General features: G+C 41.8%; 1 protein-coding gene and 1 pseudogene across 3 annotated transcripts; both read right to left on the minus strand.

Annotated features, from left to right (window-relative positions):
* Positions 1-27,324: 27,324 nt before the first annotated feature.
* On the minus strand, positions 27,325-37,501 carry LOC307110193 (hydroxymethylglutaryl-CoA synthase, cytoplasmic-like; annotated as a pseudogene). The gene is made up of 2 exons: positions 37,421-37,501; positions 27,325-28,859 (listed from the first exon to the last, which is right to left on the minus strand). The product of its transcript is annotated as a hydroxymethylglutaryl-CoA synthase, cytoplasmic-like (transcript).
* A 2,527-nt stretch (positions 37,502-40,028) lies between these two features.
* ZC3H12C (zinc finger CCCH-type containing 12C) lies at positions 40,029-102,713 on the minus strand. Of its 2 annotated transcripts, XM_079789252.1 has the most exons (7): positions 102,209-102,712; positions 89,923-89,990; positions 69,557-70,308; positions 53,098-53,237; positions 48,987-49,221; positions 47,771-47,877; positions 40,029-47,162 (listed from the first exon to the last, which is right to left on the minus strand). In XM_079789252.1, exons 3-7 carry the CDS (start codon positions 70,234-70,236, stop codon positions 45,769-45,771), a joined length of 2,556 nt encoding a protein of 851 aa, XP_079645378.1. In that variant the 5' UTR covers positions 70,237-70,308; positions 89,923-89,990; positions 102,209-102,712; the 3' UTR covers positions 40,029-45,768. The 2 variants fall into 2 exon arrangements, with proteins under 2 accessions (XP_079645378.1, XP_079645377.1); XM_079789251.1 differs by lacking the exon at positions 89,923-89,990 and having other exon boundaries at positions 102,209-102,713.
* Positions 102,714-144,179: the final 41,466 nt, after the last annotated feature.

Below are 144,179 nucleotides of genomic sequence, written 5' to 3' on the forward strand. Positions count from 1 at the left end.
GGACTGGAATTGAAACTGGGACCCTTCAGTCCACAGGCCGATACTCTATCCACTGAGCAAACCAGCCGGGGCCTCCTCTTTTATTTAAATCAAGATGGTGATGCAGTGCCTGGGGCTGCAGCTGCCCTGGACCTGCGGGGCTACAGCCGGGCCTCACGCCTGTCTGGACGGCCCAGCTCCTCAGGCTCAGTTGTTGCACCTTTTCATTTTCCTAGATAAGCCAAACATGGCTTTTTTTAAAAAAAAGCATTTAAAGAATAATGCTTTAGATGTTTAAGTTGAAATGTAGTTTTATGTGAAATCTCCCAAATTTTATGTCAGCTTTTATTTATTTACTAGCAGCCCAGTGCATGAAAATTCGTGCACTCGGGGGAGGGCCCTTAGCCTGGCTTGCACCCTCTGGCAGTCCGGAACCCCTCAGGGGATGTCCACCTGCTGGCCCAGGGGATCGGGCCTAAGCTGCAGTTGGACATCCTTAGTGCTGTGGAGGAGGCGGGAGAGGCTCCCACCACGGCCGCTGCACTCACAGCCATCAGCCAGCCTGGCTTGTGGCTGAGCGGAGCTCCCCCTGTGGGAGCGTACTGACCACCAGGGTCAGCTCCTGCATTGAGCATCTTCCCCCTGGTGGTCAGTGCACATCATAGCAACCAGTTGTTCCCTGACGTCTGGCTGTTAGGGTCAATTTGCATATTACCCTTTTATTCTATAGGATTTATTTATTTAAAAAACGTTTTGCCAGCCAAACAATGTGTCTGCTTGCCAGGAGTGGCCCACTCCACACCAATTTGCAATCTTCACTTGAAAGCATTCCAGGTAGAGGGAACAGCATGTGCAAAGACCGTAGGCAAGAGAGGGCTTGACTTGTTCAGGGAACAGAAAAGAGGGCAGTAAGTCCAGAGCTGAGTGACCCCGTAGGAGAGGGTGTGTGAGTGAGGCTGGAAAGGAGCCAGACCCCAGGAGCTCACCGCAGTATGGGGGCAGAAGTGCAGGATAGAAGTACGAGTGTAGCGGGTGCTCCACTCGACAAGCGTGTACCCAGGACGACAGAGCTGCATCTGCCTGGAGGAAGGGGTACCTGTTCCTAAGCCACACAAAGATGCCAGGAATGCTGCGGGTCTCCCTGCATTTTCCCATTTTACAGTTCAGTAAGCGGCCCAAAGGCACCCGTAGTGGCCGAGTCTGCATCTGGCCTTGGTTTTCTTGGAACTGGAGGCCCATGCCCTTTTGACCACGAAACACTAACTACCTTTCCGATTGAGATCTGAGTCCATGACAGTGCCCTTTGGAGGGTGCTCGTCAGTGTCACTCAAAGGGAATGCATCCATTAATGTAGAGGCCAAAGGAGGACTTTAAATATTAAGTTGCATATAGAGTAACCATGAGCTGGAGACTCAACCCCACCACACTGAAGACCAGGCTCATTCAACTATGTTGTGTTGGGCTAGTGACACCAACCTGTTAAGGGTTAGTGCCTCGTTCTCAAGGAAAGGTGAGTGTAGCCTGAAGATTTACAGTTGAAATACATGAATTACTCTGGTGAGGAGGCATCCTTTTCTTCTTATGGGGTGCGAAGGCCCTCAAAATCAAAAGGGTCTCTGCTCAGGGATCTTAGAAATCTAGAGGAAGATGAAATTCAAGAAGTCAAGGTGGATATGGATAAAAATGGGATTTTTCGGCCACCCAATAGGTGTTGAATAAAACATTTCAGGAATCCAGTGAGCAGGTCTTGAGTGGTGTGATATGAACTTGGCCTGGAAATGCTCAAGAGGCGGAGGATCAGAGGGAGCAAGGCTTCAGGGCGTCTGGGGGACGGAGGGCAGTGGCCACAGGGGGAGGCCGGGGAAGAAGTCCGCGTGCAGCAGGGAGAGAGCTTGCAGTTGAGGTGAAGCACCCGAGGGAGCGGGTGGGAGGACGCTGCGTTAGCTTTCAGCACTGATTGTGGACAGCTCTTCATGAACGCCCACCGCCGGTTCTTGGCCACGGATTAGAATATTTGAAGAGAGAAAGCATCACTAATAACATTTCCCAGGTGCTCTATGCGGGTTATTTACTTTGTAGATAGAAATGGGTCTGATTTAATGATTTTTATTATTTTTAAGCTGATAGATGTTTTCACCTGTAGAATTAAAATGAAAATTGTATTTTTAAAATAAAAATCAATATGGTTGCCTATATTTTGCTTTTAGATTGATAGATTCTAATTATTGAATTAAAGCAGAAGTTGGCAAACCTCTTCTGTAAAGGTGCAGATATTAAATGTTTTCAACATCGTAGGCCAAATTGTCTGTCTCAACTACACAAGTTGCTGTTTTAGTACAAAAGCAGCTATGGGCATATGTAATGAATGCTGCTGGCTGCCTTCCAATGAGACTATTTACAGACACTGAAACTGCATTGTAATTAATTTTCACCTGTTATGAAATATTTGTCTTTTGATTAAATTTTAAAAATTATGGTCTCACCCGGCCAGTGTGGTTCAGTGGTTCAGCACCAACCTATGAACCAGGAGGTCATGGTTCAATTCCTGGTCAGGGCACATGCCTGGGTTGCGGGCTTAATCCCCAGTGTGGAGTGTGCAGGAGGCAGCTGATCAGTGATTCTCTCTCATCATTGATATTTCTTTCTCTCCCTTCGTTTCTGAAATCAATAATAAAAAAAAAAATACAGTCTCTACAAAAACAGGTGAGGAACAGATTTGGCCCGTGAGCTACAGTTGCTGACCCTGTGTTAGAGGTGTTATAAAACAGTCATGTTCTTGCGAAGGCCCGCGGTCTGCTTTTCTCAGCTGTCGATAGTTCTGATCAGGGGGGTCTTGTTTTGTTGTAATGAAGAGGTTTCCTTACACCAGGTGTCGGCAAACTCATTAGTCAACAGAGCCAAATATCAACAGTACAACGATTGAAATTTCTTTTGAGAGCCAAATTTATTTTTTTTATTATTTTTAAAAAAATATATTTTATTGATTTTTTACAGAGAGGAATAGAGAGTTAGAATCGACAAGAGAGAAACATTGATCAGCGGCCTCTTGCACACCCCCCACTGGGGATGTGCCCGCAACCAAGGTACATGCCCTTGACCGGAATCGAACCTGGGACCCTTCAGTCTGTGGTCCAGTGCTCTATCACTGAGCCAAACTGGTTTCAGCGAGAGAGCCAAATTTTTTAAACTGAAACTTCTTCTAACGCCACTTGTTCAAAATAGACTTGCCCAGGCCGGGGTATTTTGTGGAAGAGCCACACTCAAGGGGCCAAAGAGCCGCATGTGGCTCGTGAGCCGCAGTTTGCCGACCACGGCCTAACCCATTAAAAAAACTTCCAGGGTGGAGGTGAAAGAGGGCATAGAGGGGATGGAGAAAAAAATAAAATAAAAAACAAGCAGCCCGGCGTGGTTGAGCGTGGACCAGGAGATCACGGTTCGATTCCCCGTCAGGGCATATCCCCAGGTTGTGGGCTCAATCCCTAGTGGGGGCGTGCAGGAGGCAGCCTATCAGTGAGTCTCTCTCATCATTGATGTTTCTATCTCTCCCTTCCTCTCTGAAGTCAATAAGAATATATTTTAAAAAACACACCGAAAACTTCCAGTAGTGATTCTCAAACTGGCTTGCATCAGAATCACCTGAGAGTTTGCTAAAATGCAGACCGAGGGCCCGCGCCCTGAGTTCCTGGTTCAGTAAATCCATGTGGGGCCCAAGCACTTGCATTTTGAGCAGGTGAGGCCGCTGCTGCTCTGGGCCAGCACTTTGAGAACCGCTGGTTTAGAGATGAGGGTGCCCCGCTCTGTGGGAACAACAGGTGGCCTCTTTTACTCGATGTCCTTAGAGTAACTATTGACTTTGCTGCCTCGATGATTTCTGTGAGACATCCAAAATTCTAATAGTTCGCGACCAAAGGTAATTGGAACCAAATGGATAACTTCCCCATCTATTGTAGTATTTTTCTGCCATCAATTTCTGTTTTAAACACCTAAGAACTAGAGATTGTTTTACAACAGTGTTGGGGAAAGATGTGTACCTAGGAGAATTATAAATAAAGGAATATATATTATTATGTATAGTATATATTATGAAAACATGTAATTATATATATAATAGATACTTTGTATCAGTTTTTATTTTTATTTTTTAATATGTTTTTGTTGATTTCAGAGAGAGGGAGAGGGAGAGATGGTTAGAAACATCAATGATGAGAGAGAATCATTGATCAGCTGCATCTTCACACTCCCTTCTGGGAATGGAGCCTGAAACCTGGGCACGTGCCCTAACCAGGAATCGATCCTTGAACCTGAGACTTCTTGTTCATGGGTCTACACTCAATCACTGAGCCACACCAGCCTGGCTGATTTAATATTTTGACATTTGAATTTTTACAGCTATTTCCTTTCTTGCTGTGCCTTCTTTTTTCACATTTTTATTATGGATAAAAGTTTTAAATTTGTAGCTTAATTTAGAAAATTTTGCCCTTGTGATTTGGGGAAATTACTTTGATGTGTATCTTGTTTAAAAATTTCTTCTCTTCTTTGAGGTTATGAAGATTTCTCCTATATTTTCTTCTAAAAGTATTGAGTTTTTAAAATTTCTTCTAAAAGTTTTGTTGTTCTTACTCTTGAGTCTTTAGTCCAGCTAGAAATAACTTTTGTTTATGGTGTGAAGTGTGAATCCATTGTTTTCTATCTGGATGACTAGTGTCTTAATACTTTGGCAGTTCATCCCTCCCCTACCGATGGCATTGCCACTTCTTACCTGTGTCAAGGGAGCGCATGGATAGCCTCTGTTCCATGGCCAACTTGTCTACCCCTGTGTCAACACCATTCCGTCTCAGTTCCTGTATCCTTAGCTTTATATGAGCCCTAATGACTGATAGAACTTTCTTTAAAAGTCTCTCCAGCTTGTTTTGATAATAACTCCTGGTTAGTTTGGGCTCTTTGTTCTTCTACATAAATTTTATAATTCCTAAATTGTATGAGGAAAAAAAGACTTTTGGTTTGAGATGTATTAATAGATTAATTTGGGAGGAAGTTACATCTGTTTAATATTAAATATTCCTGGTCAGGTCATGAATATGTTAATTCTCTCCATTTATTGATGTCTCCCTTAATGCCTTTCAGTAAAGTTTAACATTTTCCATTAAGATAATATATTTTTTGTTAGGTTTATTATTAAGCATCTCATTCTTTACTATCTTTTAAGAGTTACATTTTAAAACTTGGTGGCTGGTGTATAGAAATGAAATAGATTTTTATTTGCTTACCTTATATTCAGGAACCTTGCTGAACTCTTATTGTTTCTAAGCATTTGTGAAGTCTTTTGGGCTTTCTACAAGAATAGTCATCTTTTGCAAATAATGACAGTTGTCAGTCTTTCCCAATCCATAGAACATTGACTTCTTTTCCTTATCTTACTGAATTGACTGAAACATTCAGTACGACGTTCGACATAAGTGGCATCTCATTTCTGATTTAAGAGGAATGCTTCTAACATTAGCCACGACATTTGCTGTGGGTGCTTGGTACACGCCCTTTATCAGGTTAATTGAAACGTCCTGTTATGTACATTTGCCTATTCTGCTAGAGGTTTTTTGTTTTGTTCTGTTTGTGAGTTGTGTGTTTTTGAAATAAAAAGGTTTAAAATTTGTCAAATGTAATGTCTGTGTATAGTGAGATAATGTGTATGTGCTTTTTGTTTACTGACCAGATAAGTAGATTTTCTACTGTTAAACCAAGTTTGCACGCCTGGGCTAACTTGATATATGATCTAACCTATGGCTTGGCGCTCCTCCAATCCTGAGCCCCTGTGCTGAGAATATTCTGCTCCTCTGATTTGTGTGTATCTCCCCCTCACTCCCTTTAAGGGTTGTCTTCAACCAAGTAGTTTTAATCTCATGGCGCCATCTGGTGGCAGACTTTGGAAATTTCTGTCTTGCTATTCACCTTTCTTCTCAAGGAAATGGAGTTTCCTAGGTTATCACTGTTTTCTGTTTTCTCTCTGGTACCTTACATTTATCCACTTCACTCTCCTTTCTCTTGATCTCCATGTAAATCATTCACGTGTCCTTCCTTTGCTCTTTCTCCCTTCATTCCTCAGTTATGAGCATAAATCAACCTCAGTTACGGTTAATCATGGTGACTAAGGAAAAATACAGTAATAGACTTTTAAATGACATTTGATATGATAAAGTGGCAGCTCTGCTAACCTTCCAAGTCCTCGAAATACTTCCAAGTCCCTTTAAAATGTTCTTAAATTTCCAGGACTACTTAGTCATCTAATTAAAATTTCCCAGTTTAACGTTAAGCCGAAGTATCAAAGGGAAATTATAATAGCGTTAGTATGTTTGTTTCTATCTTCCTTTATTACTGGCCAGGACAGATTTGGGAGTTCTCCTGTATTTTACTGCAAAGACGCCATTTTTCATTATGGCTTACACTGTCTGGATAACATGGTTTCCATGGGCAACAACCCACCACAGGTGCTCTCGTGGCACATAACTGATTTATAAGCTAGACATCGCCAGCCGCTGACTTCCTACTTGTTTAACCCTAAGCGTAAAAATACTGTGAGCAATGTTCTCCCCACTCAGAGGACTGGCACTTGGATCCCCGTGGCTGGGGTAGCCGTTGCTTTGTGGAGTTAACGGTGACTGTCCTGGTGTCTGAGAATGGCTGGCGAGTCAGCTGGAGAAGACGGACCAGAGAAAGGAGGGCTGACCTGATCTCTTGGCCAACCTGGCCGCGGGAGAGGTTGCTTTTATTGATTGTCTTACCCCACACCAGGCGTTCCGTCGGCAGGTAGAGGACATTGAGCACTTGCTTATTCCAGCATAGCAACTGGTGATTTCAGAGTAGGCACCCCAGAGTATTTGGGGTCCCTAAGTCTGATTGGTGTTTAAAAGACATTTTAAAAGTGCCCGTTAGTCAAGAACTGCAGGTAACATATACACTCACTCTCAAGCAGTGTTCTAATACGTACAAAGCTTTGATGTGTATGGCTTTGAGATCCATTATGCTTGTGAAACTGAATAGCTTGTGTAGAGTGCCTACAACTGTTAGAATTCTAACATCTATTTAAAAGGAAGGTTTAATGTCATTTTTATATTGGAATAATGGGAGATTCAAAAGTGGATTGAAGAAAAGATTAAGAAGGAGATTACATTGGCGATTTGGTTACCAAGAGGCCCCCCCGCCCCCAATCCAGGGTGACCAGCCCTCCTGGCATTCCGTACTGCGTGGCGTCCTTCTGTGTTCTTTTGCTAAGAGCTTTCTAACCTCTTGATGTCTCTTTTGAAAGGTGGGGACCCAAACTGTACGCATTCTTCCAGATCCGTCCTTGCCAAAACAGCATAAAGCAGATGTAACAGGAGGAAGGCTCCCTCCTTCACTAGGTAAGTACAAGCAGCAGCTGTGGCCAGGGCCGCCCACCTTCCCATTAGACCTGCCACATCTGTTTACTGTCAAGATGCTAGACCCCACAGTATCGGAACGTGCAGTCCAAGGAGCTGACTCAGAGCAACCCTACCATTACAGCATCTAATTCCACCCCCTCCAGATCCTTCTCAACTGTTTACATCTCGTGGGCTCTTTGCCAGTCAAAAACATCTTCTTCCAATTTAATAATATTGAGGTCAGATAGTTTATCTTATTATTATTTTTGTTGTTGTTAAGCCTCACCTGAGGATATTTTTCCCGGTGATTTTTAGAGAGTGTAAGGGAGGGAGGGAGGGAGGGAGGGAAGGAGGGAGGGAGGGACAGAGAGAGAGAGAGAGAGAGAGAGAGAGAGAGAGAGAGAGAGAGAGAGAGAGAAACTTGATGTGAGAGAGACATATCGATTGGTTGCCTCCCACACATGCCCCAACCAGGGCCAGGAATCAAACCTATGATCCTTCCATGCACAGGCCAGTGCTCTAACCACTGAGAAACACAGGCTAGGGCCAGAGAGTTTATTCAACTGAGATTTTACTTATAATCCTGGTGAACTGCTGCTTGATTCAACCGGCTGCTTTAGACTGTTCTCTTGCCTTTGTGAAGGAACACCCTTGACGGGGAGTGTTATAGTGCGAGCTCACACATATGCCACTTGTGTGCTGCTGCTGGTTTTTCTCTTATTTTAAGAAAATATTTAGATATACTTAAAAATGAAGGGGGGCCACACATACATATTGAGTAGAAGAATTCCAGAACTGGTTCATAAGCCAGGTTAGTATTATGCATTGATCTTAATTTGGAAATATTTAAAAATCATTGATCAACATGATTACCGTGACAGCAGCTTGTTTTAAATTCATGGATTTCTTTGGCAGACACTGTTTTGGCCCATCCCTTTCTAAATAAAACCACGGCGATGCCGTTTATCTTGTAGATCTGGAGTGGTTCTTTTGAGTTCCTTTGGCTTGCTGATTAAGCCTCCCCACGGTCTGTAAACCTAACACTAGCTATAGTATGCGAATTTATCTGATCTAACACTTTAAGATCTGGAATAAATGTCCATAATAACAATATTATTTTTTAGATTTTTTTTTCATATGACTCAAAAAATGATCATATATGTTTGCTGTAGATGGGGACTTTTTTGAATGATTTGCTTCTTTGGCCTTGAATTTTGGATTGCTCTGAAATGAGTTGAAGGTCATTCAAGAATCTGACAATCCACAACATCACCAAACACTTCATTGTTTCAAATTCACTTGAGAGGCTTGCGCCATATCCATCACCATTCACTCATTTTGAAGGGGGTGGAGCGATTGTGAATTCTTGTAATCCAGTCAGTCTCAGTCCTGATATTTCAGCTAAAATCCTTGGTTAAAACCCATTCGTAATGTTCCATAGATCGCCACCAATTCTCAGCTATTCTTGTTGATTTTTTTATTTTAAAAAATGTTATGAATTTATTTGAGCCAAACTGACAACATACCCTGGGGAGCAAGATCTCAGATGCTTCAGAGGACAACAGTTTTGTATCTGCTTTTATGAATTTGAAATTAAAGAGTGAAAGAAGGAAGATTATATGGATGTGGGAGAAAGCAAGGAGAGAATTGTATTATAGGATAGTTAACAAGATTATGTGGTCTCTTGAGGGGTCTGAAAGAGGCATTTCAAAGGTGAGTTCACCCAGATGCACAGAGACAACGGACAGGGACTCTCAAGGCAACAATAAACCTCCTTCTAAAATGTTGTATATTTGGGGTGTGACTACCCACCATGTCCACTTAGCAATTTATGATCCTTTAAACCATTCCTTCCAATGCAGGAATTTATGTAGCTCTTTCCATTTTGTTTGCTGATTGGTAAAATCCCCCAAATTAAAATTTGCCTGATGTTTTGCAGTTTTTCCTCATTGACTTTTAACCGATAATGGTTTGACTCCATCCTGTTGTCGTCAGAAGTAGGAAAATCAGTTTTCTGAATGACTCACCTCAAAATAGTCAAGATCAAATGACTCACCCCAAAATAGTCAAGATCAAATGACAGAGATTAATTTATCAAAGGATCGCAGAATGGGCACATCGCGGGCAGCCTCAGAAGTGGTGGGCCCCTCCCTCCCCAAGTGATCATGATGTTACTGACCCAAGAAAAAGGACAGGGACTTCTCAGTGATTTTCTGGTCCTTCTCCTCCAGACTTTGGGGTTTCTCCATCAAACTCTCAGCCTGCCTTTTTGTGGCCCGTGGGATTGTGGTGGTGAGAGATCAGGGGCCCATCTAAAGGCACGGACGAGCTAGAGCTGGCGGTTTCTGCAGCGATAGGACGCCCTGCAGCCTCGGGTACCAGGCTGTGCAGCCTAGTGTGCTTAGACCCACAGGCTTCTTGCTCTCACCTGCAGGCCTTGTCCTTTCTCTGAGTGCAAGGCTGATTGCAGCTCAGGAGGCTGCTAGACCTGAAGACACTCTCTCCTTGACCCCCGGGTTGGGGAGTGGCCGGACGAGGGTAAGACGGAGCTGGTGTAAATACAGCGAGCTCACCCCCTGGGCACTCATGCCCCCGGGCTGCTCTGAGGCCTCTCTTATGATTCACGTCACAAAGGTTTATATGACTGATGTGCGAGGACGTGTCTTTATACCGGGATCTCATATCCACATCCAGATTCTGGATCTGCAGGTTGCAAGATCTGTGTTAGGTTCCCTTTGAAACTAAACATCATTCTAGCCCGGCTGAGCTCAGAGGGCAGAGTCTGTGGCCCACCCTCTTTTGGGAGCAATCTGTACGTCACGGCGGCGTTGCATCCATTCGCCTTCCCAATTCAACAGTGAACTCAACCAGCTGCTACTTACGACCTGTGGAAAGGTTTTCAGGGTCCTGCCCATTTCAACCCTATAATGGTAATACTAGAGGCCTGGCGCATGAAATCCGTGCGCAGGTACGGTCCCTAGGCCTGGCCTGTGATCAGGGCCATCTTCCCTGACTGCTGGCAGCCAGTCCTGCCCCCCCCCCACGACCCCCACCCCCGGTTCCCTGTTTGCCATCGGCCGATCGGAGCCTGCAGGCTAGGGGGAGGGACTGAGAAGTGGTCAGTGCGCCTCATAGCGACTGGTTGAGCATTCGTTCTGGTCATTCCATTTGGCCGATTTGCAAATTACTCTTTTATATAGATCTGTCTCATTTTCTTCATTCTTACCCAACTTTCCTGTTCACTTTCTCTGTCTTCATGCAGGTCCCTGGCATCTGACATATGGTGAGCTTTGGGATACAGACTTACCAAGACATGCCTGATATTCTGAATGTGAATACCCTCCAAAGCCGGAATCCCAGCCGGAACCAGATGGGCACGTGTCCTGAAACCAAGGCTCTTACGAATGGTTCTCTCCACATCTCAGTTTCCTGTTGGTTTCCCTTTCTTGCTATCCTGTCTCTCTCCACACCCCTCTCAACTGCCTTTCCTAGGGACAGAGCTTGGAAAGATGGGCCGGGACTGGAGGACTCTGCATTGCTCCCTGCAGCCCTGAGCCAGCACCTATTGCATCCCATCTCCAAAGCACCATGCCCCAGGTGTGCCGGAAGGCACCAGCTTCTGAGAGCCCACTTTTTCTCTGCATGACTAGCTTGTAAGGAGAGAGAGAGAGAGAATTTCCAAGAATTTTCCACTTTTTCAACAGCTCTGATTACTTGCTCATATCTGTGAAATCTGGAGACACTGATGCAACATTCCTCTTCCTGTCTGGGCTGTTTGTATAATTGTATATAAATGTAGCAATAAATATATTCTAACATCAGCGGGGCACTACTTTCCACTTGACTCTGCACGGTGATGGTAGGCGGTGACTATCACGTTCTCAAGGAACTGCCCTATGGCCCCATCTCAGGTTCTCGCCGTCTCTGATTTCACAAAGTGTTAGTTTGAATTGGCCCGGGTGTGGAGAAAGAAGGTTGAGGAGGCCGGGGTCAGAACTGGGACATGAAGCAGCATGATTAATTCACTAGGTGGCACTATTCCTGGCACTCCGAGGTGGCTTGAATGTCCAGGGCTGAAGCTCAGAGGACTGGGTGAAAGTTTGAGACACGAGTCAGCTATTTTTGTAATCACTCTTACATCCTTCAAGAATGCATTGTGGGGCCATTCTGTGGCAGGTGCTTACCTGCTGGGCACAAACATACCCCTAAAAGACTCTCAGAGATACTACACAAAACCTGCCAATGTGATACTGAATTTTCCATCTGGGTAGCTTTTCTGAAAATCTTTAAGGCGTATCTTTGGGCCCAGCAGGTAAGCACCTGCCACATGATGGCCCCACAATGCATTCTTGAAGGATGTAAGAGTGATTACAAAAATAGCTGACTCATGTCACAATGCGATATTGAATTTTCCATCTGAACCTGATGTTTTCCAAGAATACTGAGTCTGGCTGTGTTAGAAACAGTGTCCTCCGACAGGGGACGCATAAGCCAATAACCTTCCATTTGGCAGAAGTAATGTTGTTTGTCTAACATTAAGGAATATTGGTTCCCAAAGGAGTCTCATAGTTTATTTGAAGTCTTTAGTTAGCAGGCACGTCTGTCACTTAAAAAAATACTTTGTTGTGGTTTCTTATCAAATTGCCGTGTCTCAGGTCTCCCCTCCTTCTGCCACAAGGCCTGGGCGCACCGTGGAGCCAGAGGCGTGACCAAGGGCAGGGCTCGGAGGCAGCACGTGCAACACCCCCTTTTATGTATTAAAACATACGGACCGGAAGCACTTGACGGAATCACCTGGTTGAGCCCTCAGAGCCACTGATCAGATAACCATCTGAAGGATCCATCACGCCAGGTCTAGTCTCACTTGCACCTTTTAATAGAGCGGAGGCTCGGGGTCCAAAGATAAAGCTGCTGCCTTCCACAGCAAACGCCCGTGGGACACCACCGGACACACCCTCCTCCGCACAGACATTTCTGGCAGGTCTGGTGCCACAGGGAGAAATCACTTTAAAAGATACATGGCAGCCCTAGCTGGTTTGGCTCAGTGGGTAGAGCGCCGGCCTTCGGACTCAAGGGTCCCAGGCTCGATTCCGGTCAAGGGCATGTACCTTGGTTGTGGGCACATCCCCAGTAGGGAGTGTGCAGGAGGCAGCTGCTCGATGTTTCTCTCTCATCGATGTTTCTAACTCTCTCTCCCTCTCCCTTCCTCTCTGTGAAGAATCAATAAAATATATTTAACAACAACAACAAAAAAGATACATGGCAAATAACCAGGAGCTCCTGGTGATGGTGGGATACGGGATGAGCCCACTATGGGTAATGCTGTATCAGCGACGGTTCATGAGCGTGTCTGCGGAGCTGAGGACGTCCAGCCTGTGGCTGTTAAACCTGGATGTGGGCTGTGGTTCTGCCACTAATTAGAGGTTAAACCGGGACACGTCACTCCCGCTCTCTGGGCCTCTGATTCGTCTGCTGGAACACGAAGTGTTTGGACTGAATGATTTCTAAGGTTCTTGTTCCTGAGTCTCTCCTCCTCTGGGAAAGGGGAGGGGGTAGCATACTTTTTAATGCTAAAAAGGAAGGTCATGGGATGGCTAACATGGGCAACCGAGAGGCAGAACACCGGCGTGAAGGTCACTGATTTTCAGCCACCAAGATGCATGAAGTCAGAGCAGCGCCTGGCCAGCCCCGCCTGGGAGACAATCCATTGAGCGTTCCCTGTGCACATCCATGGACTGGATTTCTCCTTGGCGTGCCTTCCGCAGAGGGCGGGCACCAGGTCTGCGGTCTGCACTTGTCGCCAGGACAAACCGGTGGAGGTTGAAACCTCAAAATAAGAGTCCACTTCTCTTCCTGAGCCGCCCAGCCCATCACAGTCCGCACCGCGAACAGCGCCCCTTGGAAAGAGTGGACTTCAGAGCAGGTCAACAGGCAGAGCTGAGGGAGTGGAGCCACCGAGGGGGATGCGCACCCTTCCCATCACTGACAACCGCACCCACAGCGAGGGAGCACGTGGGTGGGGTGTTTCCCTCCTGCAGGGTAGACACAAGCCGGGTCAGCACGGAGCTCCGGCCCTCCAGGCCCGGCCCTCAGCCCCCTCCCAGCAGGTGGGATGCGGTGCTTGACAGGGAGTGTGGGGAGGGGGGGGAGCCAGGTCTGCAGGCAGCACACACTCCCGGCTGCTCCTCCAGGGCGTAGTTGGACAGAGGCAGGCCGGGCCCTTCACACAGGGGACGGCTCTCTAACTTGGGGTTCAACATTAGGAAGCTAGTTGCCAGGGGATGAGCCCGCATTCTCCCCTGCTAGCTTTATCAGCCGCCAAGGTCCATGGCCTTCACCTGCTTTTTCTTTTGCTGTAATTCCCCATTGGTTAGCACATGTTCTCACTTGTGTTAAAGCGCCCCCCCCCTCATGTCAGTCCCTCCCCCACCCGTACCCCCACTCCCCCAGAGCCTGTGTCTCTGGCCAGGTGCCCAGGCGAGGCTGTGGGCCCGGCTGCTGGACTGGGACCACACTCAGGCGGGGGGACGGAAGTGGGGGCGAGGGAAGGGGGTGCCGGGCGGAGAGGAGACTCCGGAACGGAGTGTCCGGTCCTCGCGGCTGAGTCAGCGGCGTCCTTGGGCAAGGCGGGCGCATGAGTAACCTACACATCCATCTCCTCTCCCAGCCCACGGCCTTGGGGAGAGACGAATGGTGACGGAGCAAACGCATTGCTGTTCCAGGGAGAAAGCGGCGGAGCCAAGGCCAGCCATCAATCCGCCTGAAATGCCAAGTTACAAAGACTCCCTCGGGGACGTGGGTCGCTCTCCTTCCTAAATCCTCGCGCGCAGGTGGACGCTTGGGCGGGGCTTTGCGGCGGCGAGGGAGCCCGTGCCCTGGAAAGCCTTTCATTGAAATACAAAACACAAACCCTTGCGGATGAGCGGGCAGGTCTCCACGGACTGAGCCCGCATGGGATCAGCGCCGGCCGGGACAGGGAGCCTGGTCCCCGCAGCCCCGCGCCCCGCGCCCCGGCCGGCCGGGCGAGCTGCGTTCCCCGCGCTGGGCACCTCCCGGAATGCCGCGCTCGGCGCCTGCTCTCGGGCCTGGCTCCCTCCATCCAGCCGCGCCCAGCTCCCCACACTCACTGCGGCCCGTCTGCCTGCCGCCCACCGCGCCCCGCGCCCCGCACACCTCACACCGCGCCCCGCACCCATGCAGAGCTGCTCAGGCCTCCGCTCCGGGTGGGGTGGGGTCGGATGGGGTGCGGGGGCTGCGCCCCCTGCTGCTCCCTCCACTTCCCTCCGCAGAGCGGCTGTTCCAGAGCCCGGCTCCCCCTTAACTGTCATCCCTGGGCCTCCCACCCCGGCCTTTCTCCAAGCTGCCCCGCCGTCAGCTTCCATTCCTCAGGAAGGTCAAGGCCATGGCCCGCACGGCAAGGCGCCCACGGCTCAGAGGCTCAGCCCTGGATCCGGGCGCTGGGGCTGCTTTGCTTCTCCCAGGGGTGGGGACCAGGTTTCCGGCCCCGCGTGGGGCACGCTGGGCACCACTGCAGGGGCGCAGAGGGGCGATGCCCACAGGGCCTCCCCACCGCCGGCCCGGGAGCTGCCGCCCCTTCCCAGTTACTCACAGAGGGAGCGCGGGTCTTGCTCGGCGCAGAGGCCGGGCGGCAGGGGATATTGGTGAGCTTCCCGGTCTCTGCCACCGACTTTCCTAAAACCCGAGCATAATTCCCTTCGCCCTTTGAGAAGAAGGAAGCCTGAGTGACATCCCACCTCCTCCAGCCTCAACAATCCAGCGGGCAGCATGCCCAGGGCCTGCTCCGGCCCTCCAGGCCCCGGGCACCCCGGAGGCACCGCAGGGGAAGCGTGTGCCCCAGCCCTCTTGCACCCTGAACCTAACCTCTCCACGGCACTGCTTCTCCCCCACCCCACCCCCCTTTTCTGGTTAGCTGGTGGTTGCACGAAGGCGAAGGCTACTCAAGTTAGAGCCAGGGAGTCATCCCTCTTCCCTGTCCTCACAGCAAACAGGCCGCTGTGGCTGAGGAGGAGGCTCATTCTAATGCCCAGCTATTTTCTGCTGTGCGCCTTTCAGCAAGTTAACCTCTCTGGAGGTTATTTCCACCAGTAAAACAATTGATTTCTATAACATGTTGGTTTGTTTTTTCCTCTTCGACTTGATAAAGCCTGTAGGTGCTCAGAACCTGTTTTGGATCCCCTTCGTGTTAATTTAACAGCAATGCGGCTCAGGGGCGGTGTCAGCCCTGTGGGACCTGTGCCAGGAGGCCCTCCAGACAAGGGCAGGGGCTTCGGTACAAGTTCTGAAATACAGGGTCCCCGGGAGAATGCCACGCATGGATCCATTCATGTGAAAACTACTTAGGACCCGCGGCTGTGTCCGGGCACGGCTGTCAGATGAGTGGTTGGCAAGGACCTCTGTCCTGGAGTCTCTGCCTCTCTTCCTCCAGTGGCGCTGGGCAGGGCTGGTGGTGTTCATTCGTCCTCACTCGCTGGCGGCTCCAGGCAGGGTGTGAGGCTGGTAGTCCATGCAGACTTAGAAGGGGCAGCACTTGGCTCGGGCGGTGAGCCCAGCTGCTGTGCCCACCTTCTCTGAGCGTGGGCCTGGTCCTGAGACCAGCCAGGGAGGTCTCGGCGGCTTTGAGAGGGACTGGAGGGGTCAACAGTCTGTGGGGCCATGTGACCGAGGCTTATATCCAAATCATCAAGCGTGGAGTACTGTCGGAGACCTGCTCAGACAGAGAACAGGGTAATCCTGAAATTAGGAGACGGTGACGAGGAAAAAGAAAGAAAGAAAGAGAAGCAAAAGCGGGGGTCAGGAGGACCAACAACAGTGATGCTGCTGAAGGCAAGTTTATTCACAGAGAGCAGTACATTTATATCCCAAATTTTGGCTCCCCTCCCGAACTCCCGGGCGTCGTGCTATAAGTCTGGGCAGTGAGCCACACGCACCTCCTTGTGGAGACAAAGCAATCCTTGAGACATGGACTCTTAATCAATCTACTCTTCCTTGAGCAAAGTTCACTCCAAAAACACTTAATTTCAAGATCTGTTACTATTACAGTTTGCTTAAATAACATTCATGTGACCCCTTTCCAAGGACAGGCAATCACGCAGCTGCCTTGGAATAAGAACACCAGTTAGAGACAGACCCTTTTCAAGGCCCGTCTATCCAGTGCCCTTATAGGGAGGCCCCATGAATTTTCCCACAGAGTCCTGGGTGTTTCCTGGGCCTGAGTGGTGAGGAACAATGTTGGGGAGTAAACGCAGCCCTTTCTCCAGGGTGGGGGCTGGCGGGGGGGGGGGGGGCGGTGATGAGAAGCGACTCTGCCCTAACACCTCTCACCTGTGTGGCGGTAACTGGTGCAGCTGCTCCCTTTCCTTGCTCTGCTGGGAGATGCTAGCTCAGCTCTGGCCAGCACAACCGAGGGCCTGACTATACATTTCCCTCCCCATTCAGCCTTCAAACCCACACGTCACAGGGCCCAGGGCCAAGGCCCCATTCCTGGCCAAGACCCGAGGCTCACCCCCCACCCTGCCCACCCAAGACAGGGGCCGTGGGAGATGTAGGGAGAGGCCAGCCTCAGGTAGCTCAGGACCTTGGAGGGCTGGGTCCCAGCCACCCCAGCGGTGCTCGCTCAGGCCGATCCCGACCCATTCCAACGGAGCTCTGTTGATTTGCTCGTCACATGTGTACGGAGCAGACAAATAATTCAAGTCCCTGCCTTCGTGGCCTTCCCCCTTCCAGCTGAGGGAGATGAGCGACAGACGAGCCACAGGTGTGTCGGGTGGTGAGCAGACAGGAAGTGGGCGCCTGGCCGGGCGATGCTGGGGAAGGCTCACGGACAGGGCGTGGGAGTGCAGGGTGGCAGGTAGGTGACACCTGCTGTGAGGGAGGGGGCAGGAGAGCATGTTGGCAGGGGATGCTTCCTGCAGGTCTGGCCGTGAGAGGTGCGGAAGCTTCTGGAAGGTGGGGCCAAGGAGGAGCAAGGCCAGGCCCAGCGCCGGCTAACAGGGAAAGCCTGGGGTGTGGAGGGAAGAGGATGTGGCCCCTCTGGCGGGCTCACGGGATGATGAGCTGAAGGACAGGGTGAACCTGCACACTTGGCCGCAGACTTTGCAACGGGGCAGCTTTCATGCAGGGCAGGCAGAGCGGCCTAAGGGAGGACGCATCTCCCAGCCGAGTCTGCTACCCCCGGAGGGTTTGCAGTAGGTGACTGACGGGCCTTCTTTACAATATGCTGGGTGCTATGTGGGGGTGAATGGTGGGGGGAGTGGAATTGGGAAGATGAGTTCTCAGTGTTCTAGAGAATGCATAGGCCAGGGCAGCGGCAGGAATGGCCATTTGCTGGGCAGCTCTCTGGGCCAGTGCAGTGCTGAGAGTGCGGTATTAGTGCTGATTTTACATGGCACCGTGGCCACGTGGCAAAACCCTGGTCCAGTATTCACCCAGTAACAATGCGGTGTGATTCGGCTTCAAGGTCTCCTTCCCTCTTCTCCCTTCCCCCCCCCCCCCCCCCCCCCGCCACCGCCGCCCCCAGCTTCTTTTCCCTTTGCCCACTTGCCCACTGTGTTGGCTTTGTCCACTTTCCTGGGGATCTCCCCACTGCTGACGCTCCTCTAGTTTCATTGTCCTTTTCTTTCTTTTTGGGGGGTATTTAAAAAAAATAAATATTGTTGTCATTGTCCTTTACAAAACTGTGATCTGTTATTTACTTCCTGTTTAAGAACCTTCAGCGTTTTGAGTGGCCCTAGTAGTGCCTATTTTCAGGGACGGCAAACCCACACGTCTTCAGGAGTCAGGCATGATGCAATCAGGGGCCAGGGTGGCGGCCCCATCGGAGAGTGCACGCCTGGCCAGGGGCCGTCCGTGGCGAGTGAAAGGAGGAAGTGGTGCTGGCCAAGTGGCTGCTCCCTCATCCTGTCAGGCTCCTGCGCCCCTACGTGTCACCCTCAGTGTAAGACCCCGTCCTGAGTGTCCCCAATCTGGCCTCGGCGTGCCTCCCAGCTTCCTCCCCAGGAACCAGTCACTGTCGACGCCTCTCTGTCCTTGGAAGGCGCTCCGTCCTGCCTCCTTGCCTTGTACACGGTGTCTTGGGACTTTTATATCTTCTGCTCCTCAAAAGCAGCCAACCTCTGGGACCCAGGTCCAAGGTCACAGCATTGTTCTTGGTGGCAAGTATGCTGGAGCGCTTCCCTTGCTGCCCTTGGACTATGATCTCCTCACGGGCAGGAGCCGAGAGAATGGCAGCTGAAGTAGAGCCCTGACCATGAAGTAGGGGGTGCTAACCATTAGTTCTCTCCCCATTTTCTTCTCCTTTCGGCACCTCGTTTTGCAACTGCTCACTCAGCAATTGCTACATGAATGAATGAACAAATCAATCAAAGAAAAAAATGGAACCCAGCCACTACTCTCGTGTCAGACACTGCTGATGTGGGCAAAGGGAGGAAGACGGCGGGTAAGCAAGCAACCAACCTGAATACAGCGTCAGGACCCAGCAGAGGCCTGCAGCGGGAGACGGGGTCGAACTCCTGTCGGAGGCCTGGGGAAGGCGGGAGGCACAGGTGGCATTATCTCAGGGCGGGGGGAGCCTGCAGGAGAGGCTGGAGGGAGGGGAGCACTGGCATGCATGCTTGGGGAGGGGTCAGTGGTCTGGCTTCCATGGCAGGTGCAGGGGACAGAGGGTGCACCTGGGATGTCACTGTGATGGGTGGGCTTGAACATTATGATAAGGACTTCTGGCTTCTTCATGCTGGCAGTGTGTGGAGGAGGGGGAGTGGGGTTCAAGGCTTCTAGGAAGTGTATATTTAGAGGGTTGACTCCCGTTGGGGTACAGAGGGAAAGAAGACTTGAGGGAGAGAGAGGCAGTGGGGAGACGGCACGAAGTGTTCCCTGTGGCCCGAGCCAGAGCAGGGGGGTGGGCAGAAGTGGTGGACGTTGGATCTGTGAAGAGGGCTGAGGGGAGGGCTTGGGGAACCCTGTGTGAGGAGTGAGGGGAAAGGGCCCCCCCGCAGGAAAGGGAGTTCACGTCTTTCAGCAACTCTTATGCCCCAGGCTCTGGTGCTGACACTCGGCACAGGTATCTTATTTATACGGAAACCCTTTTTGCCTGGGGGGTGGGTAAAAAGCTTCCCTTTTTTATTAGAGGAAGTGGCTGCGCTTCAAGATCAAGGACCTACTCAAGGTCATCAGTGAGGCAATGGGGGCACCAGATCGGCAAGCAGGTGTGTCTGGCCCCAAAGTCCCTGCACTTCCCGCTGTACCCACCATGTCACCTTCCCCACCACAGTAGCAGGGCCAGCTCTGAGCCAGGGAGCGGCTGGGAACACGCCCCCCCCCCCGCCCCCCCGCCCTTTGCTCACTGGCTGGAGGTGGGAGGAATCAATTCTCCTCCGTGAGCCCCTGCCTCCCTCTACCCAGCTCTCCTTGCTGTAGGGTTTTCCTTGGGCACGTATTGCTGGGAACCACAAGCTTTTGGTCTTCAACCGGAAAGGGCCAGTGTCTCCCAGAATGCATTCCTTTTCCTCTTGGGGATACTGTTTCCTCAGAAACACTGGGCCCTTGGATGGAGGGTCAGGGTGGGGCAGGCAGGGGAGGCCGCCCTGGTGCCTGGGTCACAAGGTCACAGGGCCGGGCAGAAGGCTGTCTGCAAGACAGGCTGTGAGTCAGGGAGTGCACCGGCCTCCTGGCTCCTTAGCCCAGGAAATGGCTGGGGGGACTGTGCGCCCCCTCCTCTAACTTCTTCTTGGGCCCCTAGGGCCAGCCGCTCAGTCCTCCAGTACCATGTATTTTAACACCTCACTTGAGCTGTGGCTAGATCCAAATGCCCCTACACCCCCCTTTACCACTGGCACTTCCTGTGTGGCTCTGGGAAGCGGCACAGGAGCCGGCTGCTAATTCTGGTTAGAGGCATGGAGGGGGAGCCTTCCACCCTCCTCTTCCCCACCCCAGGACCCCTGCTGCCTGGGCGATCTCCGTGTCCCCCGCAACCCCCGGCTGGAGAGGGTGAGGAGCAGAGTTGAGAATCCGGCCCTTTCTAGATGGCTCAGGTGCAGGAAGAGATGGTGGGGCCCATGCGAGAAGGCAAGAGCCAGGGCCTGCTGCCTCTGAGGTTTGTAAGAACCGGGGGCTGGTGGCGGGGCAGACGCTGACGCTGTCCCTGGGCCAGGGCCTCCTCCAGTCCCACGCAGGCCCCCTCCTCGGCTCTCCACCTCCCTAGCTCAGCACAGCCCCTGAAGATGAGCTGGGCCCAGAGCAGGCGCTTCAGGTGTGTTCATGCACAGCAGCACAATGTGCTTCCTCCTGCTCTTGATAATTTGGTAACAAACGTGGCAAACCCGTAAGTCTCCTCCTGAGCTTTCCATGTAGTTACAAAAATGTATTTGCTGTCACCTTCCATCTTTTCACATGCATATTTGAAACAATTAGTCAGATGAATGATAATCACATCTTGGAAAGCTGAGCGAGAGGGGACAACTTTGAAGGCTGAGGTGTCTGGGTCCCTGAGGGTGACCCCTGAGCAGGGTGAGCACTGAGACTCGCCAGCACAGGCTCTGGACAGAGCAGAGCAGGCCGGGATTTGGCCAATGCGAAGTGCATTTAACCATCGCGTGTCTTATTCTCTCAGTAATCTGTCTCTCACTGAGGTCTCCTGGGGCACTGGGAAGGGAATCTGTTTAATTAAACGTCTCTGTTTCTAATCTCGTGCTGATTTTGTGCAAATAGAAAGCATGGGAAACGCAAATGGCAGCTGCTTCACATAAAAGGTGTGTTTGCAACAGGTGTGGTCAAGTCTGCAAGCGCAGTGGGCCTCTTGAGCAGGCGTCCTCAAACTACGGCCCACGGGCCACATGCAGGTGTTTTTGCCGTTTTGTTTTTTTACTTCAAAATAAGATATGTGCAGTATGCATAGGAATTTGTTCATAGTTTTTTTTAAACTATAGTCCAGCCCTCCAACGGTCTGAGGGACAATAAACTGGCCCCCTGTTTAAAAAGTTTGAGGACCCCTGCTCTTGAGAGACGGAGAAGGGTTCTGCGCATGCCTGCCGCCTCTGCCCTCCAGGACCAGGAGGGATGGAGGGATGCGAGGGAGGGGCTGGGGCAGTCCGGACTAAAACACTCTTCTTCCGGCAGGAACCAGCCAGTCTTGCTTATCAGGAGGGACGGGAAGTGGGTTTTCCTGAGGCCCTGAGCCCCGGCCAGCTGGCTGGGTCCTGGGTCAGAGTGCTCATCACAGCCTCAGGACAGGCAGGTAGGTCGCTGGTAGTCTTTCCCTCCAATGCAAGAGACACCTGGTCATGATTTTGTAAACAAAGCAGAGTGTTGAAGGTGTGTGGTCTATGGAAGTTCTAATTCATATTTTCCTCGTCTTTCCCTGCCCCTAGGTGGTCATGCATGTTTAAGTATGTGCAGTTACAGCATCACGGGCATTCATTCCTTGGGCCTGAGATTTTATAGACTAACCCACACCAGGGTGATCCTGGGCCCATCCCTAGAACTGTCTTGCGGCATAGGAAAGGAAAAATATCGGAAGCATGTGGAGAGGAATTTGCCTTCGAGCTGTAACGTTTTTCTCATTTCTAAAATAAGGAGGATGCATGCCTATTGCATAGGATTTTAGTTTAACTTACCTACAGTACTGGACCCTCCAATGTGAGTGGTCTCCTACCAGCTCTATCTCTCCGACTTTGAGAGCAGCAGCTATAAACTAGAAGAGGCTCAAAGAGAAAAACAATCACCGATTTCATCTGCCATTTCCCCAGAAATGTGCACTGGCCACCTGAGGCCACAGGGCACCTCTGTTCTGTCCAGATGGGCTCTGTAGCTTCCCATCGAGAGGGAGGACCTCCTCTTTTACTGGGGTCAGGGGGAAACGGCTGCAGACAGGTGATGAGTGGCACCTCAGGAAGGAAAGTAGAGCTCAGACGTGTCAGCAATGCAGCCTTGAACTATGAGACATGAACTGTGAGATTCTTGGTTTACCTTCTGTTTCATCATCATTATTCTGCTGTTCCATTTATTTCCCTACTAGAGGCAAGGGGCTCGGCCCTCACAGCCCCGGCTGCATCTGGAAGGTTGTTCGGCTGTCTGGTCTAACTAGCATATTATGCTTTTATTATTATAGATTATGATTGATAGAAAACCCTTAACCGAAGAAGGTCCTAACAATGGAGGTAGCAAGAAAATGGGGTGCCACGGAGCTATTTTTTTTTTTAGTTTATCTCTAATTATAGTTGACATACAATATTAGATTAGTTTCAGGTGTACAACATAGTGATTCAACAATTATATTTTATGAAGTGATCACCACCATAAGTCTAGTACTCATCTGTCACCAATATATTATTGACTAGATTCCCTTTACATCCCTATGACTTATTTTATAACTGGAAGTTTATACTTCTTAATCCCCTTCCTTCTTTTTATTTTTTTTCATCCTCCATCCCCCTTCCCTCTGGCAGCCATAAGTCTGTTCTCTGTATCTGTGAGTTTGTTTCACTTTGCTCATTTGTTTTGCTTTTTAGATTTCACATATAAGTGAAATCATATTATATTTGTCTTTCTCTGTCCAACTTATTTCACTTGACATAATACTCTCTAGGTCTACCCATGTTATTGCAAATGACAAGATTCCATTCTTTTTTATGGCCATGCTATATTCAATTATATATGTACCACATCTTCTTTATTCATCTAGCAATGGACCCCTAGGTTGCTTCCATATCTTGTTTTTTGTAAACAATGTCGCAGTGAACATAGCAGTGCATACATCTTTTCAAATTATTATTTTTTTCACATAAATACCAGAAGAGGAATTGCTGGATCATAAGGTAGTTTTATTTTTTTTTTAATTTTTGAGGAACCTCCATACTGTCTTCCACACTGGCTGCAATAATTTACATTCTTAACAACAGTGCACAAGCGGTCTCTTTTTCTCATCCTGCTGCACTTGCTACTTGTCTTTTTGATAAGAGCTATTCTGACACGTGTGAGGTGATATCTCATTGTGTTTTTAATATGAATTTCTCTGATGTTTAGTGATGTTGAGCATCTTTTCATGTGTCTATTGGCCATTTGTATGTCTTCTTTGGAAAAATGCCCATTTCTTAATTGAATTGTTTGGTTTTTGATGTTGAGTTGTATGAATTCTTTATATATTTAGGATATTAACCTCTTATCATATATATGATTTGCTAATATTTTCTCCCCTTCAGTAAGTTTCCTTTTTGTCTTGTTGATGGTTTCCTTCACTGTGCAAAAACCTTTTAGATTTATTTAGTCCCATTTGTTTATTTTTGCTTATGTTGCTTTTGTCCAAGGAGATATATCTAAGAAATATTGCAAAGTCCAATGTCATAGACTTTACTGATTATGTTTTTTTTTCTAGGAGTTTTATGTTTTCAAGTCTCACATTTAAGTCTTTAATCCATTTTGTTGTGTTGTTGTTGTTGTTTATGCTGTAATAAAGTGGTCTAGTTTGATTTTTTTGGATGTATCTGTCTAGGTTTTTTCAACACTATTTATTGAAAAAAAACTGTCTTTCCCCACTGTATATTTTTGCCTCTTTCATAGTAGATTAATTGACTCCTATTAAGTAGACATATATGTGAGGGTCATAGTAGATTAATTGACTCCTATTAAGTAGACATATATGTGAGGGTTTATTTCTAGGTTCCCTATTCTGTTCCATTGTTCTATGTGTTTGTCCCAGTACCATTATCATACTTTTTGATTACTATAGCTTTGTACTATAGTTTGAAATCAGGTGGCATTGCACCTTAAACTTTGTTCTCTTTTCTCAACATTACTTTGGCTATTTGGGGTCTTTTGTGATTCCATATAAATTTTAGAATTATTTGTTTTATCTCTGAAAAATGACATTGGTATTTTGATAGGGATTGTATTGAATCCCCACATTGCTTTGGGTATTATGGACATTTAAATAGTATTCATTCTTCCCATTATAGAATATGGTATATCCTTCCATTTATTGGATATTCTTCAATTTCTGTCTTCAATGTCTTATAGTTTTCAGAGTACAGGTCTTAGTTAAATTTATTCCTAGGCATTTTATTCTTTTTGATTTAATTGTAAATGAGATTATTTTCTTAATTTTTTTTCTGATAGTTTCTTATTAGTTTATAGAAATATAATAACTTGTGAATGCTAATTTTTTATCTTGCAACTTTACTGAATTAATTTATTAGTTTCAATAGTTTTTTGGTAGAATCATTAGGGTTTTCTATATATAGTATCACAAAATCTGAAATGGTGACAGTTTTAGGGTTTGCAATATATAGCTTATCATCTACAAGAGTGACAATTTTACTTGTTCCTTTTTAATTTGGGTACGTTTTATTTCATTTTCTTGTCTGATTTCTATGGCTAGGACTTCAATACTATGTTGAATAGAGTGGTAAAAGTAAACCTTGTTTTGTTCCCGATCTTAGGAAAAAGCTTTTTGATTTTCAACACTGAGTATGATGTTAGCTGTGGGTTAGCTGTGGGTTGTCATATATGGCCTTTATTAGATTGAGGTATATTCCTCTACACCCACTTTGTTGAGGTTTTTCTTTAAAATCATTAATGGATGTCGAATTTTTTTTTTTAAATATATTTTATTGATTTTTTACAGAGAGGAAAGGAGAGGGACAGAGAGCTAGAAACATCGATGATAGAGAAACATCGACCAGCTGCCTCTTGCACACCCCCTACCGGGGATGTGCCCGCAACCAATGTACATGCCCTTGACCGGGATCGAACCTGGGACCTTTCAGTCCGCAGACCGACGCTCTATCCACTGAGCCAAACCGGTTTCGGCAGATGTCGAATTTTTTCAAATAGTTTTTCTGAATCTGCTGAGATGATCATATGACTTTTATCCTTCATTTTTTTTTAAGTAGTGTATTGCATTGATTGATATGTGGATATTGAACCATCCTTGTTTCCCTGGAATAAATCCCACTTAATCATGGTATATGATCTTTTTTTTTTTTTTGCCATATTTCTCTAAAATTTTTTTCAAAGTTATTCACCTCACTGTCAATAAGGTGCTTAGTTAATTCTGTGCCACTATTACTGGGCCTGCCCATTGCTGGCAATGGACTTTGAGAAAACCTATTTTCTGACACTCAAAAGTTAAATGACTCTTTTCAAAAAATACTGAACTCTCAATACTTGCGAAAGTATTGCACGTACCAATTTCCCATCGACCTTTAAATCTGAACTTTTGTTATTAATCTGTATCAGTGGATGTTAAAATGAAGTCATCTTAACAAATGATGACTGTACAAATCAAAGTACAATCACTTAATGTTATACAAGAGTATTTTACACATATTACATTACATATTACCTTGCAATTTGAAACATTACATTTCATATTAACGTGTACATTTATTTTAGATAACAGAGACTTCACATATTTAACAGCAAATAAAGTTTTAAAAATTGAATTCTGTACATTAATTACAACCAGCTCTATTTTACAATCTATAAGGCTCATGTTAGTTCAGCACCAAAAACATCTACAGAACTGTCTAGCCAGACTTATTCAGACCTTGTGATGGTTTTTTAAGGTGGACGTCTGAGAAAATGCTTCAAGATCCTACTTCCAGTTCTAAGTGGAATACTCATTTTGGCTGATCAAACTATGTAAAAGCTTGGGTTTTACCTTTTTATTTTCATTAAACAGATTTTTTTTTCTAAGGGGAAAGAATACTTTTATGAAGTTAGATGATCAGTCTTCCAGTTGCATTTATTACACTGTTACATCAGAGTAACCAAGTGCCTAGCCCCTATCTTTTCTTAAAAATAGTTTTAGAAGGCAGCCACAAAAATATTTTATTTATTCTCCAAAATAAGGTTCAAAGAAGGATTGCAGCGACGAGCTTCCTCACGCACAAGTTCCAGTAACATCTCGGTGTTGTTCAGCCTAGTCCAGCGTGGACGGACGCAAGGCAGACCTCGAGCCACACTCAGAGCTGAAAGTGTACCAGGCCGCCCCTCCCAGGCCTGCTCAGGGCCAGCCTCTCGCTCAGGGCCTTTGCAATTCCTCCTCACTGCTGCCTGGGCTGAAAGCCACAGTCCAGTTTCCAGAACCAGCCACCCTCCCAACTCTTCTCTTCAGAATGTACAGAGTTTAGAAAAAGAATACGTTTGTCTTGCCATTTTCAAACAGGGTTTGTGCATATCACATGTAAGAGCACATTCCTTTTATTTTTTTCTTAGTTTTTACCTATGGTTTATTTTTTTTCTTTTATGGCTATTTAAATGTTTTTAAAATACCTTTATTACATATGTCCTCCTTTTTCCACCATTGACCCCCTCCAGCCTGCCCCCACGCCCCAGGCCGTCACCACCCTATAGTCTGTGTCCATGGGTTATGCATATAGGAGACAAGTTCTTTGGTTTATTACGTCCCGCCTCCCCACCCTCCCCTGCCGTCCTTCCGAGATTCCGCACTCTGTTCCATGCTTCCATGTCTCTGGATCCAGAGCACATCCCTTAAACTAGAAACTTCTTTTCAAAACACACCGGTGCTTTCAGTAATCTTGTTTGCTCAAAGTATAAAGTTCTTACACATTCAAAAAAATTAAAATTGAAGACCAGTACCTCTGCTCCTTTTTGCCAGAAGCACGCGACTCAACAAGCCACATTTAAACACTAAGCTTCGTGCACACGAATGGCGCGAGAGGTATGAAGTTTTGCAGAGCCCTTAACGCCATGGAGTACAGTAAGCGTTGGCTAGACTCAATAGGAAGCGTATCAGCAAGCTGAGCAAAGAGACTTTCCCAAGAACAGGATAGTTTTCCAGGCTCCGTGTCAGTCACAAAATGTTGAGCAACATGTAATCCTTTAATATTGCCCGCAGACATCCCATTCCTGACCATTCGTGTGCAAACCCCCACCTCACCCGGCCCCCTCGGGTCTTCCCCGCACAGCACGGCAGTTCTTAATGCTCCCCGTTGCTAAGGACAGCTGCCTCCGGCTCTGCTGCTGTCCCTGGGAGTCGTCGTACTTTCTTAGCAGGACTTGGGCTGTGCTGGAATGCGCAAGTCCTACTCCTTCGTCCAAAGTGTCCGCCTTTGGAGCGGGTCGCCGGGCGTAAGTTCTCCTGTGCTTTTCATCCACTCGAACCAGGTACCCTGCTCCTTCAAAGAGGGAATCTGTGGAACTCTGGGGGATGCAGCTGACCAGGTGCGGAGTGTCCCCTCTGAGCTTCATGCTTTCTGCAAAGACAGCTGCTGTCACACATGTTCTTGAGTGGAGCCTCGATTTCCGATCACATAGACTTGCTGTTATTTTATCAAGAGCAGATGCTGGTGTGGCATCTTGAGTGACTTTAAGGGAGTGGAGGGTGGCAGCCAAACCAGAGCCATAGGAGAGCACACCAGTCCTCTTCCCTGCCAGCTGCTGAGGCGAGTCCTGTGCAGGACAGAGGCGAGGGAGCCATGCACGGAAGACATGGCCATGTTTCCATTCTGACTGGATATGAGCAAAGATGCCTTTGTTTTCTGATTAAAGAGGTCAGAACCAGCCTTCATAAATGCCTTTTCCACATCTCTATCAAAGTAGGTGTCTTCTAATTTAACATCCCCAAAGGCTTCCAGGCCACTGTAGATGCTATTTTTATCTGTGTTCTGGTCATTCAGGAAGTCATTCAGCATCATCTGAGCCAGGGATTTCTGAAGCAGTTTACAGTAGGGTGAGTGGAAGATCATGACGCTGAAAGCATTCTAGGTAAAATCTCTATTTATGTCCCTCTTTCTGCCACAGGGCATGGATCTTTTAATGGTAGACAGAGCAGCGGTCTGATGCGCTGAGGTATCACTGGATGGAGAGTTTCCCATCTACTATGGGACATTCAGAAAGCGGATTGGGCTTGTGAAAGTCATAGGCATATTGCATTTGTGTCCCATGAAGTCCTCCTTCAAAAGTCAAAGGAGCATTTCGCCCAATGATCAGAGCAATGTTTCTGACTGCACCTGTGGCATATGCAGCAATATCTCCTGCAACTACCAGGGCACACCCTCCATCCCTCGAGCTGGACTCAGTCCAGTTCACAGCACTGAAGACAGCGGCTGTGCCTCTGAGCAGGCGTTTGTGGTGTCTATTCCTTTTAGATCCGTGTTCTCAGACTCCTCAAAGAGCTGCATCAAATTGGTCTTCCCTGACTTGGATTTGTCCATGATTATCTCTGTTCCAACTTCTAGCTGCCCAATGCAATCCTAAGAAAGGCGATTTCTCTCCATGAGATTCTGAACCACAGTCATGCAAAGAGCTGATATCTTCTCTGTCCATGCAGAAGCCCATCCTGGCCTGGCCCAAGCCAATGGTATACTTTCCGGCACCTACACCTTCGTACTTTCCCATCTTGGCTTGATCAACATATTGAGAAGGAAAAGAGATCTATAGGCCAACAATCCCCACATATTCTGGCCAGCAGGCTTCTGTATTCAAAGGAAGTGACCCAGGTACATGTAAGAGCTGTGTGAGGGACAAAGAACTTCAATCTTCATGTCTGTTTCCTCCGTCAGGCACCAAAGGTGCCCGGGGGGCAGTGCAGGAAAGGGAGTGAGCCTCGAAGGCCCAGGGCACAGCGACTCTCCTCACCACACCACCAGCTTTATAGCCACCCACCCACTGGATTCAGGTGTTCGTTCTTCTTTGAACATTTTGTAGAATTCACCTGTGAAGCTGTCTGGCCCTGGAGTTAGATTTGTTGGGAGTTGTGTGATTACTGATTCAATTTCATTTCCAGTACTCAGTCTGTGTAGATTTTCTGTTTCTCCAGGATTTATGGAATTTTATATATTTCTAAATGTATTTCTAAGAATGTATCCATTTCTTTCTAGGTTATCCAATTTGTTGGTGTATACTTATTTATAGTATTCTCTTATAATCCTTTGTATTTGTGTGGTGTTGATGTCACTTTTTTTCATTTCTGATTTTATTTTGGCATTCTCTTTTTAAAAATTTTTTATTGAATTTATTGGGATGACATTGGTTAATAAAATTGTATAGGTTTCAGGGTACAATTCTGTAATACATCGTCTGTATTGTTTGTTCACCACCCCAAGTAAACTCTCCTTCCATCACCATTTATCCCCCCTCTACTGTCTTTTACCTCCCTCCAATCCCTTCCCCTCTGGTAATCACCATACTTTTGTCTGTGTCTATGAGTTGTTGTTTTTTTCTTTGATTAATCCCTTCACCTTTTTCACCCAACTCCCCAACACCCCTCTCCTCTGACAGCTGTCAGTCTGTTCTCTGTATCTGTGACTCAATTTTTAATTTGTTCATTGCATTCCACATGTAAGTGAAATAATATTTGTCTTTCTCTGACTGAGTTATTTCACTTAGCATAATATTCTGTAGGTCCAACCATGCTATCCCAAGAGGTAAGATTTCCTTTTTTTTTTTTTTTTAAAGCGGAGTTGTATTCCACTGTGTAAATGTACCACAGCTTTTTACCCACTCAACTACTGCTGGGCACCTGGGCTGCTTCCAAATCTTGACTATTGTAAATAACACTGCAATGATTAGAGGTGCATATACTATTTCAAGTTAGGTTTTTGAGTTTCTTCCGATATATTCCTAGAAGTGGGATGACTGGGTCAAATGAGAGTTCCATTTTTAATTTTTTGAGGTAACTCCGTACTGCTTTGCACAGTGACTGCTTTAATCTGCATTCCCACCAATAATGCACGAGGATTTCCTTTTCTACACATCCCTACCAATAGTTGTTGTTTGTTGGTTTATTGATAGCGATTCTGACAGGTGTGAGGTTATATCTTATTGTGGTATTAATTTGCATTTCTCTGATGATTAGTGACATTGAGCATCTCTTCATATGTCTATTGGCCATCTGTATGTCCTCTTTGGAGAAGTGTCTATTCAGATCCTTTGCCCATTTTTCAATTGGATTATTTGTTTGTTTTTATGTTGAGTTGCACAAGTTCTTTATAATTTTGAATTTTAACCTCTTATTAGATATATCATTGGTGAATATGTTTTCCCATTCAGTGGGTTTTCTTTTCATTTTGTTGATGGGTTCCTTTGCTGTGCAAAAGGTTTTAGTTTGATGTAGTCCCATTTGTTAATTTTTTCCTTTGTTTCCCTTGCCTGAGAATATATACCAGAAAAAGTATTGCCATGAGACATGTTTGAGATCTTACTGCTTGTGTTTTCTTCTAGGATTTTTATGGTTTAGAGTCTGACATTTAAGTCTTTAATCCATTTTGAGTTTATTCTTGTGTATGGTGTAAGGAAGTGGTTTAATTTCAATTTTTGTACCTATCTGCCCAATTTTCCCAACACCATTTGTTGAATAAACTATATTTAACTCATTGCATATTTTTGCCTACTTTGTCAAATATTAATTGACCATAGAGGGATGGGTTTATTTCTGGGTTCTCTATTCTGTTCCATTGATTCATATGCCTGTTTTTATGCAGTACCCTGCTGTTTTGATTACAATAGCCTTGTAGTATAGTTTGATATCAGGTAGTATGATTCCTCCAACTCCGTTCTTCTTTCTGAAGATTGCTGTGGCTGTTCAGGGTCTTTTGTGGTTTCATATAAATTTTTGGATTATTTGTTCTAGTTTTGTGAAATACACCATTGGTATCTTGATAGGAATTGCATTCAATCTATAGATTGCTTTGGGTAGTATGTACATTTTAATGATGTTAATTATTCATATCCATGAACACACAGTATATGCTTCGATTTATTTGTATCTTCTTCAATTTCTTTCTTCAGTATCTTATATTATTCCAAGTACAGGTCTTTTTTTTTCTTAAATATATTTAATTGAAGGGAGAGAGAGAGAGAGAGAGAGAGAGAGAGAGAGAGAGAGAGAGAGAGAGAGATCAGTGATGAGAAAGAATCATTGATGGGCTGCCTCCTGTAATGGGGATTGAGACTGCAACCCAGGCATGTGCCCTGACTGGGAATCAAAGCTTGACCGCCTGGTTCATAGGCCAATGTTCAACCACTGAGCCATGCCAGCTGGGCTTAAGATACATGCCCTTGACTGGAATTGAACCCTGAACCTGGGACCCTTTGGTCCTCAAGCTGACACACTATCCACTGAGCCAAACCGGTTAGGGCCAAGTACAGGTCTTTTACATTTTTTTCTCTTTGAATTAGAATTAATTCTTTTTTTGTAATTACCTTTTTTTAAAAAAAAAATTCTTCTTTTTTATTGTTTAAAGTATTACATATGTCTCCTTTTTCCCCATTGAAACTTCCCTGGCCACTTCCCGCACCCCCAGGACAAACCCCCACACCCCCAGTGTCTGTGTCCATTGGTTATGCTTATATGCATGCATACAAGTCTTTTGGTTGACCTCTTATTCCCCTTTCCTCCCCCCCGCCTTCCCTCTGAGGTTTGATGGTCTGTTCAGTGTTTCTCTGGATCTATTTTTATTTATCAGTTTATATTGTTCATTATATTATACAAATGAGTGAGATCATGTGATATTTCTCTTCCTCTGACTGGCTTATTTCGCTTAGCATAATGCTCTCCAGGTCCATTCATGCTATTGCAAATGGTAAAAGTTCCTTCTTTTTTATAGCGGCACTAGTGGCCCAGTGCACGAAATTCGTGCACATTAAAAGGGGATTAGAGGAAATAATTTAATATTGCTATTTGCCCTTTCTCTATAATAGAAGTGTCAGAGATGAAAGAAAATTAGTAAAATGTATATGAAAACCTTCCTCCTGTCAGAGTCTGGGGCACACCATGGGACCCAGAGTCAAGTCCCCGCCCACGCACATGTGCCTCAAAATCGCGTGAGACCCAGACCCAGCAGGTCCCCACCCCCATTGGGCTAGATCCAGACCCGGCCATCCCACCCTTATCAAGCCCCAACAGGCAGGGGACGTAGCCTCAGGTCCCCTGGCCCGGTGCCAGGACAGGGGGAGTGGCCTGAGGTCCCCCGTCAAGCCCTGCCAGGTGGGGGACATGGCCTGAGATCCCCTGTCAAGCCCCGCTGGGTGGGGAGCATGGCCTGAAGTCCCCTGTCAAGCCTCGCCAGGTGTGGGGGGGTGCAGCCTCAGGTCCCCTGGCCTGGTGCTGGGGCAGGGATTGCGGCTTCAGGTCCCCCGGCCTGGCACCGGGAGGGGGGCACAGCCTCAGGACCCTCGTCAAGCCCCATCGGCAGGGGGGTGCAGCCTCAGGTCCCCTGTCAAGCCCCGCTGGGTGGGGAGCATGGCCTGAGGTTCCCTGTCAAGCCCTACCAGGCAGGGGGGAGCAGCCTCAGGTCTCCTGGTCTGATGCTGGGGCGGGGGGTGCGGCCTGAGGTCTCCCGGCCTGGTGCTGGGGTGGGGGCGCGGCCTGAGGTCCCCCGGCCTGGCGCTGGGGCGGGGAGAGCAGCCTGAGGTCCCCTAGCCCAGCATAAGGATGCGAAGCGCACCCTGAGGTCCCCCATCAAGCCCCGCCGGATGGGGGGTACGGCCTCAGGTCCCCTGGCCTGGTGCTGGGGCAGGGGTCGTGACCTGAGGTTCCCCGGCCTGGTGCCCTGTCAAGCCCCACCTGGTGGGGGGCATGGCCTGAGGTTCCCCAGCCTGGCGCTGGGGCAGGGGGAGAAGCCTGAGGTCCCCTGTCAAGCCCTATTGGGGCGGGGGAGGGCACAGCTTCAGGTCCCTGCTGATTGCTCATTAAGGGTCCTTATGGGAACTTGGCTTCAGCTGTGGGTGCAGCCATCTTTGTGATGGAGTGATGGTCAATTAGCATATTCCCTCTTTATTAGATAGGATAGTATTCCATTGTGTAGATGTACCATGGGTTTTTTTAATCCACTCACCTGCTGATGGGCACTTAGGCTGCTTCCAAATCTTAGCTATTGTAAACTGTGCTGCTATAAACATAGGGGTGCATATGTCCTTTCTGATTGGTGTTTCTGATTTCTTGTGATATATTCCTAGAAGTGGGATTACTGGGTCGAATGGGAGTTCCATTTTTAACTTTTTGAGGAAACTCCATACTGTTTTCCACACTGACTGCACCAGTCTGCATTCCCACCACAGTGCACAAGGGTTCCTTTTTCTCCACATCCTCTCCAGCACTTGTCATTTGTTGATGATAGCCATTCTGACAGGTGTGAGATGGTACCACATTGTCATTTTGATTTGCATCTCTTGGATGATTAGTGACTTTGAACATGTTTTCACGTCTCTCGGCCTTCCTTATGTCCTCTTTCAAAAAGTGTCTATTTAGGTCTTTTGCCCATTTTTTGATTGGATTGTTTATCTTCCTTTTGTTAAATTGTATGAGTTACCTATAAATTTTGGAGATTAAACCCTTATCGGTGATAACATTGGCAAATATGTTCTCCCATGCAGTGGGCTTTCTTGTTGTTTTGTTGATGGTTTCTTTTGCTGTGCAGAAGCTTTTTATTTTGATGTAGTCCCATTTGCTTATTTTCACCTTGGTTTCCAATCCCCTAGAGACAGTGGTTCTCAACCTTTCTAATGCCATGACCCTTAAATACAGTTCCTCATGTTGTGGTGACTCCCAACCATAAAATTATTTTCGTTGCTACTTCATAACTGTAATTTTGCTACTGTTATGAATCGTAATGTAAATATCTGTGTTTTCCGATGGTCTTAGGCGACCCTGCTAGCGGTTCTCAACCTGTGGGTCGCGACCCACAGGTTGAGAACTGCAGCTGTAGAGCAGTTGGGGGTCTACAACATGAGGAACTGTATTAAAGTTCCTCAGGTTGGGGGTCTAATTTTATGGTTGGGGGTCACCACAACATGAGAAACTGTATTAAAGTGTCACGGCATTAGAAAGGTTGAGAACCACTGCCCTAGAAGCTGTATTGGTAAAGATATTGCTACGACATATGTCTGATATTTTGCTGCCTGTGGATTCTTCTAAGATTTTTATGGTTTCCCATCTATGTTTAAGTTTTTTATCCATTTTGAGTTTATTCTTGTGTATGGTGTAAGTTGGTGGTCTAGTTTCATTTTTTTGCATGTGTCTGACCAATTTTCCCAACACCATTTATTGAAGAGACTGTCTTGACTCCATTGTATGCTCTTGCCTCCTTTGTCAAATATTAATTGAGCATAATGGCTTGGTCTATCTTTTACATTTTTTATTAAATTTGTCCTTAAGTGTTGTGTTGTTGTTTTTTAATATATATACACTTGTAAATGGGGTTGTTTTCTTAGTTTCCATTTTCTTTTTTTTAATTCTTTATTGTTTAAAGTATTACATACATTTCCTTTTTCCCCTATTGGACTCCCCAGCTGTTCCCACCCCCCAGCAAATGCCCTCAGCCCCCTACTGTCTGTGTCCATTAGTTTCCATTTCTGATAGTTCATTATTGGTGTATAAAAATGCAACTGATTTATGAACATTTATTTTGTATCCTGCTACTTTACTGAATTCACTTATTAGTCCTAGTAATTATTTGGTAGAATCTTTAGGGTTCTCTACTAGTAGTTTTGTTCATCTTTTCTATTTTTTTGGGTCTTTATTTCATTTATTTCTGCTCTGACCTTTGTTACCTTCCTTCCTTCTATTTGCTTTGGCCTTTGTTCTTTTTCTAGTTCCTTTAGGTGTAAAGTTGTTTGTTTGAGATTCTTCTTATTTCTTGATGTAGGCATTTATCACTATAAATTTCTCTCTTAGAACTGCTTTTGCTGTGTTTCAGTGGTTTGGTATTGAGTTTCCATTTTCATTTGTCTCAAGATATTTCTAAATTTCCTCCTTGATTTCTTCATTAACCCTCTGATTATTTAGTAGCATGTGTTTAGTCACTATGTGTTTTTTTTTCCAAGTTTTCTTCTTGTAATTGATATCTAGTTTTATACCATTGTGATCACAGAAAATATTTTATATTGTTTCAGTCTTCTTAAACTTAGAGGCTTGTTTTGTGGCCTAACATGTGGTCTATCCTGGAAAATGTTCCATGTGCACTTGAAAAGAAAGTATATTCTGCTATTTTGGGGTGGAATGTCCTGTAAATATCTATTAAGTTCATCTTATCTAATGTGTTAAGGTCACTGTTTCCTTGTTGAAATTTTATCTGGATGATCTATCCATAGTTGTAAATGGGGTGTTAAAGTTTCTTACTATTATTGTAATATTATCTCTCCCTTTACGTCAATTAATATTTGCTTTATTAGGTGTCCCTACATTAGGGGCTTAGATGTTTACAAGTGTTATCCTCTTGATATGGTTGATCTTTTTATCATTATGTAGTGCCATTCTTTGTTTCTTGTTAGTCTTCATTTTAAAGTCCATTTGGTCTGACATAAGTATTTTTATTCAAACTTTATTTTCATTTCCATTTGTATGCAACATCCTTTTCATCTCTTTATTTTCAGTCTCTGTGTAGCTTTCGATCTAAAGTAGTCTCCTATAGGCAGCATTAGCATGGATCCTGTTTTCTTATTCATTCAACCATCCTGTGTCTTTTAAAATATATATATTGATTTCAGAGAGAGGAAGGGAAAGAGAAACATAAATGATGAGAGAGAATCATTGATTGGCTGCCTTCTGTATGCCCCTTACTGGTAATTGAGCCTTCAGTGTGGGCATGTGCCCTGACTAGGAATTGAACTCTGAACTCCTAATTCATGGGTTGAAACTCAACCATTGAGCCACATCAACCAAGTCACCCTAAATGATGTAGCATTTAGTCCATTTACTTTTAAATTAATTATTGATAGGTATGTATTTATTTCCATTTTAGCATTTTCCAGTTGTTTTTGTAGTTCTTTGTCCTTTCTTCTTCTCTTGCTCTTTTCTTGCACATTGATGACTTTATATAGTGATTTGTTTGTTTAGGTTCCTTTGTAAAATTTGTTGTGCATCTATTTTTGGATACTATGGGATTAATACATAACAAGCTATGTTTATAGTGGTCTATTTTAAGTTAATGGTCACTTCAATTTGAACACATTCTAAAAGCACTACTTTTTTTACTCAACCCCATTTTTGTTTTTGACATATGTGTATTCCTTAATTCATTACTCTAAGTTACACGTGCCTTTACTACTTTTGTCTTTAACTTTCACACTAACTTTATAATTGGTTGATACACTATATTTATAAAATGATTGCCTTTATCAGTGAGATTTTATTTATTTATTATTTATTTATTTATTTTTGTTAATCCTCACCTGAGGATATTTTTTTCCATTGATTTTTAGAGAGAGTGGAAGGGAGGGGAGACACACACACAGAGAAACATTGATGTGAGAGAGACACTTTGATTGGTTGCCTCTTGCACACATCCTGACTGGGGCTGGAAATTGAACCTGCACCAAGGAACGACCAGAATTGACCCCATGATCCTTCAGTCCATGGGCCAACACTCTAACCACTGAGCAAAACTGGCTAGGGCTATTTTCTTATTTTTAGTTTTGGCCTTTTCTTTATAATTTAAAGAGGCTCTTTAACCTTTTTTGCAATGCCAGTTTTGTGGTGATGAACTTTAGATATTGTTTGTCTGGGATACTTTTTCTCACTCCTTCAATTCTGAATGATTATCTTGCTGGGTAGAGTCTTCTTGGTGGTAAGCTTTCATTAGTTTGAATAGACTGTGCCATTCCCTTCTGGCCTGCAAAATTTCTGCTGAAAAATCAGCTTATAGTCTTACAGGGAAAACCTTTGTACGCCACTGTTTGTCTCTTGCTGCATTTAAGATTCTGTGTTTATCTTTAACTTTTGGCATTTTAATTATGTGTCTTTTTGGGGACTCTGCTTTCTGGACTTGGATGTCTATTTCCTTCACTTTTAGGAAAGTTTTAGAGATTTTCTTCAAATATGTTTACTGTCTTTTTCTCTCTCTTTTCTCCTTCTGGGACCCTGATGTTAGTATGCTTGATGTTGTCCCAGAGATCCCTTAAATTATCTTCATTTGCTTTCTTTTTTTCCTTTTGATCTTCCAGTGGGGTGACTTCCACTACCTTGTCTTCCACCTTGCTGACTCATTCTTCTGCATTATCTAATTGGCTATCTATTGCTTCTACGGTATTTTTCATTTTAATTATTGTATGTTTCAGTTTTGACAGCTTTATACTGTCTCTTTGTCAGTGAGTTTATCTACTTTGTCAGTGAGTTTATCTACTCTCACAAGTTCTTTGAGCATCTTCATAACCATTGTTTTGAACTCTTTATCTGGTAGATTGCTTATCTCTTTTTCTGGAGTTTTGTTCTGTTCTCTTGTTTGCAGCATATTTGTCTCTTTGTTTTGGCTAACTCTCTGTGTCTTTTTATGAATTAAGTGAAACAGCAACCTGTGCTGGCAGGGTGGCCAAGGCTGTAGTTATATCAGGCTTGGGCCAAAGGGAATCCCAGGAGTAGGCCTGGCTGAGGCAGGAGCTATAGCTGGCGTAAGCATGGGCTGTGGGAAGTCCTGGTGCAAGGAACACTGGGACCCAGTTTTACCTGAAGCCTGTGTGAGCCATCGTGAGTCCTGTGGGCAAGCTGCGCTGGGAAAGCCTTGGCAGGCCAGTTGGAGTTGTAACTGGAGTGAGCTCAGACCACGGGAAGTCCTGGAGGCAAGCTGTGCTAAAGCCTGGTGCTGTGGCTGAAGCCGGAGTGGTCTGCAGGACGTCCCTGGCACTAGCTGCACTGGGAGGGCGCTATGCTATAGGGGGTGTGCGGGGAGTTTCAGGGATAAGAGCACTGGGGTGACCTTGGTGGCCTGGATGAAAGCTGTAGCTGGAGCAGGTGAAGGAGAGACCCAAGGGTAAGCGTACCACAGCCCAGCGCTGTGGCCAGAGAGGCTGTGGGCCGTGGGAGTCCTGGGGGTGAGCCTCAGGTGTGCTGGGATGGCTAGGGCACGTGGACAGTGCTGCTGCTTGTGTGGTCAAAGCGGGGGGAAGGGAAGCACAACACACTGTGCCCTCTGCCTGACACTGGGGAGTTCCTGCAGCTCCCTCCGGTGTGGCACATGCTCTAGGGTTAGTAAGTTGACTTATTTCTGGTATAGATCTGCTTTAAACCAGTCTGTCTTTTCATGGTGCCCCAGGATGGGCGAGTCTGTGTGTGGGCCCCTCAGTGCTACCTCCTTGCTGCATGTTGGTGCATTGAGGGTGGGGTATTTATCTCTCCATTTCTGAGGTCCCTCTTACTTGCTATGCAGAAGCTGTTGTTAGCCCTCAGTTCAAGATCTCTCTTTTTAAAAAATATATTTTATTGATTTTTCACAGAGAGGGAGGGAGAGGGAGAGAGCCAGAAACATCGATGAGAGAGAAACATCTATCAGCTGCCTCCTGCACATACTGGGGATGTGCCCGCAACCAAGGTACATGTCCTTGACCGGAATTGAAACCGGGACCCTTCAGTCCATAGGCCAAAGCTCTATCAACTGAGCCAAACCGGTTAGGGCTCAAGATCTCTTTAAAGGTTAAAATGTCACTCTAAATGAGCCTCACGATTGAATGTATTACATTACAGGGTTGCTAGAATTAAAATTCTTCCACAACCAACTGTATAGACAGAAAGGCTCTAATAAGAACATCTCAAAATGACTATATTTAAATGCCTCACATTCACATAACTGCTGTCCTGTATTGAACACACACTATGGACCTGCCTGTTGAAAAGGTTTAACTTATCCAGTCTTAGCATACTAGATGATACGCAGTTACTCTCTGCATTTAGTAACCTGCCCTCTCTAACTGTAGGATATATGCAGTGGGATTCAGCCTCCACAGGCTGATGGTTGCACATTGAGAGAAATACATTTTTACAAAGTTAAGTTTAAAAACCTTAAAACTTTTAAAGTGTTGATTTAAAAAAGTTCTTTATGTCTTTATAAACACCTAATGAATATCATTAAAACAGCATTTGAGGCACAAATACTAGTAAGTACGTATATTTAATGGGCGCAACTATAGGTATTTTGTTTTGAATAAATTCAGTAAGTTCATGATTATAGTTGCTTTTTACAACTCTCACCTTCCAAACATGACTTGATTCATCAGTGTCTATGAGTCCTTTCTCTTTAGACAAAGCCACTAGGTGGGGCAGGGAGTGTAGGGGGATAAATTACTCTAGGCCACAATGTAGCCTAAACGAACCTTCCCCTAGTGTCCCAGCTCCGTCTCTCCCACCTAACACTTGCTTTGGATAGCAATTTTAGGAAAAAAATAAGCAAAAGTCTGCAAAACAATGAAGGGGGGAATATCTGCTACTTGAAATAAAATAGTTTCCTATATACTGACACAGAGTTTGAATATGTTAGTTAAACCATCAAGAGCATTACACCATTTTGTAATCATGACGATATTTGAAATAGAGTATTTTCAATTCTTAAAGGGAAAGGAGCCTACTTAGGGGAGGCATTAGTAAGACACTAAGCTTCACTCATGCAAGGGATGCAGGAAACTGGAAAGATCTATACAGTCAAGACCTCCAGGTCACAGGAGGTGACACAGGAACCTCAAGGTGAAGACAGAAGCAGCTTAGGTTACTCACGGACAGATCTGAGCCTTTAATCCCGGTTCATAGGAACTAATGTGGCTCTAACTCACTGACACTGAACGTGGGCTGATCTGCAGAGACTCATGTCAGTAACCACCGGCTGCGGTGGGTGGGGCCAGGGAAGGGTGCCTTGATGCTCACAGCACCTGTGCTGCTGCATGAGGTCCATTTCTTCACGAAACAAAAACAAACCACCGTAAGAAAAATGAATTTTTTAATTATTTTTTCTCAGAGGCAGAATCACATAGCCGTTTTGATACGATTTCCAGTAGGTCTAAAATACTGCTTTTTGGAGTTGTAAAAATTCCATTACAGAAACACACAGAACAGACATAGGATAAACAGAAATCACATCAGTTGATCAAATGGTTGTTCTAAGGATGTTCTCTGCCTTATTTTCCTATAAGAAAAGTTTCAAGGATCAGATCGGAAACTGCTGTGAGCAAACAACTACGCTTTGGCAAAGGAAAGACCAACTCAGTAACCTGGCTCACTCGCAACGCTGTGTGTCCGTCTGCAGAAGCCCGCATGTTTGTGGGTGTTTTGTATCAGCTAGGAAATTTATAATTTCAAAACATCTAAGGAAATCTAAAACATGTTCTTTACAAAAGTAAACCATTGCTTCAATGTCCTTTTCCCTTGAGACACAAGCTGCGTTAGGAACGGGTTCAAAAGCTTTCATGTACAACCACTTGTTATTCATCTGAAATATCCGGATGGAAAATCGGCAAACTGGGTACATGGTTTAGAAAGTGGAACTTTACAAATTTTATAAACAATTAAAATATGCGCAGACATTTACTGAATTGCTAATCGTCAAAACTTTACGTTGTTTTTAAATCTGTAAGATGAAGGACTTTGGGGAAAAGCCACTCCGAACACACAACAGTATTACTGTAATGGAAGTAAAAAGCAGGTTAATAGACACATTAAAGTAAAAATATTAAGTGACCAGTTGCTTTTAAAAGCTTGAGTTGTATTCCAATCTTAAAAGAAATTTTATGACTACTTAAGTGGATTGCAATGTTCAAGACTAATGGAAATGATGTGACTGATGTAACGAGTTATAAAACACTGAATGAACATGCTCCGCAGGGTGTGCGTCCAATGAGTTTAAAATTACACATGATCACGTTAAGAATACCATTCACCAAGGGCTGTCCCAAGGCATCTTTAACAAAATCTACACCAAAGGTTCGGACAGCGAAAGCAGCGATACACTCTGTTTCTTATAGAGACACCAATACAGTAAATGCATTCACTTTTTAGCTATCATTATACTAGTCACAATTTGTAACCTTACAGAATAGAATAAAGCTATAGTATATGAAATTACCATATATTTATCTTCTTTAAAACTATATTTAAAGAAGGGCCTATCTGTCAATTTTTAGAAGTCAGAAACCAGCAGAAAAATGTAACTGATAAATGCAGTCTTTAAAATATTTTGTGGTTAATTATATGCTAATTTTCAAAATACAACAGAATTTTTGGTCCACGAGGCCCTTTAAGAAACAAAAGGTAGGTAGGGAGTCCCATTTATCAATAGAAATATAAAGTTCATGAAAAAATTTCAATACTTATTAAAATATCTTTTTACAGAATGCTTTTTTTTGGTGGTTAAACATAAGAAGTCTCACTAATAAATAATGGGTATGAGCTGGTAGGATACATAAATGAATTAAGATGCTTTAATATGACTGTGTCACATTCTCCTTTTGAAGATCATTCATAAATGATTTTCTTTCTATGTCAACTGAAATACAATTATTTCTTAACATATATCAGGATCTAATGCTTAACATGTCTGTTTTCTCCCTGTAGGGCAGAGATCAGCAAACTGGGGCCCACAGGCCAAATCTGAATGACTGCTTGTTCCTGTAAATTAAGTTTTCTTTGCACACAGCCACACTGGCTCACTTATGTATTGTCTGTGGCTAATTTCATGCTGCAGGGGCAGAGGTAAGTAGTTTATAGAGACCATATGATTCATTTTCAAAGCCTGAATTATTTACTGTCCAATCCTTTATAGAAAAAAATGTGTCAACCTTGGCCCTAGGGGGTTTCCCAGACTAAATTAATGATGTTCCTCTACTTCAACACCCGTTCTCTCTTCTAATGCATGTATACGGTTCATGTACTTTATACTTAATTGTATCTGTTGGTATATACTTAGGAAGCCAACATCCTAGCCGGGCTCCCATGTTTAATGTATTTTGAACATAAGCATTCCCTATGGCTATGACCTGTTTGACTTCCGGTCACTTTGGAATGCTCTGAGAGTTGGATGATAATAACATGGGTGGGCCATACACTAACAGAATGGCCAAAAAACTGTGCATCTTATTTCATCTTGAAGAAGGAAGTTGAACACACACACACACACACACACACACACACACACACCCTCCCACCTACCACAAACTGACAGCTAAACATAAAGTGTATTTGTTTTATAAATATATTACTATCTATATACATATAGATACATCCATAAAAGGCATGTTAAATAATTATCTGTGTAATCAATACTACTTTAAAGTTTTTCTTGCATGTGTTTTAAAGTTACACACTCTATTAAAATTATCAAAATAAGTCTTTAAAAATACCAGAAATAAAACCAGTGAAGAGTCACTTTCCATTCAAGTGTTTCCACATCTCATCATTGGTCACCTGGACTCCAGACTTGGGCATGCACAGATCAAGGAAACACAGTTCAACGAAGGAAAAGTTAGCCATCAAAATTCTAACACCCTCCCATTGTTAATACTTCATAACAAGTATGTATATATATAAACATTCTTTTTAGTTATATTACATATGCTTATAAATGAATTCTCATGAAAACACAAAGTTCTGGTTTCTACCAGCATCAAATATTTTATACTGGTTTGCATTTCTTTCCAATGTTAAGTCAATACAAACTCTATAGGGATACAGAGGCCATACAAGGAGCCTGAAAACTTACCTATCACATGCGAGAAAGGAGGAAATACGAAGGGCCAGTTCTTGGCCAGCTGGGTACTATTCCCTTTGTGCTAAGACACAGAAACAATGAACTGGCTCATTACTGTGTAAAGTACAGTCAATTCTCAGAAAATTCCAATCGGAATCCTTTCTCCTGGCAGCTTCACTACTTACTAACCACCTCTCTTATTTATTAGCGAGTCTGGTAAAAGATATGATTAAGGTAAAAGTTTTGGCTAAATTAAAGGTTTGGATTCAGCTATGGGCTTATTTAAATGGTGGATCCTTTTACATATTGCTTTAGATAATTAAGAACTGGATGTATCTAAAGTCTGCCAAATACCTGATTCTTAAGCTCTGAAAGCAACACTGGTGCTTCAATAAAAGGGGGGAGGATGGGGCGGCAAATTGTCCTCTTGTCATAAGAAAATGCCTGTATCTTAACTTGCAGTCACACCGAAGGGTTCCAGTGTGGGCAGCTCAGAGCTCTCCACTCAGGACAGGCGAGGCAAGCCCCCCAACCCCCACAGTCTAAAATCCACGAAGCAACCAGATTGTTAACTAAAAACATCTAGAAGGCAAAATTAAAGTGTGATATACATTTCACCTAAAATCTCACTTAAATAAATTTAGTCATGTTTGCCAGAATCTCCAAACAACTAAGATACTAAAGTTAAGAAAATGGAAGCAAAAACAACATGTACATTTTAAAAGTGATTTCACACTTAAAAAAAAAAAAGACTTGGAATATGACTAAAATAAAAGGTACTATGCATTTGTAACCCTATTTTTGGCACTGGTTTCGCCTCTACATTTAAGCTTGTCCTACAGATAGTGACCCATGAAATAAGGAGAACAGGTTCACAGGCGAGTGGGGCGCTCAGGCAGACACCACCCAGAATGGTGTGCGGCTTCCTCCGTATTCTTTCTAGTTACAGATGACAGCCACACTTGCTTCAACAACAACAGCAATGACTGTGTAGAACACCACTTTCCTGAATTAAGTTTGCTGAACACGGTTCAGATTATTGGATATGTCAATATGCACAATGCCTTTTAGAAGCATTTACTGTATACCCAAACCCTACTTCATGCAACACACAGTGTCACACAAGTAGTGAAAATGTTATCCTAGTCAAAGGTGCTTGGACATTATTTTCAGGCAGCATTTTACCTTTATTTTAAGTTCACACTAGATGTTTTAGGAGAAAGAAAATGCCAATAAATTTATTTAATATACTTTAATATATTATATAAAACTAGGACAGACACTTTTATTTACCTAAATTGTTACTTTAATTTTCTACCCTATTCTAGACCTCAATTTTACGTAAAAAATTTGTATTTAAATAAGGGATAAAATGTTGCCCAAAAGTCTAATCATGTTACACTTTTGTGTTTTAACTAGATCTACAAATCAAAAAGTTCTTATAGTTAAAAAGATACAATTTGTATCAACAGTAAAAGGTACTTTCTGGTTTTTCAGGGCTTTACTTCGAACTGTAGCATGTGGAGTAATCAGAACACCCAGGGCATCCCGGCAGACTGAGGACACAGATCGGAACGAGTCATCACACTACGGAAAATTCAAACACTGGAGGCAACAGGGAAGTCATGCCAATCACACAACTGTCTGCCATTGATTGCAGTATCTACCTTCTAACCGATGAAAATGAATTAGCATCTAGCAAAACCCATGACTTTGAAACCAGAAATATCCCTTACTAATACTAAAACAGACTTTAGTCTGTATCTAAAACTACACTATTTGTGGCAAGAATCTGGCCTTAATAATATAATAGCCCCCCCCCCCCATAAAACAACCTTCAGGAAAATGGAAAATATACAGTATCTTACAAAAATGTTAAGTTACCATTTACAACTCCTCCATCGCCATTTCCATAGTGCAGTATCAATAAGTGTTGCATATTCTCAACACATAAAACCACCTCAGGCCAGCCTTGATAAACAGCAGGAAAGCTAGAGAGTATATTAAATATAAAAGTTGCATTGAGAATAATTAGATTCATTAAAAACAGGCAAGTACTGCGAAAGGGTTACTTTATCCAGTATTGTTGTGCCCCCAAACAAAAAGACAAACACATTAAAAATACAGGTCAATGAAAATCTAGGAATTCAATTCCATTTCTACTATCTAGAAGCACATCACAGCTGGATAGCAAAGCTCTAAACTGTAACAGTTACGGCTTTTGCCTTATTCATAAAATAAAAATGGAAACATTTTTTTTCCCATTGATTGCATCTGCTTTCCTTTAAATCTGCCATATTAAATTAACTAATTATGTAACAGACTAAAAAATCTGAACAAAAATAAAACAATAAAAAGTGCCATATTGTAAATCATTCTAGTATATACTGTTACCCATTTCAACATAAACTGGTAACTTACATTTGTTTAAAATATACTCAGTGCTGTAGTATATCTTTGTTTCTATAAATAATGATTATAGCACAAAGAAGCCCACTTTCCCCAAATAAAAATAACTTAAAAAGCTGTAAAAGATTCAATTAAGCTTGGCTTGAAAAAATAGTTTGCTAGGTTTAGTCAAATGTTCAACATTCTGAAGGTATTGTAATTGCTTGCAATTGATAGAGAAACACCAAGTTAATAAAACATGAAATAAGGATAAAAAGTGCTGCATATAAACCCCTGATGCACCAAAGATTAATATCAAAGATCACTTCTAATAAATCAAACTGGAAAAATTTCCAGCCAAGGATATAGCTTTAAAAAGGAAATGTTAAAAAAACGTTTGAATGTAAAGCAATCCCGTGATACTTCCACTATGTGGGGCTATACATACAGATTCCATGATACAGTATTTCACATAAATGGATACTATATAACCTCCTTGCTGAGAAGGAGATCACATGTGCTATTGTAGCAAACCTCCCTCAGCATTTGAGCTGAACAAAAAACTACTAAACACCACAAAGATGCATCATCTTTCAATAGCCCAGCTGCGATTTCTCCACTAAAATGGCTGCGGCTAGCTGCTGGGCATCTGTCACGTGAGGGTTCCTTTTCATGACAATTCTCACAAGGTCAGGTGGGAAGATGTTGCACAAGTTGATATAAATCTTCTCTCGGTTGTCCGGATACCTTGGGGGATCCTGAGGCAGCCCGCAGTACGGTATTCGCCAGGTGGGCTCCTGCTGCTCAGGGAGGCTCTGGAAGGTGAACTGCTCATAGCACGGCTGAGTGGAGCTGTCAGGCAAGGAGTAGGTCTGCCGATAGCCATACGCGTCAACCCCGTACCCCTGCCTGTCCCAGCTCCCCAGCCCCTCCTGGCGGGAGTAAGGCTTTCTCTGTCTTGAAGGGGAACTGTCATACAGCCGAGAGTCAGAAATGCTGTCTAGTCTCGTGGCCACCAAGGACCGCCCCAGGTGTGGTGCCTTGTGTGCTGAACTCGGAGGAGAGGGGTACTCGCCAGGACAACTGGACCGGGCTCCCACAGCTGGATGCTGCAGATGCATAGCCAGATGTGGAAGAGGAGGCTTGTGATGGTACTTTGGTTCTTCGTGACTGTAACTTTGCACTCTGGTTAAGGGGTCGTGGAAATTCTGCAGGAAGGGTTGGGAATTAAGGCGGCTGTGAGGGTACATATGCTGACACTTGAAGTTCTCTTCTAGTTGTGGGTCTGGAGAACTGACGTAGGACCGGTCGTTGTAGCCCACGTACGAGTCACTGCTCCCACAGCTCATGCTCCCGTCACTGCTGCAGTCAGAGGCTACAGAGCTGATCCTATAATCTGTGTCCAAGGAAAAACGCCTTTCAGGACTTCGTGGGCCTGAGATACTCAGATTTGAATATGCATTCAACATGGAATAATACCCAATGTCAACAGGGGAGTCACATTTGGGGTACTGTTCATAAGGCATTGGCGTTCCATGATTTTTGGTTGTCATCATTATTGGAGGATATTGTCCCTGTGGTCTTTGATCCTGAGGTGGGAAATGAACTCCAGATGGAAGGCCATTGCTTAAAGATGTAGTGCTTTGGGGTTTTGCAGTAGAAGTAGCCGGTATACTCACTAGGGAGGGTACAGACCTGGTTTCCAATTTGTTTTTGGTGGGAAGCTTTTCCTCTAGGTCTGGGTAGGCCTGAGTCCTGATGCTGGGGTCCGACTGCCTCTTTGGGGCGCCTCGCTTGCCGTCGGCAGAGCCGTCAGCCTTGGTGCTGCAGGGGACGCTGTTGCTTTTCACCAGTCCTCCTTCGTTTGCAGTCTTGGCAGCCGTGTTTCTGGACATGGCACGAAGTTCATCGGCCACTGACCGCTGGGGCTGACTGCCCCGTTCCGGATGATAATATTTGCACTTGTGCCCATAGGTGCACTTCTTTCCTGCAAAGACGAAGACTAATTAGGCGAAGGAGCCTGCCCAGGCCCCCAGCGCTCAGCCCGGCACTACGACTGGGACTAGTGAAAGAAACAAAGGCAGAAACGGAGGCACACCGAGTGCGCCTCACTTCTGAGAAATGCCACCTGCAGTCTCCCCTCCATTAACAGCACTAAGAAGCTGGCCGAATGACTAATAGTCACCTCCAGAGTTTTGGGTTAACACCCTGTGTCCTCAACTCCGACCTACCCATTCTCTTCCAGGGTGACTTTATAATAAGGTAGGGCATTCTGGGAAAAAAAGAGCACTACTGTAATGTGATAAAGCCATTCTAATCTGATGTGTATCTAGATGTAAGAACTCCAAATTTTGATCTAGCTGAAAACTTCATGTAGAAGGAACTGAATTTTTGGAACTGAGTTTTGGGAGATGCATTTACATTGAAGCCAATTAGGTAAAAATAATTACTTTTTCATGGTTAGAATGTTTTCTTAAGTTTAATTACAAACAAAAGAACTAACACTATCCCATCCAAAATTAAAAATGATTATTAAAAATTTAACAAGATATTCTGCTCTAAAGGCAGATATTAAATACTCATAAAGCAAGTTACCATATGGGCAAGGCTGCTTCTTGTGTTCGGGAACAATAGGTTTCTTCCTCAGAAAATTGTCCAGGCTCGGACCGTGCCTGCCAAGAGGGTCATCAGGGGGCATGAACCTGTCACGAGTAAAATACAAAATTATACTTAAGTAGGAAGTTGATCATTTAATTCTAAAGGTAGTGTAAAGATTTATTACTCTAAGGTATTTTTTCAATTTTAATCCAAATACTTTGATTCAACATTTATAGGATAAAAATATTAGTGTACTAAGTTCTCTTGATAATAACAAAATTAAAATGTTTCAGGCTAAACTCATATTTGTTTTAATTCAAATAAGCTTTGAGTGAAACATGTTCCAATTATTTCTTCCTTCCTCTCAATCTTGGGAATTTGTAAGGATTTTAGAAAACAATCCCAAGGACATTTTAGGAGAGTTTTATAACCATCAATGCTGTGAAGCAGTATAAACAGGTGGGGAGCGACGAGAGGCCGCTGAGGAAGAGAAGGGAGATGAAGTATAGACTGACGGAGGACGGCAGCTAATGATGCCTCGCATGTCAGAATCTGTGCACATGTCATTTCGTTTCATGCTAACAGGATCCCTGCAGCATCCGCGCTGCTTTGGGGGTTAATACACTTTTCTAATTCGGGCTTACATAATGAAGTTACTTTCATCTAAGTTCACATGCGCAGCCAAGATGTCTAACTCCACATAGTCCATTCCCTTCCCACTCTCCTAAGGTGCTTCTCAGCTGATGTAGAAAATGTCTTAAGAAAATAAACATTATTTTGGACCTATTGTCCAATGGAAGCAAGAATTCATAGTGTGCATAATGAAAAGCAGTTATGACTGCAAAGTTCTGCTACTAGTTAAGTTATTGTTTGAACTTGAAAGAAACCAAGTATTTACCCATAAAATGTGAATAATTTATGAACTCTTAAGGGGGTGTCAACATGGCTGAGTAGTAACACTTAGCAAATATTAATATAAGAACAATATGGCAACATTAAAAGTTTAAAAATAGAAGACACTCAATCCTACAATCTTAATACAATTAATTTCCACTTATGTGTTGCATTTTAGTCATTTTTCTGTATGCATATTCCATTTTACAAATACAGATTTTATGCTTTGTCTTTTTAACATATGCTTCAATGTTTAATAGCTTTTCATCACCATAATTCAGGAAAGCAGTATTACTTGTAAGTAAATGGTTTTACTCACTTGTCATTGACAAATGAATACATTAATAATCGCTCATCTATGAACTTCTTCCACTCTGGTTTCTCATTAGCCAAATCCCTGTAGTTATCATTGGACACAATTATTCCGTCGGACTCGAAAGCCAGCTTCACGATGAACCTGTCATCGTAGCACACCACGCGCCTGCCCTGGACTCGCCGGGACGGAGTAAACACCAGGATTTTCTCCTTCTCTAATTTACGAAGAATCTCTTGATCTGCAGGGTAGAATTTCAGGAATAAATACATATGTAACACCTATAGCAACTTCACACAATGTGGGCTTTTATAAGACAAACTGGATATATGTAACCCTTTCATTAGGGATTATTATTTTACAGTTAATGGATGTAGCAAATTTGTAACTCCCAATATTTTTCCTTCAGGATTTCTAATAAAGCTTTAAAAATAGTCCCCCTCAAATGAACTTAAAAAATATAAAACGTTTAAAAGTTCAAAAACGTTTAAAAGTTAAGAAAAATTAAAAGCATAAAACTTAAACATGACTGAACAACTTGTGAATTAACTGGAGTTACTAATTTTTAAAACTTCTATCTCTTCAGCAGACAATCACTACATGCCTACTCGATGGCATATACTATGCTAGGTGTTAATGGCCACCAAGATTAAGAATGACCTCCCCTCCAGGAGGTCTTAGGTACTGGATTGGGTAAACATGTAAACTAGTAACAAGGGTTGTAATTGCCACAACAGAAGGACGAGCAAAATATGAGGGCAGTGGGGATGGAAGAGCAATATGGGTCAACTAGCTCTGAGACTGGCATATAAATTTCATGATGCTCCTGATAAAATTCACTGAGATCAGAACTTTGGTTTAGAAAAGCAGCAGAGGAGTGGAAGAAATGTGGTAAGGCTAACTCTCAGGTTCTGCTGCTTTATGTATATGGCATCGGTCCTACTGCGCCTGTTTCTTTGTGTCTTCAAACGCAGCTGGTGGGCTCTGAGGACCAGTGAGTTACTATGCGTAGAAGCACTTAGCATGGTGCCTAGAAAGCTCTCAATGAACCCTGTGTTTTTTTGCTTAATGTTGTTTAATAGACATATGTAATTGTTGCTCTCTTAAAAGTAACAGAAAACCAAAATTAAGAGCCTAGTTTCAACTAGAAGATCTGTCACCTTAGAATTATTTTCTGCCCTGTCTCATTGATCTCTGTTTCCACCAGCACTCAGCACATCAGTAGATAATGTCTGCAAACAAATACATGAGCTACTTAACCATGTACATTCAGAGGTCTTCTAGTTTATTTACTGTCTATGTTCGTGAATAAGCCACTGTACTTTATTTGTAGGCGTGTTTAGTCACATAAGATATGCCTGGATCCTCACCAGAGTGACTGAAGGAACAAGGGTGGTGGCCATCATCTTGTTTCCTTAATAGCTAACGAGAAAAACATGACATTAACTAGGATGGTAATTAGTGATAACTGATTAGATGACAACTAGTTAGGTCAAGTAACCCTAACTTAAATATTGGGTAAGTATAGCCAGTAAGTTAATGGAATCTCTAGTTCCTAGCATAGTACCTGAGTCATAGCTGAGTACTTGCTTGTTAAATATTTGATAAAATCAATGGAAGACTGGCAAAAGAGCTGGTCTGAATCTATAGCTGAGGACTTAAAAATATTTATCAGGTTTATTTATTTATTTTTTTTGCTACCGTGAGAAATCTTGGACTATTCAATTCCCAGTTTTAGTCAGGAGGATGGTTATCCTGGAGGAAATATCCAACCTCTGACAGTTCGTGTGTGCATTTCAGAGAGTCAACTGAAAGGTTCCAGAAGGGTTCCAGACGCATCATGCTGGTGTTTCAAAAGCTAAACTTAGGTGCAACCCACACTGTGTATTATCCTTTCCCTTCTTTTTAAGAAAAGTATATATTTATTGATTTCAGAGAGGAAGGGAGAGGGAGGGAGAGATAGAAACATCAATGATGAGAGGGAATCATTGATCGGCTGCCTCCTGCACACCCCACACTAGGGATTTAGCCCGCAACCTTGGCATGTGCCTGACCAGGAATCAAACCATGACCTTCTGGTTCATAGGTTGACGTTCAACCACTGAGCCACACCAGCTGGGCAGTCTTTTTCGCTTCTTGATCTCATATTCTTTCTATGCTCAAGAAGCTTGCCATCAGGTGACCCAAGCAAAAAAAAAAAAAAAAAAAAAAAAAAAAAAAAAAAAAGGAAGCTTGCCAGTCATGTTTAAATATTGTTTGTTTCTTTTCAGTTCAATTACTGTTAATATTTGGGCATATTTCCTTCTAGTCATTTTCTTGTACTTTTTCTCTCCGTTGTTTATATATGTACATATGTATGTATATGTGTGTATACACACACAAACACAATAATAAAACCTGCCTTGTGTGTAAAAGTGTACTTCTATCAAAATATACTAATTTATTGAACCATTCTTTTATTTTACTTTATTTTTGTGTTAATCCTCACCCAAGGATATTTTTTCCCCATTGATTTTTAGAGAAAGTGGAAAGGAGGGGCAGAGACAGAGAGAGAGAAACATCGATGTGAGAGAGACACATGGATTGGTTGCCTTCTCACATGCCCCAGCGGGATCCAGCCTGCAAACCCAGGTACGTGCCCTTGACCAGAATCAAACCTGAGACCTTTCAATCCACAGACCAAAGCTCTAATCGATGAGCAACTGGTTACCTGAACCATTCTTTTAAAGAATGTATGATTTGGTTCCATTGCTTTCTATTATAATATTGCACTAAATGTCTTTGTGGTCAGAAATCTTTGTGTGGACTCTGCTTAAATTTACATTTCTTTAATTGCTAATGAGATGAACCCTTTTCCTCTTATTTGGCACTTGCTTTCTTCTGCAAGCTGTCTATTCCTCCCCTAGTACCATTTATATATTAAAAAAACTCTTATCAATGCATATGAGCTCCTTATATGCTAAGAACATGGGTTCTGTGTTTACTGGTTGTATTTTTTTCTTAGTCAAATAAAAAGATTTCTCATTTTTAAGAAAGTTTTCCAAATACAGAAGTTTAAATTTTGATGCAATTAAAACTATCTTTTCCTTCGTAATTTCTTTAAAAAAATTTTAAATTTAGATAGTTCTCCCCAGCCATTCAAAGACTACTTACATAAGTCTCTTAATGGTTTAAGTTTATGACAATTAATTCTTCTACCATCTGGAATTAACTGTCATATGATGTAAGATAGAGATGTAAATATGTATATTTTTCTCAAAGAGTTATCCAATGTCTTGGTACTACTGGCTGAATTATGCCTGCCTCCCCCATTTTACAGTTTCCACAGGCCACGGTCTGATTCCTTGGCTCTGGACTCCCCACCATAACTTACCTATCTATTCTTAAGGATTTAAGGATTATAGATAAGAATAAAGTCTTAAAATGAGACTTCAGGTAAATGGTAAGTGGTCCATTTGTTTTTGGGTGTGAAGTGTATTTTCTTCACCCAGGTCCTCAGTTTTTGCTAATGCTGGAGGTGCAGAGGAGCGAGAATCACTTAACTTGAGCAAAATGTTCAGCAACAATAATTAGCAGGCACAGTGGACATTTTTGGCTGAAACTCAGACATTTAGAAATTACAGAATAATGCAAAACACAGATACTTTATTGGGACAGAGCGTTTCCTTCCACCTGGTACCAAACAGCATATCCTGAGTCTCAGATATTTTTTGATCTGCAGTCATTATAATTTGATTGTCATCTAATCTAATTTTTATAGTAGATGAGAAAATTGTGGTCCAAAGAGGTTCTGTCTATTGGACCTATGGCTAGTAAATGGCAAAGGCAGAATTTGAATCTAAATCTCCTGACACCTAGCATGTCTCTAAAGGTCAGAATTTCACAAAATTTGAAGTAAAAAGTTTCAAAATTCAAACAAAACAAAAACTCAGCTTATGTAGCAAGGCTTACTGTTTAACATAATCAGATGGTTTGAAAATTAAAGTTAATTGTCCACCCAAGGCCATGTGGCCATCACGTAGTCTGAGGAAACAGAAACAGGTTGGCACAATGTGCAGTGACAGAGGGGGCAGTGCGGGATACTCCTGGAAACTAAGGACAGAGCCAATGGGCTTACCTGTTATGAGAGCATCAGGCCGGGACTGCTCTTTTCTCCAAGCAGGAACAAAAACAGTGATATCTCTGTGGCCTCTTTCCAAAAACCAATCCACTGCCAGTTTTATTCCTCGGCAGGAAAATACTTCTTTGTTTCCGTGGCTGAAAGATTATTTTAGAACACTTTACACAACAAAACCTAAATTTAACTTAATTCAAATTTGAAAACAGGAATGATCACATCAATACAATAGTAATAGGAGCTTTCAAATTTGAGATGGAGTTGAATAGCTCAAAGAAACTCTAAGATAACTTAGAAGTTGAAAATCTGTGAGAAAAAAATTAAGAAAATTGGGATGATTATTGTGTGGAGAATAATAAGTTTTCGTATGTAAAGTAATAAAGGGTAACAAGTCAGAAAGATACATGCTCTTTTTGACCAGAAAGGGGCCTCAAACACAGCAAGAATAGTTTCAGTCAAATGTAAAAGAGAAGCCACATAGAAATCTGTAAAAACAGTAGAATGGAGTCCAGCCAGGGTGGCTCAGTGGTTGAGCATTGACCTATGAACTAGGACATGGTTCAATTCCTGGTCAGGGCACATGCCTGAGTTGTGGGCTCAATCCCAGGTAGGGGGTGTGAAAGAGGCAGCCGATCCATGATTCTTTGTCATCATTGATGTTTCTATCTCTCCCTCTCTGAAATCAGTAAAAATATATTTAAAAAACAAAATAGTGGAATGGAATACCTATTTTTTTTAAAACTTCCTTCTCAAGAGTTCTTATATTTCAATATAATGAATAAGTAATGTACAAAATGTATTAGGTGACCACGTAAAACAACATACATGGGAAAAGTATGTTCACAGTGCTTAGTCTCATACAAGAAACACTTTCCATGTCCTTCAATGAAAAAGACACCTGGTTTCTGTTTAACACTATTGTGTTAGACAAGGATTAATGACGACACAAGGGCATTCAGAGCTGGATCAGCAGTTTCAGTGCTTAAAAGAAAATGCCCAACTAAGAGATAGTCATTCAACAAGTATTCATGCGGCACCAGGCTCTGCTTGTGCACTGCAGCCTAAGAATTCAAAACAACACTTCTGAGGTTTGTAAAAAAGTCTCTTGTTTTGAATTCAGCAATTGCATTCTTTTTAAAAATGTATTCATTTATTTTTTATTGTTGACACTGCCTTTTTTTATAATTTGAGCTCTGAAGGCTGCGCTTCTTATCTTTAATGGAGACAGATATTCTTTACTTCTTACGCCTGAGGAAGGCTAAATGAAATAGGTGGACAAATGCTTTACTAACGTTTAGCACAAACTGAACATTAAGTATTTAATATATTGTTATAGTGGTCCCCTGTGAAACACTGGAACCATCTAATATGGCTAATCATTTTAAAAACAAAAGGGAAATAGACCACCTTGTTTTGCAGATATTTAAGGCTATAAACGCAAACCAGAGCACTATGGTTCCACGCCCCTGCTGATGGTCCTGGGCAGGATCAGAGGTGAAGTCAGATGTGCTGGAAGTTTCAGAAAAAGGGATACAGGATGGGGGACTCTGAAGTCACATTTTCTGGGTAAGAAGGGCTACCTGACAGCCTCACCAATGATACAAAGTGATGCCAGGTTTCATGGAAAATACTGACATTTAATCAGTCTTCTGAAAAACTACAGAAAATGCTGGCAGCATCTTTTGAGAGAATATATATACTAACTGTTCCTAAATAGAAACACTCCATGTGCTAAAACATAACCATCTTGTTTTGCATGAGTGCTCTGAAATCTAAGTGTACGAGTATTTGCTGGTCATTATGCCATTTGCTTACTCGACTTGAGCACTGACCTACTCTGGCGCTAAGAGACGATAGAAGCATTTTCTGCCCAGTGACTTCATCTGTAAGGGCGACTGTCACATTTCACTGCAGGAAGAGAAGAATCGACCTTCTATTTAAAGAACTTTCATACAATGTGGGTAAACAGCAAACATGAGAAAGGTTCTACACAGGCTGAAACAGGATACTGTACCACGCACTACTGACAGTATAGGTGTTCTCATATCCTTTCTTTCCCCTCGGCCCGCGCCCCCACGCCTATCCCACAAAACCTCACAGGGAGAGAGCAGGAGGAAGGAAGGCCACACTGTGAATGGGAAATGGAAACATATAAAGAACCTGGGTTTCTAAGCCGATGGACCCACATCCGTCTCTGATTTTGTTATCTGAGAAAAAAGACCCTCCCTCATTTGTTTAAGAAAGTGTAGTCAATTTTTCTGTTATTTGCAGCTATACACATCCTTAACTGCTACATTAATCAAACCATAAACCAAAAACACTGGCAAAGCTATACTAATATCAGAAAAAATATTTTATGGCAAAAATTACTAGCAACAAAAAGTTATTACATAATAGTAATAAAGGGACAGTTCACAAAAAAGCTATAATAATTGTGATCTCAGTCTCCATATGAGGATTGCAAAAGATCACAGGATTTCTAGAATAAATGGACAGACCCACAATCATACAATGGACAGATGGAGCAGAAAACACTTAGACTGTAGCCTGGACAATGAACAATTACAAGCCTGATCTAATGGACATGGGCAAAACCCTGCACAAAATTAGGGAAGAGAAAGTCTTTTCAAGAGCACAGGAAAGACTGATGAAATTAGCTGTGTGCTAGGCCTCAGAACAGATTTCAATGGACATCAGACATACGTATCACAGATAACATATTTTGACAATGTTATTACATTGAAGATATAAGGTTCTAGTTTAAAGTGAATATTGCTGTTCACCAGCAAACCAATTAAAATTTTAAAAAAGAATCCCATTTGTAACAGTAACAAAAACTAAACAAATCTAAAGAGAAAGGTAAAGCAAGAGATTTATAGAGAAGATGAATATTGAAAACCTGTAGTAAAGGGAATAAGAGAAAACCCAAGTGAAAGGAACAATGAACCATCTTCCTGGATGCAATACTCCAATTAATCTATAATGCATTGCAACTCCAAGAAAAATTCTCAAAGGGCTTTTTATGGAACTTGAGAAGCTGATCCTAAAGTTAACATGTAAAAACAAAAGGCCAAGAATAGTTAAGCAATTTTGAAGAACAAAAGAGGATGACCTTCCCCACTAGTTATCAATACTTAGTATAAACCTACAGAAATCCAATCACTGTTGTATTGGTATAGGCAAAGATGAAAAAAAACATAAAATATGTAACAGAAAAGTGAGCATAAAGTGACACACACACGTATAAATGTTAAAAGTGACATTACAAATCAATTCAACAAACAGTATTAGGGCAATTGGTTATTTATATGGGAAAAATAAAATTGTGTTTTTATCTCAAACCATACACAAAAGTAAACTGTAGATAGATCAAAGGTTTAAATTTGAAAGGAAATATTATAAAACTTTTAGAAGAAATTATAGGAGACATTTACATCAGGATAGGAAATACCTGCTATATCAAGGAAAAGACTGATACATTTGGGCACATAAAACTTCTTTATGTAAAAGACTCCATGAACAAAATAAAAATGCCATAGACTGGGAGAAGGTATTGCAACATAGAGCACCAACCAAAAGGCTAGTCCTCATCTATATATATAAAAGGCTAAGTGACCATCTGACCAACCGACTGACTGTCTGACTGGCCAGTAGGTATGACACGCACTGACTACCAGGGGGCAGACGCTCAACGTAGGAGCTGCTGAACAACAGCAACTTTGCAGAGTGCCCTCTTGCACTCCAGGACCCCTTGGGGGATGTCAGAGAGCCGGTTTTAGCCCGATCCCCGCAGGCCAGGCCAGACCAAGGAACCCCACCTGCTGGAGGGACCCTGCTCACTCTGCAGATGCCCTTTGAGCCATGGCGCCACCCCATGTGTGGCCGGCTGGGGAGGGACTGCGGGAGGTTGGCTCTGGGGCGTGTCCAGCCTGTCTCGCCCAATCCTGCCCTGCTGGCCACCTTCTAATTAATTTCCTTTCAATGTGCACGAATCCGTGCATCAGGGCACTAGTAATATATAAAGTACTCCTAACATCGAGAAGTTTTTTGTATAACCAGGTTTTTTTTGTGTGTGTTTTTTTTTAAGGCAAAAGATATGAGCAAATTCACAGAAGAGGAAACCCAAATGACCAACAAACATGAAAAGATGCTCAATAGTGAAGAAATGCAAATTAAAGCCAAAATGAGACACCACTTCACACTCATCAGATTGGAAAAAATAAAGTTTGCAAACACCAGATGTTGCCAAGGATGTGTGAAAGCAAGAACTCATAGATTACAGGTGGGAGTGTGAATTGGGGTAACAATTCAGGAGAACAATTTGGCAAAACTTTATAAAGTTGAAGGCGTGTTTTCTCTAAAACACAGTATTTCACATTTAGGTTGAGGAAACCCAACGGTAACTTGAAAAGGTTTAATGCAGTTAGCAGCTGGCGTTCATCCTTGGCCCAGCCTTAGATCTCACATGGGGGCAGGCTAAAGTCTTATCTCCTACAGGGAGAGGGAAAGGCAGACAAGTGGGGACGTGTAGGGTGGGTTCCTGAGTCTCCAATACTTTCCCAGCCGGTCCTTCCCTTACCAGGCCACAGAAATGAATGCTGACCAGGAAATCCTGGAAGGGCTGCTGTGCCTTAGAATTCCTTGCCAGCCAAGGCCCACAATCACCTCTAGTAATTCCTATTAAAGTCCAAGTGGACAACTACCAACTGGGTCCAAACAGCAAATGGGACTTCCACAGACTAGGAGAGGCTGTGGGAGACTGACCTCCATCTAACCTTACTGAGTGACGCACGTTCAAGGATGTGACTAATCACATGTGCTGGATACAATATAAGGGGGAACCGAGGAGGTTCTGATAACCAATTATAAAAACAGCGTAAGCTGACAAAACTACGAAAAACAGGATGTCAGAGTAAGCACAATGTACTCACTGGTGCAAAGTAACTATCTGCTGAGTGTTTACTAAAAAGGTTGGATGGTATTTAGGAACTGTAGCTTTAATTTCATATAAACAGAGAAGAAAAATCATTATAGTTCTGTAGCCACTGTCAAGCTATATCTGCACGAATTCAGGGTCATTTCTTCTCAGTACTAAAAATAGCTAATTCTAATTTTATGAATTGGCATGTTCCTTTGGGCCTCAAATTCTTTTTTATTTCAACCCTTTGGCAATAAGGATGGTCTACCTCAAGTGAGTCCTTTGCTGGGTGAATTTGTTGAAAGATATTGGCCACTTTTAATTAGTTAAGAAACCTGGAAGGTTTACTAAAAAGCATCCCTTCAACTACTCTGGCTCAGTGGGATCGGGCTCCCAGGGAAAATTCCAAATCCTCACTGCAAATGTTGAATTACTATTGATCAAAATGGGTAACACAGGCTCTAAGGTTGCATGTGGTTCACCATTGGTTTTAATGGTAGTAAACGACAAGAAACCTGCCAGCAGGTCTCTTTCTTAAAAGCCTTAATTTACTGTCATGTTTGGAACAGACAAGCGTATAAAATCCTGCTTTGCAATGGCCAGAGGAAGGCACGTTTGAAGCAGATAAACTGGTATATTTAGAGAGATTTTAGAAAAGCCATTCATTAAGTAAAAGGACTACTGGTATCTCTGGATCCCAGGAAATGAACGAACTGGACAGCTATAAAGAAACAGAAAGCTCCTTTCTCTGTCTCCAGGTTCTCAACCCTTCTCTGCTGTTGCTCCTGCTCTCCTATTCCGTTCACCCTTCTTTGCCTCAGTCTGGGACCTGGAAGATGACCATTGCTCAACTGGATGGTTCCCAATGGCTTTAGGATCTGGGGGTAACTTCCCTTTGGAAGAGAGAGAATTACCAGCCTTACCTAAATGTTCTGATATGGACTCTACCCCTGAGAATCCCCTGGCACTCCACATGCAAAACAGCTAGGGTAGTAATGATTAACAGGAAGGAACAAGGAGTCTGAGGATTCAGATAAATGACTGTCTTAGAATGAAGGCCTCAGGTTGGCGAATGGTTGCTCTGATAACTTGGAAGGGAAACAGCAAAATGAGACTAAAACTGCAGTGCCATACAAACCAACTTACTTTTCATCTCAATGTGGAAAAAAAAAAAATCAACCCTATTCCTTTGGAGCCCCAGGGACTCGTGCCTTCTGTGAACTCACTGTTCAGGAAACCCTTTTCTTCCCCAGGATTGCTGGGTATATCAGTGTGGTGAGAGTGCATATGCCCCTTTCCCTACTTCATATTATCCACCCGAAGAGTCACCGCCTTCCAGCGCTTTGGAAAACTCTGCAAAAATGCACCAGGGCTCCCAGCACGTTGCCATCTGCAGCCCTCTGCAGGATGGGCACCGGCTGCTGCACGAGTCTTGCCTCTTGCTGACTCTGCTCGACTAATCAAACAGGCATCATGGGGCCAAAGGATAACCCTCACAAGGGAGTACCCTGGGCTCGGGCACCTCCTCCAGCTCAGGCTGCTCCTCAGGCCTGGGACACCCACTGCGGGCCCTGCTGACAGTAATCTGTGAAATCCCTCGGCAGCGGGTGACCTGGAAAGGCTGCCCGGCCACTGCTGCATGAGTCTCCATTGATTTCATCACGGGGCCTTCTCTAACTTAACAGGATGGATTCGGGGGCAGATCAGATGGATTCCTCTCCAGCTCGGTGGTAGTCTTGTTGCTGGAATTTTAAGTGAGAAAAGTACCTGGATGGGAAGGATAGACAGTTTCTCAGGTATTGGCAATAGCAATCCAGCTTTGGGGGGAAATGGAGAAAGGGGAAGACAAAAAGAAACGCAGGGCTGCAGTGTTACCTTCCCAGTTAGTATTATTCACGAAGGGAGGAAACCTTTTTCTGGGACACCAACAAGTAAGAGAGGGCTCCCGAACGGACAGTCAGTATGACGCCACTGTAAGAAGCCAAGGACACTGCAAGAGGAATGCTGAGAGACTGAGGAAGACACAGGAATATGACCTCACTAACTATGAGGCTTTGCTACCTCCACCAGGAGACTCCTCCCCCAAGAAACGAGACAGGAAATAACTGGTAAGTAGTGCAAACTAATGCGCAAAATGGACATAACCGGAGAACCCCCGAGCTGGGAATGGGAAACCTTCATATGCACATTTCTTTTTCCTGCCTTAATCTTTTCCTGTCCTTTCTTATGGATCCTGGAGCCATGCATTTTCTACTGACCTTTCTGGTTTCACCCAAACCCAGAAAAACATACACATTGTGCGTATCTCTGAACAACCTTCCACCTGTTCTTTCTCCCATGAGGTCCTCTGTGAGAGGACTAAGCCACTTTCCTTAATGCTGTGACCTGCTGGAAGAGACCTGCTGCATACACGAAGGGCTGCACTCCAGGTAGAGTGTATTTGAAGCTCTTGGGAGACAAGGCACCGAGGTAGTGAACATGTGCTTACCTATACTGACAGTAAATCCGTGCTGGGGTCTGCCATACTATGGGCCAAATTTTGGAGAACAGAGGCTTTCTAACATCAATGGCAACTTATTGTTGACTTAATAGTCATTGCAACTTCCACAACAGACTTCTATAATTCATTGAATTATAATTTCAGACAATAAGATGAAATTAATTTGCAGACCAAGCTGTGAAAGGGCTGCTGGAGTTTGGATTGTGGTAACTGAAGTCCCATTACTTCTACCCAGAAACTCCCATTCAGCTTCAGAGACATGCAACCCCCTCTGAATTAGAAACTGGAAACCAAGGGAGGCTAAAACGAACACAGTTTAACTTTGACAAACGTAAGACTTTCCCTGTCATAACCTTTCATTATTACCCAAATTTATTTTGCCTCACATCTAATGGGATTACATTTAATTTATTCATATATACTACTATAACTAATTTGAAAAGCATGTAAATTCTTTTCTGTCTTCAACAGAAGAGCAATTCAATCAAGAGTCAAAATAATATATTTGCTACATCTTTTATCAACACCATATATACTCCCACTAGAGAATTGAAGTATACTTGCTTAGTAATGTGCCATTAAATATCACCTATTATGGTTAATAGATTATAAAGGCATATTTTGTAATGCAGAGAAAAATGCAGGGAAACACATGTTTTAATGTGCTTTGGAACTTCAATATGGGACCTCAATATTTGATATATCTAGGAAATATAATCTCACATATTTCTTAAGTTATATACACACACATATCATTTACTAGGTTAATCACAGGACAGGAAGAGTTATTTCAGAATTATAACTCTTCTCTTCTCCAGGGTTAAACATAAGGAGCAATAAAAAAAAAAAGAAAAAACTTTAAAAAAAAAGGGAATGAAGTAACTTATTATTAAAGGGAACCCCCTCTTTTTATTTTTCATGGCATTGAAAATAAAAGGGAGAACAAAGAAATCTCTTTTCAATTATCTTATTTCCTCAATTTGATTTTGCTTTAGTTTTTGTTTTTGAATTAACATATTACTTATAATGTTATACAGAACCTTGTAAACCATAGGTGATTTTTACTTTCTTATATTCTAAAATTTATGTACTAAGTAATATGATAAAAGAAAAGCTATTCAGCCGAAACCGGTTTGGCTCAGTGGATAGAGCGTCGGCCTGCGGACTGAAAGGTCCCAGGTTCGATTCCGGTCAAGGGCATGTACCTTGGTTGTGGGCACATCCCCAGTGGAGGGTGTGCAGGAGGCGGCTGATCGATGTTTCTAAACTCTCTATCCCTCTCTATTCCTCTCTGTAATAAAATCAATAAAATATATTAAAAAAAAAAGAAAAGCTATTCATAGAAAGTCTTTCCATAAATCATCTAAAATGTAATTATAAAAATTAAATCTAGAATGGCATATTTAATAGTACTACCAATGAATATAATATTAGTGCTACTATTACTAAAACTAGTACTACTACTAAATAGAGATGGCTTTGATAAGTAGGCCAATACAATGAAAATATAGTCTTTGGAATCAGACATGAGTTTAAGTATTTTCTTTACCACTTTTCTGTGTGACCTTGGCCAAGTTACTTATTGTGAACCTCAATTTTCTCATATGTAAAATGAAGGTAATCCCACTATTGAAGCTATAGGGCCTTTAGGATTGAACAAGAGTACCTGGAGACTACAACAAACATTAATTTCTTCACTTTCTCATGTCCCTTTAGCCCTAATTTTTAGAAAATGTGAAAAAGCTTGCATTGGAATGAAAATAAAACCAATAAAATAGATCTTTAATAACTTTAATCTCACCACTGATAGTAAATTGTGATTTTTAGAGCAATATGTTTGATGTGTGGAAGTCAACTAAAGAGTTTTAGTTTAAAAAAAATAAAAAAATAAATCAAAGTAATCAGGGGACTAAAAAAGACAATTGCTTTTTTGATAACTTTCTATACATCATCTTCTTTTTAAATAAAAAAACTAGGCCTATAAGGTTGTTATACTCTCTACTGGAAGATTCAAGTATGATTGTAAAACCTGTATGACTTCAATGGGTCATTATGATGATAAGGACACAAGTTGTCAGAGTTTGTCAGTCAAGTGCCTACAATGAAAAAATACAAATGAAAAGTATCCTTTTAAATTACAAAACTATATTTGACCCTTTAATACAAAAGTCCTTCAAGTTTAGATGTAGTTAGCTTAATATATTATAGAAAGTCAGAGTGCACTGGACATTAATCACAGAATAATAGTAATACAGTTATAAAAATATTTATCGAACACTAAATTAATACAACCAGGTGCTCATTAAATATTTGTTGAATTAAATATTTCCTCAAATTTTTGCCCTCATTATTCATAAACAGAGTTGAACATATGAAAATAGATTTTAATTTCAAAGGATTCTTAGAAAAATGGCTTTAAAATGCTCTTTATTAATATACTAGAGGCACCGGTGCACAAAATTCGTACATGGGAGAAGGGGGTGCCCTCAGCCCAGCCTGCACTCTCTCCAATCTGGGACCCCTTGGGGGAATGTCCAACTGCTGGTTTCGGCCCCATCCCAGGGATCGGGCCAAAACCGGCAGTCGGACATCCCTCTCACAATCCAGGACTGCTGGCTCCTAACTGCTCACATGACTGCCTGCCTCATTGCCCCTAACTGCCCCCTCTGCCTGCCTGATCGCCCCTAACTGCCCCCCCCCCGCCAGCCTGGTTGCCCCTCACTGCCCCCCTCTGCCGGCCTGGTCGCCCCTCACTGTCCCCCCCTGCCCCCGCCAGCCTGGTCGCCCCATGCAGCCTGCTGGTCAGTTGTTTGTCATTCCTCGCTAACCCCCCTGCCAGCCTGGTCGCCCCACGCAGCCTGCTGGTCAGTTGTTTGGTTGTCCCTCACTAACCCCCCTGCTGGCCTTGTTGCCCCACACAGCCTATTGTTAGGTCATTACTGTTACTGTAACAGCGTCCTGGACAATTTGCATATTCCTCTATTATTAGTATAGATTTTTATTGATTTCAGAGAGGGAGCAGGAGAGAGAGGTAGAAACATCAATAATGAGAGAGAATTATTGATCAGCTGCCTCCTGCACCCCCCCCCCCCCCCCACTGGGGATCAAGCCTGCAACCTGGGGCATCAAACCCTGACCTCCTGATTCATAGTTTGATGCTCAACCACTGAGCCACACTAGACAGGCAAACTTATACATTTTCTCTGTTCATATTCTAATTCTAAAATCTACATCTGGTTTTTGTTCAACTTTAAGAAAATGATGGTAAGGTCTGACCTGGAGTGCTTTTCTACGTTCAGTTAACACTCAGATTTGTAACAACAGCAGCCGGTTTCTAACGTGTTCCTTTTGTGGGGGTTGGGAGTGTGGTGGAGGAGTGTAAACTGTTAGAAAATGGTTGCTTTATTTCTCTATTCTATACCATTTGATTGGTAGAGAAAAGTCATAATATTCTTAGTTCATCTTTTTTGTCAGGAGTGGTCTACAACTTAACATTTGCATATATTTTTGAAACATAAGTAGGTCTTCTTGTTTCCAGTCTTAGTGTTCAAATTCTCTAAATTTATCTTCAGAGTGATCTTTCTTAAAGGCAAATGATATGCCACTTGTTCCCTGCTTAAATTCAATAGCATGAATCCTATTGGCTAAAAGTGATCCACCTGAGATCATTAGCAAAGAAAATATTTGTCCTAATATTCTACACAAAGATGCACCAATATTGCTTACCCACCCGTCTGGAGATTTGATCTAAACCCAGAAACCTGGCTTCAATGTCCAAGATAGAGAGCTTATAATGGTGTGTGGTGGTGGTGGAGTTTCAAGTTTGTTCATATCAAAAAGAAAAAAGTGTCTAGCTTCCACTCTGACTCAACAGGAGAATTTGTGCTATAGCATAATGCAGAGGCAGTGCTGGGGCTCTGGGTTTTCCTTGTTCACCATTCTTATCTTTTATATTATCTGATAGAAGCTAAAGTAGAATATAGAGATATAGTTAATTTTAATAAAGTCATGAAAGCATACTGAAGAAATCAAGGACTTTTAGGAATCAAGGACTATGACACTCAACTCCCATCCCCGATGGCTCATAGGTTGTACATCATTAATGATCTGACAAGTCATCTGAACCTAAAACCACAGTATAAAAGAGTGCTGGATTTGTTTAAGGAAAAATATGAGTTTAAACTATTACATATATGTGGATAGACTAATTCTATACTTCACTGCTAAACCATCTCAAGTTTAATGGAATCACAAATGTGAAGGCTTATAAAGCTACTTAGAGGAAATAAAAATCTCAATATCATAGAATTTCATTTCAGAAATATTAATTATGTTTTATTTCTGTGTCTGTATCCGGAATATACATTTCATCATATATCTATATTGTCAGGTACCTGCCCTATTAAGGAAAGAGGCCTATTTGCTGAATGACTACTTTGCTAAATTATTTTATTTTTTTAAGAATTAAAATTAACTGCAGCTTTTTGTCAGGAATCGTTAGCCCAGCTCCACTAAATGTAAATTTCATTCTTTTCATGTTTCAGAAACCAAGCACTTTTTGAATGCTTAACATTTAATATGCAAAAGTTTAGGGCTTTCTGTAAACTTACTTTACCCCTTTTTTTACTTTTGCATACTATGTCCTCTTTGTTCCTATATCTAGCAGTGAAATACCTGTCACAAATTATGCTAGACTATGTTTTGGGTATTTATCTCAATTTTTGCTCATTCAACAAATGTATCCAGAGCTTCTATTAAGGTGGTACATTTGAAATAGGATATTAAATAAGTCAAAACTAGATGTATGCTTCCCCAAGGCAATACAGATCCCTGCAATTTTGGAACCCTCAGCTATAAACTCTAGCTATGTAGCTTGTCCCTTTGCAATTTTGGAGTCATCCAGATCTTAAGCACATGTCTCCTTTATGAAACCGTAGCTATCATCATTGAAAACTGAGGATATAAACTGCAGTGAAAATAAAATGGGCTGCTAAATTGCTACTGTTAAATACTGAATAAAAAACTGAAATAACTAAGTTTTCATTACAGTAGTTACTATATTCTGGTTCTTTAAGGTAATAACAACTGTAGTTTACTCAGTACCTATGCTATGCCAGGTACCTGGTATTAATTATCTCAATTTTAATAACAAACCTGCAATATAAAAGTGTCCCCTTTTTATAATTTTGCAAACTGAGGCTAGGGAGTATAAACAACTTAGAATTCTGTAGAGAATTACATTTTTTTAAAAGTCTATTGTGCTAATTTTAATAAAAATGCCTTTGCTTCCTACTTTTAATTTACATCTAAAGAATCATTTATATCAGTTCCATGGCCCACATTTAAATTAAATTAAAATATATTTATCTTACATAGGGAATATATCTGAGAGATGAGGAAGGAAATAAAACCCATCCCCACATTTACTTATTATGATTTCTTACAATATGTGTATTTACTACATAATAGGTTTGCTAAACTTACGAGTAGGAAATTAATTTTAAAAGTAAAAGCATGTCATATTTTATGCGACATGAAATGGGTGAAATCTCTCTGTATCTTTGTTAAATTAAGATTCTGGATCTGAAGAAGATATGCATTTTTAAACGACTTTGCTACTTTAAGTAGATCTTATAAATGGCAGAATGTAAACTGTCTACTATGAGTTTTTATGAATCTTGGTACTTTCATAGTTATGGATGTGGTATGTTTTATTGTGACTGACAGTAAAATGCTGCTATAGTAAAATTTCCTGTCGGCTTGCTCAGTCCTGGAATGCCTATAGCACTTCCACTAAGTGTCAGATTAAAGTACATGACGGAGAGAAGGCTCAAATCTGCACCGCCCATGTTGACAGCAAGGGACAGGATCGTGCAGAACAGTGTGGGGTAGAAGTTTGTTTTCATAACTACATAAGACGAGATCTGAAATGTCTTAATTATGCCATCTTTTTTTTTTTTTTACATTAGAGTTTTTCTATGGAAAAATTTCACCATGTGGGATGAGTGTTGTTTAGAGTGTTCGGTCAATTTTCAGTTGTTCAAGGAATTTTCATTTCCATTGAGAACCAGGTTTTGGTCCTGTGAGTTGACATCAGGCTGACCCAACGGTGCCATCATTTATCCTGATGATATCCATCTTAAAAATTCATTTCCAGGTTTTATAAATCTAAAGCTCTCTTCCCCCTCCAAGGCCTGCATTTACTTCCAATGCCAAATATCCTACTTGGGCCTTTCTTGTTTCCTCCTTCAGAACTTTGCTTCAAAAATTTAACTCATATGTCAGCTCCTCTCCTGTGGAGACTTTCCCGTCCCCTCAGCTTATAGTTTCATTCTTAAAAACAAAACAAAATCCTTTCCCAACTCCTCTTCCTCCTCTTTCTTCCCTTCCTCTGTCAACATCTATCTATCTATTTATCTATCTATCTATCTATCTATCTATCTATCTATCTATCTATCTAAAACGCTAATATGCAAATAGACTGAACAGTGGAACAACGGAATAACAGGTTGTTATGATGTGTGCTGACCACCAGGGAGCACGTGCAGAATATGGTGGGTGTGGGCAGCAGGCGGCAGAGCGCAGAACATGGCAGGCATCTGCCACGGCGGGATGGCAGAGCAGGTGGGCGGGGGCGCTAAACCAAGGCGGGGCACAGGTCACTGTCATTGGGGTGAGCCTCTGGTGATTACTGAAAATTCTTTGCTCCCGTGTGCCGTGGTCCCGCCCGACACTTGCAGCTGCTGCCGGCACCGGCTCCGTTCGCACCTGCTGCCAGCACTCAGCACCGGCTGCCGGCCCTGATCGCCCCTCAGGAGCAGGGGGGAGGTGGAGAAGCCCTGAGGGGCAATCAGGGTTGGCAGCTGCCGCTCGCACCCGCTGCTGGCACCTGGCGCCGGTTCCGATCACTTGGCGCGGTCAGTGATTGCTCCGTGACGTCAGTAGGTGCAAGCAGGGCCGGCACCATCAGTGTGTGGGAGCAGTGGTGGCAGGAGCGGGGCTGCTGGCAGACGGGACCGGGGGCCACGGCGGGCCGGGCTGGGTGGGGGTGCAGAGGATGGGCCGAGACCCGCCCGTGCCCATCACAGCTTCTCAGCCCACTGTTCAAGTGCATGAATTGGTGCACTGGGCCCCTAGTTCTAGAATAAAAGTCTAGCACTATTCCTTCATTTCTTGACATCCTGCAATTGGGCTTCTATCTTTAATATCATATGGCATTCTTGAAGACAAGGACTTCCTGGCTGTTATGTCCTCCTCCTCCTCCTGTTAATGAGATATTTTGAATTGTTCCTTTCAATAAAAATATTAAAAATGAGTGTATAGATTTTGAAGTCAGACATTTTTGGATCGATACTATATTCTACCTTGGGCAAGTAATTTAAGTCCTGCAAGTTTCATTTGCTTATAAATGCAAGTAAGATAATATAGCTTCCACCTACAAAGGTTATTTGGACAAGTTGATCCTTCTTACACCTTTGTACTTGTTATCACCTACTAAAAACAGTGGTTCTCAAATTTCAGTATGCATCATTATTAGTGGGGTACTGCTTACAAAAGGAGATGTCTACACCTTGATCTGGACTTGATAGGTTTGTGTGTGGACTTGGTAGGTCTCTAGAATAACACTGTGCAATAGGTGCTAGCTACATGTGGCTATTGAGCACATGCAGTATTGAAAGTCTGAAATGAGGTGTCCTGTGAGGGTAAGATGCCCAATTTGAAGACATATGAAAGGAACAATTCAAAATATCTCATTAACAATTTTTTAATTGATTATATACTATAGTGATATTTTGGCTATATTAGGCTAAACAAAATTTATTATTTACATTCATTTTACCTGTTTCTTTTTTTTTATTATTTTTAATCCTCATGGAAGGATATTTTTTCCATTGATTTTTAGAGAGAAGGGAAGGGAGGATGGGGGAGGGACTGAGGGAGGTACCAGAAAATTTAAAATGACACATGTGCCACACATTATATTTCCATTGGACATCACTGTCCTAGAATGTGCTTTATGTATTTTGAAAATTTATCGTTATTGTTGAAATTTTTAACAAGTTCTTAGATCACCTTTTGAGAAACAATATATAAAATTATAAGCTCTAGAAAAGAATAACTGATGCTTTCATATATCTTTATGTCCTCATTGTTCTGAACATTGTGGGCAGTTATCTGTATGGTACTAATTGAATTTAGATGCACTTTAAATTTTAAGCCATCAAAATTTATAAAAATATTTCATTAGAAGTTCTGCATTTGTTTTTCCCCCTCTCAGTTCCTAAATAATTATTTTTGAATTACAACTCTTAGATAAAATATAAACTGAAACTATTTGTTCCCAAATAATAAAGATAGTTTATTTTCTAAAAGAACTCTGTTTTTTTTTCTTTTTTCTAATATATTTTAATTGATTTAATATATTTTTATTGATTTCAGAGAGGAAGGGTGAGAGAGATAGAAACATCAATGATGAGAGAGAATCATTGATCTGCTGCCTCCTGCACACTCCCTACTGGGGATCGAGCCCACAACCCAAGCATGTGCCCTTGACCGAAATCAAACCCAGGACCCTTCAGTCCACAGGTCCACGCTCTATTCACTGAGCCAAACCAGCTAGGGCAGAACTGTGGTTTTTTTCTATGGTTATTTGATTTCATGTAGAAATAGGCTATTTAGATTCCAAAATTGTTGACTATTATTGTACTCAAATTCTTCATTTAAAACTAGTGGTTAACACTAAGCCAGAAACAAATGCTAATTTTTATAGCATAGTAATAGGGCCAGAAGAGAGAGAGAAAAAAAAGAGACATATCTGGGGAAGGAGGTGTCTGTTTAGCGACAAATGGGGTAAAAATGCCTGACCACTCTAGAAGTAGAGAGATAGATCATTAAAAGAGATACAATTAGAAATATGTAAGTTAATGTTAGGATGCAGAATAAACTTGACTTTAATAACTGTTAGAAGAGAAACAGTCACAAAATTAGAAATACCTTTTAAAGATGACTTGGTAGTAATCACTGACGATTTCCCCACTTACCTCATTGCCACGTTGCTGCCATCAATAACTATAGGTCTCAGGTTTTCTCCATCATCACTTACAATCTCTTGCATTGGAGAATCAGACCGCTGAGATTCCAGGGAAGATGTTTCCCGCATTATACTGTTAACTGTACTAACTGTTTGTTCAGCCTCACTTTTATTTCCAAGTTTGACAAGTTCTCCCAAAATATCATTGATTAAAGCGTCGGTACCAAGTTTGTTCAGCACAAGCTGAACTTGTTCTTCAGAATAACCTAACTTAAGTGCAAACTCCAGTTTTGTTTGGTATTCTCGCACCACATCAGGAGGTTTCTTCACTTCCTTGGATGTAGTCTGGGGCTCTTCGGATTTCAAGTCTTGTAAGATTTCACTGCCTTTGAGGACATGAGGCTCTAAACAGGGAGACCTACATAGTTGTCTGTGAGTCTTGGTTAATAAGCATGGCTCTACTGAAATGCTACTCAATTGTTCTGACTCATGATCAGAATTTGTGCTTTCTTCAGAGTCACCAGAGCTCGCATTCTCTTCAGACACCTCCTTTTCTTCCTTCCCGGAATTAACTTTATCCATTGTTGGTTTTTCTACCATTGACCAAGGTACAGATGTGCTGAAATGTGGGTCAGTGCTCTCCACACAAAGGTGGCCTAGGTCGTGCCCCAGATGATCCTTCAAGCCCATGAAGCTGTTCCGTGTACTTGACTCCACTTTGCTGCTTTTTCTGTATTCCTGAATGCAAAGCACCCCGTATTCCTAGAGAAAAATGTAAAATATTTAGAATTTAATATTTGTTTCATTTGTCTCAATATATAAGTTGAAAGAGAATTACCAAACTATAAATACCTATGTTCATTATGTTAAGCCTATATCCTCTCATCCCTCACCACCCTTGCCAAGATAGCCTTGTTTTGCAAACGAGTTAGAAATTAGAAAGACCATGTGACCCCTCCAAGGTAACAAAGTAGTAAGTAGTGAACTGTATTTTTTTACCAATTTTTGTCTGACTCTAAAACTCCTATTCTTCTCACTAAGTCATGCTGCTTCTCAACCATAATGGAAGAGATTTTTTCAACTGTTAGGAAAGGCCTATGTACGTTTCTAGAGCGACATATAGAAGACTATCAAAAAGCATCTTTTAGATATGCTATGACAGTTTATGTACATTCAAAAAAGTAATTCATAAAAAATTGTAAAGGAAGGAAAACACTAACTTATAATTGTAAAAGTATCATTAATTATAAAATTAATAATTTAAACAACAATCTAAAGACATTTCAAAAATGATTCCAGTACTGAGTTGAAAGAACACAGATTCAGCAACAGCCAGTAAGAAATTAAATAATTATAAAGTCAATTATAATCCATTTAAGAGATAGTTTTGCCCTAGTTATTTTATTTTGTAAATATTAAACACAGAAACAGAATACAATTTTTAATGTTATGCTGCCCTTATTTAGTGCCAGGGACACTGGAGTCTATTTTATTCCAGGAAGTGGGAAAAAGCTCTTTTAGTCTATACACATTTATAGAAAGCAGAGAAAATATTTCACATAAAATTAGTAGTAGCCCTGGCCAATTTGCTCTGGTTGGAGCATCAGCCTTCAGACTGAAGGTCGTGGGCTCGATTCCTGGTCAAGGGCACGCACTCGCTTGCAGGTTCCCCAGCCCTAGTAGGAACACACGGGGGAGGTAACCAATCAATGTGTGTCTCTCTCTCTCCCCCTCATTCCTTCTTCTCTCCCACTCGCTCTAGAAATCAATGGGAAAAATATCCTCGGGTGAAAATTTTTAAAAAAATTAGCAAATAATTATGTACATTGAACAAATGTTAATTTCTTCAATTTTATAGGAGAAAATATTTCTATATCATACCAGATAACTAATTAACCATTATCTGCATTTAATTAAAAAGTCATCTTTTCTCTTACTTTCCCCCTATAAAATTGCTTTTACTGTTTAAAATGCTTCTGCTGCTTTATGCTTTACCATTTTCCTTAGAGTCTACTGGGAGTAATTGTTACTTCTCTACCAGGAACAGGTTAGCAAAATAAAATTATTTTCTCTTGTGCTTCATTGGAAGAATTGTATTTACATCAGTAGTTTACTTATTAAGGCAATCCCAGTGTATATCCATGGATATTGTAAGCCAGTGGCAGCTGAATTCAAGACTGTCATAAAACACCTATTTATATTAACTCAAAAAAAGATATTGGAAAAACATTTAATTCTAAAGCTCTTTAACATCTTATTTACACTAGAAAGGAGCTATTATATAAACGTTAAAAGAATATGCTAAGTGATTTTCTAAGTCCCACACTGAACGCATAGTTCGTGAACTTATTAGTGCAAAATATTGCTACACAATGAAATAAATTATATTCAGGATGGTAAATACTAGAGAGGAGAACATGGAAATCTTTCACCTGATGCAATACACTTAACATTCCTTCAGTGTAGAACTCCTACATACTTATACAAGAGTTTTTTCACATTTTATCCCTTGAGAAGACAGATGATTTTAATATCACTGTTCTACTAATGTAGCACTCATTGGTTTTAAAGAAACATCAAATTCTCCTGGCTCCTGAACGTACAACTGATAGAAATATCCCTTAGGAGAGCTCCATATACATGTACTCCAGGATGAGGCTGTATCCATATCAGTTTTTTTTCTATTAATATGGATATTCATGAGCCAAATTATTTAGAATTAATGAAACTTTGGAACCAAATCTTTACACTCACTGATTTATTAACTACTGTAATACACTGACACCATAATGCAAGTAACAAATCACAACAGCATCCTAATGAAAGGATATAGTTAAAAGAAAAATCTGCACTGTGACCTTCGTAGAGCTCCCACCAAAAGTATTTTAAAAAAGGAAAACCTATTGGAAGCTGGGCTGCCTGGCAACCAGAAGCTGGTTGCTAAGCTGCACTCTTTTAACATGCCATCATGAATGCTAGCACAGTGAAAGAATAATTTGGTATGAACAAAAGCCTATAAAAGAGACTGGGACTTAAGTGCGTCTGGTTTACCCTCCGAGAACAATGCAGCTGCCAAACCAATCTGGAAGCTCCGACATCATTGTTCTGTAAACCCCACAATCTGCTCTGACTGCAGGAAGTGTAGTTAATGGGCAACATTTTTTATCTCCCCTGAAAAGTTTGGGTTTTGCATAAGTGCTGTTGTGAGATAATTCTTCAAGATCATAATTCACTGACCAAATCTCTGAATTGAACTAGAAAATATAATTTTAATTTTGAGCAGTAGTGTTTTTGTTATGGACTGTTTCAAACAAGATAAATACTTATGAAACATGCAGCCAGTGGGGAAAATTAGAATGCAATGTTATGTTTACAGCATAAATAAAATTCTTAATTTTTACATTTTTCAAAGACACAAAACCAGATACTGTAGTTTTTAAACTGAAAATTAGTCACCCTAAAAAAGTACTTAAATTTTTTTATATCACCTTCATTCTAATAAAAAAAGTACTGATCACATTATGTAAATCTGCTATGTAATTATATCATATGGCTATAATACTGAGAGAAAAAATGAGATTATCAGTTGTTTGCTTCTTACAATATTAAACTAGATAAAGCTCATTTGCATATGAATGCATTTAGTGAATACCATACACCTTTAACTTGTGATAAATCATGTAATTTATATATACTATTTAAACCAAAAGTTTGAAATAATTGGACTAATATTATTTTTTAAAAATACATATTTATTGATTTCAGAGAGAAAAGAAGAGGGAAAGAGAGACAGAAACATCAACGATGAGAGAGAATCATTGATTGGGTGCCTCCTGCATGCTCTACACTGGGGATCGAGCCCACAACCCAAGCATATGTCCCAACCGGGAATTGAACCGTGACCTCTTGGTTCATAGGTCGATGCTCAACCACTGAGCCACGCAGGCCAGGTGGGCAAATATGATTTTTAATATTAAGGATAAATGTAAGCTTGATGTAACCTACTTTAAAAAGCCATATTATTTTGTTGCAAAATAATTTTTCTTTGAAAAGATTTTGGTTTAACTTTTTTTTCACACTGACAGGCCTCTCTTCATTGGTTACCTCAGAGAAAGTTATTCAATATCATCTTAAATTAAACAGTTATATCATTTTTAGTACCTATTAATAAACAGACTAAATATGAAATAGTACAAATAAGGTCAACTGAGTTCATTTGCCAGGCCTATAAACTGCATATATTCTCTCTGCATAATATAAATCTGAAATAATCTGATTTGTATTGAACTGGGTGGTAAAGATTTGTGTTTTGTTTTTTTTAAAACTTTAACCTCTAAAATGCTTCCTTACCCACTTGAAATTAGTAAAGGTAGTAAAGGATTGCCCTAACTTAATATGGCACTTAAAAACAAACAAACAGAATTTGGCAATATCTTGAAATCTTTCAATAAAAACTTAAATGCTAAGGTTTAAAATCTGATAGAAATAGTTTCATATGCTGCAGTATTTGTCAATCTAACGTAATGTGTAAAAATTACAAGTAATTAAAAGAAATCTTACGATAAAGAATGGTATATGATCTTTTTGTTCAATGCCTTAAAAATGATCAATATAATTTTGAAAAAGAAAAGATAGCAAAGACTCTAATAACATCACAAAAGTGATTACATGTCAGGTAGAAAATATTTTCTCTTTAATTTCTACACCATTTATTAGACTTTTAAGTTTTGTATCTACTCAAATGCAAGCATATAAAAATAATCTTTAATCAACTTTGAACTAAAAAGGGTAATTTTTCTCAGTTCATTAAGCAGCAACATAGAGTTTATACTCTGATAGTTATAAAAAACAATCCAAGAAATATAGCTTAATTTTTAAGCTTTCTAGCAGGAATCCATTATAACTGGCCTTTACATACTATACTCATGAACACAAGGAGTATTGGGCAAAAATATAATTGTCTGAAAACAGATTTCTATACTTATAAAGCTATAGATTCCCTTCAGAAATTTGTATTGGAAATGAAAACAATTTTTCTTGCTAAATGCCTAATAAGTGAAAAAGAAAATAATACTATTTGTTGAAAAAAACCTAAATTTTCATAATTTTGTAGATGATGAAGAACTGTAATATTTTAATGGCCAAACAAACAAACAAAACAAAACACTTTATCTTAGCAAGTGTTGCCTTTAGTGAAATTTTCTGAAAATTCTCATTAGATGACTTGGATAATCCTAAAATCTTCTTCTCAAATCAAATCAAATATGTTTTGTATTCTAAAGAGCCTCATATTAATCAGGAATATTAAACCATAAACTTGTTAAATCAATTTATTTGTTGTAATGTAAAGTTACAAAGCCATAAAGTGGGTTCTGGTTGTTATCCAAAAAATAAAACTAAGAGAACAATAAAAATAAAATAATGAATATGTAATAAATACCTACTGCTATAGTCTCTGTGTATTTAATTACCATTGTATTTCAGTGAGTGCTGTTGTCTGTGTCCCTCTAGCTAACAAAGGAAGGATGTCCCTTTGAACAGATTGGTTAATGCTCTAGGGCAACAGATGTCTACTGGAACTGCAGGAGACCAGCAACTGGTGGCCTGCCCATCTTCTGAAAACTTTCAATAGTCTTATGCATATGTTCACACAATAGGGCATGTGGTAGAAGTGAAAACCTCTTTTTAACCCTTTGAGCTCTCTCTTTCTCTCCCAACTTAGAGATGAAAGTCTTTGTCTCCTCCCCCCTTCCCCATAGCAGAACTCTTGAAAGCAATAGTTTTTGAAATGACATCTTCAATCTAATATCTGAAACTAGGGCAAGGAAAGAAAAAGATGGGAAGAAGAAATTAGTAACTCTATGTGGATATTGAAACTTCTGACAAAGTAACAGGATGCTTAATCATCACATTTAAAACAAGCTGTTTGAAACATCTAACTGTATCAATCCATCTCCACAAGCTAGGTTTTTAAGGCAATGGAAAAATCCATCAAATCTTACTATCATTTTACAGCACCTAGGTCTGACAATGACACAATAAGAAACATAAGATTGTGACAAGATAAAAATCTAAATTTGTTGTTTACGGAAATATCAGAACATGTTATAACTTATCTTTAAGTACCAAATGATTACATGCCACGCCTAACACCTGGTAAATGCTCATGGAGCTGTAATTATAAAACTCCAGAATTACAAAAATGTAAAAAAATCTGCTTCACATACTTTACAGAAAAAAAAACTTACTTTTCTGGTATTTTGGCACTATGTAGTAAATTGTAGGCTTTCATTTGAGGTGCTTTCTATCCTTTACAGAGTTCAAGTTAATACTTTGAATATTTTACTAAAGTTTAACTTCCAAGGCATGAAGTAGCAGATACTCACGTTAGCAGGAAAATACAAAGACACTGGCTTCTGTAGCAGCTTCAGCAGTAACTCCTTAACACAATTTTAGCTGCAGACTTCCAGGCAGGCAAGAAGAACAATGAATGGTAGAACAGATGGACGGGCAATGTCTTTGCTTAACCTACTACCGAGTGGAATAACAGCCAATCATAGGCCAGAAAGCTCACAATTAGTTGGCCAGGCAGATGCAAGCCAACCTCAGCACCCTGCATCCAGGTTTTTAAGATAAGCAAGTTGATGTCACTCTTGGGGTCTGCCCGGGGCAGCATGTGTATTAACGAGGGGTGTGCAGCAACAATAGGCCATACAAAGCTGACTAGTAGGCAGCTGCTCTTTGAGAGCAGTCATTAGGGAGCAGGCTGCCAACAAGAAACACCTGGCTTGGGCAGACCAGCTTTCCTCCTTGTTTAAAATGCATGGAACAAAGAAACCAATTATATTTAAAGTAGTAAAAGTTGCATGTTTCCAAAAAGTTGAGGCTATTCTTTGGTATAGCTTTTTGTTTTTGAGAAGGAAAGAAAATGATGTGTGTCAAAGTAGCAATTAACGGCTGCAGCAATCCCCTTTCTGTAATAACTGAGTTACTGGTGAAATGAGACAGATTATAATAAAACTATTTCCCTGGAAGTACTGGGAGGTCTAAAATATTGGTAAGTATTGGTTAATTTGTTGCAAGACAATAAAAAGAGGAAAAGAGATGATGACACTAATATTTTAAAAACAAAAGTTTAAGAGTTTACAAACAATTGATTTTATAAAGTAAGTTCACTAAAGTACAGTGTAGTAAGTCAAAACAAGTTGTGTGCAACTTTGTGCCAAATGACTCATCTGAAATGTATAATTTACACAAAACTAACTTCAACCTAAAATCACCAGAAAAGCCCATCTTTTGTATGTCAAAGGGTAGTGTAAAATTATTTTATGATGGATACTAAAAAGCAAAACCTTTAAACCTGTTAAAAGTATTTGTACTTAATAAAATTTGTAAGATGTAATATTCAGATTCCAGTTCAGCAAATAGTTAACTTTATAAAGAAGAAATATTGTGATATTTTTGAAGGATATAAAAGTAGACAAAACCCAGCCCCCTCAGTGAGGAGGCTTGTTATCGCTGATTTATGTCAGTTGCAGTCTGCTGTATTTATAATGCTATGGGCTACTTGCTTCTGAGGCTGCATAAGTCCTATCTTGAGTGGCCTCTGATGAGGAAAAAAATTCAATAAAAATGTAAACACCATCAGATGTTGTGAGGCTATTTCCCTACTACAGAAAAAGGAAATCTGTCCTGCTCCCTACTTACGTGACATAGCGTGTGCACACAAGCACCTGCACACACTCGAGCACCTCCTTTTCATTCCAGTGCAAATTAAAAGAGTAAAGGCAAAAAGCTGCTCTTACAATTTTTTTCACACAGGCTGATTTATGCAGAACCTCGGCTTTTCCCTAATACATATAATCATGAACTCTAAAGACATAAAATATGGTTAGAGCCCCCCAAACAGTCGAAATCAATCTCTCCTTTCACACACATATACAGAGGCTACTCATAATTAAGATCATTTGTGAATACTTGGACACTATCATATTGGTTGGGACTCTTGGCCACATCCTTATTGTGCCACCAAAGTATAAATAAGCTCTTCTCTCTGTACAAAATAAGAGGAAGATGTACTCTATACAGTTAAAATTTTCAGTTATCTCACAGAGCATTCCTTATGCCTACTAAAGGCTTAGAAATTATTGTTGTTTCCAGAAAAAAAACGGAAATATAAAGTATGACTCAGTAGATCACCATTTGTCTATAGATATTTTCTTCAAAAGAGCTTAAAGGTATGCCATCTCAAAAACATAAGAAAAGTTAAAAATCTGAAAATATTTTTTTAACTAAATGAAATTACTGGGTTCTGAATGACAAACTAATTTCTAAGGCAAGAACTATTCTTTTCTCTCTGCCAAGGGCTTCAGTTATGCTTCTGTAATAGTTAAGTCCATGGTCTAATTTCATAGGCCCACTCAAAATAATTTCCAATATTCTATAGTTTATTGAAAATTATAAAGTGAATTACACAGAATTCAGTTTTTATATATTGGGTAAGCACATGAAACTTAAAGAAATGAAAAAAATAAGAATTTATCTTTTTTTCTTTTCTTTTTTGGTGGTATGCTGTTACTTCTTTTTGCAATTTCATGAGTTATCAACCCTGAAAGGAGGAATGAAGATAAATAAGGCCACTAGTATGGTTTAGTAAATGTACTTCTGGTAAAACTGAGTTTGATTTTAAAATATAAGAATGAAAAATGTAACATATATTCATGCAAAGCAGTTAAAACTAAAACCTAATAAAACTTAAGCTATGCACTGACCACAGAGATCAATGTTTACGGTCAATATTTATAAATTCAGATTGAAAACTTTTTCTTTTGTGTATGAAAAGGAAACTCTTTAGTATGAATAGACAGCCTTCTTTCCCTTGGGTTATCTTTCTTCTCTTTATCCCTTGCTACTATAGTTACTATTTTGTAGCTTTAATTCAGGAGGAGGAGGAATCCTCTCACTAATTCCTGCCGTGAACACAAAGAATGAGAGAGAAGAAGGAAGATCCCGGCAGGCAGCCTGATCTCCAGCACTGATTAAGCTTTTTTTACCAACAGCAAATAAAGGCAGTGATCTGAAAAAGCTAATCAGACCCTGCTGCGGTATCTCGACTATCTGGGCCGCTAGGATTGGATAATGTTAAGCACATTACAACATCTGTAGGTGAAAAGACCGCCCTGGTCCGTCTCTCTTAGTCACACTTCCCTAGTCCACTTCCCAAGGCAGAGCCAGTACAAACAGCTGGGTCACTGCAATTAACGACTGTGCAGCTACACAGAAGAAACAAGAAAACAAGGCAGTGTCGTTTTAGGCAGATACTAAAACCTGTCAGTGCCAAGGACGGGTCTAACATCTGAAACTGCAACTATATGACAAGACCTTGTAGGCTTGCTGAAGTCTGAATGTGAAACTCCTGAGCTTTGATGCTAATGTTTGGAATCAATTCTCGGTCAGTGATCCAAGCCATCTTCCTGGTACCTTTCTCCTAATGCGGGTTTGTTCCCCTTTAATACACAATCTCTTTCAAGTCTAACAATAACACTATATAGAGTACAGAAGATTATTATATCACGTTTTATCAGTTGTCCTCCAAAAAATTAAAAGGTTAAAAACTTATTTTTGAGAGTCACAAAAACCCAACCCAAACCCTACTTTTATACCCATGATGTACTAAAAGAATGGCGCAGAATCAATCAGGCACCAACTCTAATCTCTAGGTTACTATACTTAGGAAGTCGGATGGACCACGATAGCTTTAATATATTTTATTTTCTTCGGGCCTTGATTACTTTTGCTTCTTAAGTTATCTCTTCCTTGAGTAGCCCCTAAGTACATCCCTGCCAAAGTAATTTTCATTGACACCAACCACTCTCATGCTTAAAAATAGTCTCAGTAGCAAACCAGGAGTCTGATTCTCTGCTTGGTTTTTAAGGTTCTTTCTACAACCTGGGCCTCTCCTGGCCCTGTAATCTTTTATCTCCCATTTCACTGAAGGGGCAGGGTAGCACAGGGGAAGTCACCCTATGTGTTCCCTGCCACTGCCTCACCTACACAGATCACCTCTGCTGTTCTAAGCCCAGCTCAGGGTTTATTTTCCCCATAAAACCTTCTTGGACTAGTTCAGTTTTTAATGATGCCCAACTCCTATAACATGAAGAGTCCATACTGCACAACATAAGCACTTATTGATGAACCCAGCTGGAACCTTCTTGAGGGTAGAGCCATTTACTCTCCCACAATCCACACAGAAAAAACCGATGTGCAGCACTATGATGACATCTAGAAGACATTGGAGTGAAAAACAAGACCCGTAAAAGAACAGATTTCTTCAAAAAGGAATGCAGCCTTCACAGAAACAAAATGCGCCCCTGCTAAGTTTTCTCCCTCTTTTGTGACCAGGTGAACTTATCAAAGAGCCCTCAGCTGTTTGCAATGCTCGGCAGCCCTGGTGCTGCCATTGGGGCTGCCTGCACCATTCCAGGCCGCTGTGAGCCACGCCTCTCAACGATGACAGATCTTTCCACACAGTCTCCTTCGCTGGCTTCAACTTCCCACCGAGTGGTGTCTATTGGAGTAACATTCAGGCCTAGCCCTCCTCACCTGAGGATGACTGATCTGATGGGAAAGTCTGGGAAGAGGACCTGTGAGAGCAAAGCCCACCCCTCGCTCACGTATTTCTTATTGGGGTCTGCCCAGGAGCAGAGTAAGTGCACCGTTGCTTTGCTCTGCAGCACTGCCTGAGGTTGAGTGGTTAACCTTCTAGTTTGGAGGTTCAATGTAACTAAGCTCTTTATGCTGTGATCTTAAGTCATGTTCTACAATAGTTTTATCAGAAAAAGAGCTGCTATTTTAGATGTCCATCTGCTTGGGTCCTTTATCTATTTCTCCATGGGTTCAAACCTAAGGCAGGAAAAAGACCCACTCAAACAATATTCAACAATAAAAAGTTTTGTTATAAAGAACTATTTAGGAAAAAAAGTGATAAAGACTCAGATACATTAACTCTGATAAGACTACTTTTAAAATACATATAAAGTTAAGAAAAACAAAATTCTGTAATAAAGAAAGAAGATAATGGTCCTCAAAATAAAAATTCTTAGGGTTTGATTTTAAAAAATCTTTCAGTGTCCTATCACTAAGAGCAAACAACCCTCAACTATCTTTAGGGTTCAGAGACATATCCTATATAATAAAAGGCTAATATGCAAATTGACCTCACAGCAGAACCACTGGTGGAACGACCGGTTGCTATGATGCGCACTGACCACCAGGGGACAGATGCTCAATGCAGGAGCTGCCCCCAGCCAAGGCAGGTGCCAGCAGGGGCCTCCGATCGCCCTGCTGGTCACCCCACAGATCAGCCCTGATCGCTGGCCGGGCCTAGGGACCCTACCCATGCACAAATTTAGGGCCTCTATTACTAAATAAATCCACAAAAACAGCATTTCTTCCCAGTGGTCTAAAAACAAAGGAACTTTTCTATAGTAATTTTAAGTGACAATATAACCCATATTCTTAGACTTGAAATATTTCCCAGTGATTAGCTTTCCATTTAATATTTTTAAAAATTCATCAAACAAATGTCTTTAAACAGATTATCTTAAATTCCTATAAAACTTATAAAATACTCAAGGAATCTTAGAAAAGGTCAGCGGATACAAATCACATCTGAAATGCTAGTGTAATAGGATGCTAAACAGCTAATATATGAGGAAGTAGTGGAGAGACAATTCCTGAGGAAAAAAGGGCATACATGATTTTAAAAGAAGTAGAAAGCACATTATATCATCCATGTTAACAAACACAGTCATATTAAGTACAACTGAAACTCTGAGGAAAAACTCAAAATGTGTAATTTTATATAAAATATATACAAGACATTCTCAGAATTACATCACAACTGAATGGTAGTTAAATGACACTTTATCTCGTCTAATAATGACAGTATTTACAACATCATCATCAAAGCCTAGTCCAGTGATGGGCAACCTTTTGAGCTTGGTGTGTCAAACTTCGCCAAAAAACTGAGCATAACTTGGGTAGTGTGTCACTTTGAGGAAAAAACATTATTTCGCAAATGTTTCATCCTCAGGAGCAGCAAATGTTTCATCCTCGGCATGCGGCCGCCTCAGCGGCCGCGTGTCATCAGAAATGGCTACGCATGTCAGTGCTGACACGCGTGTCATAGGTTCGCCATCACTGGCCTAGTCAGACCTCCTCTCTCCTGAGCCACGCACTTTTATCTTCCCCATGACATCCCTCACTTTCTGCCCAGTATGTGCTTATGTCTGCACATCACACCTTCAGGCTGTACGTCATGCAAGCTGAGGGTGGTTCATGTCTTGTTCTTTAAGTATTAAAAAATTCTGCTTGGCAAACTAACTCAAAGCTACTTGACCAAAAGCATTGCTAAAGTGAAATTGACAGATTTAGGCTATAAAGAATAATTGCATTAGATAGAACTAAAATAGGGCTCTCTCATTAGGTCTGTCTGTTCTTGCTAATGGTCTAGAAGAGAGTGTAATAGTAGCATGTGTATATTAAATGGAAAGGAACGCAGGAAAACATAAAGCATGCTATACAGCTAATAATACAAAAGGAACTGCAAACCATCTATCACCCAATAAAAGTTCTATTAATTATAAATTTGATCTAAGTATAAATTATAATTAATGAACAAGTCACAAAATAGTTCCTTATATACCAATTCTTATAAGATGGAAAAACAAAATGCCTGAGTTAATACTTCCAATGGCCCTCATACTGATTTTAAATTACTGCACACTACTGATTTTAGACAACTGTCCTGGTGTGTAAGAAACTGGAAAACATGGAGAGGATGATAAAAAGAACATTTGTTAGAAGATAATGCTCAGTGAAATTAGCAAAAAGTTCACAAAAATTTTTTTCTTCATAGGGTTCCATTCATACTAGAGAGAGAGGTAATAATTCAGACATTAAATTAGTTATTCTGGCCTGGCCAGTGTGGCTCGTGGTTGACCGTGGATCTATGAACCAGGAGGTCACGGTTTGATTCCTAGTCAGGGCACATGTATGGGTTTTGGACACGAACCCCAGTAGAGAGTGTGCAGGATGCAGCCGATCAATGATTCTCTCTCATTAGTGATGTTTCTATCTATCTATCTCTCTCCCTTCCTCTCTGCAATAAAAAAAAGAGACATATTTAAAAAAGTCATTCAGAGCATTTAGGATAAGATTCCTTCTAAATAGGAATCATCATATACTATAATTAGATAAATCTAGAATATGAATCATCCTAAACAGCTGCCAATGTAATTTGTTTGTTAACTCCTGTGCTTTGCTTTCTGATTTATCTGCAGAGCCCAGCAGAGTGCCTGGCACACACAGGCACTTAATAAATATGTGCTAAATAAATGATGCACTTCAATATCAGGGCCAAAATCTCTTCTTCAGATTTGTTTTTACTTACTTTATATAACCTACACTCCATCCAGACCCAAGTATTTAAAGCAGTGGTTTTCTCAATTTGTTTACATATTGGAATCATTAGGAGGTTGGAAATACAATATTTGGATTCCAGAGTTCCATCCCTAGAGGTTTATTTTTTTGATCGAGGTAAAGCCTGCCATACTCCAGTGATTCTAATGTGGAGCCAAGTTTAAGAACACTGACTTAAAGTGTCTTTCTTCTAAAACACCTTTCTCCATAGCTTCACTTGTTAGAATCCTGCCCATTATCATTGAAGACTCAGCTAAACACCCAACTTTGCCATGAAAACTTTCCTGGAACACTTTTCAGCTTACCTTTGGATTATTTAAGGTTTGCACAGGGCCTGACATGGTTAAGACCTTGGGGGGACCCTGACCAGACTACGCCAGATGTTCAAGGCCCATGTGCCATATGCATGTGCAAAGGCAATGGCACAGTTTTACTGTACGCACTGTGCAGGCATATCTTTCTACAACCCAAACACTGATGTACTATTTGACAAGAAGCCTCTTTCGTTTGAGTTAGTATAAAAATGTGTTGCTGACCAGCTGGTGAGCGGCTGCTTTGTGGAGGCTACTTTCAAGAACTGCTTTGTCTAGTGGTTCCTGTGTTTGCTGCCGTGTTAGCAAGAACTACTGTATGTGCAATGACTACTTAGACTGGAATAAAGTCTCTCCTATATACCTGTGGCTACTCATGTTTTCTTCCAATTCCTGGCATCCACGGAGGTCCAGTCACTAGCAGAGGGCTGTGACCGACAGACTTGATACATCTTTGAGTGGTGAATAATTCTGGGAGCATGATACATAACAGGAACATAATAAATATTTATTGGAAGAATTATGGCTGGTTCTCATTATTCAGATTCTGTATTTGCAAACTTGCCTACTTAGTAAAATTGGTAACCACAAAATTAATACTCACGGTGCTTTGGAGTCTTTCTACAGACATGCCTGCACAGAGAGGCAGAAAATGTGACTTGCCCAAGACACACATTCCCGCTGACGCAGAACAAAGTGACACTTTTCCTTCTTATTTCAGCTCTCCTACTGCAAACAAGTGTCTTAAAAAGGATTATTTAGTGCTACCTTTTTGCACTTTTGTGCTTGTTGGTGAATTTGCTGTTTAAATGCTCCCCAAGTGCTCAAGTGCTATCTATTAAGGGCAAGAAGGCTGTGAAGTGTCTTATGGAGAAACTATGTATTAGGTAAGCTTTTTGTCAGACATAAGTTACAGTGTTGTTGGTTTTGAGTTCAATGTTAAGGAATCAACAGTATATATATATATAAAATAAGGTGTCTTTAAACAGCAATACATGTACAAGGTTATGTACTGATTGGTCTATGAAAATGTTTTGACCTGAGGCTAAATCCTGTGTTTCCTGTAGGAGCAACTTTACAGAACAGAACTACAATGAAAAACAAGAATCGGCTGTAATTTTTCCCTCTTCAGAACTCGTAGAGATCTTACCTGCTATTTTTAATACCAGTTTTATTCAGCAACTGGGACTCTCCTAGGGCCCTGCACTGGGACTACAGCAAGAACAAAGCAAGTCTCCTTCCCTCACCAAGCTTTCGGTGTAAGGTGGGGTGGGGTGGGTAAGAGGGAGAGAATATAAACAAAAAATACACGTCAGTTGATGGTCAATGCTAAAGAAAGTTTGAATCATGGAAGTCTTCCCTGGTAAGGCAATATTTGTGCAGATACCTAAATGAAGTGAAAGGAAGTATATAACAGGAAGAGGGAGGATTAAGTACAAAGCCCTGAGATGAGTGTGTTCATGGATCAAGGTGGCCAGTATGACTGGGCAGCAAGTGAGCAAGGGGGTGAGTCAGAAAGATAAGGTCAAGGCAAGCCAGGACAGTAGAACTCTGAAGGGCAATGCTTCTCAAACGTTACATAGCATATGAAGATCTGAAGACCCTGAAGACTCTGACTCAGGAAGTCTGGGGTGAGGTCTGAGATTTAACGCATTTAACAAGATCACAGCTGATGGTATTGCTGCTGGTCCATGGACCCTACTTTGAGTAGCAAGGTCATAGGTCAAACTTGGCTTTTATTCTGAGATGGGAAACCTTTGGAGGGCTTTGAGCAGATGGAGTGATATGACCCGATTTTATACTAATGTCTAATAAGCTTGACCTACTTTCACACTTCCAAATGTGTTACATCGATCTTTACTTATTTCTGTGCCAACACTGTATATTAATAACTGTAGATTTATGATATATTGAGTACCTTGCATGTGCAAATATTCTATCATTAGTTTTTCTCATTTTTATATTATTACCATGGATGTTTTTGCATATACATGCTTTCAGGTACTTTAGAATTGTTTTGACAAGTTTTAACCAAAAGGCTGTTGGGAGTTTGACAGAGACTGCACTGCAGTAATACCTGCTTAAAAAGCACTGCTGATTATATTAATCAAGAACAATTTATTGACATTTTCTCTATCTTTCAATACAGTTATCTAGATTTCTTAATGGGGACTTATGAATTTCTTATTAAACTTGTGTTTAAAACATTTTGCTTTTGTTCTTGCTGCTGTGGATGGAGGGTTTTTCTTCCCCCATTATATTTTCTATCTAGTTATTGTTGGTATCTAAAAAAATTATTCCCATTCTTTTTCTTGTACAAAGTTCAGTGAACTAGGTATTTCAGTGACCTCTTAATGTTTCTGCTGGTGTTTCACTGAGGCTCTTGGGTTTTCCAGGCACAAAATAAAATCATCAGATTGCCTCTTCCTTATCAATGTTTGTATCTCTTGTGCCATACTTTTATCTCATTACATTGTAATATTAAATAACACTGATTATTTTGTGTTGTTCCTGATGTTAATGGGAATGCCTCTAGTGTTTTATTATTAAGCATTATATTGATTGCTGGTTAGGTTGTACACACACAGATATACAACATACACACACACACACATCACCTTGGACAAATTTACCTCCGCTTCCCTCAGTTTCCTCAAGTATAAAAAATATGTAATATGGTTGTTTTAAAATTTAATGTGCTAATCAATGTGAAACATTTGGGTCAGTGGCAGGCATATACTAAGTACTCAGTAAGTGTTAGCTACATGAAATAATGTTTATATACATATATATGTATACATATATAGAGATAGATATACTACACTATATGTAGCCTTTATAAATGATTTACAGAAATACATTTTTCTCCTTCAGAAAGATTTAAGAAAAAATCTGAAATGTGGATTTCATTAAAATGATATATGATAATTATTTTTGTTTGGCTTATTAATACTGTCAAGTATATTAATAGACTGCCTAATATAGAAACAAGATTACATTTTGGAAGGGTTATATATATTGATATTTCCCTAAAACTTTTTATATTGATAATCATGACTAGATTGTCATTTTCTCTTACTTCCTTTGACACATTTGGGCACCACTATTTTGTTGACATTAGAAAAGTGATATGGTATTCATCCAAACTTTTTCTCAATGGCAAACCAACTGCCCAGAGTACCAAAGGGAACTAGGCTAGATTGGCCACGTGTTCCCACAAGGCACCACTATTTCTTATTTACTGCTATTCTGAAACGTGTCCCTGAACCCTTAGTATAAATGTCAGCCTGTGGCTCAAAGACAAGAAGATGAGAAGAAGGAAATCTCATAACTTATGGCTATAAGAACCAACACTATACCATGCACCCCTCCCCCCAGCTAACCAAGTAACCTGGACAAGTTATTTAACTGCTCTGTGTCTCAGTTTCTTCAAATGTGAAATGGAGATAACACCACCAACAACAGCATAGGGTTATTATGAAGATTAAATGAATTATATGCATAATAATTTAGAACAGGACTTGGCATATAGTAAATGTGAAGTGTTTTAAGAAGTTTACACTAAAAGTGTAATTGCAAAACAACAACAACAAAAACACCTCATTTCCTTTATTTTATGTTCTCATTAACTTAATTCTAAAAGTTTTCTCTTTATCACGAGAGGCCCAGTGCACGACATTCATGCACAGGTAGGACCCCTAGGCCTGGCCGGCAATCAGGGCCCATCAGCGCCTCCCTTCCCCAGCTGCCGGCTGGGGCCTTCCTTTATTCCATGCCGCCCCCCTGGTGGTCAGCACATGTCATAGTGAGTGATAGAACTCCCAGTCTCCCAGTCCAACTCCCATGGGGACACTTTGCATATTAGCCTCTTATATATATGGATAGATGGGAAAGATTATGCAAACACACACACACACAAAACAGACTATCAAGCAGGCAAAGGATACAAAGACTATCCCATGTGCCATTAGCTCTTCTTACCACATGTTCATAGAATCAAAATATCAAATGACTTGAAGTTCAAATGCCCTATGCTGTCTTTGTTCATGACCTTAACCATGTGAATTTTGTTAAATAAATAATTTAGAACAATGTCTCTCAGAGGGAAAGGGGATAACATTTAGTTTGGAAAAGCTAAACATACCTATCCTTTTTTGTAAGAAAAACTGATGATTTAAGTGTCACGGAATACTTTAGATAGTGAGGATAATTAGAAGATGCTAGAAAGCTTTGTAAGGAACACAAGTATAAAAATGGTTGGGAACCAATGGCTTAGGAAAAAATACATTGATTTGATGGTGGGCAGGAGTGAAGGGATGAGGGAGAAAATGGAAGTATAAATAGAAGAAAATATAACAGGCACCTGAGAGGAAACAAAGAGTTTCTTGTGGAAAACATTTCTTTCAGTTTTCAGGGGTGGGGAACCTTCTTTCTGCCAAGGGCCATTTGGATATTTAAAACATCGTTCACAGGCCATACAAAATTATCAATTTAAAAATGATGTTGTTACGAAAAAAAGCTCCTAGATTTGAATTTCAAGTCCCGTCTGAGGTTGCCTTGGCAAGGCCAGACCAAATGATATGGACGGACATTCCCCACCCCTGATTATAAATGGTGGGTTGTGAGAAATTACTTAAAAATAAATGGCTGTAAACAAAGAGCAGCCATCTCTTCCCACCTCAATAATATTTTAATTTTTGGCCACAGATTTTCCTAAAGTAATAAACTGAACACTTTTCAGAGTTAGTTTTTTTCCTAATATCTATAAGCTATTAACTATTGAAAAATTAACTCCAAAATAATTATCTCCCTTAAATTGTTAAAAATTATTTTGTTAAGATTTTAATGGCTGAAGAATTTATTGATAGTAATATTTAAGTACAGAGTATCTTCTTAGGGCATTTTTATAGATGTTAACTAATTGATAACATTTTATTTTAAAATTGTTTACAACTAATACATTTAATAAGCAATATTCTGATGAAAGGCAGGAAAATAGCAGAAAGGTTCATGATTACTCAATCAGAATAAATGAGAGGTTAAACTAGTTTTCAATGAATTCACGTAGTATTCATTCAAAAACATTTATTTCAATGCTTATTATGAGAAAGGGATAATGCTAAGTGGAGAAGATGAGTGATAAACATAAATACAGTTGCTATCCTAAGGAATATAAAATTTATTCTAGGGAAACCGGATAAAGGAATATCTATATAATATAGGGTATGCCAGAATTAATGCTATTAATAGTGATACATCCTAGGGTATGAGAGACAAGCACAGCGGCTCAGATTTGAGAAGGTCCTGAGAGGTGGCATGGAAGCTAGGGACTGAATGATGATGATGACACATTCCTATATACACTATGATGTGTGTCTGTGCAGGGGGATGGGGCGGGGGGGAGTGGGGAAAGGAAGATTTTTGGCCAGAGAACAACAAAATCAAAGGCCCAGCTATGTGAGAGATGATAAAACATATAGAATTATGTGTAAAAGAGGCTAGAAAGTGGCCAGTTTATGGGAAGTCTTGAATGCTATACTAGAGTTTCAACTTTGGTCCCAGGAAATGATGGAAAAAAAAGAGAAACAAATATGAGACATTTTCTAAGATAGAGCCAATGGGTCCAAAAATGATTTGATTTGTTGTCCCCTTATTTATGCATTCATTGATTGATTCTTGTATGTGCTGTGACCAGGGATTGAACCCACAATCTTGGTGAATCGGGATGACGCTCTAACCAACTAAACTACCCCAGAAATGATTTAATACTAACGACAGAAGAGGAGGAAGTAATAAAAAAATTGATGGCATCAAATGATATAAATATACAGCAGGAATGACTGAGGATATTGAGGGAGCTATTTCTTTGGAACAGACAGCTATTCTTAATCATGTATTTTTTTTAAAAAAATCCTCACCCGAGGATATTTTTCCATTGATTTTTAGAGAGAGTGGAAGAGAGAGGGCAAAATAGAGAGAAATATCGATGTGAAAGAAACACATTGATTGGTTGCTTCCTGCACGAGACCTGACCACGGCCCAAGCTGGGGAGAAGCCTGCAACCAAGGTACGTGCCCTTGACTGGAATCGACCCTGGGACCATTGGGTCCGCAGGCCTATCCACTGAGCAAAACCGGGTAGGGCTTAACCATGTTTTTGTGTTATTGATCACTTTCTTAGTCTAATGAAGTCTCCCTTAAATAACTGTTAAAAAATTCAAAGTAATGCTTTTAAATACATAAATTAAAAAACATAGAATTTTATTACAAAGAAACCAATTATATTAAAATACAGTTATCAAAATATATAAAATTGCGGTATACTGAAATATATGCCTTTACATTAATACATTAAAATAAGATATAGCAGCATATCTAATCACTACAATGATTTTGTAGTTAAAAGTGAAAGATACTCAAAATATTTATTTCAACTATAACATGACAGAAATGTTTATGATTTCTGTGGGTGACAAAGTCATATATACTGTTATTAATTGGGATTGTTGCCTACATTCATAATTAAGAAAAATGCTAAATTTCATTTAGAGAATATGAATATCATGATAAAAATTTTTTCTCACCCAGCATCACAGAATGCCCAAACTCATATCCATAGCAAAGGGGACCACAGAATCCAGGTTAAAAACTCCTGATTAAGAAAAAAAAAAAAAATCCTGGTAAGTGTGTGCTGAAAAGAGATGGTAGTATAAGTGTTCTTTTAATAAGTTTGACAGGAAAGGAATAAGATATAGAAAGATAGTTTGGAGGGTGATAAGGAAGGATAAGTTTTTCATTTTCTCTTTTTTTCCCCTTTTGGAACTTTAAACCAGGAGAATGGATTCAGTGGGGCTGGAGAGGAAAAAGTGATGCGTATCTATGAATGAGTAAATGAACGAATGAGAATAGCGAAAAGGATGATAACTTAGTGAAAACCAGAAGGCAAGCAGGGAAGGGCTCCTCTGTCTACCCCCTCAGCCTTGCAAGTCGCTCCCAGCCTCTAGGAGACCCACGGGCCAGGACTGCCTGGGAGTGAAGAGTGAAGGTGAGAAGGACACCTGGCAGGACCCGCCAGTCCTCAGAGAGCAGGAGGTGAGCTGGTGTCACTCTCCTGCCTCCTTTTCTAAGCCATCTTCAGTCTTCTTCCCCAGCTCTTAAGATCCCTAGAGGCTTACTGCTGCCATTTGGCAGTCTAAATACTCTCATCGTGGCTGCTCCTTCCAATCTCTCTCCCACCAAAAGTCAAAACTCCAAATGGAAGATCAGTGCGGGTAGTGGGATACTTGTAAGCTTAAAGCAATTATTAAGCATTGAAGTACGGTACCTCGATGTAACGGACTGATTCGAGCGAGGGGGTGTCCATTAAAGCTAAAGTCTGTTATATAATAAAGTAGGTTTTCCAAATGTGTATGTTAAAAAATTGACAGATTAGTTTACCTGTTATTACTTATATAGACATGTTGTGTGATTAAAATTAAGTATGTATGAAAAGTTTAATTTCACAGAAAAGCTTTCTATATGTAGTACTGTCATTTTAAATTTACACTGAATAGGTCTAGTAAATGGGTGCATTCACCAGTCCCCTAGAGTAAACAAATGCACACAGTTGGGGCGTGGCTCAGAACCACTTCCACAAGCGGTAAAACTGCTGCAGAAATCACCCCATGCCATGTGACAACAGAACCAATTACTACTCGCCTGGCCTCGTGTGTGATCACGTGCTAATCATTTCCCAAAACACTGCTTACGAGCTGTGACTCTGGAATTTAAATATGTAGACTATAGTTGTAGATATGTACTTTTATTTATGTTGGTGAAATTACTAGTTTTTTCTCCAACATATGGCCTATTTGCTAAAATTTGTTAAAAATAACTAAATTCATAACAAAACAAAAAAGCCCCCGTCAATTTAATTATAAGCAAATCTTGCCGAAACCGGTTTGGCTCAGTGGATAGAGCGTCGGCCTGCAGACTCAACGGTCCCAGGTTCGATTCCGGTCAAGGGCATGTACCTTGGTTGCGGGCACATCCCCAGTAGGGGGTGTGCAAGAGGCAGCTGATCGATGTTTCTCTCTCTCAACGATGTTTCTAACTCTCTATCCCTCTCCCTTCCTCTCTGTAAAAAGTCAATAAAATATATTTTAAAAAAATAATAATTATAAGCAAATCTTGGTTAAAAGCTTTTTAAAATTATCAGGGTGTTAATTTTCACATATGACATATAGACTGGAAATTTTGTCAGTTAAATCAGAATTCTGTTAAATTGAGGTCTGAAAATCGAGGGTTTACTGTATGAAGGAAGGTGTGGTTAATATTATAAGGATAGCTTCTTGAACCAAATGACCATTTAGATCAGTGGTTCTCAACCTTTCTAATGTCACGACCCTTTAATACAGTTCCTCATGTTGTGGTGACCCCCACAAATAAAACTATTTTTGTTGCTACTTCATAATTGTAATTTTGCTACTGTTAATGAATCGTAATGTAAATATCTGTGTTTTCCGATGGTCTTAGGCGACCCTGCTAGTGGTTCTCAACCTGTGGGTCGCGACCCACAGGTTGAGAACTGCTGCTGTAGAGCCTTTTAATTGCCAAATCTTTGCTTCCCAATAAAGTAGCTTTTTGCTTACCAAACCCATTTTCTTCTCACTGTGTGATAGTCTCTTACTCAATACAAAAAGTTGAGTAAGAGGCTATCACACAGTGAGAAGAAAATTATTTCAGAACTTTGGCCAAATGTAAATCTATGCTGAACTGTCCTGCCTATTTTAAGTGTTCATCATCAAATAAGTACCCAATTAAAATGCACATGAAACTTAAGTACTCATTTGCTATCAAAGTAGGAAATAAACATTTACGACCCATCTGTTATTCTGAGGAATGATCAGGCCCAAGACTCAGCACCTGATAGCCCGCTGCTTGCCAAACTGGCATCCTGGCTTCTGGCTGTCACTCAGGAGTTCCAAGTGCTTTCTCCACCTGCCTTGTCTGCACTCAGGTGCTATCACACCACTGGAGGGTCTCCAAGCTCAGCTACAGCTGCCAGCCTGGCACCTGCTTCCCAGCCCGAGGCCAGCCATCAGATTTCCTACTTCAACTAAAATCACAAAATTAATTTTGGTACATTTTTCTTATGTGCTGGATTCCTGATGTGTTTTCAATACCGTACTTTCAACATATACTACCTATACTCCGAATCTAATCTTACTCAAACCTCAATTTTGAATAAGAACATTCTCTGCAGATGTTCTTATTAAACAGAGGGTGGGGGTAAAAGACATTAGAACCAATCAGAGGATCTCTCTTTAATGCAATTGAAAGACCTGGAAGAACACTGAAAAATAGGGAACTCAATAGGGCAATAATTTGAAGCATCTTTTCCTCTTCAGAAAAAAAAAAGGGGTGGGGCATTTGGTTAATTTTCTTACAGGAATTACTAGAATTGCCACCACTCTCCATTTTCAAGAATGTGGAGTTAATTCCAATAATTTTGCTATTCCTCTTTATTCATACCATTCATAATCAGGTCAGGAACAAAGAGTTCATTTCCCCTCAAAAGCTTTACAATCTGGGGGTGAAAGTGGGAAGTATCTGGAAGATGCTCTCTGAAATATGATTAAACTGGTAAAGAGCATAAGGAGGGCCATGGAGGAACCACAGCTGCTGGCTCTTCCAACTCCCCAGGAAATCCTAGGAAACATGCAGAGGGAGAACACCAGGGCTGAGAGGTATGAAGTTCTACAAGCAGAGAAACCCCATTTAAGGAATTCAAACACTTTTAAAACAAACTGGGAAATCAGCTTATTTTGAAAGTTACATCATTCTATCCTTCCACAAAGATGACAAAAAGCCCTGCCAATTCCAAGCATTAGATTTATTTCTCTTACCCACAGTGCTTAAATGATGATGATGGCAATAAACTCCAGGGTATATAGTATTTAAACTACAACAATAAAAATGACCCTTATTTCAAGTGCTCAAATAATTCACTATGAGTTTCTTGACTTCAAAGTTGAGATATAGACAGAAATTTATGCTAACCAACTTTTTAAGGCTTAGGAAAAACTCAAACCAATATAATGGAAACATACTCTGACCATGATATAAAAAACGAGAAGTTAGCAGCAGATAGCTAAAAGCAAATTAAAACACACAGAGACACACACCCAAAACCCAGTATCTATAAATTAAAACTTTCTTCCAAATAACTCTGTAATTCAGGGGTGGGGACTGTCCAGCCTGCAGGCCATACAAGGCCCAGGAAATCATTTTGTCCGGCCCTGTCAAGGCATTAGGGGTGAGCTAATTAAATGTTTGACCAAATATAGTAGGCTAATTTTTAAGTTGATAATTTTGTATGGCCTAAATGGAACAATAAAAGAAAATGAAGACTTAAAGATAAAACAAATATGTAAGTCAACAATGAGGAGGCAGCTTCAATTATTTGGGAAACCTGCTCCCTGTAATTAGACAAAAAAGCTAAGATTTGAAACAGACTAAGTCACAGAATAAAGATAAAATTAAGCCCACACAATTTTGAATAGAAAATGAGTACAGATGACTAAGAAGAACAAAAACTAATTTTAGCCTGCCCCTAAAAGTCATGAAGTAATAGACTAGAAGGCCCTTTAAAAAACTAAAATATAAACTGACATTAAAAGCAGTAACAGTAAACTTGATTTTATAAAAATTTTGTATTTGATAATCCCAATTATTCAGAACACAATTTAGAGCCAGTGAATAAGTAGACTGAAAAAACAAAATCTGTCTGATAAAATAAATGGAAACCATAAATCTATACTAATAAAATGGTAATATGCTAATTAGACTGGATAGACCGGACGTCCTTCCTGACAAAGCCAGGGGCATGGCTGGCCTGCAAACTGCCTGCAGCCCCTCACCCAGGCCGACCTCACCCCCAGCGGGGGGCCCCCCACCCTGATCGGGGGCGTGGCCAGCCTGCAAACCCGCGGTGGCCCCTCACCTAGGCCAGCCCCGTCCCCAGTGGGGACCTCCCACCCTGATCTGGGGTCCCCTTCAGGGCAGGCCAGCCGGCCCCCACCCGTGCACCAGGCCTCTATCTGATATAATAAAAGGGTAATATACAAATTGACCCTTACGGCAGAACGACCAGAATTACCACTGGACCAGTCACTATGAGGTGCACTGACCACCTCTTGGTCCCTTTCCCCAGCCGGCAGGCTCCGATTGCCTGATGGCCACCTGCGGCGGGGGCAGGGCTGGCGAGCAGGTGGGAACAGCCGACCTCTCAGTCCCTTCCCCTGGCTGTCAGGCACTGATCACCCGATGGAGAACGGGGAATCAGGGGTGGGTGGCGGCAGGGGGCTGGGCCGGCTGAAGGCAGCTGGGGAAGATGGCCTTGATCGCAGGCCAGGCCTAGGGACCATACCCGTGCACGAATTTCATGCGCTGGGCCTCTAGTCATTTTATAGAAATACTGAGTGCCTTCTATGTACCAGACACTTTTACACTTATTATCTTGAAACAGTAAAAACAACTCTGTAAAGTACATAGTGTTTGATGGATGAGAAATCAAAGAGAAACCTGGTCTTGCCTAGGATCACAGTCAAGGCAGAGTGGGGATTCAAATCCAGGGTTAGCTATTCCATCTGCTTTCTCCACACAGTCCAATCTTTCAGTTCTGCAATCCAGACTATCTGAGCATCCTAAAAGCGTTTAATCACTGCCTAAATACTTTCATTTTAGAAACAATATTAGCTGTTTTTTACAGTTTTATAGTCCACAGCAGATACCTGTTGCATAATAGAAGGAGGGAGTGACAATGTCAGCAAGGAACAGCTAACATCAAGGAGAAAACACCAAAAAATTACTGATATAAATCAATAAACATCATGGAATTCTGCTATCCCCACCATCTTAAAAAAGGCATGACAACCATTGCTATTTAGATTAGGAAAATCAGAAACCTCACTAACCTTGGTGAGGTTAATATCTCTAGGCATGCGCTCCATCACATGGAAGGTAGGCAAAACAACAGTGTAAACCGTATAGAACCATTTTAAAACTAAATTAGGTAACATAAATGCTTAATACTATGCATTGCATAGCGTTACTGCCCAATAAATGTTAGCTATTATTATATTTCATAATAAGTGAAATTACAGGCTACCTATTATTTGAAGGTAGAAAAATAAAATGCATGTGTACACATTCTTCCATTTAACCCTTTGCACTCGCTTGCTTTTTTCTCGATTCCTTTATTCTAATGCTAACCATGTCGAGTCACACTCGACATCCGAGTGCAAAAGGTTAGAATAGTTTGCTACTGAAAGACTTTTAAAGACTAACTTTTTGGAAAATTAACTTTTACAATATCCTTCCTCTGTTAAGTGGGGTAGTTAAGGTTAATTATATTCTTACTAGAGGCCCAGTGCATGATTAAATCATGCACGTGTAGGGTCCCCTAGGCCTAACCTGCCATCCAGGCCGTATCCACTGCCCCGCAAAGCCTAGCACGCTCCGCGGACACTGCTAGCAGCCTGCTCCCCGCTTTTGATGGCAGGGGTTCCGCTGGTGCTGGAGCGGACACACAGCTCCCCGCTTTCGATCCGGCGCGGCGGAGGCTTTCGAAAGGCCTGGTGCCGGAGCGGACAGCCAGCCAGCTCCCCTGCTTTCGTTCCCTGCTTTTGATGGTCCGCAGCAGGACGTGGGCTCGCTACCCCAGAGGCCCCTTCTGTGCCACAGCACAGCCATGGCGCAGACGCTGAGCTCGCGCCGCCGGCCCAATCGGCCACCCCGAGTCCCGCCCCCTGCGCCTCCCACTGGCCCAATCGTGGGCATAGCGGAGTGATGGTAATTTACATATTACCCTTTTATTATGTAGGACTAGAGGCCCGGTGCACAAAATTCGTGCACGTGGGGGGGGTCCCCCTCAGCCTGTGCGCCCTCTCGCGGTTGGGGAGCCCTCGGGGGATGCCCAACTGAGAGCTTAGGCCCACTCCCCGGCAACCGGACAGCCTTAGCGCTGCTGTGGAGGCGGGAGAGGCTCCTGCCACCATCACTGCGCTGGCCAGCTGTGAGCCTAGCTTCTGGCTGAGTGGGAACGCACAGACCACCAGGGGCCGCTTCTACATTGAGCGTCTGCCCCCTGGTGGTCAGTGCACGTCATAGCAACCGGTTGTTCTGCCGTTCGGTCAATTTGCATATTAGCCTTTTATTATATAGGATAAAGCAAATATGTATGGCCCCTCCAGAAAACACATTAGGAATTCTAAGTTAACTTACAAATGTTTAGGTAACAGCAGTTGTGCTTTTTGCTGTTATTGAGTGACTCTCTTAATCATGTACTGGCTTTTGTTCACCCTACTCATATCAGATTATTATTTAAAGTACTACATGGCCTTTAATAATAAAAACACATTCATGAAGTTTTCTACTATGTGCCAAGTAGAAGACTGGGACCACAGAGACTTACCCTCAGGGAGCCTAGAGACTATGATCAAGATAAAAATTCCTAGGCACAGTAGAAGCTACTGTTATTGACATTTTTGTATTATTAGGTAATCCTTATGGTCTAGGTAGTATTTTCCTGCTTTCTAGATGAAGAGCAGAGACACACAGAAAGCAGAAAAGAAATAAGAGACAAAGAAGAAACAGTTAAGTATCACTAAATATGCCAAGTGTTATGGAAAATATACAGTATTTTGAAAACACAGAAGTAAGCAAATAATTTTGCCTAAAACTAGGAAATTAGAAAATGCTTATGTGTTTTTACTTTAAAACCCAAGTAAAAATTCTATAAAATATAACTACAGGAATTAAAAATTGTTAGGAAAATATTTATCAAAATATTTACAGACATTATTTCTGAATAATGAGATTCTAGGTGGTTTTAACTCTCTTAACTTTGCTTCTTTTTAATCAACTTGCAGTACTTTAATAATTTAAAATATAAGTTAGAAAAAATATTTAAATTCGATATTAATGCTCATCTAACTAATTGTCATACTTTTAAGTGCTAATACTTAGTGCATTCAAACATGGTATGCAATCAGCACTCTTGCTTTGCTAATGGGTGTGTACATCAGCACAACTTTTCTGGAAAGCTTTTTGGCATAAAAAACCTTAAAGCATACTTATTATCTTGGATGATTACTTTTAGGAATCCATCCTAAGAACATAGAGAAAAAAATTATTTTACTGGGATAGTCAACTTAAACATTATGATATTAAAATTTTGGCAAAAGAAACCCAAATGTTTAACTGAAACAGAAGAATGATTAAATGACAGGTTCTCAGGAAGAAAACATTTGAAATATTCTTAACATATACTAAGAAAATCCTCTGTGTACATTATAAGGGGAACGGAAGGTGGGATACAAAGCTCTATAAAAAGTATTAATTCCAGTGATAGAAAAAAAAGACGTATCTTTTAAGAACCAAACTACCCAAGGAAGATGATTCCGTTATATATTTTAAACCTCACAATAATAGACACATTTACTAACATGTACTAAGTTCCAGAGACCTTAATATTTGACTAAAACAGACTCAGCTTATGTTGGAACTCTCGCTCGGGCATTAATGTGAGGCCCATTAAGTTACTTAACCACATTGTGGTTTGGTTTCCTCATCAGAAAAAAAAGAGTAATGAAATAGTTTTTCATACGAGTGTAGTAAGTATTAAACGCATGAATACAGGTGGAGCACTTAGAACAATGAGTGGCAGAATAAGGTATCAATCTTAAACTACAATGGAGTAAACTAAGATCTAAGCTGAGGCCTGAATAACAAGGCTGAGCCAGGCAAAAGGTGAGGGTAACTAGGGGAAAATGTCCAAGCAAGCAGGGAGACATTGGGATTTTCTACTTACTCCCTATACCCGTGGTCGGCAAACTGCGGCTCACGAGCCACATGCGGCTCTTTGACCCCTCTTCCACAAAATACCACGGCCTGGGCGAGTCTATTTTGAAGAAGTGGCGTTAGAAGAAGTTTAAGTTTAAAAAATTTGGCTCTCAAAAGAAATTTCAATCGTTGTACTGTTGATATTTGGCTCTGTTGACTAATGAGTCTGCCGACCACTGCCCTAAACTATATGATAATTTCCTTAAAGGCAGAATGCTTTGAATGTTCAGAATGTGCTTCTGGGCTTTGCTTTAGGCTAGTTCACTGTGCATAAGCATTACTGTCATTGTTGTGACATAAAATCATACATACTAGGCTTTACGGGTGATCATACTCTATTTTCATTTTTAATATAGTAAAACGATCCTCTGTCAAATAGAAAAATTAAAGAGGAAATCATACTGAGTGAAAAAGTGAATATATTTTGGGATGAAATAGATTTAAAAAAACAACAACAACATTCTCAAGTGTTGATCATTTCCCTGAACTGTCAATAGTGAAACAGCAACGATTATGTTTTTGATGAATCTCACATTATAGCTTTTTAAGGCATGAGATTTTATGTTGTAGGTCCATGAGGCATATTAACACTTAAAACACAAGAAGAGCCTGGCTGGAGTGGCTCAGTGGTTGAGCGCAGACCTATGAACCAGGAGGTCAGGGTTTGATTCCTGGTCAGGGCACTTGCCAGGATTGTGGGCTTGATCCCCTGTGTGGGGTGTGCAGAAGGCAGCCAATCAATGATTCTCTTTCATCATTGATGATTTTTTAAAAAATATATATTTTATTGATTTTTTTTACAGAGAGGAAGGGAGAGGAATAGAGAGCTAGAAACATCGATGAGAGAGAAACATCGACCAGCTGCCTCCTGCACACCCCCCACTGGGGATGTGCCTGCAACCAATGTACATGCCCTTGACTGGAATCGAACCTGGGACCTCTCAGTCCACAGACCGACGCTCTATCCACTGAGCCAAACCGGTTTCGGCTCATCATTGATGATTCTCTCTCTCTCTCCATCTTCCTTCCTCTCTGAAATCAATAAAAATATATTTTTTAAAAACCATGGAGATTTTTTAGAAAATCTGATATATTTGAGATCCAACCCTAGAATCTCAATATTTTTTATTTAAATTCAGAATCGTGATTTAATAAATTCTTCTTTACTGACCTTGTTACTTAATTACTCTTTCCAAGCACTATACCCGCCCCCCCCCCAAACTATCTTCACCACCTTAATCACCCACTACTCCCATCTTATGCTCTAGACACACTAGGCCACCCACTCCCTGCTTCCCTGCCAAGGTCCCTTGACTCACAGTACATATTCATTTAGAAATGACTCCCACCCAGCTCTACCTACAGGCAAACCTCATTTTATTGTGCTTCTCACAAATGTTGCGTTTTTGTTTTGTTTTACAAATTGAAAGCAAGACCCTCCACTAGCAAAAAAATTCCTTTATTTTAGTAGTCTAGACCTGCAATATCTCCAAGGTATGCAAAGGTAGGTATTAGCATACTAGCATTCTACCTTTGAGGCCTGGAATGCAGCCTTCCCCAGTACCTGAATTGACTTCTTCCCTCCGGTCACAGAGAACATTTGATGTGGCATTGTGTTCTGTTCATAATCTCCTTTTACAGGTCAGGGGCCTTACATAGCACAGAGACTTGATACTAAATAATTATTTGCTGAGGGAATAGTTTATCAGTCTCAAAGAACAATGACTGCAGATTAGTTTACAATCCTAGATTCTAATACCCAAAGAATAAAAACCCTACTTCACAACTTGTTTCTTTAAAACTGCAATCAAACCAGAATGAAAGTAGAATTCTTCTGGATTTACATAGAAGAACAACGAAAAACATGGAAGATATAAAATGGCATAAAAAGCTATAAAATGATAGCAACACTTTTACATCTGTTATAGAAAATAAAATTAAATGTAGGAACCATTGTGGGCTGCTAGAATGAAGACAAGGTAACCTAGTTGTAGAATGAAAAAATTAAAAAAAAACCAACAATTTTCATTAAACACTTGGGGTCCAATTTGGCAGATGTAATCCATGAAAGCAGAGCTCCAGAGAAGCCATTAATATAAAGTAGGATATCTTTATTAGTCTGTTAATTAAAACAAAAATGCAGTAAAAGGAAGTGACTAGTAAAAACTCTCATCAGCGTACAAACACTCCAAGTTTCTGTTTCCTATCCTTTAATATTTTCCACTATAATAAAATAGTTTCATCAGACTTTCATTATAACATGCTGGCTAGAAAATACTGGCTTCTTTTTTGTTGTTTTTTTGCTTAAAAGTGCATTTTATTTTGCTTATAGTATTGAGTACTTTTGTGATGACCAGATGATAGAGGCTGAATTGTAAATTACTTTGAAAGGTAAAACCCGTTCTTAAATGAAATAAAAACACTCAATTAAACATACTGAATTATAGTCAGTTACTGGACCATTCTGATGTTTTTGGGGTATCTTCAAGTAGACAGATTTAGGTAACTTAAAATAATTTCACAAATATTTGGTTTCACTATTTTTATATTCAAATATTAAATAACACCAATACTAAAAATTACTACTAAAATTGATCGTATGTGTAAGTGACCAACGGAAGTCATACCCACTGAACCCTAAATACATTGAGTTTAAAAAGATAAAACATATATTGTTACTTCTTGTGACTTCTTGTGGTTTTTGGGAAGTCCAAAAAATATGTTTGAGGTCCATCCACTGTTTTCTATTCGGAAAAAATATGAAGTAAGTGAAGAAATGCAGAACTTCTCCAAATTCCTAAATATAGAGTGCTTAGCCCAAAGTATTTTTGCATCCATTCTAAGATGATTTAAAAAAAAAAAAAAGGGTGGGGGGCGGGGATCTGAATCAAGGAGGGCCTCTTGGGCCTGGGGATACTCCAATTGGGTCTTGCAACCAATAGGAAAACTCCCCCTAAATCTGAATTAGCATTTCGCCTCTCGATCACAATACACGGAGCCCAAATCGGGATTGTTATTGGTTACCCAAAAGGCCAGAAACCCAGATAGAGTAAGGCTGGTTTTTTTTTTTTAAGGAATTTAAAAGGGGTGAAGGATGAGACAGTTTAGGGAAGAAAAGTGGGATTTCATGTCTTCAAGTTATGTTTGTAACACGTTTGTGTGTGGAGTTCACCCTGAGACCCAGCGCAGCTAAAATGAACGCGGGGGAAATGGACATTCGCTGAGCTGCAGGGAGGGCAGCGGGAGGGCAGCGGGAGGGTCGCGAGGGGCGAGGGGGTTTCGTTGGGCGGCCGGGCGCGGGCCGTTTGGGTGCGGGACGGACGGATAATAAAAGCGAATGGCTGGGGCCGGGGATGTCGGATGCCTCACCCCCGAGCGCGCGGGGCTGAGCCGCGGAGCAGGGCGGCGGTCCGTTTCCAAGGGGCGCCGCTCGCCTCCACGTTCGGCGGCCGAGCCCGGGGCGGCCGGGAGTGGACGGGGCCCTAGGCCGCGGGCGGAGACCGGCCTCCCTCGCCCCAGATCCCGCGGGGGGCGCTGCCGGCGGGAGGATGCGCTCGGCTATCCCCTCGCCCCGCCCGGGCCCGGGGCCGGGGACCGGGGCCCGGGGCCCGCGGAGCTCCCGACTCCACCTCCGGGCGTCCGACCCCCTGGGCCTGCGATCGCCGCCGCCGCCGCCGCTCCCGCCCCCGTCCGCCCTCCCCCAACCCCCACGCCCGGCTTCCCGGCTTCCCGGCCCGCGTCTCCCGCCGCCCGCTCCCCCGGGGCAGCTCGCCGCCGTGGCCCTCCACCCCTGCCCGAGGGACAAACCTGCGGACCGCTACCCGGAGGGCCGACCGCGCGAGAGGCGGCGACGGGTGCGGGGCCGCAGCGACAGCGGCGCCCTCGGCCCCCCTCGGCCCGCTCCGCGCTCCCCCGGCCCGGCCCGCGCCCTCCGGTGGCACAACTCCCCGCACGCGCGCGGCCCGGCCGCGTTGCTCTACCTACTTGCAGCGCCTTCTCAGCGGCCATCGCAGCACGTCCCGGACGAGGGCAGCCCGGGGCCTCGGGCGGCCGCTCTCGCCTCGGCCCTGGGCCGCCGCAGCCGCCGCTAGGGCGCGGGGCGAGCGGGAGGCGCCCCCATGGCCGCCGGCCGCCGGCTCCTCGCCGGCCCGGCCCAGGCGCGCGCTGCTCCGCGGGCCGCACGGACCGGCTCCCCGGCCGCCTGCTCGCTCCGCGACCTCCCGCCCGCAGCCGCCGCCGCCGCCGCCGCGCCGCTTCCTCCTCCCCTTCCCTCTGTTCCTTCTCCTTCGCCTCCTCGGGAGCCGAGGTTGGCAAACCAGCACCTGCTGCTGGAGATCACCGAGAACTGAAACAGGAAACCCCGGGCCGAGGGGAAAACCCGGGAGGCGTGGAGCGGGTGAGGGGAGCTGCTGGGACCTGTCGGCTCAACCCGGCCGCCGGGGCTGCCCGCCGCCCGCGGCCCTCCGCCCCCCGCGCCCCTTCCCTCCCCGGCCCAGCCCGGGGTCCCCACCTCCCCGCCCCGCTCCCCGGCCACCCCTTCGCCCAGCAAGAACACGCATCTTCCCCGGGCGGGCAAGGAAATCGAGGGTCTGACTTCTCAGGGCAAGTTCCCCGTGGGTCGTTCGCTTTATTATCGATAAACCGTAACGAGGAAAACCCGCGGCCATCGTTAGCAAGACCGGTTAAGGGAATTGAAACACATGAAGCTGTTGGGATGTCTTCCAGGGGGAGGACTTCTTTCAGCCAGGAAGCTGGCCTGGTTGGAAATGGCAATATGTCAAGATCGAGTTTAAACCTGGGATGAAGCCAGATCTCTTTCGGGAGGTTTTGGGAGGAGACAGCCTTCAATACTGAAAGCAATGGGAGCAACTTCTGTGAATCGTACAAACATCCCGCACGAGCTAGGTCAGCATTTCAGAAATGCTCCAATACTCCCATTCACCGGCCCGGGGGATTGTCCCCGGGCGCCTCACTGCAGGCCTCGGGCAGGACGCGGCCCCTTTTAGAGTGAAAGGGAAGGGAACTTAGGTGGATGGCGCCCCTACTGTGCGCCACACACTAGGTCGCCTGGTCTAACTGCATCTTCTCATGTAAGGTTCACCACAGCCCTATGGTATGGATCCCCTTTATCAGTCAGAAAATCGAGGTTGGAAGAATTTCCCCCCACGTTGCACAGCTTGAATATGAAGGATTCAGATCTGTTTGCATCCAGAGCACATGTTTGTTTCCCTGGAACAGAGTTCATGCCTTTGAACACACTTTCTCCCCTTCAACAGAATTATTTCTTGCCTCTCTGAATTGTTTTCAATAAGGGCATATAGGGTTTAAGCCTGGAATTGTGGAATTTGCTTGGACTACTTAATAGTAGTGATGTCCACGATGCTCATTGTGGCTCAAACTTTATATTTCCTAGTTTCATGTTCCCTTTAAAAGAAAATAAATCTGCCTTTATCGCTTCGCGGAGCAGCACAGACAGAGGTCCTCGCCTATTTGGCTGGCATCTGTTGCTCTTTAGCTATTGATGATGGGGTCCCAGCTGAGAGCGCTCCACTGGCTGGAGTCGGTGGGCATCCTAGCACCTCTGAGATGAAAGGGGAGCATCTCACTGAGCCCGCTTTCCACTCCAGTAGGCCAGTCTTTGGGGGGTAGTAGATACAACAGCTGGCTCGTAGACTTTTTGAGCACACGAAAGCCCTCCGGTCCACATTTTTAGTCCCATCTTTAAGACCCTTAGGAAGTCTGGCAGCCTGCTCCCTGCAGCCAGGTTTCTTGTTTTTATTGGCAGGAAGGGAAGCTTGCTTTGGAAAAGCATCTCCTATGACTGAGCCAAAGCCTCAAAAGTCTCTTGAGCAGAACTAGGGAGGGGTGGGGACTTAGAAAGCCGGCGTGGCTGACAGCAGTAAGTGATGGCATCATTGGCATGATTTTTTAAAAGCCAGGGCGTTCCCATACTCCACAATATCCACTCATGCAATCAACCTCATTTCCCTCAACGGACTCAACTAAATTCCACTCAATATAGATTCAGCATAGCTATAGACCAAGGCACTGTATTAGGTCCTTTGGAGGTAAGAGACTGGATAAGTATTGTAACTGCAAACATTTAGTGAATGCCTACCATGTTCCAGGCACTATTCTAAGCACTTTGCATGTGTTCTCTCATGCAATTCCCACAAAACCCCTATGAGAGAATAGCTATCACAATTTCCATTTTACAGATGAAAAAAACAGACCAAAAAATACAGTCAGTCAGTAACAATACAAGGATTGAAATGTAGGCAGTCTGACCCTAGAATCAGGAACCTTATGTGAATAAGGTACTGCCTTGTATGGCCTTCCTCTGTAGTTGGGGAGATGAAATCAGGAAAATTAAAAGAAAACAAGGTAATTTCCAAGTGTTCAATGTGTGCCTGGGGAATAAATGCAATGAAAGTTCAGAGGACAGAGGAATCTCTTTAGGTTGGAGTGGTTGGGGAGTCTGCATAGACGATGACACTGAGTTCCAAAAAGGGGCACGCAAGCTGGAAAATGTTGAGGAATAATGTTTTGATAAGCGGAGAGTATAAGGAAGGGCACATCAGTGGAACGGCATAAAGAAAGAGTGTCAGGGAAAACTGAAGATCAAACTTTCAATGTCTAATAGCAAAACCTCAAAATAGACCTCAGCCAACTACGGCACATTTGCTATTACCAATTCTGGATAGCCAGTCTGCATTTGAGTTATAAAGGCTAGTCTGGACCTTGAGTTGTGACTGAATTGCACATAATTTAAAACTTCGAGTGGCTGCGACTCCATAACAGGCAAAAACCTTGAGCAGCCTCACTGGTTGAAAGCAAATGCTTTGGAATGGACAGGTTGGGGACAGGGGGTGGGGAGGGAACATGATTGCAAGGGCGGCACTTCTTTCTAAAATATAGCTCCTAGGTAGACCCCCACAAACCTAGGTTCACATTTGAACGTTAAAAGACAGGGTTTCAGGTGCCCACCACTTCTCATCTGGCCGCCTCAACCTGGAACTTCTAATTGCCCAGCCACCTTACCTATGACCTCAAGGGACTGTAGGTCACCCTCGGGTTCAAAACTGGTACACACCCCAGCACCTACTTCCACTTCAATGAGCTTTCCTAGTGGCATCCTTAGAAGTTTTCTCATAAAAAGTGTGTGGACCCAGTGCCTACACTTGGGGGTACAAGGTAATTATTTTTCTTGTTCTCATGTCTCACGTCTCCTGCCTCTACCATTTTTTTGCCAAAACACTTACCGTAGTTGAAACGATGTCAGAAATCCCTTGCAAGCACCTTCACCTCCAGCTCTTTGGCCAGCGCTTGATTTCCTCTGAAGAGCTTCACCCAAATAGCCAGGTGACTACTGTGATTTTTATTCACAGTTTCTCTTATGTCTTTCAGAGAAGTTCCGGTTATTCCAACGGTCTGTGAAATGTAAAGTTTCCTTAATATCATTACCCTAAACAACCATTTCCTAAGCACATAATCTATATAAGATAGATACAAAGGCATAAAACTCATTCTTGACCATGTGCTTCAGTGACTGGGTAGAGTTGCTCTTTAAAACTGAGTTCTTAGGGAAAGGAAACTAAAGGTCACGAGATGCGTGCTGTTGACCAATCCCAGAGCTTCTTTCTTTTGGTGAGTTGCCACAAGATTCCAGACTAGCAGCATGACTCCTTTTCAGCATTTGTGGGAGGCCACCAGCGAGCCAGAACAGCAAGGTTTTCAATATGCTGTGCTGGACAGTCCAGAGCTGGGTTTTCTACCTGAACCAGACAGCAGGGCTGCCCTGCTTTCACCACATTTGACCAACAGAGGAATTTGGAGAAAAGAAGCAATAATAGGATGAAAAATGCTCCCAAGGTGGCACTTTGCCATCTCGACAAGGACAACACCTGTCAGTGCAGTTCACCCTGCCCAGAGGTTTTGAAATTTTTATTTCAACACATAATTTCAGGCTTACCTCTGCAAGCACCTATTATTTCAAAAGGAAGTTGGTATATAGAATTACACATGTACAAAATCAAGATAGTTGGAAACAGAATTATAGAATTTCCAGGGTAGAGTGAGTTTTACACTAAAAGCTATGTCACAAGAATATTAATTGCAGCATTATTTGCAAAGGCAAAAAAATTTAAATCAAACTAAATGTCCTTTAATAGGAGACTATTTAAAGAAATTGTATTACCTTTATACATTAGAATGCCATTTATCTATTAAAAAGAATGAAGTGGCCCATCCGGTGTGGCTCAGTGGCTGAGCATTGACCCATGAACCAGGAGGTCACAGTTCAATTCTCAGTCCGAGCACATGCCCAGGTTGCAGGCTGGATCCCTAGTGGGGGGAGGGGGGCATGCTGGAGGCAACAGATCGATGATTCTCTCTCATCATTGATGCTTCTCTCTCCTTCTGCCTTCCTCCCTCTCTCTGAAATAAATAAAAAACATTAAAAAATAAAATAAAAAGAATGAAGTGGCTTTATGTGTATGGAATAAACTATAAGATCCATTGTTTATTGAAAAATTAATGTGAATAATGGTGTGTATAGTAAGTGACTATTTGTGTGAAAGAAAAAGGATATCTGCATTTGCTTACATCTATAATAATAAAAGCGTAATATGCTAATTAGAACGGACGTCCTTCTGGACAAAGCTGGGGCTGTGAGGGAAGCCCGGTCCCGGGTGCCAGAGGGAAGCTGGTGCTAGCAGCCGGGGAAGGAAGGAAGGCCTACTCTTGCATGAATTTCGTGCATCGGGTCTCTAGTATGGATATAATATCTCTGGAAGGACATATAAGAAACTGGTAATGATGGTTGTCCTGGGCTAAACAATTGGATGACTAGGAAGGAAAGGTAGAGGAGAGATTCTTTTTACTTTATACCCTCTTATAGCTTTTGAATTTCAAAGTGGGTACTTGAACTAGCTATTCAGAAAATATTTTTGAAGTCTACATTTATTGGTGATGTGTTACTATTGTTCATGCCTTTCTATTTGATTCTATAAATAAACAGATATTGCTTTTCTCAAGTAGTACCACAGCCACAAAGAAGAGGAAGTGTGGGAGTCCTGTGAGTGGCACGTGTGGAGTCCGGGGCTTCCCAGTGAGAGGAAAGATTCCTATGATCATGTGGAAGGGGAGATCCCATGATTGCTAAAGGATTCCCAGCCAGCATTAGTGGGATTAGTCACTGATTTTACAACTTAAGTGTCAAAAGTTTCAAACACAGATTCTAAAGGATTTTTGATGGGGACTGCGTCAACCGAGGGGAACATTTAGGGAAGTTCTCATTAGCTGATAGGAGAGAAGTTCATATCACAGAAGATCAGCAGTAGGCATGGGGCTGGAGCATTGTTTTCCATAATACTCATTGCTTAGAATTATGTTTGCTTGTTTATTTTATCGTGTTTCCCTACATCAAAAATGTAAGCTTCATGGAGGCAGGAGCTCTGTCTGGCTGGCTCCCTGCAGCATCCTCAGTTCTCTGTGCCTGGCACACGGAAGGCACTCAGGTTGGTCCCGGACTATAGGACCATAGCATCCAGTGACTCTCCAGCTTCTGGCTGCTAGTTAGGTATTCATCTGTTAGAAGGTAGTAAAGACATGGCCATGGGAACCAGGATTCAAAACTCCAGTCTCTGAAACAGTGGGCAAAGCCGAATTCAAACTTCAAAGGAACTGGAGAATTAAAAAAATATTTAAGCATGGGGTAGGTAACAAGTCAAGGAACCAACTAGCAGAATGAGGTAGGGGCTTGGCTTAAAAAAAGAAAAATAACCAGCCAGCAAACACATTAAAATTAAACAATTCCCCCAAACACGTAACAAACATCATAACAATAAAATAGAAGAGACAGCCCCATAATTAGGGCTACAGTTTACAGGAAGAGCAGGATCATCATCTGAGCAGGTCTGCTGCTGATGGTTAGGTTGGGCAAGTCATTGACTTAGCATCTCGGTTGGTTTCAGAGTCTAAGCTAGGACATAGGTAAATGAGCCTAGTCAGAGAGATCATCCAGCTAACTTAGATGATTTCAAGTACTCACATCCCTGGGAAATTTACACTGTCAGCGATTTTTGTTTAAAGGTGGAAATTCCAGGGAATATTCAGCCAAAGAGCATCCAAGAGTCAGAAATAGAGTCCAGCCAGGCAGGAAATGTTAAGCAGATCTCCCTGTGCCCCATAAGTGAGAGCTATAGACCTAGATAGGGAATAATTGACTCTGAAGAGATAAATAAACTGGATCTGATTACTTTTATTGGTTTTGATAGGTCTGATTTTAGGGAAACAATTTTTCTTCTGTTTTATCCATTATCTGGTCAGTCCAGAGAGAGCACACAAGTGTTAACGTGGGCAGAGGTAGAATCAGACTATGTCTCAGGGCCTTCAGTTTGGTCCGAACATTAACCTTATTTGAAATAATGTTAGTAGTCTCCTAAAATGTGTCTCTAGTTCTTAATTCCCCTGTGACTTCCTCTAGTATTTGAGTTTAATATGCAGAACCCTGGCTTATTGAGAAGGACTAGGCCACCTGGGTCATGCTTACAAACATCTATTTTGAATAGTGAGCATTATCTGTCTTTGGCAGTCCCTACTTTTTTAATGGATATTTTGCTAGAGAAATTCAGAAATTTATCATTTTATTTTGGGAAACTGCAAGAGACAGTTAAATATTCATTAAGCTTTGGCAAAAACAACTTGTCATCTAAAGACACTGTTCTTACAAAATGTATGATCACCACTTTCTTTGGTTTGCTTTGCTAAAATATGTGTTTTTGAGAACATTTTAGAGTGTTAGTAGGATTGGGCCTATACAATTACATGTAGTGTCTTGGTGGTCAGTTATTTTGCATAAAAGTAGGAGCTGTAATTTTCTACGACTTTTATACATGTAGCCCAACAATAGTGAAATTGAGATTCAAATACTTCAGCTATAGGGATCTTGAACAAGGGTTAATGGCGGTGGATTTCACTGGCTTTAGTATCTAGTACCTTTTCATATTCTAATGCATTATTTTAAATGATAAAAGAATGCATGCTCATTGTAGAAAATTTTTATTGAGTTTTTTGGGGTGACATTGGTTAACAAAACTATACAGGTTTCAAGTGTACAGCTCAACAAAACATCATCTGCACGCTGCATTGTGGGCCTATCGCCCAAAGTAAAGCCTCTTTTCAGTCCCCATTTATCCCCCATTTGCTTCCATTCACCTTCCCCCATCCCTTCTCCCTCTGGCTATCACCATACTGTTTTCTGTGTCTATGAGTTTTATATATATATATATATATATATATATATATATATATATATATATATATTAGTATATATAGGATATATACTGTATATATCCCATCACCATTTTTTCACCCAGCTCCCCCCAAACCACCCACCTTCTGACAGCTCTTAGTCTGTTCTCTATGTTTCTGTTTCTATTTTGTTTGTTAAATTACTTTGTTCATTAGATTCCACATATAAGTGAGATCATGTGATAATACCTGCTCACTGTAGAAAAAACTTAAGACACAACAAAACATAAGGTTTCAAAAATACAAATGATCCCTCATCCCATCAACCAGAGCTAACCACCCTTACAATTTTTTCATTTTCTTCTGTTCTACATCTCTGTTCCACTAGCTTTACTGATTTGATTAGATCAAGCATGTGTTTATTGAGTTCCACCACTGGACTTGGAATCCTAACATAAAAGACATGGTCCACATCTTAAGTAAACCAAATATTTTCTCAGAAAGGTAAGACACACATTTGAAAATAAAAATCTAGAGACAACACTAAATTAAATATGATCAAGTGCCAAATGTGCCTGCGTTCGGGGCTAACTCAGTCGGCTGTGATACCTAGGACAGGGATCTGAAAATAATTCTTTGTCCACCTCAGGAATTCATTTATTCAACAGATGTTTACTGAGCACTCGCTCTGTGCCATGGTGAGGATGTACCACTACTTCCTAAGGTGAACGTGGAGAATTCCTAAGCCAAAGCCAGTTACTGCTTCCCTTCGTCTGTCTTGTACACTGCCAACGCCTCATCTCCTACCACGCATTGTCCATGAGCCACACTGGCTTTCTTGTTCCTGCTGTCTCTGCTCTCTGGAACACTCTTCCCCAAATATCCACAAGGCTTGCTCCCTAATGTTCTTCAGATTTCTGCCCAAAGCCACCTTATTACAGAGGCCATTCCTCAACACCTTATGTAGAATATCACACATACCCTCCCTTCACATACATTCTGGTCACTATCCATCTCCTGGCTCTGCTTTTTATTTTTTTAAGCATTTATAAAAATGCTATGTATATATGTTCTTCTGATAAGATGCCTATCTTAATGGGAATTTATTTACCTGAAAATGAAAATTCAGGAAAGTTTATTTCAATAAGGTAGAAGGAGAGAGAACAGATATGGCATCACTGTTGGGCGCTAACACGTGAAAACCCAGACAGACAGTAGTGATGGAGGTGAGGCTTTCTTCAGAAGTCCCCAGGTGGGTCTAACACGGACTAACAAGTCCCCAGATGGGTCTAACACGGAGACACAGGAATGAGAGGGGCCTTGGCTGTCCAGGTACCTGCTGCACATCACAATCAGCCAGGAGCAGGTTATCTAATCAAGTTGATTCCATCATGGGCTCTGTTTTCTGCTGCCTTTTGTTACCACTTCTCTCCTGGCTCCTCCTTATCGGTCCCGATCAGGCTCTTAGGAGTTTTCTTCTGTCCACTCCTACAAAGAATTCCTTTCTGACCTATTATTTTATGGCTCCACACACTTGTCTGGCGTTTTCTCAGCCATTCCAGTGGCGTTAACTACTACCTACATTCTGATGTTTGCCAAATCCATATCAGCAGCCCATATCGCCTGGCACCGGGCAGGCGTACAATAAAAGCACATTATATTTATTTACTCAAAATGAATTAATGGCTTTTGGTGGGGGAGGGGAATCCTACTGTGTGTCAGCCATTATTGCAGGTGCTGGAGAAATTTCCTGCTCCAATGGAGCTCATATTATGTTTATAACCAGTATACAATTCAACACATACACACACAAACTAAACCATTTCACATTCTAGCAGGGGCTCTGAAGGAATCAATTAGAGTTGGGTACTAGCAGGTTTGGGACTGGCTCATGGGTAGGGATCAGGGAAAGCCTCTTTTGAATCGCATTTGAGTCGAAATGATGCAAAGGAGCCAGCCATGCAAAGCACTTTGCAGGTAGAGGAACTGGCAAGTGAAGGAGCCGTGCTAGCACAGGTTCGTGGCGCTAGAAATGGAGGTCAAGGAGGAGAATGAGGAGCAGTGGAGCTTCGTGAGAGGGAAGGAGCTTGGCGGGCGTGGAGGCTGGTCCTTTAGGTAGGTCTTGTGTGCTTGTTTGCCCCAGACCTCATGTCGTCCTTCCCTTTCTCTTACCGCTGACTAACCTCTCTTCCTACGTTACTGGCCTGGTTCTTGTCAGTATTTGAGTTTGCGACCCTTCTTTGTCTTTGGTAAACCACACTGGTGAGCATAGGAAGGTTCTATGCTTTTGGCTACTTCTGGGTCTCTACATAGGCTGCTCTGTCTGCCCATAACACCTTTCACTTAATACTTTGTGAATAAAGATTCAGCTGAGCGATTCACTTCTTTCTAGAAAGACTTCTCTAATCTCATCTATCTGGGTTACTTGTCCCTACTCTGTGCTCCCACAGTCGAATGTGAGAACCAAGGCACAGAAAAGTTGAGTAACTTCCCCCAGATCATTGAACCCAGGCAGTTCAGCCCGCCCTCTTCACCACTGTGCTCTCGTCCCCGTCTCATAAAGCTGTTGGGAGAACTACAGGGGGTGATGCATGCAAAGTATTTAACACAAGCCCTGACATTTGGAAAATACTCCGTAAATGTCAGCTCTAATTACGGACACAATCGCTGCCCCTGAAAAGCTTATGGTCAAGGGAGGGAGTTACAAACCTAGTAAGTATATGAATAAGATGGAGAAAACTATTTAAATACCTAGGAAGATCTGCAGCATAGTTTAGTTGCTTCTCTCTTTTGCATCCCTTTCTGTAAAGTAACTGCCACTTAATAACTGTGATGAAAATACTCTTTGAAAAAGAAAATCTTAGGTCTTACGGGAAAAATGATAACTTCTGGTTTAGACATGTCGAACTTGTCTTCTGGAGGGGCTTTTGGAGCATCCAGTTAGAGATGATCAACAGGTTGGGCAAACGGCAGCAAAATACACTCTTCCTTAAGCATCATTCATGATTCTTTCCTTCCCTCACTTCCACATCTAACCTGGAAACCAGGCCTTGTTGGCTCTGCTTTCAAATTACTAGTATATCCGCAATCTTCCCTCTTTTCTCCTCTGCCTCCACCCTGATCCAAACGACCACCTCATCTTCTTCATCTGTACACGAAGATACCAACAGTATTTACCTCATGGGGTTGTTATGAGACTTACAGATAGTGTATGCAAAGCACTTAGAATGCTATCTAGCATGTAGAGGAAGAAGGGACCAAAAAGTAGAAAGAGGACCAAGGTAGTATGTGGCCATGCGATCCACTAGCTGAATGTTTCTAGGAGAAAGGTAGTTATCAGAGGTTAAGAAGATTGGGAACTTCCAAACATGTGATGTCTTGTTCTGTTAGGACATGTTTACCTAAGAGTAAAATAGAAAGTTGAACAGGGTTGTTCCACTCGATCAGTTCATCAGAATAGTGTACACAACAGTTAACTACAGAAAGGCTGAGTCAATCAGGGTCTCTTGGTTTGAAGGAACAAGACTCAGCTAGAATCGAGTTTACTCAGGTCACCTCTGTTGAGTCAAAACTTTTTGTGTCATGCCACCTCGCAGACTGCTGACCAGTCTGTGGGTTGGTTTCCTTTGGGGACAGCTGCCCATCCTATTCAACCAGTGGAGGCTAGAGAGGGGCGTGACCAAGCCACCATGGTTGGGCAGAGCTGCCCTGCCAGCAGAGGCTCAAAGATGGAGTGGTTTTCTTCTCATTAGAAGTGACTCTAGGCTCTGGGTGTGGCAAACACCATGACTGACACAGCTGAGAGATATAGTTATGTTGAGGAAAGGTATGAGGTATGGAGTTTAATGCCTGGTTTTGAGTCCCAGTAATCCAGTTCCACTTTGAAGCAGCTCTGTGCTTTGGGCAAGTTGGTAAATTTTTCTGATGCCGAGGTTCTCCTTTATTAAGTAAACTAGTGACCCGATGCATGAAATTCATGCACATTAAAAGGGGATTAATTAGAGGAAATAATTTAATATTGCTTTTTGCCCTTTCTCTATAATAGAAGTATCAGAGATGAAAGAAAATACGTAAATGTATATGAAAACCTTCCTCCTGTCAGAGTCTGGGGCACACCACGGGACCCAGAGTCAAGTACCCACCCACCCACATGCACCTCAAAATTGTGTGAGACCCAGACCGGCTGCTCCCTCCCCCCCCCACACCATTGGGCTAGATCCAGACCAGGCCAGTCCCACCCTTGTCAAGCCCTGCTGTGCAGGGGACATAGCCTCAGGTCCCCCAGCCCAGACCAGGATGGGGGTGTGCCTTGAGGTCCTCCGTCAAGCCCTATTAGGTCGGGGACACAGCCTGAGATCCCCTGTCAAGCCCCACTGGGTGGGGGGCATGGCCTGAGGTCCCTCGTCAAGCCCCGCTGGGCAAGGGCGCGGCCTGAGTTCCCCCGACCCAGCACTGGGGGTGCACCTTGAGGTCCCCTGTCAAGCCCCTCTGGGTGGGAGGCATGGCCTGAGGTCCCCTGTCAAGCCCCGCCAGGCAGGGGGGCACAGCCTCAGGTCCCCTGGCCCAGTGCCAGGGTGGGGGGTGCAGCCTGAAGTCTCCTGTCAAGCCCCACCTGGTGAGGGGGCGAAGCCTAAGGTCCCCTGTCAAGCCCCATGGGGGCGGGGGAGGGTGTAGCTTCAGGTCCCTGATGATTGCTTGTTAAGGCTCCTTATGGGAACTTGGCCTCAGCTGTGGGTGCAGCCATTTTTGTGACAGAGTGATGGTCAATTTGCATATTCCCTCTTTATTATATAGGATATTTATCATTTCATAAGTGTTTGCTTTGGAAACCTGTGTGTAAGCTAATCAACTTGAATCGCCCAGGTCCCAAATAACCTCGGTGCTTAGTAGGAGTGATGGTTTGAATTGAATTGTTAATTGCTGAAACTTTTGTTAAGATACTGCTCAAAGGCACTACTCTCAGTGAATAAGACAAAGATATAATACCCACAATAGATTTTCTCTTTTTTTTTTTTCCCCCAGAGGTATAGGAAGAACTTCCTTAATGCTAATGAGAGTTAATAGGGCCAACTCCAGCAAGACCATCTAAACACATGTGCAATTTACTGCGATGAATTATCTCTGAAGGAATAGGGTGAAATGGGAAAGAAGAGCTAGTCAAGGCACTTCTTCAAAGACACAAGACATCATACTAAGGAAAGTGGAAAGAAAAGGAGCACAATGAGGGTCAGTCCAATGGAAGAAGGTTGGCCTAGGATTTTAAAGCTGTTCTCTATGGATGGGAATCACCCCATCAAGCACCCCAAGTGGGCCAGTCAGGGTGGAAGAGAACAAGCTGGAAGCCACATTATAGTGTGAGGACTCTGGAAAAGTAAGAGGGAGCAGACAGTTACCCCATGTGATGCACATCACATGTCAAATATACTTATTGCCACCTGGAAAGACGTTCTAGAATTCAGAGTGAGAATGCCCGAATCTGATAGCAATGTTTTTGCAATGGCTGCCAACTGCCTTGTGGTGCTTACATTTCTGTTTTCTTCTCTTTTAACCTACAAGAAACTACTCAGCTTCTCGATCTATAATCTATAGCTGGAGTAATGTGTCCAATATTTTAAAAAGTAAATACCTTGAAATAGTCAGGATCCTGGTCTCATACAATAGAATTTATTAAAGGATATTGGGTATCTGACATAAGCTCTAGAAGGGCTGAAAATCAGGTGTGGAGGCTCTAGAGCCTGGCACCATGTCCAACATCACACCACAGAAGTAGCCCAGGAAGATATCAATATCTCTGTTGATAGGTGTAGATACCACAGCTTGTCCAACCTCTAGCCTGATGCTGGCAGTAGAGATGGCCACTAGAACAGCTGTGCCTGCTGCCTCTGAAAAATGGATGTAGCTTCTGCCCCTGCTGTTACTATTGCCACACTGGACTCTATGAGGTTCCTTCTTCTTTGGTCACTAGCTCCTGGTGCAAAATTGGAGGTGAGTGCATCCAATCCAAGGAGTCTAGGTCAAGTGCCAGCATGTTAGCTAAGCAAGCTAGTCCCTGGTTAAGTTCAGGTTCTGTAGTGGCAGGTGGGCTCTGCCACTTAAGATTTCTCACGCAGAGCAAAAGGTTGAGATGCTGGAAAGCCAAAAACATAAAAAATGTATACAAAGTTTATCTTCTAAGAATGCTTCATTTTGGTCAATAAACCCTTGATTTAGTTATTATAAGATATTTTAGCATAACTTTCAATCTTCTATAGATTTGTTTTTAGCTCTCAGTTCTGGTCAATTCCTGAGAAGTCCCCAAGAAAGTGAAGACAGTACTGATTCATTAGATACTTTAACCTAAGCAAGTTTTCTCCCCTGTGAAATACTATGTAAATAGATTGTTGGTTCAAAATTTTTGAACTTTTACTAGCATTAAAAATCAAGATGTGTTTTTCATTGTGCAGAGATAATTATTAATACATTGAATAAATGATTGCCCATAAAAAACAATGAATAAGTTTAAAGAAAAGCTTGTGTATTCTATTTTTGTGCTTAAGATTTGCCAAGATTAGGTAGTATTACTATAATACTAACTACTAAAACTACTACTAATAATAATAGAGACCAGGAAGCTGTAACACACTATTTTATTTATTCTTAGTATTTTTTTGTTTTGTTTTAGATTTCTGTCTAGAACTCTGACAGTACAGATATGCAGAAAGAAGCTTCAGTCTCTTTTTGTCGCCCGTGGAATATTTTTGTGGTCCAACATCTAGGCTGTACCCAGCACGCTGTCTTATCAAAGCTATCTAATAGTCATTTCACAATTGATTAGCAATGCCAGCCGTGACCCAGATGCATGCCACATGTAAAAGTTTCTAATATCCATGGCCCTTATACATTCTCCTCCAACTCTGTACAGCTAATTGAGAAGTTAGAGAACTATAAAGCAGATGGAATTAGACTATCCTCGAAAGCCCGGGAGATTTTTGTCCATATGTTTGTGGTTGTTCCATGGTCAGACCGTATTTTCCCAAGTGATGTGAATAAAGGGACGAGTGGCCTTTCGTTGGTGCTTACTCAGGCTCTGCTTTTCCTGTGAGTCATTATTGCTTTCCAGCTCAGTGCTGTGGCCAGCCTCGCTTTCAATGTGTCATTTTCATTCATTTGGAAACTAAAGAGCTGTGCTTTGCACCATGCCCTTAATGCCAGCAAACCCAACTTTGTGGGATTAAAATGCAGAGCTGTACTTGCAGCTAGTGCAAAGTGTTGCAGGCTGCTCATCTGAGCCAAGCAGCCACACTGAGCTTGAAGGTCCCCTTCAGAAGGGCTTAAGGGCTGCATGCTTGGGGCTAGTAACACCTCAAGGCCAACCATGGCCAGCAAGCTGCCTTTATGCTGTGATTGAGAAGTACAGAGTGTGGCATTTAGGGGAGGTATGGGCTGGTAGAAGTCACTGTAAAATGGTGATATATTTATACCTAAATTTCTTATGGAATGGACACCCTGTAAGGGATAAATAAGTTAATACATGTAAAGCACTTAGAACAATGTTGAAACTTTTAAAATATATTATCTCATTTAGTCTTTACAGTAACTTTATTCAGGTATGTTAAGTAACTTACCCAAAGTCATACAACTAGTTAATGGTTTGAAACCAGAATTTAAAACTAGTTCTGCCAGACATCAAGAACCTCTAACCTTTACCAATGAACTCAAATCCAACACCTAGAATTATATTCTGTTGTTAATAAGATGTGGAAAGACCAATAAAGGAGGCTGACAGAGTTGCAAAGAGCCTGGAATTTTTGAGAAAGAAATTGTTGATTTGCAAAAGAGCTAAAGAAAACCTAGCATGTGTTGATTCCTAGCTAAAATTGTAAGCCCCATGATTGTTTCTGTCTTATTCATGATCTTCAATAGATAGCACAATACTTGGCACAAAGGACACTTCCAATACATCTCAATACATTTTGTTGAATGAATGAGTAAAATAATAAGACTAAGAACTTACCACGTAAAAGGCTTAAGCCTAAAGAAAATAGAGAAAAAGCAAGAAGAGATGGAGGAATTGGCTTGCTAACTCAAAAGATAGCAAGTAAAAATTAGCGTGACCATATTGCCTGAAGATGACTAGACAGAGATTTTACTGTGAGCCGGAATCAGAGGACCCAGAGAAGTGAGCCGCTGGGCTACAGTTTTGACTTATGTTACTAGGAAGGAGAAAGCTTACCCAATTTCTCTCAGAATAGCCAGGACATTCTGAGTCCTGTTTAATTTTAATTTTATTTTTTAAAGAAAGGTTATACATGAAACTTTCTGAGAGAGGTGGTCATTAATGATCCCAATAATTTTTTAAAATGAGAAATGAAATAGGGAATTTAATGACTATTTCTTGCAGTGTTGTTGATATATATATCTCACTTGACAGTTTGCTTTGATTCAAGGCTATTACATAGTACCTAGAAGAACAGAGGGGTTGCATATCATAAAAGATACGTTTTAAACAATACCACTCAGCAAGGCTTTGATAAGAGCAGTGGAATATAAGGAACAACATAAACTGATGAACAAAAATAGATCCAGAGACATAGAAGCATTGAACAGACTGTCACACCTCAGAGGGAAGGCAGGGGAGGGGGAGGGGGGGGGAGTTGGAGTAGTAAGAGACCAACCAAAGAACTTGTATGCATATAAGCATAACCAATGGACACAGACTAGGGAGGCGGGTAAAAGTCGGGGCTGGGGGTAGGGGAGGGAGTGGGGCAGGCTGGGAGGGGACAAGGGCGGGGGGAGGGGACATATGTAATACATTCAACAATAAAGAATTTTAAAAAGAAGAGCTGGTAGGAGGTAGATAATGCTGAGGTTACCTTCTCTGTCCAGAGCCTTATGCGCTAGTGGTCTCTGTAGCTGGGTGACACTGATATGTGCTTTGAACATAAAAAGCAATAGCAGTCAGATTGTCATCTTATTATTAACATATAAGCTCTTTCAGTACACTTTTGGCTGATCATTTCTACCTCTACATGGAAATGGATCAAGGATCATAAGCACAGCACCTCTGAGTCATGGAGGCTCGGGGAAGAAACATGTTCTTCCTCCCAATACAACTCCTCAGAATTAAAGTTTAAATTCAATAGAACCATCAAAAGCATACATAATCAGCTATGTAAGTTGTTAAATGAATCTAGGGTTCTATTTATTCTATGATGCCATGCAAAAAAATCTTATTTTCCTTTCATTAAGAGATAAAACAACAAAAACACAAAGTTATGAACACCTTGGTCTGACTCTATTAATAATGACAATTCTATGGTGTCATTTCTTCCTAGCTGATCCAAATGCCAGCTTGCCTACCAGCATGATGTTCCCTTGTGGCATCACTTACATAGCCTATATCACTGGGTACAAATTTTCATACTCTCCTAACTTGCATAATAATTTATCGTTTATCATTTCTTTCCTAGTAGCTCATATATTTGAAGATGTTATCAAAGCAATTTTTTTTAACTTGGGAAATCCATCAGTTACTATCTTTTTAAAATTGCTTTCTTTTCCTTCCCTTCTTTCCCATCACAACTGTTCTATTTCAGAATTCCTGGAGAATGTGCAGGAATCACCAGGGTCCTAGAGAAACTCTCATAACATTGGGTCCAAACTATAGAACACATGCTTCTTCTTTTCACCATAAAAGATCAAGTGATACTACCCAACTCTGGTAGAGTTATGTCCAGGAGTAACATTAAAATTTTCCCTTAAATATATTTTGGATCCACTCTAACATTAATTAATTTGTCAGTTTTTTTCATTTAATAATTATATGGGTCAGATACTGCGCAAGGAACTAGGGATACAAAGATCAATGAAATACAGTCCTCTCCCTTAGTGGTTTACTGGGAAGACAAACATAAAAAGCAAATGATTACAGTGATATACAGTTAACCTTTGAACTGCCTGGGTCCACTTATACCTGGATTTCCCCCTCAATAACTTTACAGTCTGCCCTCCATATCCCCAGGTTTTGCATCCATATTTGGGAATCTGTGGCTAGGGATCCATGTACATGGAAGACTGACTTAAGTTATATGCAATCTTCAGCCCCACAGCGTCAGCATCCCTACTCCCTACCTTGCTCAAGGATCAACTAACTGTGTGATAAGGTCAGTGAAACACCTGTAGGACCTCAGAAATGACATGGTAAGCTCTGCTTGGTGAAGTTGAGGAAAGTTTCCTGGAGAAGAAAGAATTTATATTTAAAGACTTAGTGTTCACCTGGTAAACAATGCAGGAGAGAACATTCTAGTAGGGGTGATGTCAGAGGTAGGAAATTATGGTACGTTGGGAGATATGCAAGTATATCCCAGTGGTTAAGATGTGAGTGAGGAGGCTGCAAAGGGTAGTTAGAGCAACATCAGGAAGGACGTTGTCTGATGTGCTTCCCATAGAGAGCCTGGACTTTATCTCAAGGCCATAGTGGAGCCACTGAAGAATTTTCAGCAGGAGAGAGATGTTGCAAAGATTCATTTTAGATAAATAAATCTGGCTTCAGTTTAGAGGATAGATTACGAGAAGAAAAGACTGGAAACTTTCTAATTTATTTTGGCAGTGGTGCTAAAGGAATGGTGTGAAGAGGGTTAGACGTATCTCTTACCTACATAGAGGACTCTGGAAGGTGATAATCAGGATTATGTCTGAGAGAGATGCTGAGGTTGAGTTGGAGTAGAATATCCAAAGGGAACCCTCAAAGCTGGGGTCAGAGACCTAGAAGAGACAAGAGCAGAGAGTACCAGATTGAAATACATGGAACAGATGGTCTGAGTAAATTCTAAGGATGGAAGCTACCAGCTGCAGTAGAACTGCTATGTGGTGGGACTTTTATATTTTCACCCACTTGAGTGAGCAGAACGGGTTTGTTGAATGGGTCATAAGCCAGGAGGAGACAGACAAGAAGCATGAAGACTTGTTAGAACTCTGTTGTAGTTGTATAATCAAGAAGCATTCAAGACCAAGAGAGCTGCAGAGTTGATAACAAGGGAAGAGATGGATTTTAGAGCTTTTCAGTTGCTTTCCTGGGATGTTTTCCAGGCTAAATTAACTGCAAAATGTACCTATAGATAACAAATCAAATTAATTTATGATAAGTGGTTGTTTTATGTTAAAATTTAGAATTTAATTTTAGAAACTATCAAAGATAAGACGAAGGCGGCTGACTCTGGCCGGAGCGAAGGCCTGGGTCCTGGGTGCCGGAGGAAAACCAGTGCTGGAAGCCAAGGGAAGGAAGGCCTATTGCACGAATCTCTTCGTGCAACGGGCCTCTAGTGAATGTATGAATTAAAAAGCAGTGGGGCAGAGCACATACCACTAGAGGTTATCATCTGCCTTGTCAGAGGACCACCGTGCCTACCCTCATGTTGTGCGAGCATAAATAGAGTCTATATTGAGTTCATGCAGCTTGGCCCAGAGCACTTGCTGCCTCCAGAAAGGAAGGGCAATGACAGGCATTTAAAGTTGTAAGAAGTAGTGATGGAGGTGCCTGCTCTACTCTCCCTGCTGGAGTTGCTCCAGTGAACCACTGTCTGGTTCTAAAATCAGGTGTGAGAGCTCCTCTTTTCCTTTCCCTTTTGTTTTCTTTTTTTCCCTCCCCTCCCCTCCCCTCCCCTCCCCTCCCCTCCCCTCCCCTCCCCTCCCCTCCCCTCCCCTCCCCTCCTCTCCCCTCCCCTTTCCCAGCTAGGAATCCAGTGGTTTACATGTGTCTTGGACTGAGGCATGAGGTTGCCTGAATGTGACCAAATGTCTTGGTGTGTGTGGACTCAAAGCACCAGAGAGCAGTGAGCCCTCTCCTGCAGTGACCTGGCAATGGCTGGCTGAGGTCTGATATGCCCCCTTTGCAGGAAGAGCCTGCTGCAGCTTCAGAGAGCTTTATTTTTTTAATTTATTTTTTTAGAGAGAGTGGAAGGGAGAGGGATAGAGAGATAGAAACATTGATGAGAAAGAAACATCATCGATCACCCCCTGTGTACCCCTTACTGGGGACTGAGCCCACAATCTGAGCATGTGCCCTGACCAGGAATCTAACCGGTGACCTCTTGGTTCCTGGGTTGACGCTCAACTGCTGAGCCACACTGGTGAGGCAAATAGCTTTATTTTTTACATAAAATACAAACTGGCCATTTTATAAACAATATGAATGAAAAATACTGGTCAGTGCATATAAATATATTTATCCATAAACATAACGAAATATGAGAGGCTGATATACAAAAAGACAATGGCCAGGCCATGTGTAAGAACAGAAAGCTGACTCACACTTGCAGCAATGTGCCCAGGAAACCAATTCCCTAATCTAGAATGCTCAGTCCTGGAAGCAGGCTGCCTGTAAATCAGATTGCCATCTCTAGTAACAATCCAGGAAGCCAAACAATCCTGCAACTAAAGAAAAATAAATATATATATATATATATATATATATATATATATATATATGAAATAAATATATAACTATTATAAAAAGTAGTAAGAGAGTTAAAAGTAACTAAAAATGAGATAAAATATAGGCTTTGAATATTGTTAAAATATTAAAATGTAAAAATTAAATAGTAAGGAAGACAAAATAGACTAGATATCCTATCTAATAAATACAGAATATGCAAATTGACCATCACTTCATGACAAAGATGGCGGTGCCCACAGCCAATAAGGAGGGAATATGCAAATTGACATGACAAAGATGGTGGCGGCCAGGCCGGGATGCTTGCTTTGTCGCCATGGTGATGATGCAGGTGTTCTGCCCTGCCCCGGCTGCTCTGGGCCTATGGGCAGCCAGGGGAAGGAAGGCCTATTCTTGCATGAATCTTTGTGCATTGAGTCTCTAGTAATTAAGATAAAAGAAAATCATTATATGCAAAGACATTTTAAAAATAAGTATAATAAGCCCTGGCCAGTGTGGCCCAGTTTGTTACAGCATCGTCCCATACACCAAAAAGTGGCGGGTTCAATTCCTGGTCAGGCCACATACTTAGGGTGCTAGTTTGATTCCTGCTTAGTGCATGTGCAGGAGGCAACTGATCCATGTTTCTCTCTCATATCCATGTGTGTGTTTTTCCTCTCTCTTCCTCTCTTTAAAAATAAGAAAAGATAATAATATGTTAAAATGCAGTTAAGTCAAGATTGAGAAATTTTTAAAAATCCACTGAGTTAAAAATGAAAAAAAAAAAAAGGATAACATAAAAATTCTAGGGCTAGCATCTCCAAGGCTTCCAAGATGAGGCTACTTACTTCCAAGGTAAGTCCCCAGATTGCTGAAGGCCAAGAGCAAGGACCTATGGCTTCTTGCCTGTCTCTTTCACTTCTGGTCCCCGCCCATGTCCACTTGTCCACTTGGTTAAATGCTCTCTATGCTGTGGGACACCTGTGCATACCTACCATACACAGCCCAGCCTGGTGCACCAACAACAGCCTTCGATGCTGGAAAACGTTGTCAAAGTTTGGGTTGGGGGGCAGGCTCCCAAGTATCAAAGAAGTGCATAATGCTTTAAAATGTTTCAGGCTTAAAAATACTTAATAGACAGATGCATTTGGGTTTTTAATTTATACAAACTGTTCGCATGTTGCACTCTGAAGCTGTCTTACCCAGTTGGTAAAATCTAGTCGTGGCACTGAGTGTACTCTGGGCATGTTTTCCTCTAGTGCCATGGTCGGCAAACTGTGGCTCGCGAGCCACATGCGGCTCTTTGGCCCCTTGAGTGTGGCTCTTCCACAAAATACCACAGCCTGGGCGAGTCTATTTGGAAGAAGTGGAGTTAGAAGAAGTTTAAGTTTAAAAAATTTGGCTCTCAAAAGAAATTTCAATCGTTATACTGTTGATATTTGGCTCTGTTGACTAATGAGTTTGCCGACCACTGCTCTAGTGGAATTGTGGGCTGAACCAGAGAAGAGAGGTTTAAAAAATCCTGGGAATTTCAGGTACAACAGAGAACTGGATTAGGCTGGCGGTTGACAACTGGAATTCCGTGTTGTTGTAGGCAGATCCTACAATCATGTTCCTTAACCAATGCATCTCACTTGCTCAACTCTGGACAGGTGTTTTACACTACAGCATTTAACTCCCAATGCAATGACCTACATTTAAATGACTTCCAGTAATAAAGAGGTGTTTGCCTTATTCAAAACTCAATAGCATTTAGGTAACTCACTTACAGTGCTCATTGCTTTATGGAAATGTGCCAAATCATGTTACTTTGTTTGTACATGTTGTTGTACTCAGATGGCTTTACATATGCTGTGTGTGTAAAAATATCTTCTGGTCTTTTTTTTTTTTCTGGAACCATATCTATAGCCCACATTTTAGCACTATGTGTATTGTCTTATGAATCTTTAAGGGATTATTTAAAGATGCATTCATGCAGGACAACTTTTTTCTCCTCAAATATGTCATACCCACTGCTCCATCTTCATTTTCAGCCAATGGTCTTGCTTCCCACATTACTGAAAAGCTGAGGCAAATGTGAGAGAAAGAACACAAGCTCCTACCACCACATTTTAACTATTTACATTCATCTATGCCCATAGACTCTGCCTTCCCCTCAAGACTATTGGCGAACCCTGTTTCCCTAGCCCCCTCCACTTAGCTACAGAACTCTCCCTCTGCATTGCTTAAGGTCACGTCCCCAGCAATTATCCTTTCTTTTCCTTGGAGCATCATTTCATCTTTTCCTAGAGCATCTCCATCAGCATACAAGAGCCAAAGCTGCCACACCATTTCCCTGCTGCCCACAGAGTGTTCTCAGCTCAGCTACCAGAGTGATCTTGATAAAACCTGGGTCACTGCCTGCTAATCCTCTGCTAGAAATCATCTGATGGCTTCCTATTTTAGTCAGAGAAAGGGGAGAAATCTGTAAAATGGCCAACGAGGCCCAACTCAATTTCCTCTTCCCCCACCTCTTTTTTTCTCCTCCTTATTTGCTATGGTTCAGCCATATTGAGCTCCTCACTGCTTCTTGAACACGCCACGAGTGTTCCAAGCTCAGGCCCTTTACATTTGCTTTCTTCTTCCTGGAATGCTCTTCCCTAAACATCTTGGCTCCAACATCACTTTCTCAGTGAGTTCTACCTTGATCTCCTTATTTAAAATTGCATGCCCCTATTCCTTTTCTGTTTCACTACCCTCCAATCTCCTGCCAATCCCCCACGCAGGATTTATTATCTTCTATATACAATATGAGTTATTTATTTATTTTTCTGTTTTTCCTCTACTAGTATATAAATACTAGAGGCCTGGTGCACGAAATTCGTGCAGGAGGGGATTGCCTCAGCCCAGCCTGCACCCTCTCCAATTAGGGACCCCTTGGGGGATGTCCAACTGCCACAGGGATCAGGCTAAACCGGCAGTTGGACATCCCTCTCACAATCCGGAACTGCTGGCTCCTAACTGCTTACCTGCCTGCCTGATCACCCCCAACTGCCCCCCACTGCCAGCCTGATTGCCCCCAACTGCCCCCCCTGCTGGCCTGATTCCCCTCATTGCCCCCCTCTGCTGACCTTGTCACCCCATGCAGCCTGCTGTTCAGTCATTTGGTTGCCCCTCACTGACTCCCCTGCCAGCCTGGTCACCCCATGCAGCCTGCTGTTTGGTTGTTACTGTGAGGGCATCCTGACCAATTTGCATATTACCCTTTTATTAGTATAGATCATGGAGGCAGGAATGTATAATCACTGCTCAGTAAAGAACCTGGTACACAGTAGCCCCTCAGTATTTGTCATTTGGATGAATGAAGAGGTACATTCCATAAGAGCAAGGGAGACCTTGTTGACTGGTCCATTGCTCTGCCCCCAGTGACTAGGACCCTGTATAGCCCAAACAGTGGTTTTTCAATAGCTATTTGTTGAAAGGATGGATAAATGAATCAAGCTAGAAAGCAAGAAAGACTATGCACTCCACAGAATTTCTGAGGTGACTATCCAAGTTGTTTGCTTTTACCTTCATTTGGCTCTGAAACGATCCTAGATGAAGACATGATTAGTTATGGACTTCATCCTTAGGTGAACCCTCAAATGCTATCAAAGGATGGGGGTGAGTGTGGGGAGAGGGGTGTGGGCTGGAGAGGGCAGTGGGGAAAGGTTGAAATTATAACTGCAAGGCCAGTAATTTTGTGCCATTATCTATTGGGTTGAATTTATTTATTCATTCAACAAGTATTCCTAAAATTTCATCTATGTGCTGGAAACTAGAGAGACAATCCATTCATTCATCCTTTCATTCTACAATGCTGAATGTTGCCTCTGTCCCTGCAGCTCCAGTCGTCCTTGCATGGTGACAAGTGCCCAGATGCAGGAGTGGAGTCTTGGCCTCAGGGAATGATGAGGAAACTAACTGCACCCCCTCCTGGAGGGAGGAGGCATCTGGGAGGGGCTTATTCAACTTGAGATTAGGGTCCACTGGGAGTCCTACCTGATCCATAGGGTACTTTGCACCCAAATAGACAAGCAAAGCCCCAAACTGCCCTGGGTTTTAAGTTTTCTTTAAATGGGCATGATTCTCCTTTGATGATAAAAAATTAGAGCTTAGATTCACCTGGCAACAATCATATATATATATAAAATATAATTTTATACATATTTATATATAATTTATACATAATTATACATATATAATTATATGTAATTTTAAAAATTGATTTGAGAGCGAGAGATTTGTTGTTCCACTCATTTATGCACTCATTAGTTGATTCCTGTATGTGCCTTGACCTCGGATTGAACCAATGCAATCTTGGTGTATCGGGACAACACTAACCAACTGAGATACCTGGCCAGGGAGGCAACAGTCTTTATTCCTTATTCTCGGTTGCCAGTCTCTTATCTGACCTAAAAAACTAGAAGATTCTTTGATATAATTCTGTTCTATGATTTTAAGAATCTTTGCCTTCATCATTTTTGTTTGTTTGTATCTGGTGGTGAGATTTATATTTACAGCCAGCAATAGGTTATGAACAAGAATCCTCTCTTAAACACCCAGTAACTAAAGCTAATAGAGTGCTTTGTACATAGGGACCCAGTTGCCATTTATTTCATTCATTGTGTGTTTTTGCATACCTGGAGAAAGTCTGTTTTTTCCTGCAGCACTATCCTTATCTTTTTTTTCTTAGTTCAGTTTTCCTGTTTTCTACACATTTATAAAAAAAAGAAAAAAAGGCAAAAATCAATCACATAGTAGGATATAGAGTCTCTCTCTTCACTGGTGTGAATGGAAGTGAGGGTTGGGGATACAGATTATTCTTTTCAAAAGCCTGATTGTGAAAAGAAGCCCAGAAGATGGAAGCCAGAGAAAGACACTGAGTTCAGCGTGGGCTTCTAAATTGGGGTGGGGTAACTGTACCACGCATATATGGCCAGAGGGGAGTCAGTGGAGAGGATGAGATTCAGAATATATAGAAGACAAAGGAAATAATTACATAATGAACAAAGGAATGAATTAATGTGCCGAGGGGGTGGAGGATGTAGGAAGAGTGAAGGAGAAAGTAAAGCCAGTAGACAGGGCTGACCAGAAGCGCAGGAGAGCACTGCTGAGCTCCTGGGGGAGACACTCACATGCTCAGAGGCAGGGGCTAATGGTATCTCTTGCAGGGATTGGATTAGAAATAGACATTGCGAAGGCCTGTCCCAATGTCTGGCACACAGAGGCAAGTAGGGGCTGCAGTAATTGCTATTACTATCAAATCCATGGATCACTTTGAGAATGTCGATATAAGAAAGTCCAAACCTGTAAGAATTTTCATAAAAATGTATTTGAGTCAAACAGAGGATATGCCAAGAAGCAAGAGCTCAACAGACTGAGATAAATGCTTCAAAGAAATGACAGTTTGCAGCTTCTTTATGCATTTGGTATTAAGGAGGGAACATAGGATTATTATATGAAAATGAGGGAAAGTGAGGCAGGACTGGACTCCAGGATAGTTAAGATTATGTGCTCTCTTGAAGGTGATCACTAGAAGCGGGGCAGGGAATTCTGAAAGGAGGTCTTTCAAAGGTGTGTTAACCTAGATGCACAGAAACAGTGGACAGGGCTTGTTTAAGCCAAAGATGAGCCTTTTACTAAGGAAGTTATATGCCTGGGGCATGATACCCACCATGACCTGGCCAGTTAGGAATTTATGATCAGATCACCCTATGAGATTACTTTCCATAGAACCCCTCTTCTGTCCACAGGATAAAATACATATTTTTTAAAAAAATTATTCTAAAATAATTTCAGACTAAAAGTTGCAATAGAGTGCAAAACCTCCTATTTATCTTTCAGCCATTTTTACCAGATGTTAACATCATACTATATTTGCTTCATTATTCATTCTATAGTTCTCTTTCTATGTGTGTGTGTGTGTATAATTTTATTCTGATATGTTTTAAAGTAAGTTGAGATATAATAACCCTTTACCACTAAATACTTTAGTGTGCAATTCTTTTTAAAATAAGTTTTATTGATTTCTTTTTAGAAAGAGAGGGAGGGAGAGGGATAGAGAGATAGAAACATCGATGAAAAAGGAATATCATTAATCAGTTGCTTCCTACACACTCCCTACTGGGGAATGAGCCCACAACCTGGTCATGTACCATGACTGGGAATCGAACCAACAACCTCTTGGTTCCTGGGTTGACACAACTGCTGAGCCACAGAAACCAGGCTTAGTGTGCATTTCTTAAAGAAATAAAAAAATATAGTCTTATATAACCACAGAGTAATGATTACAGTCAGGAAATTTACAACAATCTAAAAGACTATTATCTAACAGACTTATTCAAATTTACTTTGGTAAAAATTTTAAAAGTGAATTATTATGCCTGTCATCTTTGAATAGACTAGAAGAGATTCTTCTTTTAACTAATATTATATATTCTCTGTAAGCCAGTGTAAAGATCATAAAAAAGCACATTTTTAAATGAAATTTTAACAATGTATACTCAATTTTTTAAAAAGTGGATTGGTTAAAATTGTTCACAGTAGTTACAGGAAAATGCCCAGTCTATTTAAATAAGATTGCTAATGGGGCTTTTGGTAAAGACAAAGAAAAAATAAATAAATAAAAGAAAAGATGTCTGGGTCATTGGTTTTCCAGTAATTTGCCATGGAACTCAGGATTATCCTATCTAATAAAGAGGGAATATGCTAATTGACTGCCATGCCCTCACAAGATGGCGGCGCCCAAAGTCACAAGATGGTGGTGCCCAGTCCCCTCAGCCCTGCCTCACCCAGTCCCCACAGCATCCAGCCTCATCCAGCCTCAGTCCCCCAGTCCCCTCAGCCCTGCAGGGGAAGGCAGTTGGGGGCAATCGGGCCAACAGGTGAGCAGTTAGGCATCAATCAGGCTGGCAGGGGAGTGGTTAGGGGGCTATCAGGCTGGCAGGCAGAGTGGTTAGGAGCCAGCAGTCCCGGATTGTGAGAGGGATGTCCAAGATTAGAGAGGGTGCAGACTGGGCTGAGGGACACGCGAGAGAGAGCGAGAGAGAGAGAGAGAGAGAGAGAGAGAGAGAGAGACATCAATTGGCTCCTCCCATTTGCTTCCCTATGGTGCCTAGAGATTGAACCTGCAAGCCAGGTACCTGCCTTTGACAGGAAATAGAAACCATGGCCTTTTGGGGAACGCTCTAACCACTGAGCACACTGGCCAGGGCCAGCTGTTGGTAGTTTTAATCCTATTGTGAATGGAATAATTTTCATCATGCTTTGTAATTACTAAGGAAATAGAAATGAATTTAATTTTATAAATTGATGAATTTCATTTCTATTTTCTTAATAATTACAAAATATGCTGAAAATTATCTGACCATTTTACTAAAATTCCTATTAGTTTTAGTAGGTTTTCATTGACTCTCTTTATAATTTTTTAGGTAGACAATCATTGGCAAGTGGGAAATTTGTCTTTTCTGATATTTTTGACTCTTATTTTTTGTAGTATTCTTTAAAAAGCATTTCCAGGATGATGTTGAATAACAGTAGCTTTAAGAATCCTTGGTTTATGTCTGAATGTAATGGGAATGCTTGTTTCCCTATTAAGTGTGATGTTTGCTTGGTGTTTCACTAGGATACTAGGTCAAGGAAGTTTCTAACCACAGTTATCCTCGATTTCTATTTTTTAAGTCACATTTTAAAACTTATTGTATGATGTACATATATTAACATGCACAGATCTTAAGTGATCAGTTGTGTTTACCCATTTAGCCACAACCTAAAATAAGATATAGGGTATTACTATGACCTCAGAAAATTCCCTCAAATCCCTTTCCAGAGGCAACTGCTTTCTGACTTTGATTCTTGATGATTAGTTTTGCCTGTTCTTGGACTTCACTTAAATGAAAACACATTATGCATTCTGCTGTGTCTGGTTTCTTTTGCTCAACAAAATGTCTGTGAGATTCATACATGTGGCCTGTGACAGTAGTTGCTTCTTTTTAATACTGGGTAATATTCCATTGTATAAATATACAATTGTTTATTAATTCTCATGATGATGAACATTGGGGATTGTTCCCATATTTGGACATTGTAAGGTTTCCATAAGTATTCCCATGAAAGTTTTTATTTTTGATAACATGTTTCACTTGTCATTGGAAAATATCTAGGAGTGGTATTACTAGTTCATAGGTAAATATCTGTTTACCTTTATAAGTTAGTGCCAAAGATTTATCCAAAGTGGTTATATCATTTCATATACCCCCAGCAATGTATGAGAGTTCTAACTGCCTCTCACTCTCTCCAATGTTTTGTGTAGCCAGTCTTTGATTAAGCCATTCTAGTGTGGGTGAAGTGCTGTCTCATTGTGGTTTTAATTAACATTTCCATGATGACATTGAGCACTTTTTCATTGGGCTCATTGGCTATTCATGTGTCTTCTTTCTTTAAGTGAATGTTTAAATCTTTTGCTCATTTTTTAGTTGGTTGTATTTTATTGTTGATTTTTAGAAGACATTTATATATTTTGGATTTAACGGATTTCTAAATAAATGTTTATGGATTCAAAGGTAATATTATTTAGATATTCATTTTTCAAAATTAATTTATGGATTCAATACCTCTCTATTATATTTCAACCAGTTTTTTGTAGAAATTTACATGTTCATTCTAAAATTTATATGGAAATGCAAAGGAACTGAAATAGCCAAAACAATCTTGAGAAATTACTTTTCAATTTAAAGATTTATTATAAAGCTACAATAATAAAAAAAGTGTAGTATGGGTTTAAGAAAAGACAAATCAGTGGAACAGAATAGGGAACTCAGAAATAGATTCTTACATATATGCTCAACATGTATGATTACATATATCATATATATATATATATATATATATATATATATATATATATATATATAATTTTTTACCAAGGCACCAAGTCAATTCAATGGATTAAAAAATATTTTTAACAAATGCTTCTGGAACAAAACAATATTTCTATTGGGGGAAAAATGAACCAACTTCTGGCTATGATGGTGGCATAGGTAAACCCAGTATTCCCATCCTCCCACAACCACATAAAAATTACAACAAAACTACAAAAAAAAAACCCCACCAAAAAAACACCATCATTCAGAACCACCCGAAATCTAGCTGAACAGAAATACTACAACTAAGAATATATAGAGTCATATAAAGACTGGTAGGAGGGGTGGAGACTCAGAACAGGCTGGTCCCATTTCCAGGTGTGGTGGATAAAAATCAAGAGGAATATCTCGGCTATGGAGGCCCTCCCTGAGGATGGAGGGGTCTCAGCCCAACACCAGGCCCCCAATCAAGGGTTCCAGTGCAGGGAAAAGAAGCCCCCATAACTTCTGGCTGTAGAAAACAGTGGGGATTGTGGCCGAGGGAGACAGAGGGTTGGAAGAGTAGATGCACTTAGTGAGAACTTCAACAAAAAGATAGGAAAAATAAAAAGGAAACTAGAAACATTTAAAAGAAAACAGTAAAAAAATGAAAATTGCATTAACTGAAATGAAGACTATATTAGAGGAAATCAACAGTGGAGTAGATGAAGCAGAAGATCAAATCAGAGATTTAGAAGATAAGGAAGCAGAAAACACCCAATCAGAACAGGGGAAAAAAAAAGAATCCAAAATTATGAAGATAGTGTAAGGAGGCTCTGGGACAACTTCAAGTATACCAACCTCCACATGGGAGTGCCAGAAGGAGAAGAGAGAGAGCAAGAAATTGAAAACCTGTATTAAAAAAAAATGGCAGAAAACTTCCTTATGCTGTATTTTACATCTCTGTGACTGTTTTTATAACTGGCAATTTGTTCTTCTTAATCCCTTTTGTCTTTTTGGCTCATCCCCAAACACCCTACTCTCTGGCATCTATCACAGAGTTAAGCTCTTTGCCACACTGTTCAGGGTTCATGGGGCTCAACACATACCATACCATAACAACAGAATGATGACATTATTGACAGTAAGGGAAAAGCAGAATAGGCTTAAAGATGTTTAAAATATTTAAATGTTGGGAAAATATCTAAGACAAAATATCCTCTTAGGCAATAAGTTAAATAAGAAATGAAAAATAAAGCCAAATTTTAGAAAGAAAAGAAGCACTAAGTATAAGCTGAACATTTTTCATCATTTTACAAATTAATAAACACATCCATTCTTTTATTAATTATTCTTTCATTAATTCAGTGACCTATTTATTAATTATGTCTATTATGTCCTCTTAACATATATTGATCACATGTCTACTATTTTCTACTATGTCTACTATTGTTTACTATGTGAAAATCTGTAAAAATATCCCCTTCCTTTTTCTCTAATCTGACTTCAGAGTGCCAATCATAAGATTAAGTTAACATTTGTGTCCTAGAATTAGGCAGCTTTTGTCTGAACCCATAAGACACGATCTGGGTTTGAATCCTAGATAGAGAGCCACTGGAGACAAGAAGGTAAAATCCAGGACAATTCAGATTAATACAAAAAAATTCTATCTTATAAACAAGTGACATTTTTTTTTTAATGGAGAATTTAATTTTAAAGCAAATGCTGTATTCAGCATAATAAATATACTCTTTGTCTCTGATATCTTTAGGAGAATACTATTCTTTGTAGAATATTATTCAGTTTATCAGAGCTAAAATTTTGATGTTGTAAATAAAAAACTATTTATTTTATAATCTTCACTCTTTTTATAAGACTACCAGTGCCCCAGTGCATGGATTCATGCACAATGAAAGGAAATTAATTAGAAGGTGGCTGGCGGGGTGGGACTGGGGTCCCTCAGCCTGGCCTGCGGGGATCATGCTGAAACCAGCTCTCCAACATCACCCAAGGGGTCCTGGATTGCAAGAGGGCGGTTCTCAGGTGACACACCCTGGAATCGGGCTCCCTCCTATCTGGTTCCAGGGTGCATCACCCGAGAGCTGCCTCTGCCAAGTCACCACAGCTTGGCAGCTACTGTGTTGAGCATCTGCCCCCTGGTGGTCAGTGCACGTCATAGCTACCAGTCAGAGCATCTGCCCCCTGGTGGTCATTGCATGTTATAGCTGCTGGTCGGACGGTCGCTTAGCCTTTTATATATAGAGATTTTTTTTTTTTTAGGGCAAGTTTAGGTTCACAGGAAAATTGAGCAGAAAGTACATAGAATTTCCATATATACCCCATTAGCAACATCATCCACCAGAGTGGTATCCTAATATATAAAAACCCAGGGTCCATTACGTCCAATACAACTGAAGGCTTGACCTACCGGAAGTTCGTCCTGCAGTCAGTGCTGGGTTGTCGTGGTGACCCAGCACTGACTGCTGAGGGAGCTGTGGATCAGGCCTGGAGAGAGGCCCAAAGAGAGAGGCAGGGTCTGATCCGCAGCCTCCATGGCAGCTGTTGATCAGCTGTTGCCTCTCTCTTTCTCTCTGGGCTTCGCCAGCAGACGTGCCTCTGTTTCTCCCTGGGCCTCCGCAGGGGCTGCTGATCAGCCCTGCTTCTCTGATCAGGCCTGGAGATAGCCCGGAGATACTGACTGGCATAGAAACCAACCAATCAGAACCAAATTGACTGGCAGGGGAGGGCAGTTGTGGGTAAGATCAGGCCTGCAGGGGAGAGCAGTTGGGGGTGAGATCAGACCGGCAGGGAAGGGCAGTTAGGAGTGATCAGGCAGGCAGAGGCAGTTAGGGGTGATCAGGCCAGCAGGGGTGAGCAGTTGGGGGCAAGATCAGGCTGGCAGGGGAGGGCAGTTAGGGGAAATCAGGCAGGCAGGCAGAGGCAGGGGCGATCAGGCAGGCAGGCAGAGAGGTTAGGGGCGATCAGGCAGGCAGGCAGGCAGGTGAACGGTTAGGAGCCAGCAGTCCCAGATTGTGGGAGGGATGTCCAACTGCCGGTTTAGGCCTGATCCCTGTGGCAGTTGGATATTCCCCAACGGGTCCCTGATTAGAGAGGGTGCAGGCTGGGCTGATGGAACCCCCCCCACCTCCGTGCACAAATTTTGTGCACCGGGCCACTAGTCTATGATAATAAAAGTGTAATATGCTAATTAGACTGGACGTCCTTCCAGACAAAGCTGTGGTGGCAGTGGGGGCAGAGCCCCTTGCAAGAATTTCATGCATCAGGCCTCTAATATTTTCTGTAATTGATGAATCTATAGTGACACATTATCACCCAAAGTTCAAAGAATGCATGAGGGTTCACTCTTGGTTTTATACAATCCATGAGTTTGGACAGATATACGACATATTCACCATTATAGTATCATACAGAGTAGTTTCAGGCCCTAAAAATCCTCCTTCTCCACATATTCATTCCTACTCACCCACCCCCTCAACTCCTGGCAACCACTGATCTTTTCACTGTCTCCATAGTTTTCTGTTGGAATTACACAATATGTAGCCTTTTCAGATTGGCTTCTTTCTCTTCAGAATATGAATTTAGGTTTCTTCCATGTGTTTTCATAAATTGACACTTCATTTCCTTTTAGCACTGAATAATATTCCATTGCCTTTTATAGCAAAAGAATCCGGCATTGAATTTAATTGTCATGTTTCTTTAGACAACTTTGGTTTGGAACTGTTCCTCAACCTCTTCTTGACTTTCCAGATGTTGATATTTTTGAAAATCACAGACCAGTTATTTTATAAAATTGTTCCCAATATGAGTCTGTCTCACATTTCTTCATAAACAGATTCAAATTATGCTGCTTTGGCAAGTATATTACAGAAATGAGTGTGCTTTTCTTGTGGCATCTTATCAGGTGGCATTCAGAACTTCAATTTGTTTTGTTACAGATGAGATTCATTTTGATCACTTAGTGCCTGCCAATGTTATCCACTATAAAGTTACTTCTTTCCCCTTTGCAATTAATAAATATTTTGCATGAAGGCACTTGGAAACTATGTAAACATACCTTTTCTCATCACACAATTTATTTATGTACTAGAGGCCCCACAAGATTCATACACTCGGGTGGGGGAAGGGGTTCCCCTCAGCCAGTAGTCTGGGAGCCCTCAGACATCCTTAGCACTGCTGCGGAGGGAGAGGTTCCTGCCACGCCACTGCACTTATCAGCCGTGAATCCGGCTTCTGGCTGAGCAGCGCTCCCCCTGTGGGAGCACACTGACCACCAGGGGGCAGCTCCTGCATTGAGCGTCTGCCCCCTGGTGGTCAGTGCATGTTATAGTGACCGGTCGTTCTGCTGTTCAGTCGATTTTCATATTAGCCTTTTATTATATAAGATTTTTTGTATCTGTATGGACTCATGGTTTTCTATATTGTTTTAATTTTATGTGATTTTACTGTTTTATTTTTACAGGTGACTATAATTATTTATTTTGATGCTCAAATTGTCTCTAATTTGGTTAGTGGGATCTCTTTCAAGTTGGCTTCTGTATCCTTTTGCTATGTTCCTATCATTCTTTAAACATTTTCTTGGTGGTTTGTGTGTGTGTGTGTGTGTGTGTGTGTGTGTGTGTGTGTGTGTGATACAGATGTTCCAGGCTCATCATATACTTTCCCTGTCTAAGCCTTGGAATCAGGAATTTTGTCAGGAATGCTGGTTCTTTTCTGGGAAACCCCTCCCCACACATCTCCCTTGTTTCCTGCTCAAGACTCTGAGTCCCCTCACGAGGTTGACCCTACCTGGGATACTCTCTTTTCTCTGCTTGGCCAAGCTCAGACATCCTGAGCCAGGCTGCCCACCCACAAGAACATCTTCTTAGCCTGTTCAAGTAGTGTCCTTTGGAAACCAATCAGATTATGTCACTTCTCTGGCTCAAAACCCTAAGATGGCTTTATTTCACTCAGAGGAAAAGCCAGAGCCTGCACTATATGCTCCAAGCTCCTATCCAGTCAGGATCAGTCCCCCTTTCTGCTCCCATCCCCTTTGTCACTACCCCTCCTTGCTCACTCTGCTCTGCACACACATCAGGTTCTCCTGCTGGAGCACTTTTGCTCTTCCTCCGAGCATGCTCTTCCTCCAAAGAACCTCTTGGCCAGCCTCCCACTACATTTAAGTCTTTGCAGAAATCTCACATTTCAATGAGGCTTACCCTGACTCATCCATGTGATACCGCAAACTTTGCTTAGATCCATGTTTCTTTCCTTTAGTAAAAATGCATGAATGGATCTGTTTGGCAATGGAAGCTGATGCCCACAGGACATGACCTGAAAGGAAGTGCAGAACCAGAGAGATCTGAGCTGTTCAGACCAAGACAGTGAGAGGACTTTAAAGTTTGTATAGGTAGTTCCCCAGCAAAGGGGTGAACACCCCGGAAACAGCAGACCCCAACGTGATCCAGGATGATTTAAGAACAGAGATGTCTCACACTCATGTGTGAATGCGTTCTGGGCATTGTAGCAATGCAGCTATGTTGTTTGGGGAGCACTCGGGTAAAGTGGGAATGCAGTGGGAAGAGCCCACTGAGGTGAAAGGTGTCAGTGAGAACATATGCACCCCCAGGAGGGTGGAAAGAGGGTGGCCTTCTCACAGGATATGAAAAGATGGACAAAGCTGCTGAAACAGCTGTTAAAGAGAAGTCTGGAAGCTTGAGGGACTCCTAGGATGCAAGATTCCTTCCAAAGTTCATCTACCTGATCTGGTCCAAATGAGTATCTATTTTTTAAAAAAATATATTTTATTGATTTTTTACAGAGAGGAAGAGAGAGGGATAGAGAGTTAGAAACATTGATGAGAGAGAAACATCGATCAGCTGCCTCTTGCACACCCCCTACTGGGGATGTGCCCGCAACCAAGGTACATGCCCTTGACTGGAATCGAACCTGGGACCCTTGAGTTCACAGGCCGACGCTCTATCCACTGAGCCAAACCGGTTTTGGCTCATATGAGTATCTATTATATGCTCAGAGAAAGAGAGCTCACCATTCAAAGAGCTCCATCTGAAGCTGCCAGATGTGCTCTGGGCACGAAGAGAGTCCTGGATTGACACAGGCATTCTTCTCAAATTGGGAGGCTAGTCAGTGTGCTGGGCAGAGCTTAGAACCGTGAGACCCAATATGACAGGCTTTCATACAGCATGCATTTAAATAGTACTGTATGTATATTAAAACAGAGACACTATGGCACAGACTGCAACATTTTCAGAGTAAATCGAAAACAGGAATTTTGCACTTAAAGCAACCTGCTTTAGACTGTGCCTTCACATCCTGGGAATTGATTATTCCCCTCTCCCCCTGGATCACTGAATTCTAAGAGTTAGATAAGCACCAAAGGATGGTGAAAACACCATTGCATCCTTCCCCATCGCTCTTGTTGACCTTGGGCAAATACCAACCTCATCAGATTTCTCACTTACAAAATAAGAAGGTTGACTAGATGATGTTCAATGGGGGCTGCTGCTGGCTTTAGAAATACCCTCAGGCTCTTCTCTCTTTCCTTCCCTTTCAACCTCTCTTTTTCTGTCGTTCTGTAAAAGTCTCCTCTCTCTACCCGTTGTCTTCTTGTGAGTCCTCCGAGTTTCCGTTTTCTTAGAACTTTTATCCTTACCTGGTTCAGTCTGCTAGTCTCTCCCCTCTACTTTCTGACAGTTCTTAATTTTTAGTTGTTACTGCTGCTATCAATTGCTCAGTCTGTCAGTTTCCATTGAATTCCTTATACCTGAAAGGAATCTGACTGGTGCAGCTCATCTCTTTGAAACAGTGATAGACTGTTGGTCAACCCCTAGATGAGCTGCCCGAAGATTGGCTCCCATCGGGTACAATCAGCTACAGTCAGGAGCGCTAGGTTCTGTGTTAGGAAACCTGGCTGCTGTCTCTGAGTGGGACTGTGGGGTAATCATGTTCCTTTAGAAGTGAATGTAATTGGCAGGAGTCATTTTTAAAAAGTCAGATTTAACTCCAAACCTCTTCTGACTCACATCAATTCTATGATAAGTAAGACACCATGTGTCATACCCAGGTTCCCTACAATGATTGTTTTGGCATTTAGGACCATATTTCCTATATGTCAATGTGATTTATAATAGGCACCTACCAAAAGAAATTCCAGAATATGAACACAACATTACTAAAACTTTTTGGTTGTTGATTATTTTAGGCTAGAAAGAGACATGTTAATTCTCTACCTGTGTCCTGTCATTGATTCAGCTGGCAGTAAAGGCCATTTCTGGACTGGGCACTGTTCTAAGTGATGGGATACAGCAGGGAACAAAAGGAATGAACACCCCACTCAGAGGAGTCTAAATAAGGGTTTCTTGCTTGTTTCTTTTTTAAAAAAATATTTTATGCAAAAAGAATTACATAACAAAAATGTATTACCATATGATTTGATGTATATGTGGAATCTAAAGAACAAAATTAATGAAAAAACAAAATAGAAACAGACTTAGATACAGAGAACAGGCTGAGTTGCCAGAGGGAATGGGGTTAGGGGCTGGGTGAAAAGGTGAAGAGATTAAGAAGACAAATTGGTAGTCACAAAAATGGTCACGGGGATGTCAAGTACAGCATTGGGAATATAGGCAATAATATTGTGATAACTATGCATTATTAATTAACTATGTATTATAACTATGTTATTATTAACAGGTGGGTACTGGAAATACGGTGGGGAACACTTTGTGAAGTATATGATTGTTTAACCACCAGGCTGTGTATACCTGAAACTAAATGGAATAATATTGAATGTAAACTGCAATTTAAAAAAATAAAAAATGTTAAAAAATACAATGCTTCCCTTTGTCTAGAATACCAAAACTCCACAAAAAATTTATATATCCCTACCCTGTCAGATCTCAACATATTGTCACACTCACTTGGTTATTTATTTATTTTTTAGAATGCACTGCATATAGAGTTGAAACTCTCCAGACCCATTCCCTTTTCATCTCCCCCTTCCCAGAATGCTATGGACTGAACTGTGTAAAATAAAATAAAATAAAAATTCAGCCCTAGCCAGTTTGGCTCAGTGGATAGAGTGTCAGCCTGAGGACTGAAGGGTTCTGGGTTCAATTCCGGTCAAGGGTACATGCCAGGGTTTTGGGCTTGATCCCCAGTAGGGGGCATGCAGGAGGCAGCTGATCAATGATTCTCTCTCATCATTAATGTTTCTGTCTCTTCCTCCCTCTCTCTTCCTCTTTGAAATCAATTTAAAAAATCATATATTGAAGCCGTAACTCTCAAGGTGACTCTATTTGGAGATGGGGCCTGGAAAGAGATAGTAAGGTTAAATGAGGTCATAAGAATTGGGCCCCAACCCTCTAGGGCTGGTGCCTTAACACAAGAAGAAAAGATACCAGAGCTCTCTCTCTGCCACGTGAGGACAGTGAGGAGGTGGCTGTCTGCAAGCCAGGAAGAGGGGTCTCACCAGCCAGAACTTTAATCTTGGACTTCCCCACCGTGAGAAAAAATTTCTGTTGTGTAAGCACCCAGTTTATGGCAGTTTGTTACAGCAGCCCAAGCAGACTAAGTCACCAAGGTAAGAACTATTCTGAATTGGGTGTTTATCAACTCCAAGCAGGATTTATACTTTTATTACATTTATGTAGGTCCAGGGACCAGAATTATGTAACTTTTTTGTTTACAGTTTTGAAAACTTTATAGAAATAATATCGTGCTCTACATACCTTGCATGTAAGAAAGAAGTGGTCTATTTTCACTACAATCCCTTTGAAAATTTGATGAAAGTTATGGCCAGTTTTTTTCATAGAAAAATGTGTATTATTTTGTACACAATTTCAGATAGCTCATAAACTGTGAAGTTCAGTCAGGAACCCAGATTAAGGACCTTGGCTGTAGTTATAATTACTCTTCAGAATTCTCATCCCACAATATTGTGAGGTTCCTAATCATGTAGAAATAGAGTAAATCATGACCACTATTCCATGCTCACTGGGGCTGAAAAACGGGCTCACATTTTAGAGAGATACTTAATAATAAATGTTGGGAATAAAAATGTTGTATTTGTTTTAGTCACTGGAAAATTTTTTTCAAGTTTCCTACATAATGGAGGTTCAGCAGCAAAGAATCGCACAGTAGTGATATTGGCTTGATAAGAAATTGATGAAAAATTGGCTTCCTTTGACCTGACAGAAAGGGCTTTATCTACATTAATAAAAGAGTAAGATGCAAATTGACCATACCTTCGTGATGCCCACCAGCCAATCAGGAGCAAGTATGCAAATTAACCCAACAAAGCTGGCGGGTTAATTTGCATACTCAGGCGCTGAGTGGCTGGGGGTGGGGCGGGACACTTGTGTCGTCACCTTGTCCAGGCGTTCCGGGCCTCTGGGCAGTGTGGGAAAGTGGAAAGGTGGCTCCGGGCCAGAGTGAAGGCAGTGCCGGCAGCCAGGGGAAGGAAGGCCCGTCCTTGCACGAATCTTCATGCATTGGGCTTCTAGTCTATTATAAATGAATAGATCGAAAAAATGAATGTTCCTGTAATTTAGTACCTTGATTGCTAGAGTTAAATATGAGGCCTCATTTTGTTCCTCTGTAAAGTCTGAGGACACACATCTACCTCCCTGCGAAATTGGAAAGCAAAGGTTTTTTTTTTTTTTTTTTAAAGCCGGTGTGAAGTTTCTTGGCAAGGATGCCCAGCATAAGGGTCTAATTGACTTTTGGCATGCTGGTAAGTGCCTCTGTACTGCACTTTGCTTTCCTCTGATAGCAGCAGAATACTGTGAAAGTTGTTCAAGGCCAAGTGAACATTTACAGATGAATTACCACCTGCCACGAACACAGAAAGAAATATTGATGTTAAACAGCCATTAGAGAACTCAAGTAGAGAGAAAGAGCGTGGAACCCATTGAGATCTGACAAGCCCAGCCAGGTCTCAGAAAGGCAAGGTTAAACTGTCCTGCAGAAAATAGCACAGGCCTGGAACCGTGTGGGAACCGCATTCAGGTGTCTGTTGAAATCTATCATTGCCTATCTTTGTCAAGGGGTGCTGGGAGATGGGGAGGTGACATGTTCTGAGATGAACTCTAGAGTGAATATTTCCCAGGTGTAAAGGAAAAGGAAAAGGAAAAGCTTAACTATCATGAAGGTGAGAAACAGAAGATAACGTGTATAATGTCAAAGACAGACATCATTCTTTTTTTTAAATTTAATATTGAATTTATTGGAGTGACATTGGTTAATAAAATTATGTAGGTGTACAATTCTACAATACATTATCTGCATATTGTGTTGTGTGTTTATTACCCCAAGTCAAGTCTCCTTCCATCACCATTTATCCCTCCCCCCATACCCTCTTCTACTTCCGCTTCCCTCAGGTAATCACCATACTGTTGTCTGTGTCCATGAGGAAGAGAGACAGAATTCTGTAGACAGGAAGAATCAGTAGGAACAAAGATTATTTTAGGTCTTTTGGAACATAAACAGAAGCAAAAATATTGTTGGGTGAACAGAGCAGAACTGAGGACCTTTGAATCTATATATACTAGTATATGGGAATGGGGGTGGGGGAGAGATAGATATCTCTGGTAGGATATAGGAGTAAAGGTAATATTAATAATATTTAGGCATCATATTCCCTCCCTGAGGTCCATTTTTCTCATCTATAAAATGGGAACAATAAGACCTGCTTTATAATGTAATTGTTGTGAGGACCAAATACAACAATAAGTTCAAAGTGTGTAGGAAAAGACCTGCTTTAAGACGGAATCATCTTCCTGTCAAACTGGTGGAGGGACCTACCATTGTGGTAGTCTGCACGTGTCCTCAGTAAGTATAGAAATGCTAGTGACATGCATTTTATTTGAACCCTTCTCTATGAGGGCTTCTCCAGAGTCTAAAATCCAAATGGCTTGGATGAGGAGAGAGTATCAGTGTCTGTGCACAGATACATCCTGTGAGCTCCAGCTCACCCTGAACTCTGTGCCCTGCCAAACTTGTGAGCCCTCATTCTGACTGAATTTCTGCCCATGCTTACCGGGCCTCATTCCACACCAGCTTCCTTCATTAACAATCATCTGTTGAGCACTTGCTAGCACTAGAGAAAGTGCTTGTACTCACACAGCTTACACTCAGTGGAGGCAAAAAATAATAAACTAAAAAAAAAAATCACATACAGTATAATTCCAGATAACTTTTGTGAAGAAAATAAAACACAGCAATTAGATAGTGAGGAAGGATAGGAAAGGATTTTTATTATTGGTTTTAGCTAGAATAGTTGGAGAAATTTTTATTTGAGAAGACATTTCAGCTGAAGAGACTAAACGGAGAAGGAAGTCACACAAAGATTGGAGAGAGCTTCCCAGATGGAGGCAACAGCTGGTGCAAAGGCCGAGGCTAGACTCAGCTTGGGAGGACTGAAGGATTGAAAGGCCAGTGTGAATGGAGCCGAGCAGTAAGAGATGAGGTCAGAGAAGGAGGCAGGGGTCAGATCAGGCAGAGCTGTGATAAAGAGTTGGATTTTATTCTATTGGAATGGAGAGCAAATGCCCTGATTCTCACCTTAGACAAGATTGCTCAGACTATTGTGCAGATAATAGGCCTAGAGGGTCAATGGTGGAGGCAGGCTGATCAGGTGGAAGTTATGAAATAGTTTAGGAGAGATGATGGTGGCTTGGATTAGGGTTATAGTGACAGACATGGTGGAGTCATGTGACATGCTTTAGAGCTGAACATCAGACTAACTGATTGGAAATGAATACAAGGGAAGAAGAAGAATTAAGAATGACTCTCCACCCCCACCCCAGATTCTCAACCTTAGCAACTGGTGACTGGTGGTGCAATTTCATGAGATAGGCAAGTCTTTGGGGGAGAATGGGTTTTAGGGGGGGGGGAAAGAATTTTATTTTGGTCATGTTAAGTTGGAAATGTTTATCAGACAACCAATTAGAAATATCAAGTGAACAAAAGTACAAGTCTGGAATAGGAAGATCCTGGCTTGAGTCATAAATTTGAATCAGTAACCCATTAGATTAGGTAGTCGTAAAGCCTTGAGGAAGAATACAGAGAGAGAAGAAAAAAGGGCCAAGGACAGGTACCTGGGGCACTCCAACATGTAGTCTGACATCTGTGGCCTAGAATCCTCTTGACCTTCCAGGGTCCTTATCTAATGCTACCCTGCCTGGCCCAGCTCAAAGCCAGAGGATCTTCCTGTTTTTCCAAGTCAACCCTGATGTTACCTTTATCTCAACCCCAGCTGCTCTTATGTTACGGAACAGAAAGAGTTTGTCCACCGGTACTAGCAGGGCCAAACAGTAGACACCTAGAATAGCAGTGGAGAAATACTGGTTATTTTAATATGAATGGTGCCATCCAAAAGGGGAAGCTAATGCTCAAAAGCCTGAACTCCCCAATGACGTGTAGGTTATAGATTATTTAGGGAAAAATCACAAGACACCATAGGTTAAGGGGCTCGGGGACATGGGAGCTGATTGGTCAAGGTGAGGTAAGGGTGGTGAATAATTTCTTCAAGACTTGAGGACAGCTCTGAGGTTTATTCAGTGTTCCTGTATCGGGTCTCAGGAAGTAGCCATGGAGTCATTCCACCTAAGGACTCAGGAACTGAAACATAACTTAGGATGTTATCTTCAGCTTGCTGGAGGTCCGGACTCATGTTACCATTTGTCAGGTCTCAGCTACTGTCTTCTGCTGCCTTGGGGTTGCTGGTTATTGTAGAAAAAGGCAATCTCTCTCTCTCTCTCTCTCTCTCTCTCTCTCTCTCTCTCTCTCTCTCTCTTTCTCCCCTCTCAATGATTTTTAGAGCTAGGACTTAAAGCTAAATTTAATAAAGTTATGAGGACCCTCGGTTTCACTTACAATCTATCTCCCTCACTTAATCTCGGATGGTCTTGCTTGATTACTTTATCTCTTTGGTTTGTATTAGTCTTGTGGCCCCACCTAAATTGCTGCCTCCTGGAGGGCAGTGAACACATCTAATAAATCCCTGTATCACCTCCAAAACCTGACAGAGAACTGTTAAGTACTCAGAAATCCATGTTGATTTGGTGGGATAAGGCTGCTTGAAAGATGCCCCATGAGGCCGTGTTGGCACTGCTGTGTGTGTGTGACCCCCCCCCCCCCTGTTTCCTGACATTCCCTCCAGTGTGGTATCACCAAGGCCCGGGCAAACCCTTGTCTCCTCTACGGAAGGGTAACTAAGCACTAGAAAATCTCCCAGCAAGGCAGGTGGGTGAAGCAAAGCACAAGAAGTGAAATGGCTTTCTTGGTTAACAACCAAACAACACAACAAACCCTAAACCAAACCCAGCTCCATCAGAAGGGAAAAGACCTTCAGCAGTCACTGCAGGAGCATGACCACAGGAGATCTGTTAGCTGAATGAGGCGAGCGAATGGG

This window comes from Cnephaeus nilssonii, assembly GCF_951640355.1.
Source record: "Cnephaeus nilssonii genome assembly, chromosome: 13".
Lineage (NCBI taxonomy): Eukaryota > Metazoa > Chordata > Mammalia > Chiroptera > Vespertilionidae > Cnephaeus > Cnephaeus nilssonii.

Excerpts from the sequence above, each read along its gene's own strand:
- ZC3H12C (XM_079789251.1), bottom strand. The coding sequence starts at position 102,232 with ATGGCCGCTGAGAAGGCGCTGCAA. Across the intron at positions 47,878-48,986 it reads TATTCATTTGTCAATGACAA|GTTCATGCCCCCTGATGACC; the intron begins GTGAGTAAAACC and ends TACTCGTGACAG. Across the intron at positions 47,163-47,770 it reads GAAGCAGCCTTGCCCATATG|GAAAGAAGTGCACCTATGGG; the intron begins GTAACTTGCTTT and ends TCGTCTTTGCAG.